Raw genomic sequence first — 123771 nt, forward strand, 5'->3', positions numbered from 1 at the left:
ATATCTCTTTGCACACAAATTTCACAACCTCTTTGTTGTTGTTGTTTTATTTTCACACTAAGATCACTGGGTCCCTTACACCCTTTCCCCATTTTTTCATATTGAAACATTTTAGGTCTCTCTGTGCCTGCAACCTCTATTACTTTCGTTTATTGATGAATCACTCCCAGGAACACAACGTGAGACAAGGACTATATGCTGATGTTTCACTAGACTAGCAACACATAGCTTTTATTAGTTAGTATTATATTTAATTGAATTTGCCCAAAGCATGTCTGTTTTTTCTTACCTAGACTTAACCTTATTTTACCATTTTCATGATTCTGTTCCTAAGGTTAGAGCAGGGGTCTTCAAACTTAGCCCTTTTATGACTTGTGGACTTCAACACCCAGAATTCCTCAGCCAGGCAAGCTGGCTGAGGAATTCTGGGAGTTGAAGTCCACAAGTCATAAAAGGGTCAGGTTTGAAGACCCCTGGGTTAGAGTTACTGTTTGGGATGACTTTGCCTGTACCGTTTTAATCACTTTTTTAGCAACTTGCCTGCTCAGTCATAACTTGTGAAGAAAATGAAAATGCATCTGTGGAATAGTTGAGGATTGATCAGGGCTTTTTTTTTCTCATAGAACGCTCAGAACGGAGTTCCGGCACCTTTTTTGGATGGAACCTTGTAGGGTAGGCAAGGCAGGCTGTATGACATGTGTGAGTTCCGGCACCTTTTTCTTTTACAAAAAAAGCACTGGGATTGATACTAGTCAGTATCAATAAAATTAGTCCAGATGGACCAGCCATCTAATTCAGAATCAGAGTACAGAGTACAGATAGTCCTTGACTTATGACCACAACTGAGCCCAACATTTCTGTTTCTAAGTGAGACATTTGTGAAGTGAGTTTTGCTCCATGTTACAACCTTTCTGGCCACACTTGTTAACTGAATCACTGCAGTTGTTAAGTTGATAGCACTCTTGTTGAGCGAGCCTGGCTTCCCCCTTGATTTTGCTTGTCAGAAAGTCGCAAAAGGTGATCACTTGACCTTGGGACACTGCAACCGTCATAAATATGAGTCAGTTGCCAAGTGGCTGAATTTTGATCACGTGACCATGACCACGGTCATGTGTCACTGTTTTTTCAGTCCCGTTGTAAGTTCAAACAGTCATAAGTGAACTCTTGTAAGTCAAAGACCACCTGTAGTGTAGTGCTTAGATCGCAGTAACATGCTAATTTATTTTTATTTATTTTATTTTAATTCCATTTATATCCCGCCCTTCTCCGAAGACTCAGGGCGGCTTACAAGCTTAGCAGTAGCCTTCATTCTATGTATATGCCTGCTTATTAGGGCTTTCACACCCCTCCCAAGCAGCATTATTACAAAGTCAGCTTAATTGCCCCCAACAATCTGGGTCCTCATTTTACCTACCTCGGAAGGATGGAAGGCTGAGTCAACCTTGAGCCTGGTGGGATGCGAACCTGCACTACTTGCAGGCAGCTGGTGTTACTTAAGAAGGCATTAGCCCACTGCTCCACCAAGGCTCTAATGATATATGATATTTGTTAAATATCTATGGCCACCCATCTCATTTGCATGCAGCTAAATTGGATAGGATTGTGAAAGCCAAGCCAGTGTTGAATTTTGCGAGTTATAATCTTTCACTTCTGAACAGCGATTGGTCAGGAAAGGCTAAATGAGATGATTCAGTAGTTATGGTGGTCCTTAATTCAACAGATGGTATTCTGCCTTAAAGTTCAACTGAGAAAAAGTATGGAGAACTACTTTCAAAAAGGTGACCTAGTGCATTCTCTGGGTTCAGAGATACTTTTTGAGAAAAGTAAAATATAATCATGTACTTAAGTAAAACAATTCTGCTGTAACTCAAGTGCATCTCTGCTTCAGAGCTGTATATAATTTATCTTCCTTATTTGCTTCTTCTTTTTTTAATTTTTGAGACTTGAACAAGTAGTAAAATTAGCAATAAACACAAGGAGGATGCAAAGCACACACGCTGCTGCAAAATAACCCTTTTAAGTATCTCTGCCTCGTTGGCTCCAATTAACATAAGTATTTTTTGTAGGTTGCCACTAGCTGCAATCAGTCATGTTTGCCTCAGTTGGAACTAATAATAATAAAAATCCATCATTATTGTAACTTCTCACAAACGTATACATTATTTTTCTTTTTATTTTAAAGTCCCCATTTACCAATGAGAAATTGAGAAGAGAAGTTGCTAAATTTTCTTTTGTGTTTGCTTGATCCTTTAGTGTAATTGGTGGTGTGTGGGCCAGGCAAGGTTGTGAACTGTAGCTATGTTTGTCCCTATATGAAATCGCCTACTTCCAGTGCTATTAAGTACTCAGTAGCTTCTTTTCTCTCTGTCCCACTGTTTTTAATCTGCTGGAGCACTTGAGAAGTCGTGCTCCACTTGTGGATGGATTTCAGCGATTACTGTCAGACGCTGCTTTTTAGAGAAGTGGTCAGCACACAGCCACCATTTTTTAGAAGGCACAGCATGATTTGACTTTAAGATTTCTGCCCAAGGACCTGCCTCAAGAAGCCAGAATAGCAACCTAACAAATAGTATAACCCTTCATCCTTTTCCAGTCAGCCAGCTTTGTTGGTTTTTCATGGGCTGAAGTTTGGATAAATAATCAAAAAAATGAAGAGTGGAATTCTATTCACTTATCAAATGATTGGTGTAATGCCTCCTTTGCACAGATACATGGAGCACATATACATCTTGGCATATGGAGTATCGTATTGAGAGCTAAAAGCTCTCTTCAGGGCCCAAAGTCCTTCCTGAATCCTGCAGGCCTTTCTATGGAGAACATTGGACTTAAAAACAGAATTTCATATCACACAAGGACTGCTGCGTGCCACAACAGCTCTCCCATGTACCAGAATTAAGCATTTGATCACAGAAGAAATGATCAAAGACATTCCTCCACATTAAATAAAATGCAACAGCAAGATTCAATTAATCCAGTTGATTCCCAACTTTAGAATGCCATCTTGTCTATCTTAGCATGAAAATGTCTAGAGCTGGCCCCATTAATATAGAGTTACTTTAAAATATTTCACCTCTACTTTACACAAAAGATAACCAGTTGGCAGGATGAACTTAGTGTTAAGTCTTACATTGTACCTGCAACTGACAGTCTTAGCGCATAATAATTCCCAGGTGAATGTGTAAAGGGCTTATATGGAAAAGCCATTGCCTTTGAAGTAATGACAGGTGATATGAAATGTCTGTACATAATATGATTTGTGAATCATGTATATTGCTGAAATTTGGATGGCTCTGAATTCTACTTTACAGAGGAGAATCCTTCAGCATTCACTGAAAGGCTGCCAGACTATAATCCTCTATGTGAAAATGTCCAATATTTAAAGGGTTGTCTATTCCAATCCAGTTTTTAAAAGTTTTTTTTTTTAAAGGCAGAAATAAGTCTTGAAGTTTCCCACTAATAGTTGGACAACAGACACATTGCAGGAAGAAATTTCTCCTGGACATAAACTATGATGAGATATATTGCATTTCTATTTCCCTTAGAAAAATTTCTTCTAAGTTTATATCCAGATAACATATAAGTTTAGGAAACTGTTCTATGTAGAAAGTGATTAACACAGAGAGATAAAAATGCCAATTTCACTAATTTTCACACTTTAAAAATGCTTTTTGCATGAGGAAAGTTGTACCTATGTGCAAGTATTCTCATTTCTTAATATGAAAAAAAAAGTAATTCTCACTCATTTGCACCAGCCAAATTCAGTAAGTATTCCCGGTGGGAAGGCAAGCTACACTTATCAGCCCTTCAGCTTTTAACAATAGGGAAAAAAATGGGGGAATGGGGAAGAGGGGAATAAAAAATGGGAACCCTAATTCAACATCACAAGTATCACATAACGTATGTTCAAATCCAGAATTTAAAAGCTCAGGATATGAGCTTTTGCTTGATTGGATGAATTTGTTTTTCTTGGTTCCATTCACAAATTGATTTGAGAGAGAGAGAGAGAGAGCTTTGAGTATTTTCATAGATCTTGAGAATAACCTCCATATGTTGATCATTAAGGTCAAACAAAATTAGCCAAACACTATTCTCACCTCTTTTCAAAAAGTGCATTGATTTGTTTTTGATTATTTGTAACTGGCTATGTTATTAATGGACATTAAAAAGGTAAAGGTAAAGGTTCCCCCGCACATGCATGCTAGTCGTTTCTGACTCTAGGGGCCAGTGCTCATCTCCGTTTCAAAGCCAAAGAGCCAGCGCTTGTCTGAGGACGTCTCCGTGGTCATGTGGCCGGCATGACTAGATGCCAAAGGCGCACAGAATGCTGTTACCTTCCAACCCTAGTGGTCCCTATTTTTCTACTTGCATTTTTACGTGCTTTCGAACTGCTAGGTTGGCAGAAGCTGGGACGAGTAACAGGCGCTCACTCTGTTATGCAGCACTTGGGATTTGACCCGCCAAACTGCCGACCATCTGATCGACAAGCTCAGCATCCTAACCCACTGAGCCACCGCGTCCCTTTTTAATGGACATTAATAGGCTTTAAATTCACCAGTTAAATTCACAGGTAGGATGCTGCAATTGAAAAGGCAACTAGCATTTTCCTCTGTACTTTAAAATCATAAAAATCACCTCAGTCTTCCTGATCGAACTCTCTTGCCATAAAAGTGAGCCCAAAGTGAGTTTTCAACAGCTGTCAAGGAAGGCTTGATGGTCCTGGCTGTCTCAATGTTGTATCTCCGGCATAATTAGAGATTGTTTTCCTTTGAATGTAAATCTAGTAGATCAAATCAATTAGGTTGTGTGATTCTCATCTTGATATGAAGGGAAGGGAACTGTCCTGGTTTTAAGAAATAAGAATTTTAAAAGCATTTTGGAAGAGATGTCAATCTGTCCTAGCCTGTTATGTTCAGGCTTCTATTTCATAAGAGGAAGGAATAAGCGATAAATTATTTAACTGACACATCTCTTTTTGAAACAGAAATATGTACTACCAGGCTTTGAGGTTCTCAAGGTTTCTTCTCTGGCAGAAGGAAAAAAAGCTCCTGACAACTGCAAGGGAGATGTAACCAAAGAGCCTTTTTTTTTAGTAGAGTGACTGTTTCTGTCTATTGTTTTTCATGCAGTGACTGCAGTGTCAACTGATTTCTTTTCCTGCAACTCCAGATCATAATCCCCACATTTAAAGCAATTTGGATGAGTGACAAATTTGGAGAATAATGCCACCTTGTACATTTTACAGAGGCTTTTGCAGCAAATCTGAACAGGGAATGAAAATACCTGTGCAAACAGGAAAAAATAAGTGAGAAAGTAAATTGCAGGCATATCTATGCAGCATCTTGTGACAGCCCATATTCTCCTGCAGAATTGTGGGTTTGATTTTGTCAATGCATCTAGATGGCTGATGGGTGAATCAATTGTACTCTGTTGTATAATCTTTTTCTTTCTCTATTATTGGAAGTGTCTGGATGTAACAGGCACTAACTGTAAACTATACCAGCCCACAATAGATCCAATAGTTCTCACCTGTAATCTTCAGTCACACAGTAGAAGCTTGCTTTTGGTGTCAATGGAAACCACTTAAAGAAATAATTTAAAGCTTTGGAAGGTTTACTCAGCATTGCCTGTAAAGTTCAGATGTTTTACATTCAGCCTATAATTTGGAATTTAATTTATTTTTTTATTTAAAGTGGAGACAATACAAGAGTTGGTGAAATGCTACTGCAGTTAAAAGAAATAGATGATGGATGGATGGATGGCTAGATAAAATTTGAGCAATTTCCAGATGTGGCTTCAAAAATTTAGTCAGCCACTAGACTAGATGGTAGCAAAGAGGCAGACTTTTATCCATCTGTTTGCTGCCATCTGATGATGATTCAGATTTTTTTTTGGACAGATCTGATAACTCTAATAGAATTACATGTTAGGGAACTGATATCCATGTTTAGTGCAGTAAACAAAGACATGCCAATATTTTCTTAATTTTACCAAGTTGCTTCTTCATTAGAATTACTTTATTTACTGACAGGTGCTGCATCTGTGCAAATGTACCATATAAGTAAACTATACCATATTATAATCTATTGCTTTTAAGACAGTATCACTTGGCTGTGGATCAACTGGAACACATGCCATGCCATCCCTCCTGGCAACGTACTGTAGATCTGGTTTTCCTTGCTATATTTTTTCCACCTTGTTGTGTTGTTACCCTCACTTTCCCTTGCTCCTTACCTTTCAGCTGGCAATCCTCAATATGCTGTAAATAGAATCTCAGCCTGTTCTCATCTCTGTGTCCCTGAAAACCCTTCAGACAGATACACAGCACCTACATCCTTTTTGCTCCACTGAACAATTTTATAGCTAGAAAAGGAATATATTATACAATTTATTTTGTTTTTACCAGATGCGTGTGTGTGTGTGTGTGTGTGTGTGTGTGTGTGTGTGGGCTAGTTCATTTACCTGCCAATAAGATATGCAGATTATGGGATCTTTATCTTTCTTATTTCCTAGGGATAAGGAAGAAAATACCAGGTAAAGGCTGGTGGCTGCAGCAGTCATTAGCAAGCAGCTACACAGTACATTAAAGCAGCTGACTGGCAGAGGTGGGAAGGGAGAGAGAATAGTTACACACACAAATGGAGCTGCCTGTGTGCTTGCCCAGTGTCGTGCAAGTGGAGCTGCGCACATGTGCATACTCACCTGCCGCTTGGTAGTGGGCCTCAGCCTGGGGGTTTGGGACCCCTGCATTAAAACAAGAAAGCACTTCCAGAAAGCATAACCTCAGAAGATTCCTGGGAGAGGAAGTTTGAGACTTTCTACCTTTCACTCTATGGCATTAAGAGCCTTGGTGGAGCAGTGGGCTAATGCCTCCTTAAGTAACACCAGCTGCCTGCAATTAGTGCAGGTTCGCATCCCACCAGGCTCAAGGTTGACTCAGCCTTCCATCCTTCCGAGGTAGGTAAAATGAGAACCCAGATTGTTGGGGGCAATAAGCTGACTTTGTAAAAATGCCACTTGAGATGGGGCCGAAAGCCCTAATAAGCAAGCATATACATAGAATGAAGGCTATTGCTAAGCACATTGGTTTGTGCTTAAATTGTAAGCCACCTTGAGTCTTCGGAGAAGGGCAGGATATAAATGGGATTAAAATAAAAAATAAATAAATTATTCTTGTTGCTTCTATCATAGATTGATTGATGATGTTCCATCAAGTTGGTGTTACCTCCTAATGACCATGTAGACTTTCTCCATGACATTCTGTTAACTGTCCACCTATCACCAATGTAATGGAGTCCATCCTGCTGGCTGCTATTCATCCTTTTCTTCTCTTTCCTTCTACCTTTCCCAGCATTAGAGTCTTTTCCAGAAATCCACAACAGAGGCTTTTAAGCTATACTAATAAAGTTGATTATTCTGCTTAAATTGTCATCATTAAACCACCAAAACAGTATTTCAGCAAAAGGAGCATGTATTTCTAAATTGTTAACTGCAAATATTTTTTTTAAAGTAAAACATTAAATTGGCAATTTCAGCTAAGTCATATACTGGGTGAGTTATGCAACTAATGAAGTCTTCTTTGCCCATCTGTTGATATAGTCATTTGGGGAGAAATGCAAGCTTTCTTGCTTTTAAGTGCCCAAATTCTTTCTCAGTTTAGAATAAATTATACAAAATAATGGGGTGGGGGTTGAAATATCTCTCTGTACCTGAAGAAGAATCTAATGCCATCTGACGTTGAACTGTGACTTAAGTAGCTTTTGAATTTAAATGCTTTGAAATATTTCTAGCTGTTTAAATTGTGTATATTTATCACAAGTATCCTCAACCAACAAAATCCAATCAGTCAATTCCAAAAATTAAATTATGTTGAAATATCATAATTATTATAAAGTCATGAGGCAATATGTAATTGCATAGTAAAAATAAATAAATAAATCTGATGTCAGCATTCAAAGGTCAGATAATTACCATGAAGCCCTTGTGGTAGAAGACCTAGTTGTAACAGAAAGTTTCTGAATTCTTTTAATTAATCAATAATCTAAGAGGAATATAGTTGGAGAAGGGAATTCCAACAGGTTTTGTCTTCTGTGGTCAGTGGAGAGCACTCCAAGTAAGTTCCTCAGAATGGGACAAATACGTTGCGCTCATTTTTTGTTTTTATTCCTTTAACGTTTTCCTGTGCAATGTATCAACTGGATTACTTTTTCTTTATCTTATTTATCCCATCCTACACATCCTGTATTTGTTGGCCTTCAACTTTGACCTTTTAGCCAGAGAGGTTACAACTAGATATGAAAGTAGATCTGAGGCTCCCTTACCTAATCCTATTAGCTTATAAACATGGAGCATCTAATATAACAGAGTAACAGAGTTGGAAGGGACTTTGGGACTTCTAGTCCAACACCCTGTTAAAGCAGGAGATCCTATACCATTTCAGACAATTTGCTGTCCAATCTCTTCTTAAAAACAGTTAAGCACCCACAACTTCTGGAGGCAAGTTGTTCCACTGGTTAATGGTTCTTAATGTCTGGAATTTTCTTCTTAGCTCTAGGTTGCTTCTCTCCTTGCTTAGTTTCCACCCATTGCTTCTTGTTCTTCCTTCAGGTGCTTTGGAGAATAAGTTGACCCCCCTCTTCTTTGTGGCAGCCCCTGAGATATTGGAACACAGCTATCATGTCACCCCTCACCCTTCTTTTCATTAGACTAAAACTGGTTGAATTAGAAATAGGTATGGATTGTAATTTTTAGCAGTAGCTACTATGAAGATTTAAAAGCTAAAATCCCTTCCTTCTCTTCTCCAGATGAATTCCTGTTTCCCAAATATGACAAAAACAACATGTTAGAGATCATCCAATTATTTTTTCTGCTCAATCCAATATTTATTTCCACCTGAGAAAAGATAACTTTGTACTATATTCAAAAATACTGAATCACAACAGAGAGTGCATGGAATCCTGGAAAGACACAATAGAATAGAATAGAATAGAATAGAATAGAATAGAATAGAATAGAATAGAATAGAATAGAATAGAATAGAATAGAATAGAATAGAATAGAATAGAATAGAATAGAATAGAATAGAATAGAATAGAACCTTGGAGGTCTTCTAGTCCAGCCCCCTACTGAAACAGGAGAACCAGTGGTGGGATTCAGCCAGTTCGCACCATTTTGGCAGAACTGGTAGCTTTTTTTTATTTTATTTTTTTGCCCAGGCCCAGGCCCAGAATGGACTTCCAGAAGCGGCATCCACACAGAGAACTGGTTGTTCACATATTTGAATCCCACCACTGAGGAGAACCTATACCATTTTAGATAAGTGACTGTCTAGTCTCTTTTAAAAACCTCCAGTGATGAAGCACCTAAAACCTCTGTAGGCAAGCTGTTCCACTGTTTAATAGTGCTCACTGTTAGGAAGTTTCTGCTTAATTCCAGGTTGCTTCTCTCTTTGGTCAGTTTCAAACCATTATTTCTTGCCCTGTCCTCTGGTGCCTTGGAAAATAATTTTAACCCCTCTTCTTTGTGGCAGCCCTTCAAATACTGGAATACTGCTGCCATGTCATCCCTATTTTTTTCTTATATTTAGACTAGCTAAACCCAAATACTGCAGCCTTTCTTCATATGTTTTAGTCTCCAGGCCTTTGATCATCTTAACTGCTCTTCTCTGACTTTTTCCAAGGTCTCCACTACATCTTTTTTGTAGTATTTAGTATAATCTTACAGATTAATAATAATAATAATAATAATAATAATAATAATAATAATAATAATAATAATAATAATAATATAATAATAATAATAATAATGTTGGAAGGGACCTTAGAGGTCATCTAGTCCAACCCCCTGCTCAGGCAGAAAACCCTATACCATTTCAGACAAATGGCTGTCCAGTCTTTTCTTAAAAACTTCCAGTGTTGGACCATTCACCACTTCTGGAGGCAGGTTGTTCCACTGGTTAATTGTTCTAACTGTCAGGAAGTTTCTCCTTAGTTCTAGGTTGCTTCTTTCCTTAGTTTCCATCCGTAGCTTCTTGTCCTGCCTTCAGGTGCTTTGGAGGATAGCTTGACTCCCTCTTCTTTGTGAACATGTGACTTCCTTCATCAATTGGCCACAATAAATCTCTTTATGCTGGAAATACATACCAAAACAACCACCCTATTCTCACTTCTTTCAAGAAAGGAGTTTCCTCCATGACCTTTGTCCTTCTTGCGCTTCTTCATTTGGGGCAAGAAGATAAAGGTGCTACCCCTACATGCAGACTGCACCCCTTTGGCGGTTTTCTGAAATAACCAATCAGATTTGCTTTGATTGTATTATCTCTAAAGGACAGCCAAAGATTTGCATTCTAAGCATTAATTCAGAATTATATGCAAATTACAAGCAAAGCCACATAAAGGAATAGGATTAGAGCACGCATAACATAAATGTGTATGATGAAGTGGCAGTTTATCACTGACAGTATGTAGGAGAGTATCTCATTTATGCCTTAACTGTCAACAGATTAAAGGTAGTTTAGCCAATTAAGTGACTTTTAAAAACAGATTAATCAAATACTGAACTGAGAAAATAAATATCACAGCACATTAGCACACGATATACAGTGCTTTGAGATGAACAGAGGCAATTTTTAGCCCTAACGTGGGTAGATCAGTTGTCAAGAATTTTTTGTTAAAACATATCGAATCTTACATTTTTAGCTGCATGCGAATAAGGTGTAGTTTGCATATAAACAGAGAGTAAATAAGGGTTGTTAAAAATATACAGTCCTCGACTTACAAGTGTTTTAGTGATCATTCAAATGACACTGAAAACCTATGGCTAGTTCTTGCAGTTATGACCATCATGGATCCCCATGATCATGTGATCAAAATTCAGGTGTTTGGCAATGGGCATGTATTTACAATGGTTGCAGCACTCTGGGATCGCGTGATTAGAGGCATTGCTATCAACTCCTGAAGAAGGTACAATATCATGGCAAACTGTAATTTCAGTAATTTCAGATTATATGGAATCATATATAAAATACAATGTGTGTATTTCAGGTTCTTGTGATTTAAAAGCCTGGATGGAGTTTTTCAGTTTCAGTTGTTCATACTTTTGCATTAAACCAAAAGTTTACAGTATGTCATTAAATTTGTTAGCAATTTACACAAATATGAGACTACTGCCTGTCGATGGCCTTCAGGATAGGCTTAAACAGGAAATAAAGATTTGTCCCATGTTTGGGGCCTAGAAAGGTAATCTAAAATAGTTAACAAGCATTTGACACATATGTCATTAAATACAGATAGAATTTGGTCAAGATTTGTCACAAACTTTATGTGTTCCTTCTACTATTTTTAATATGTCTCAAGCTTTACATTTCATAGAAAATTGAAATGCAAATAACTTGGTTGATGTATGCCCTATCATCAACATACACATATTTGTGCCTGTGATATCTGGATATAAAGTTTTTCATATCTCCACTACGGGTAGATTTTTTTAGTTTTGTAACATCAGGATTGCATGTCCTAATCCAATTGGAATAAGAGATCTAAATATTTAACTCTAAACATTTCGTAGGTTACCTAATCACTTCAATCTTATTACACCCATGCTATGCCATCTTAACTGCAACCAGCTTGTACTGTCTCTCTCTTTAAATGAATGATTTATCAGTTCTTAGAGGCAAAATTGGTGGGGAGACAACCCCTGTTTTTATATTTCAATTATTATTTCTCTGCCACTGTCTTTCACAGCTTTTGTTCCAGTCTACCTTTCTTTCCACTGATCTTTGATCCACTTTGATCCCTTATTTGTTCTCCAATAAAATTGAATTTGATTAATGAATGGCAGCTCACTTTGGCAAACATATATTCATAGAAATTGGGGGAGATGATGTCAAAATGGCAGTCAGAGCATCATGGTTTAAGCCCTGCCCCCATCTAAACATACTTGTGATACTGATACAAGGGTAAGCCTTGCTCCATCTGACATTTTGCTGATTTTGACACACACACCCCAATGTCACACAGCATAAAAATATGAAATTGTGGATTTAAGTCCTCCTTTTCTGAATTATTAATTAAATATCACTATTGGAACTTCATACTCAAGCATGGGTTTGGACTGAAATCACTCAACTCATTAACAGAGGCTTCCCTATCACCCTCAGCATGAAATGAATGACGATACAGGCTAGCAATCTGTATTTTGAAATATGCAAGTCTTTGCAATGACCTTGAAGAAACACCAACAGTGCCATTCTGCACACTTGAATCTTGGCAACATTTGCAAGGCGGCCGACCTATCTTTGTGTGTGTGTTTAAAGTCTAACTAAGATGCTTCTAGAGTTCAGAAGCTCTCGATGTCAGAAATTGCTTTCATTTCCTGGTTCATTCTGAATTGCATTTGCCTCCCACTGCTTTTCTTAATTGAATCAAATGCAGAGGATAACAATAACTGTGATGATGTTAAGGTGGGGTGAAGACTTAAGGGACAACATGGAATACAATTAATTGAAAGAAAATATATGACTCATCTTCTCTGTAGTCTCCAAATTGAAGCGTGATCATGCCAGCTCACTGGTACAAGATACAGGATAGAATAGTTTACCCTGAAACTCCTTAAATATCTGCTATATTCCTGTTTATATAAAAAGGGTAGCAAACAGTTGGGTCCGTGATGATCAGGCTTTGATGTCCTATCTTCCTCCATGTTTAGATGCTTTCCTTTTTCATTTGAGATTTTCTAAATCTCTTACAATAATTCCTACAGCAGGGACGTTATTCTCACGTGTAGCTCAACATTCCCTTGAAAACCAGACCCTTTTAACTATAACCTTTTATTTTTGAAACTTTGTTACTGAATAAATAATCTACAAAATCCTTTGATAAGAACATGAAAAGGGTTCAGTTGCTGCAGATCAAACATCCTCTTCTCTAAAGTGTCCAACAAATATCTCTGGGGAAGATATGGGTGCAATAGCTCCTTGTAGTTTCTCAGCAATTAGTACTGAGAATTATACCCAGCTTGGCACTTGCAGATATCTATAACCTTTGTGTCCAGTAGCCATTGTCTGTGAAACTGTTTAATCCCTTCTTAAAACCTTAATGAAACTGGGGAATCACCATCACATTTTACAGAACCAAATTTAATTTGGTTTTACTCTATGATAAATTTAAACGTTACCTGAACTTCCCATTATGGTAATGACCTATAAAGCCCTACATGGCATGGGTCCGGAGTACCTAAGGGAGCACCTGCGGCCGGCGTCAACTTCCCTCCGCCCAGTGCGCTCCCACAGAGAGGGCCTCCTCAGGGTGCCACCAGTCAGAGAATGCCGACTGATGGCCCCCAGGGGGAGGGCGTTCTCTGTGGGCGCGCCAGACCTGTGGAACCGTTTACCGGTTGAGCTCCGGATGGCTCCCGACCTTCGCTCTAAAAACTTATTTGTTTGAACAAGCCGGCCTGGTCTGATGGGTTTGGGGTTTTAATTATTGTTTTTAAGTAATTTATTTATTGTATTTGGGCACTATGGTTTAATCTGTTTTTAATTTTTGTATTTTGTATTTTTGGTATTTATTGCCCTGTTCACTTCCCTGAGTCCTTCGGGAGAAGGGCGGTATACAAATTAAATTAAATAAATTAAATAAATAAATAAATAAATAAATTATCTTTTGGTTACAGGGTTTGATTTATGAATGGTTTATTGTGGAGTAGTTTTATTTTTCAGGGTGTGCATTATGTTAGTAGTATATGGACATGTAAAACATGTTGCATGACTATATTTTTGATCTGCAAGAGGCTATTCTATTTGTGTTTATTTTGGGAGTGGAAAGGCTAAGCAAACAGAATTAACTTTCTTTCAGGACTGATCTTTCTTTCAGGACTGAGGACTTGGTGCTAGTTTCTTCTTTTAGGAAATAAGATTTGTAAGAATTATTTTGCTGGTAGAATGCAGTTAATTCAGATCATTGGATTAGAATGAGCTTTGTTTGTTTGAGTGTATGGCCAAATAGTACAATATTTTCGTCTAGAATATGGGCAGTCTTATTTTGGCCACAGCGATTTCCAGTTCCTAAAATACGTTCCCTTTTTATGAAGTTCAGTTGCTTTCCACGTACAACTTCCTACCCCAGGAGTTTTTGCAGACATTCAGCCTGCACACCAAAAATGTGTAGCAGTGATACTCATTTCTCACATTCCCTGCTCTTATATTATGTTTTACAATGAGTCTTGCTTGGCAACCGCAGCTCCCAATATTGTTTTATTTCTTTTCTGTTCCTCCAAAGGGAAGTGATGATGCTGGATTTCTTCTTGCTCGCATCTTGTGGAAGACATTGGTTAAACTATAAAAATGACCTAAGATATTTCAAAACATTTTTACACTTATGCTGGGAGAGTCGTTTATGAAAACCAAATAATTTAAGAACCACTTTCCAGCTAGCACATCTGTCTTTCAGTGGGCAGACCTAATTTTAATGCTAATTAATGTTGGAGTTTTGTTCCATTTGAAATATTCCCCCTATTAATAAGTTCTCGGTGACTGCAAGACACCATGTTGCCTCTATTGTTTTAATTATTATAAGTTTATGCATCCTGTTGCAGCTGATTATATGACCACAGATAAACCTGCTTGTTTGCTGACTAAATTTTCGTTCAGATACTGATACAGTTCTGCTCAAATTAATTGAGCCATGAGACACATTTCATTCCCCCAACCAACTGCATGAAAGTTATAGTTTAATTGATTTCCTAAGGGAGGGAATTTTAGTCACTTAACTAATGCTAAAATAAGAATGCAGAGAGAGCATAGAAATGGTTCATTCCCCAGAAACATGTAGGTTGTATGTAGATGCCAGGAAAGATGGGAAGAGCATGTCTCTTCACCCTCCTTCCCACCCTCCTCTGGTCCTTGTCCCCAATATGCTGACAGCAAAGTGAGCAACCAGTGGTTTCTTTGGAAAGAAGGCCAAAATTTGTAATCTCTTAACAGCTGGTGAAAAAAGGATGAGGGGTGAACTTGGATGCCTCTCCATGAGGTAGGGCTGGCTGGGGGCATTGGCAGTCAATGGGGAAATAACGCTAGTCTATCTTATATATGAAAAGAAGTTGTTTAGTTCCTCCTAGCACTTAACACTCAGTTCTGCTTAATGTAAAAAAAAAATCTTAGTTAACTCTTTCGACATTCCACCCTTCATTTCAAAATGGGCTAGAATCAGTGGTGGGATGCAGCTGGTTCGCACCAGTTCAGCAGAACCGGGAGCTAAATTTTTGTTGCCCAGGCCCAGAATGGACTTCCAGAAGCGGCATCCACACAGAGAACCGGTTGTTCACATACTTGAATCCCACCACTGGCTAGAATCCCTATAACTGAAGTGGTAAAGATTGCAGAAATAATATATTGAGGATAATACTATTAATCTGAGAGCCAGTTTGGTATACTGGTTAAAGCACCAGGCTCTAAGATGGAAGACTGCGAGTCCTACTCCTGCCTTAGACATGAAAGCTGGTTGGGTCACTCAGTCCATCCCACCTCACAGGTTTGTTGTTGTAGAGAAAGTAGAAACAGGAAGGAGAGTTAGGGATGTTCCCTGTCTTGAGTTTTTTTATAAAAATAATAAAGGCAGGATATAAATAAATGAACAATAATTTGTGTAGCAAAGGAAATTACATCAACAAATCAAACATCTGCCTATGTAACACAATGGCTTTTCAGAGTATCTGGCTGATGAAATTCTTAAAATGCTTTTGGACCCTTTTAAATGGAGTTACCAAGATTAGTTTGGGACTTTCTCCAGAAAGCTTGTGTTGGTTTGTAGCTAAGCTGTGACCTCTTTTTTTCATTCAGAAACTCTGATTCCTCCAGTTGAGTTGTATTTGGGTACAATAAAATGAAGCAAGCAAAGAGTGTTTATTTAGATTTATAGCCTGCCTTGCCCCCAAGGGCTCAAAGCAAGTTATTGCTAACATCTATCATATATAGATTGAATTTCGCAGCATAAAAACATTATGCATTTCATCTTTCATGTAGTCCTCCTCTTCCACATGTCTATTAAAAGGGCAGAAGGACAGCTCTAACCCTTCAAAGATTTAAATCATAAATGCTGAAGAGAATTATCTTGTCAATTCCCATTCATTTCTTATTTACCAAGATAAACCCTGGGTCCCTAATGCAACCATTCTCTAGCATCATCACCGTATGTATTGCTATAAGTATAGTAATACCTTAGTGTTGTGGGAACCATTCTGTTTTATCTCATGCATTTGTGCAGCAAGAAGATGATTAAACATAACATACTGATAATAACAAAGTAAGTAAGCACATTCACACCAAACAGTAAGCACATTCACACCAAACCAGACTTATCTAGTAACTGATTTTTTCTTCTTCTTAAAAGATAAGAAATGTGTGTAGTAATGGTGCAAAAGCAAATAGTCTGTCTTCCTCCTTCATCTTTTCTGCAGGTTTAACTCAATTTTTCTACCCCGTGATCTGCTTACAGTAATTAATAATAATAGGGACAGAATTAAAACAAAATAAATCAATTATTTTAACTTTTAAAGCCTATTTTAAATCACCCTATATTAGCTGCCTATAAGAACAGGGCTTTTCAACTGGTGGTACTCATGCCACTGGTGGCACTTCCGTACCTGGCAGGTGGTATGCGACCTGGACAAGAGTGGCAAGAGGGTTGAGCTGAAGCAGCAGAAGTGCCGATGAGCTGAAGTGGCATCAACACTGCACAGGCCAGGGGGAGAATCAGCTGGAGCTGTGGTGTTGCCAGGGCTCTGCTGAAGGTCCAAGATCGGCGTGCACAGCTCCAGCTGATCGGCACTTCTGGCAGCCTCGGGCGTAGCTGGCAGCCGCACAGAATCTTCGAGCGGAGAATCAGCTGGAGCTACAGTGTTGCTGGGCCTCAGATGAGGGCCCTGGATTGCGCACACAGGTCCAGATCATCAGCGCTTCAGGCAGCCTCTGCTATCACCCGGAGTAGCAGACAAGCCTTGGGGTGAGAGAGTCAGCTGCATCAGCAGAGGCCCCAGGATTGGTGCACACAGCTCCAGCTGATCAGCACTGTACTACAATGGTCAGCCGGGGAGTGGGTGACTGGATGGGGGAGTGAGACTTGGGTAGCACTCCCTGTGCCCCAGAGAGTGGTGCACCCAGAAGAGAAAAGGAGGGGGGTGAGAAGAGAGGATATAAAAGGAAGAGGTTTTGGTGGGAGAGAGAGGGGGAAAAAGACGATGAAAGAGAAGGGGATGGAGAAAGAGAGAAGAAGAAGAGGAGAGGATCTGTGAGACCAGCAGAGAGATCAGGAGCAGAGGCTGTGAAAAGAGAGAGAGCGAGAGAGGACAGGGAAAGAGGAAGAAGGGCCGATCAGCCACCTGACCAGCAAGGTAGTGGTGCATAAATATGGATAAATTTGTCACACGTTCGTCAGTGCCAAGAGAAAGTGATTCAGCAAAGGAACCGCCACCGAAGGTATTAAAACTGATACTTTTTTTCCTTTTTTTTTTTTTGGTCCTCAAGTTTTTGACACCTTGCTAAGCACTGGTGGTACTCGAATATTGTCATGTCCAAAAAGTGGTACAATCTGTGAAAAGCACTGTTGTAGAAGATTCACCTAAAGCTTTCAGGATAGGCTTCCAAAATAGGAGCCAAGTTAAGTTTACTAAGAGCCAATATTGGCAAATCTTGGTAACTGGTGAATAAAATAATCTGAGTTATTGTCCTTTGGTTCAGAGGGTAGAACCCAAGCCACCCTGTTAGATGGATCTGGGGAAAAAGTATAATGTGAAAGTTTATATATAATTGAATAAACAGTAAATCCCTTCAGATTTATTAGTAAGGCTTTTAATTGGTATCTGATGTTTTTAGTGGCACACCAAGAATAACTTTACAGGTTTTATTAAACTTCAGCTTCAGGGAGCATTTGTCAGCACTTGATAGTGATGAAGAATGTTTTTGCAACATCCAGGGCATAAGTTCCCAATCTCTGCATCTTAAGTATGTCTGAAGAAAGTTTTACCAAACCTGTTGGTAAATATCAAGCCTGAAGCTTGATATCAAGCCCACAAACATATGCTCTAGTAGCGAATTAAGCTCATTTCTGTAAAAATGTGTACTTCATGTGTTACATGAAGAAAACCAATGATTTAAATCAGACATCCCCAACCTTTTGGGCACCAGGGACCAGTTCTGTGGAGAGATTTTTTTTTCTGTGTACCAGAGGGTGCATAGTTTTGTGTGCTGCCTGCATCCCATGGATGGGGTTTTGCTTGTTTCTGGGGACTGGTTGTTGACATGCCATGGCCCGGTACTGGTCCACGGACCAGGGGTTGGGGACCCCTGATTTAAATGGTAAAACAAGTAAGTTTAAAATCCAAGGTATGTGAACTCCAGATGACCAGGAGACGGCAGCAAAATGTTATTGAAAATGCTAACGTTTTGCTGCCATCGACACATCATCTGGATTTTGGAACCCACAACATTGTAAATTGAGAAATAAGTTCTGTGGAACTGACATTAAAAACATTTCCTTCAGAATATGCATTTTTTATTTATTGGTTTAGGAAAACAATGATAAAAGTAAGTGGAATTATGTACAGGCCTGGCTAGTCATTGTGTATTTTCAAGAATGAAAAGAGAAATTATCTGATGGCAATTAGTTCCACCTCATTCCTGATACCTGATATGGTCTCAGTGACTTTTCTGAGTCAGAAGAAGAAGGGCCTGATCCAACAAGCGATCAGCCTCAATAGCCAGCAAGGGATTTCTCACCTGAAGCAGTAATAAGGAGCTGGAGCAGACTTAGATAATGAGGGGAAAGATCCTAAGACATCCCTAGCCCAGGAAGCACCAGGAACTTTGAAGGACAAAACAAAAGCACTACTGTATGCTTAGCTAAGGGATGTGGTAGCTCAATGGGTTAGGACGCTGAGCTTGTCGATCAGATGGTCGGCAGTTTGGCGGGTCGAATCCCGAGTGCCACATAAGAGAGTGAGCGCCTGTTACTCATCCCAGCTTCTGCCAACCTAGCAGTTAGAAAGCACATAAAAATGCAAGTAGAAAAATAGGAACCACTACGGTGGGAAGGTAACAGCGTTCCATGCGCCTTTGGCGTCTAGTCATGTCGGCCACATGACCACATAGTCGTCTTTGGACAAGCGTTGGCTCTTCGGCTTTGAAACGGAGATGAGCACCGGCCCCTAGAGTTGGAAACGACTAGCACGCATGTGCGGGGGAACCTTTACCTTTACCTTTTTATGCTTAGCTACTGTATGCTTAGCACACATAAACGAGTCATTCCTGTAGCTGCTTACTTTGCTGACCATTGGAAACAATTTTCCCGTCTGGTACCTGTTTCAATGTATCCTTGCTCTCTGTCAGATTCTAGGATTTACAACTCATATCAGCTTGTCTCACCCCCCTTTCCCTGGACTTGCATGCCATTGGATAGTTGGCTTCCATACTTGCTTCTTGTTTCTTATGGCTGCCTCTGGAATGGATTTTGGGAGCCTCTGGCTTTGAATCTTTGAAGTCTCAACTTTGGCATTGCCCATGTTGACACTGTTGGTGCTTCAACTTGGCTACCAAGCAAGAGGTCACCTTTTCTGTTTTCCTCCTGAAGCCTGAATGTGACTGCTCAGCCCAGCTTTCTACCTGACTTCTTAGTTGAATTTCAATCCTATCCAGTTATAATTTGCCACATTGTGATTGCTCAATCTAGCCTAGAACATTATTTATTTATTTACTTCCTTACTCATATCCACCCAGAGTGATTGGATACAAGATGGGCAGCAAAATATATACATACATACGTACATCCATACGTACACAAACACACACACATCTCCTGTCTTTAATATTTATCATTATTATCACAATTATTGGCAGTGCAATCATCTGTTATTTTCTGGGGGTGGAGTCACTTAGGCTGTGTTACTACAGGGTTCAGTCTTTGCTGTACCCTTGAAGGGACTTTTTGGTGCCCCTTCACCACTGCCGTGCTTTGAGAAACTTGAGCTGCTGTGCTGATTTACTGCTGCACACAACTGAATCAGGGGGTGGTGGTGGGTAAACTGATCCAGCGTCTTATTCGGTCTCCAAAAATGATTGAAATTTCTTTGTATCTTTTGTTTAACAAAAAAGGTATACATTCAATATAGTTACAATGTAAAGCGTTAAGGCAAAAAACATTGCAGTTAAGGTGTCAGGGACCAGGGTGTTTCAGATGGGAAATCCTAAGTGGTCATGGACTGTTGGATGACTTTGGGGCAGTCTCTTCATTGGCTCAAGGTATTTCACAGCCTATTGCATGGATAAAATGAGGTAAAACCAGGTCTACAAGATCTGGGCTATAGAAATATAGATGAGCAGCAAATGGCAGCAAAGAGTTATAAAAACATTACATTTCCCCTCTTATCTCACATTCCTTTGGATTTTTACAGCCCTGATTTGATAGTTCTCCAAAAGAGTTTCATGAACATCACCTTGGATTTGCAGGAGAAAAGCAAATACATATATTGCCTTTAAAAATCTTGGCCAAAGAAGACAACAAATATCATGACACTGTCACATCACCTATAGCTTCACATAATAGAGTGTGGCTACTGACTGGGGGAAAAATGTGGCCATTGTAAAATGAAGTAAGAATAGGCTGTAAGTTGAGTCTTAGATCCGAAACAGAGAAGTCAGTATTTCTCCTGGCACAATTCCAAACAAAATCATTCTCTGTTGAGAGTTTCCAAAAAATTATTGGATTAATTACTTTTCCTTTGACCAAACAGTTCTATAACTGTGACTGCCTTGCAATGATAAAAGGTATATTTCTTCCCACACTGCAGCTCCTGCATTGAATTTCATGTTCCATTGGGTCTGAAAAATTTGCATATATAGCTTGAATCTAATTACAGAAATACCCCCCCCCAAAAAAAAACACCCCACCCCTGGAAACTTATATAAAATCTATCCCATGCCAAAAAAACAACTATCATCAAAAGTATAGCAAGGGGAGGAGGGGAATAGCAATTGCAAAGAGGAATATGCTGGCAGCAGCATATTTGCTCCAACCTTTCTGCTAAAGATTTTCTCATTATACTTTAATGAGGTTTGGTGGAAGAAACAAAAGATCAATCCTATAAATTAAAGGCTTAAAAGCTAGTTTAAGGAGGGAGGAGAAGGAGTTACCATCTATTGCAATTTATTTTGGTGGGGTAGAGTGGGTTGCCATTTCCATTCCGCTGTCAGCCTTCCCCCCTCTCCCCCCCCCCAAGAAAATGGCACCAGAGTAGGAAGGAGGAAAATGGTTCAAAAGGTATTAATTTTTATTTCACAGAAAGTAGTGGCAATGTTAAATTGTGGCTGACAATGCCGTGGTAGTAAGGAGAGGTGTACTTCTTGAAATTTGACTCTTATCATGCTACAGGTAGCCGTCAGCTTACAACAGTTCGTTTAGGGACTGTTCAAAGTTACAACGGCATTGAAAAAAGTGAGTTACGACCATTTATCACACTGGCGGCCATTCCGGCCTCCCCATGGTCATGTGATCATTCAGACGCTTGGCAGCTGACTCATATTTACAATGGTTGCAGTATCCCAGATCATGTAATCATCTTTTGTGGCCTTCTGACAAGGAAAGTCAATGGGGAAGATAGATTCGCTTAACAAGCCTGTCACTAAGTTAACAACTGGTGATTCATTTTAGAAATGTGACAAGAAAGGTGGTAAAATTGGGCAACATTCACATGACGAATGTCTCACTTAGCAACAGAAATTTTGGGCTCAGTTCTGGTCATAAGTCCAGGACTACCTGTACAGCTGGAAACCCAGAATTACCCAAGGACTGTTTACCCAGTTTGCATAACTCCTAATATCCTGTGATGGTATGTAGCAGTGACTTTGGGAGAACAGGAGGAAGAGTTGCAGGTTAGACAAGGGTAGACAAGAAGAGGGAATCAAGCTATCCTCCAAAGCGCCTGAAGGCAGGACAAGAAGCAATGGATGGAAACTAGTCAAGGAGAGAAGCAACCTAGAACTAAGGAGAAACTTCCTGACAGTTAGAACAATTAACCAGCAGAACAACCTGCCTCCAGAAGCGGTGAATGCTCCAACACTGGAAGTTTTTTATGAAGAGACTGGACAGCCATTTGTCTGAACTGGTAGAGGGCTTCCTGCCTGAGCAGGGGGTTTGACTAGATGACCTCCAAGGTCCCTTCCAACTTTATTATTATTATTGATCATTGCACAGTCAGCCAGATGTTCAGACTGGATTTGGCATTTTTGTCTACCTATCAAGTCCTTACCAAGGACCTGGGATAGGCAGATGTGGATGTTTGATGGTATTACAGATATCATCGCAGGATGGAAGCTGTTCCTAGTAAGGCCACCTTCTGCAATTGACTAATGGCAAATTTGTCAGTGCCAATGGTGTTCAAGTGGTACTTCAGTTGTTTTGGGATTGCACCCAAGGCACCTATTACTATTGGTACTATTGGTACTATTGGTACCATTGGTACCATTGGTACCATTGCTACTACTACTACTATTATTATTATTATTATTATTATTATTATTATTATTATTATTATTATTATTATTATTATTTGGGTAACTGAGTCCATGGAGAAAATGGGAGCTAGCAAACATCTCAGAAAGGACCCTTCCTCATTTCTTGGACTGCAAAAGTGAGAGAAGGAAAGATCTACTTTCAGACTTGGAAGATTCTGTTAATCTAACCCAGGGGTCTTCAAACTTGGCCTTTTTATGACTTGTGGACTTCAACTCCCAGAATTCCTCAGCCAGGCATGCTGGCTGAGGAATTTTGGGATTTGAAGTCCACAAGTCATAAAAGGGCCAAGTTTGAAGACCCCTGATCTAACCTTATAGTTAGTATTTCTTGGGGTGCTTCTTGTCTGAATTACCTTTTGGGTGAAATACATGTCTCCCCCCCCTCACCTTTTCAGCCCAAAAAACTAGGGAGGATCCCTTCTCACATTCTCTCATATCCTGGACATAAACTGTTTCAACTTCTCTCCTCAGGACTCTGCTATAGGGCATTGCATGCCAAATCAACTAGACGTGAAGATAGTATTTTTTTTTTACCCATGCCATCACTCTGCTAAACACCCACAGCACTTTCTTATTTCTAAAGATATTTACCCGTGTAGTAGGGCTGTATTGCTATTATCCTTCACATCTTCTCATCTTTCTGACTTCCTTCTCCTGTTGGTATCTTATGATTTATTGCTTGTTGTTTGTATCTTATGATTTATGATCTATGACTTACCACTTTGTTGTTTGTATGTAGACTGAGAGCTTATGCACCAGAGACAAATTCCTTGTGTGTCCAATCACACTTGGCCAATAAAGAATTCTATTCTAAAACATTTGCCATGTCCCCATTTCTTCTGTCAACACAGTTGCCACTTGTCTGACCCTTCTCTAGCCTACAATTCTTCCTCCTGTCTCCCAAGGTCATTTCCACAAACCATTACATAATCACAAAGGTTTCCTGAATCCCTCAGCGCACGGTGTATGGTCACCATTGCTGTCCTAGCAGCTTCGGTCTTCTGAATAATATTTGATTAACACATTTGAATCTCAAAAGCAGGGATAGACTACATATGTGTCGACAGAAGAAATGGGGACATGGCAAATGTTTCAGAATAGAATTCTTTATTGGCCAAATGTGATTGGACACGTGAGGAATTTGTCTCCGGTGCATAAGCTCTCATGTAACTCATACTGGTTTTTTTTTCTCCATTGAACAAAAGAGATATTCTCTTCAAATGCCACATGCCATTTTTAGAAAAGAATCCCCAGTAATAGCATTGTAGAAGAAGAATGAATAAAAGCCTGATGAAATCTGCAACAATAAATAGGTTGACAACTCCTTTCTGAGGCTTTCCATCTCCATATCCCCAACTTTGATGCATCCTACTGTTAAAAGGGGGAAAATGCATATGCCAGTTATGTGTCTGATTTTCATCCCACGCTGCAAACAAAACTAGTAAATTATACACTAGCTGCAGTCACAAATCCCCACACATTTGATAATAACATCTCTATATTTAAGTGGATTTGAAGTTCTTAAGCATGATATTAGCCTCAATCTTTTGAGCTTACTGTAGCTCTTGAGTTACGGCTGGGGAATATTAGCTTATTCAGTAAATCTTAAAGCCCCTGAAATGGTAGACTAGTAAAAAGTGGTATTAAGTAAGCTTCGAGATTTTTCTTAACATAAAAGTGCCTCTTTGTGGAAGAGTAGAAAGTCAAGATGGTTGAAGGATAGAGAGAAAGAGAGGTGGGGGGAAGACTAGTGGGGAGTAAAATTTTGAAATCTATAATGTTTTTCAGATAGTACACTAGTGTAAGGAAAGATGTAAATAAGTATCAAGCACTTTGTTATATCAGCAATCTGTCTATGACTAGGGGAAAAAAAAAACCAGTAAGCATACCCTAGAATTAGTATGATTTTAAAACTTTCCTTTCATGAACAACTTGCTGAAGTTAAAAGAACTACCATCCTGAACAGAACTAGCGAATAGGTCCATTGTTTCAAGCCGTGAAGGGAATCAAAGTGCAAGGTACATATTTTAAAAGTTAACATCACAGTTACAAAACAGGAATAAAATAACCCTAATTGTACTTCTCTTCCAGCCCTGATTTCGGCAACTACAGGGTAAAACAGTCATTACCAGTACAATAAGTGAAAAATGCAATTTATAAATTGGAATTCTCTGATTGCTAGCTGCCCTGCTCATTTTATGTATTTTCAAATATTTCATTTAAATGACATATTTATGTGGCTTTGGAAATCTTTGAATTTGGCTAGGAATCATGCGGAGCAAATTATTCATATGCATAGAATTCACTCCGGCAATAGCCCCCTTATATTCTACAATTTTACACTGCCGTATTTCACCGATGCTTAAATTAAGGATAGGCATCTTCTCTACTGTCTTATTATGAGCTATTTGGCCTTTTAGCTTCATCCCGAGTTCAAACCACATTATCTTGCTTACACTTTGGGAAATATGGGTTCAGCACCTTTGGATATGTAGGGATTATTTTCTTTGGTTACTGCAGGGCTGAATCAGAAGCGTGTGAAGAAAACTAATCTGGAAAAATGCCTTTTGTTGAATTTTTTCCCCTACTTTTTTCTCTAGTTTTAGATGTCAACATCAGCAACTTATACCTAGCAGCACTGGTGGGATTCAGCCAGTTCGCACCACCTCGGCAGAACCAGTAGCTAATTTTTTGTTGCCCAGACCCAGAATGGACTTCTGGAAGCAGCATCCACACAGAGAACTGGTTGTTCATATATTTGAATCCCATCACTGCCTACAAGGTCATTGAAGATAAGAAGGTAGAATGTAAACATCTTATAAGATGTTTACATTCTACCTTCTCATCCTCAATGAACTTGTAGGTATGAGTAGCTGGCGTTGATATTTAAAACTAGAGAAGAGGGGGGTAATAGGCTTCAACTTTTTTCTTTTATAATATCTTATTATTTTTCTATATTTACAATTCATAGCTGCTTGGCAAAAAATGTGTTGTCTGGGTCCATTGGTTTTATTTGGTAATACACTTTAAATTACTAATCTCTGCTCCATTTTTCCAGCCATTGATAAAATCCATTAATGTCCTTCCAGGAGAGGGAGTCTGAGATACCTGTAGCAGGGGTCCCCAACCCCCAGGCTGCAACCCAATACCAGATTGTGGCCCATTTAGAACCAGGCCATGCTAACGGATTGAGTGCACTTGCATGCACAGCTCTAGTTGTGTGAACATCAGGCGCTTCCACTTGTGTGAGTGGCAGGTATGCATGCCCACTGCTCAGGCAAACCGAGGTGTGCGGGTGAGTGTGCACGCCTGCTGCTTCTACAGAACCATTCCCTCTCCCCACCACTACCACCACTGCCGCCAGCAAGCCACCAAGCCAGAAAGGTGACCTGGATGACAGGAGATCATTCCACAAAGTTAAGATTTGAGATAATGCTTTGCCAGCTTTGTAGGAATCTGAACTTGTTAATAGTTGGCCACCTAAAGAAGATGGAATGTTGTTTGGTCTACAGGTAATCCCTGATCTACAACCATAATTGGGAATAGAATTTCTGTTGCAATCCTAATTGCCACAATTGTTAAAAGAATCACTGCAGTTATAAATCACACGGTTGTTCAGCAAATCCAGCTTCTCCCATTGTCTTTACTTGTTGGAAGCTGCCTGGGAAGGTTGCAAATGGTAGTCATGTGACCTCAGGATGCTGCAACTGTTGTAAATTCTTGCCATTTGCCAAGCACGCAAATTTTGATCAAATGACTATGGGGATGCCCTTAATGGTGATAAGTCACTTTTTTCAGTGCTGTTGTAACTTCAAAGGGTCACTAAACAAATAGCTGTAAGTTAAGCTGTAATTGTCTAGTACAGGGGTGTCAAACTCAATTTCATTGAGGGCCGCATCAGCATTGCGGTTGCCCTCAGGGGGCCGGGTGGGTGTGGCCTGGGTGGGCGTGGCCTACTGGGTGGGCGTGGCTAGAGTGTGTATGGCCTGCTGGGTGGGCATGGCCAGCTCTACATCGTTCGCATCAAGGGTGCCTATGGGGGCCTGGGCAGGAGTGGGACAGATCTGAGGGTCTCTGGCAGAAGGAGGGTCTCTGGGCCAGGGCCAAGGCAGCGGGGGCCATTCCCTCACTGTTTCCAGGATGGCTTCACGGGCCACATGAAACCACTTCGTGGGCCGGATCTGGCCCCCGGGCCTTGTGTTTGACATGTCTGGTCTAGTAGGCTCCTTCTGTAGTGTAGATGGTCTCAGTAGTCCACCAGAAATGTTCAGCTGGGCAGGGTTTATTACAGAATGTGGTCCTGTCCAATCTTCCAAACAGCATAGGATCCCCTGAGTTCAACATATTCATATCTTTTATAAAGTAACACTTTGTACCTGCTTTTACTGAAAGACTTAAAAGCATGAATTAGCAATTATTTCAACATGTACAATGACTAGAGTACCTGTAGCTAGGAAGGATTAGCGCTGTTCCTCAAAATCTGAAAATCCTAAACCAATTCATTTCTCTGCAGTAACTAATTAAGAGAGATTTAAGGTGTGTAATGTAGTCCCCCCCTCCCCCACACACACATTTCTTAAGAATTGACAATTGCTGAGTCATTAGTATTATAGGGTATGTGAAGCGTCTAAGATCTGAAGAAATTATCCTGGTGCTCTCTAGATATTTTGAGTTACATTTCTACAGTCTTTTATCATTCACATGGTGCAAGATCATAGAAATGGATGAGCTTATTCTGAACTTCTGGCTACTTAGATTAGAGGCTTGAATTGGAAAATTGATTTCAGAATTCTCATGTTGGTTATTTATGTAATCTAATACTTCCTGTAGCATTTTTTTCTGTTTATTTGCCAAAGAAGACAACAGTATTGGTCTGTAAATTCAATTTCACAAATCCTGGTTTTAACTCATGATACCTGAAGTAATAATGAAAGATTAACCTCCCATTTATGAAGACAGTTGTATTTAATAAATCCTACTTGTTGAATATTTTTTTTTCAAATCCTTATGAACTTGATGAGAGTATAAGCAATCTTTGATGCTGACTTTCAGATCCACTTAAAGAATTTGCACAAAAACAAATTAATATGGTAAAAAATAAATGGATCAGCCTTTCAGAAAAACAAATATCCTAACTACCTTTATTCCTAGATTTAAAACAAAACAAAAATATTGATCCAATGACATCTACGTTTGATCAAGGTATATTTAAGTTTTCAAATGAAAGAAAAATTCTTTCTTTACTGTAATAAAAAGTAATGGCAAATCCCAAATATAAGCAGATTATGTCCTACATGCAAGTGCCAGAATTAATCTTTAAAACCAAGACATTCTAGATATTTTGCTTGTAGCTTCCACATTCTTTGCTTGCAGAGATCATGCCACTAGAAACTGTTGGGTGTTCAAGTGTAAAACATGTAGAGAGCATCAGATGCTTATCCTTGTTTTAACATTTATTTTAAAAAGCTTCCAAATCCTCTATTTTCCTCAAAGCTCTGAACCATAATAATCTGCAGTAAAATCTTCCCCTCAAATAATTCCAATGCTGGAGGCAAGAAGTGACCTTCCATACTTTTGGGAAAAAAATACATCTAGCAAGTTCTAAAAGCAGCCAGTTGGTGTATTTATGACCATACAAGAACAACTTTTCTAAAAAAATAAAAATAAAAAAAATGAACACACAAATATGTAGATGAAGATTATAGTACAACTGAATGGTTATCCAGAGTCCATTTATGGAAATTGCTTCTTCCAGTTTTCAGGGTGTTGATGGACCAAGAGGGAGCAATTCATCATAAAGTACACAGATGGTGTGGAATCTTTTGATGGTTATCCAAATCATCCTTGGTGAAACCATTTGCAATTTTTTTTTTTACTTAGAAAACTTCTTTATTTGGAAATGGGCTCTTTTCCCCCTCTCACGTCTGGCTTTACTGAGTGAAGAAATGCTTTAGTAAGAAATACAAACTGCATTTGGAAGAATTAGGAACTAAAGCAAAGGAAAGTAGTGATGGGCATGGGGACATATAGTGGGAGAAAGGCATCACCTTTTTGTGGGGGAATGCAGGGCTGATGTCTTATACCTACAGTTTCTGGTATACCTACACCTAGAGCTTCAGAAGCCCTGGCTTTCAGTAGCTGCTTCTAAATGCCAGGGTTGTAATAAGGCCTTTCTCATTTGCAATTTAATCATCAATGAGAATGCCAGTCTGGCATGTATTACCAAGACCTGGCTGGTTCAGAAACGGCTGTGTTTGTCCTTTCAGAGATATGCCCAGATAGGTTTGGATACGGCATCAGCTGAGATCCTGGGGCTGGATGGAGGTGGGATGATTGATGTAGTGATCCTGGAATCTCTAATGACTTTCAGGGGCACTGCATTACAAACTATTATTGCTCATTAAGTTGGGCTCTAAGCATCCATTTGGATTGCTGCTGTTATACCAGCCTCCAAGCTATATTGCAACCTCCCTGTCTAAGCTCCTTGTCTGTATTTCTAGATTGGCAGTGGACTACCCCAGATTTAGGGGTTGGGGGGGGACTTCGCCCTGAGTCCTTCGGGAGAAGGGTGGTATACAAATTTAATAAATGAAATGAAATGAAATGAAATGAATGACTTCAATTTGCCTTCTCTAGGACTGTGGTTTGAGACAGTTCAGGAGTTCATGACCGCATTGAGCCTATCATCCATCCATCCATCTATCTATCTATCTATCTATCTATCTATCTATCTATCTATCTATCTATCTATCTATCTCCCTCCTTTATTATTTTTACAAATAACTCAAGATATCAAACATATCCAACAGAACTTCCTCCTCCTATTTTCCCCACAACAATGGAATATGGGGCTGAAGTAGAAGTATGGGACTGTCAGCAGTAGCACCGCAGCTTCCCAACTGAGCTTGAATGGATCTGTTATCTCGGAAGCTTGGGGCTGGCAAAAGCCGTCTATGGCAAGGGGCCAGGTTACTTGATGGATTGTCTGCTCTTGATTATGTTTGTCCATCAGATCACATCCAGCAGAAAAGTTCCAGAAAGTGGACCTTCTCTACCATAGGACTTGCCTTGTAAAGCATCCCCCCCCCTCCTTTGCCCTGGCTCCATCCATATTGATTTTCTGGAAGTCACTCAAAACCTAAAAATAGGCAGAATACAACAAATATTATTTTTATGCATTCAGACCCGGGGGATGGGAAGCAGAGGACCAGTGAGGTACTGAGGTGGCACTGTTGTTAACATCTGTTTTTCTTTCTTGGCCTTTGTCATTTTTATTTTTATTAAAAATAATAATTCTTTTCCATGTGTTGTTTTATAGTTTTTTTATATGCTGTCCAGAGTCACTTTTTGTGTGTGAGAGATGGGCAGCCATATAAATTTGTGCAATAAATACATGCATGCATACATATTTATATTCCATTTGATAATCCAATACCTTTTACAAACAGATAACTTTCTTTGCCAGGCAATTTCAATCTCATAAGGTCTAGTAAATTGACATTGGCATAGGGAGATATATGTATGTATAATAAAGTTATTTCTCAATCCAAATATTCAATATGATGGAACATCCAATTGGCCTTTTTTCATTTCTTTTTTTGTTCCTTTTTGGAAATAGCATTTTCATTATATGTGGCTATAATTTAGAAAGGGCTGATCCATGGAGAAGAGGATGAAGAGGAAAAGTAGTTTAGAATCTGATTTATAATGTAGAAAATGAAAGAAAGCTTTCAGGGTAATGCTTGTAAGAATCCTAATTTGAAAGCTGCCTCAGAGCTGCTTATTTGCTGTTTTAAATCAGGTTTCTTATGAATGGCTCTGCAGTGCTATGTATCATCAGGAATGGAAACATAAGCATTATTCAAGCTATCCTTTAAAGCACTGTATCTTTATATTTCAGTGAACAGAACTGGAGATTTCTCGTTCATTCCCTTTCTGTATAAGGCTTATTATACCCGTCAACCTCATGCTATGTTCTTCATTTTCTATTTTAACTATATTAAGTGCTCCCGGGCAATTCAATCAATTCAACCACAATATTTATTGAGTGTACACTGCACAATAACTCACCCCAAACGTTATTCAGTGTTGGCCAGCTGAGTGAAGCAACCAAACAGGGACAAATTAAGAACCGTGATAGTGATAGATGTTTCTTCCTTCTCTATCTGAATTTATGTGCAGGAATAGCTTCTTTTTTCCTTTTACAGCTAGTCTTCCATTTTTCCTTATACTTGACACCAACATACAATGGTCCCATTAATCTTTTAGCACCTTTGTGATATCCATTTGGGCCCGTTTAATAACTTTGAACTTTTGGAGGCACATGAGGAGTTGATCAGATAAAGATCCATACATGTGACAATTGTAGAGTTGTCTATTTATAAATCTAAATTATGGCATATCTGCACTGTAACCTTAAGGTAAAGGTAAAGGTTCCCCCACACATGCGGGCTAGTCGTTTCCGACTCTAGGGGCCGCTGCTCATCTCCGTTTCAAAGCCGAAGAGCCAGCGCTTGTCCGAGGACGTCTCTGTGGTCATGTGGCCGGCATGACTAGACACCAAAGGCGCACGGAACGCTGTTACCTTCCCACCGCAGTGGTCCCTATTTTTCTACTTGCATTTTTACATGCTTTCAAACTGCTAGGTTGGCAGAAGCTGGGACGAGTAACAGGCGCTCACTCTGTTACACAGCACTCAGGATTTGACCCGCCAAACTGCCGACCTTCTGATCGACAAGCTCAGCGTCCTAACCTACTGAGCCACCACGTCCTTAAGTTGCCCCTATCCTGTGCTGATGCCAGCTTGACTCTGTTCTCTTACTTGTTCTCTCAGTAATTCCCCAGTTGATGTTCTCTTTCACTTTCTGTTCAGGAAAGCAACTGTCAATTATCTGTGCCCACATGTGCATACATGTATATAAATAGATTTATATACTGTACACACACACACACACATACACAAATCCATACACTTTAACTTTAGCTATTTTTATTTCTAAAGCAAATACACAAATAACTAAAATGAATAAAATTGATGCAAAAAATGTAATTTTTTGAAATTGGGAATAAATGACTTCCCTATATCTTGGTCCCACAAACTCACGGCAATAGAGATCAGATGGTTATTGTGATCTACAATGTTCAGCAGGCAATTAGAGGCACAGTTCTGTTGATTTTGTTTTTTGATGTTGGATGCCAGGACAAGTGGAAAACTGCCACTGTTGCATCATCAACCCATAGTGCATTGCAGTGTCCTCCAACTCAAAGTCCTTTCAACTGGGGTAGAATATGAGACCCATCAAATAAATATACACAAATAACTAAAAAAAACATAATCAGACAGATGACTGTAATGTATTGATCTGAATTAATTTTCAACCAGGACTTTCTTCTAAGGTATCAAAAAAGACCTAGAACAGTGAAATAAATCCCCAAATTCACATGGCTCTATTATAAATCTCTCATGGAGTGTAATTTCCAGTTTACATATCTTTGCTGACACATGAAATGAATTTATGAAAAAATTGTCAAGAACTTTATAAGTATTTGAATCTTTTTAGAATTCTTTTTTTAGGTGTGCCTATTTTCACAGAAAGGGATGCAGTGGCTCAGTGGGTTAGGATGCTGAGCTTGTTGATCAGAAGGTCGGCAGTTTGGCGGGTCGAATCCCGAGTGCCGCGTAACAGAGTGAGCACCTGTTACTCGCCCCAGCTTCTGCCAACCTAGCAGTTCGAAAGCATGTAAAAATGCAAGTAGAAAAATAGGGACCACTACGGTGGGAAGGTAACAGCGTTCCATGCGCCTTTGGCATCTAGTCATGCCGGCCACATGACCACAGAGACGTCCTCAGACAAACGCTGGCTCTTCAGCTTTGAAACAGAGATGAGCACCGGCCCCTAGAGTCGGAAACGACTAGCACGCATGTGCAGGGGAACCTTTACCTTTTATTTTCACAGAGGCAACCAGGTGCAAGGAAAGCTAGTCACCAAGAAAACCTCAGACAGTTGAAAGGGTTAGATTAAAAACTTGATTATCTTTCTAAAATTCAACATGCATATTATTTCTTTCTTCTTGTTGATTGAAACAATAAACCTACCCTGAGTGCTGAGTGCTGAGCTGAGCAATCACTCATTTGAAGATTTTCATACAACTTGATCAAAGCAAATGATGGCTTGAGCAGTAATCCTATTAACAAGAAAGAATGCTTCTGAGACTATATGAGAGCTTCTTGGGAGATTAACTGGGGCTTTTGAATTCTTCTTGTCCAGTTGATTATTGTGTTTGCTCTGAAATAGAAAGACTTCTTTAATTACTCCAGTAACTGAATTAGTACTTGGGTACAGTAGCTACAGACTGTGATGCCCTTTCTGTATTAAATATGATGTAAACTTGGTATCTTGGCTTTCAGAGGGTATTCAGATTTAGTTGATCCTGTTATAGAAGTATATATAATCTCATCTAATTTGGAATGTGAAATGGGACAAGGCTCTTCTCTAGAGTTGGTGTGTTCTTATTTTTCTTCTCATTGTATATACTACAGCTTGTAGTAGAGACCCATAATTTTACTGTACAGTACTATACAATACTCTCTCTTTTTTTTGCAACTTGCTGCTCCATGCCTTATCTTTTGCTTGAGGAAAATGAGAATATATATATTAATATGATCAATGGTAAATCTGAAAAAAGTACATTCCCTGTGTAAAATATTTGGAATGTCACAAACTACCTAAATACTCTTTTGAGTTCTTCAAACTGTTTTTTTTTTTAGTAAAAAGCTGGGTTTATACAAGTAGTAAGCGTAGCAAGCACTCCTGAATTCATGAATACTGATATCATTAATTATTGGGCTGGCTGGTATAATGGAATATAATTTGGCACATTAGAGATGTAAAGGCAAGCTTCAATTCCCAAAACTAAGATAGGCGGTTTTGAGTTGAATTACTGTAGCTAAGTTTTCTTCAATATACTTATCTTAATTCTTGTCCCTATCTAAAGCTCATAAAGTTTGTCATAGCTTTCTGTAATACTGAAAGTTCAGGCTCATTAATCTAATTCTGCACAAAATTTGGTATCTTGTCGTTCTTTTTCATTAAAGTATCATATGTCACCTTATTATCCATGAAGACAATTGTTTAGTTTTATTCCACTAAAGAAATGCTGTCACTTTCCACCAACAAATTTCAGAAGCATCTATAATTCCAGAGAGCAAATAATGAAAACAAAACTTCCTAAAGGACAGAATGAACGTGGTTTATTTTATTTTGCTCCCTGGAATTAAAGTTTTTTTGAGAGAAATTGTTTCTAGATATTAGATTTGGAAAACAGTTTAATTGCTGTCAAGTCTGAGGGGGAAAAAAACTGTCTCAAGTTTGAAGTCTGTTTTTTTTCCCCCTAACAGTTTGACTTAATTTGGGCTTATAGCTAAACTCCTGACACTGTCAGAGAATGGTTTATGTTGCGAGGATAGCAGATAAAAAGCTAGGTAAGAACTTTTAATTATATATAATCAGTGGTGGGATTCAAATATGTGAACAACCGGTTCTCTGTGTGGATGCTGCTTCTGGAAGTCCATTCTGGGCCTGGGCAACAAAAAATCAGCTACTGGTTCTGCCGAACTGGTACAAACTGGCTGAATCCCACCACTGTATATAATAATAATTTTCAGGTATTGTTTTATGTCAATAAAAATAATTGAATTGACAACTATATAGTTCTGAATTCAATAAACAAATAAATAAATAAATGAAAACAGTGATTTAAAATATCAAATGAGCTATGTCTCATTAGAACACAGCAGGCCCTTAGGACAGTCCTTGTCACTCATGCTCTGGATTGCCTTCATTTGAAAATGGTATATATTGGGGTCCCAGATACACATATTCTCTGTTATAATGCCCTGCCCTTTGGAATGAGGTTTTCCTCTGAGTACTGGATGGCCCACATACAATGGTGGGATTCAAATATGTGAACAACTGGTTCTCTGTGTGGATGCCGCTTCCGGAACTCCATTCTGGGCCTGGGCAACAAAAGGCCAAAGTGGTGTGAACCAGCTGAATCCCACCACTGCCCCCATACTGCTAGTATTTTGAAGGGCCCAAAGGTCATGTCTCTTTGACCAGTCTTTGGTGATGATCTTAAAATCCCCTGTGGGTTGGGAGTGTCTGCTTTCTGTCAACTTTGCTATCTTTTATTCTTTATTTGTGTTTTTATTGTATTTGTAAAAACAGTTTTACTTGTGAGCTGCCCAGGATCACTGGGAGTCGAGTGCTATATAAATTTAATTAATTATTGACAGACGATAGAGAAAGAATGAACAGCCAAGAAGAAGACCTCAATAACTAATTTCGTTAATTGCTTCTTCAAAAAAATGAAATTTTGGAAAGACATCACCCTGCAGGCGTGAGAAAAAGCTAAATCTATCAGACATCCTCCAAACGTTTGGTGTCCAATTGCTTTTTGCCTCACTTTCCATGCAGAATACTTTGTTCATTGCATATACACATTCCTCCATTTTTTTCTCTTTTGCTAGGAATCCAATCTTGTCAAATGGATTGCAGATTCATTCCTTTTTATTATTTCCCTTAGCTGAATTATACAGCCACATGGTGCTGAATAAGGGAAAAGAAAAGACATCGTGTTTTATTTAAAATGCATTGCTCATGTAAATCCTGGTTTGTAAGGATGCTCAGATATGTGAAGTCCCTGGATTTTTGTCAGATAAAGATATGGTGTGAAGATAAGTTAGGTAACATCTTTCAGGATTAACTCCCTGCTATGGATATCCATAGCATATTCTAGCCAGGGAGACATTAAAACATCACATTTAACAGCTGTGATCTCTTCCTCAAAACCCATATTTCATCCAGGACTGCTCTAAAAACCTCTCCCACAATATCAAAGCAGTGAAAAATGACAAATCTAAAGAGTAGAAAAGTCCCCCTCAGAGGAGCCATTGCTTCCTGGCAATTGACATTTGAAGGGCTGTTTCTTTAAATGGCCAGCCTCTCCATCTTCCAGCTGGACTGAAAGAATAATGGCTCACCGCTGGCTTCATCAAAGGGGGGTAATGAAAAGAAAAGATGGAGATGCCTGAGACAGGTTGAGCTTCACTACCCACTCCCCATGCCTTGTTGATATACATCCAGCTTGGACTAACGACAAAATAATAAGTGGGGTTCAGATGCTCAGCTCCATACATGCCTACAGAAACTTTCCTTCCCAGAAAGAAGAATCCAGGCACCTGGAGCGAAAGCAAAACTGGTCATCAGTCATTTTCTCTCCGTACTCAGAGCAAGTGGGATGACAAGCCTGCTGTTTGCTGGCAGCTCACCAGGACTTCAACCCCGTGGCTTCCCTAATTAATTCACCTGTGGAATTCCTCTTTCCCAGCCCCAGATGGGAAAATGTGTTCACCCAGCCTACAGTCAAGGCCTCAAACAAAATTAAAAAGAGGAGGGGTTGCCTACGTCTTATAAAATTATCTTGTTTGGCTTTTAGTAACTCTACCATGCAAGTGTGAAAAGAATCTGTCAAACCTGAGAATAGATGAATAAATCTGAAGGCTATTGGTAGTATTATGGGCATCGGTGCTGCCCTCCTCCACTGCTTTTATGCCATTTAATTCTACCAATTTAATAGAAGCCTACTTGTTTTCCCAGTCACATATGCACATTGACTGCTGCAAGGTGATTGATAAATAGCACTTTCCTGGGATATAGTGAGTTGCTTGTTCAAAGGATATTTGATAAATTTGGGTCCTTATTTGTTTGACATTTGGAAAAATAATCCACACACAGAAAGAGACACATATATAGATATATGTTCATTTAAAAATTGTTTATTTGTTCTGAGGAAGGAAGGAAAGAAAGAAAGAAAGAAAGAAAGAAAGAAAGAAAGAAAGAAAGAAAGAAAGAAAGAAAGAAAGAAAGAAAGAGAAAGAAAGAAAAAGAAAGAAAGAAAGAAAGAAAGAAAGAAAGAAAGAAAGAAAGAAAGAAAGAAAGAAAGAAAGAAAGAAAGAAAGAAAGAAAGAGAAAGAAAGAATCTTTTTAATATTGTTCCACTAACTGGTTCAGAATTACATCATCATTAGCAGTTTTTTAATCTCAGTTTTACCTTTAGATTATTCCTATTCCATTAATATTTATTTACAGGTAATCCTCAACTTACAACCACAATTGAGCCCAACATCTCTGTTGTTAAGTGAGACATTTGTTAAGTGAGTTTTGCCCCATTTTACAGCCCTTCTTATAACAGTCGTTAAATGAATCACTTGCATTCTTAAATTAGTGACACGGTTGTTAAGTGAATCTGGCCTCCCCATTGACTCTGCTTGTCAGAAGGTCGTAGAAGGTGATTGCATGACCATCATAAATATGAGTCAGTCGGCAAACATGTGAGTTTTGATCACGTGACCATGGGGATGCCTCAACAGTCATAACTGTGAAAAATGGTCACTTTTTTCAGTCCTGTTGTAACTAAATGAACTGTTGTAAGTGGAGGACTACCTATATTCAATTGCTGTTTGCCATATGCTAAATAAATAAATATTCAATTTCTATAGCTGCCATCTCAAACAAGTGGCTCTGGGCAGCGAACAATCATGAAACAATTAAAAACAGTTACAACTTAGTACAAAATTAATTATCTATGGCAGCTGAGAAAAAAATGCCAACATAGATGTCAATGCAGCCAGGAAACACGTCCCATATTTGGGGTCCCGGATCATCAAGGCCTTATGAAAGACCAACAGGATCAAGGTAATCCTCACTCCTGAAGTCAGAACAATATGAGATAATAATAATTTATTAAACCTGTATGCCACCCTACTTGGGGTGGCTCTCAACAATTAAGGAAATTACAATAACATCTATGGAAGATTTGTTTTATTGCTGTGTGTATTTTTTTAAGAAAAACAAAATCATAGAATACATGGGCAGTCATAACCTGATGTCTAAAATGTAGGGGATTTGCTTTCATCTTCATTATCTATCAGACTTTCCTTAACCATTCATCTATATTTGAAAATGAATTATTTTTTCCAGTGGGACTGTAGCCATAAGCAATATGCTTCTGACCCGTACTCTGTGACACACTTATCCATAGATAACTAAATGAGATTTGAAGTGGATTCAGTGCCCAGAAACATTTTAAAAGTTGGGGGGAGGGGAACACTATTGTCAGTCTTTCATTTTGTACTGATAAAAATTAAAATTTCAGATAATAAAAACTTCAGAGGCATCAGTTGTAATGCTGTCTGATGGATCTCAAGAGCTGCAGAAGAGAAATAGGTAGCATTTATCTCCTCTTGCCTCAGTTTCATAGAATTGCTGGTTGCTATCTGACTTTATTGCTGCAAGAAAATAGAATTCTTTTATCCAAATAAAGTATTTGAAAGGATAGCCATCAGGTTTTCTTCGTTGGACAAGTAAAAAAAAAGTGAGTTTATTGAGCCATTAATATCTTTTGGGAATAGCATTTCAGTATTTTTAAGTGGATTCATGGTGAAATTCCTAAATGTTAAAAAATGTTTATGTGATGCTGACTTATTCCTCAAAACTATCTTACTCTGTCTTTGAGGGAATGATTGTTGTATGAGGCAGGGGTCGTTGTCAGAAGAATTTTTCTGGGAAATGGAAACATGATATTATTTCAGACATTAAGGATTGGTTTGGGGAAATATGTAATTATCCTTTTTTTTGGGAAAAGGTAGTGTTACAACTGATGAGAAAATGAACCAACATGTTTTTCTTTGAGATGATTTTTCATGATATTGTACAACAATACAATAGCACTTTTAAATAGGTTTTTTTTTACTTTTTTCTATTTGTCATTAGTATAGCATTATAAAGTACTTTTTATTTATTATTATCATTATTTATTTATTATTTAAACTTGTATACCGCCCTATTCCCATAGGACTCAGGGCGGTTTACAGGGAAAAATTAAAAATACATAACATACAAAGTTAAAATCGATTAAAACTAATCAGATCAGTGCAGATCAGCACTGCCATTGGTGAAGAAAAGAGAAAGCAACTGAAATAGGACATGGTTTTGGATCTTGGCCTGGCAGGGCCGGGCTAAAATATACAATTCATTGAAAGAGAACACCAGGGAAATCAGGAGATTCAGGTAGTTCAAATGAGTATAAAGATTTATTGCAAGCTTAAGCTTTCTACAAAAATCTGACCTATTAACAATCCAGAGAAATGAGCAGGAATAAAAAGGGGTTCAGGTGGGCTGGACTTAGATCTCTTGTAGGCGCTTAGGGACTTGTGACTCATGACGCATTTGACACCACACCCCCTCAGGCTCAGCCTGGTCACCTCCTATAGACTTTTTGTTACTGAAGATTTTTTTCAGAGGTGAAAGATCACATTTACACACCCTGTCTCTTTGGCAGTTCAATTTGCAATCCCTGCACAAGACCAAGCTGCTACCAATTCTGATACCGAGGGGCAGTAGGCGTTGTTTGAGGGGGAAGATAGTTGTATGACTAATGAGAGGCAGATATTATTCCGCCTAAAGATTACGAGAGGAAGAGCTATAAACTGGGGGTGTTCCTGACAAAGTAGAAGGATTGAAAATTAGTTCCCTTCCTGTTATCTGTTGTCTTGAAAGAGGAGGGGTGAAACTGGGGAGATTCTTACCAGTTTGAACCAAAGAAGAAACAGAAATCCCTCCCCCTTGGTATCTTCGGTCAGGTGGACAGACATAAAAGGAGGAAGGCATTTCCAGTGGAAATGGAAGGGGAGGCACAGTGTCTTCCATCCCCTTGTGAAGCTGGCAAAGAGAGAAACAATAACAGCAAATTCAGAGAGGAGAGGGAGAAAATAGAAAAGGAGGTGTGCTAGAACTGAATCTGGCAAGGCAGCAATGGAAAGGCATTATGTCAACATCATTGAACTACTTTCCACAATCATAAAAAAGGGCCAAGCATCTGTTAACTTAGAAAGGCAGAAGGAAAAGTCTTAGTCTATAATTCTGAAGCTCAGATCTTATACTGTATAAAGGCTTGCCTTGTCTGCTCTGCCTATGGCAAACCATCTGTTCTGTCTAAGGCTTCCTTCTTGTCTGTGACAATGAAATATGACTTCCGTTCATTGAAATTCTTATGTAGAACATATATATATATATATATATATATATATATATATATATATATATATATATATATATATATATATATATATATATGTGTGTGTGTGTGTGTGTGTGTGTGTGTGTGTGTGTGTGTGTCATATGTTAACTCTTAGATTACCTTGCTAGGCCCCAAACATGGGGCAAATCTTTATTTCCTGTTTTCAGCCTTATCTCAAAGGCCAAGAAGTAAAAACACTGCCTAACGTGCAAGCAGCCCAGGTTCGAATCTCAGAAGGGTATGACTGACTGATGAAGACTAATGAGTCCGAAATGCATATCAGCCTCCCTAAATTCTTTGTTAGTAATTTACACACACACACACACACACACACACACACACACACACACACACACACATATATATATGTGTGTGTGTGTGTGTGTATGTGTGTATGTGTATATGTATATGTATATATATATATATATATATATATATATATATATATATATATATATATATATATATATATATATATATATATATAAAATACACACACAGAGAGAGAGTAGATATATCCATGAACATGCGACCTAGGTGTTTTTATTCTTTTTCAATTTTCTTTTCTTCTTTATAATTTCATACACTGTTCTTTCTCTCGCCTTGTTTTTGTATTCAGTCCATAACCATTTTAATTTGGTTCAATGATGCTGAGAGTGATTGCTGAATAAAGTTTTAAGTGTCTGGAAAGCTAAAGTTTACTGTAATATCCTGATATGAAATTGTCTGAGGGAGGTTCTTAAAGAGTGTGGTTATTCCGGTCTTCTTCTATCTAGTACAATTTACTAATCTATCCCATCTTCAAGTCCTTGTGTTTACCAGTTTCACTTCTTCCAACAATTTGGATTCATTTATCCTGGGACTGCTCTGTGCCATTTCCTCCTCAAACATAGCAATATTGCATATGTACGGCTTTTCTAAATGAAAGTAGTATTATTACACTCTTATTTTACAGTACATTTATTCTTCAGGATAAGAGATAGTTTGATTCTCTCCTTCTGTGTCCTATTATTAGTTTCTGCTGGTATGTATTGAATGTGACAGAGAAAACAAAACATGATTTACCAAGACATGAGAAAAATGAAATTCTTCAAATATATAACACCAAAAATGGAGTTCCTTTCCTAGACATGGAACATCATTAAAAGAATGGGGGAGATGAATCCATATTTTTTTAAAACCCTTCAGGACAAATACTGGAATTAAAAATGAACCACCAAAATACCCAGGATTCTAACTTATTTTTTCAGTACTATTCATTAATACAAACAGGCACATAGCTCCCTAGGGTAACTGATTAGGCCATGCTCCACTTCATTATCTATGGCTAATCAAGAAATGTACAAATGATACAGTGCATGGTTTACACATCTGGAAAAAGTCTTCACTTATGCCATATGGTCCTCAATTAGCACCGTTTAAAATGTACCAAATGAAAACCAACTTTTCTCTTTGTGAAAATAAATAGGATTATCATGAACCATGAAAAAGACATAATCAAATTGCCAGAAATAATATATTTCAAGTAAGTAGAACAGCAAGCAAAATAAATTATACTATTATTCCTCCTACTCAATGGAGAGGTTGCATTCACTTTTATGTAAATGGCAATCTGCAACTAAGAGCCATATAGTATTCTTTTTGTAACAATTGCATCTGCCTTTTTGTCATATCTGCTGTTGCACTGAGTGCTAAATAGCCTTCTCTAAATGCTTGATAAATTGTCATTTCTTTTTTCTTTCAGAGCTCCTCCGAGACTTAAAGAAAAAAAAACAACATTAAGGAACAAAGAAGGAATGTGATTGGCCTCAGCACAGAGAACTAGCTTGCATTTGAGGTTGGGGGAAAAATCATCACTTCAGCATCATTTTGTACTGCCATCATGAGAACTTATCATTGCTTCTGGCTCCTCTTCTGGTTTGGTCCTCTTCACCAAAGTTATTCTACACCATTATCCAAAAAAGCTACTGGTTTTCCAGAAAACCTAAAGGTTTTGGATTTATCTAGAAACAGCAGAAAGGAACTTAGTCGTTCCAAGAGAAGCTGGATGTGGAATCAGTTCTTCCTTCTAGAGGAATACACAGGCTCTGATTATCAGTACGTTGGCAAGGTAGGATATTTTAATTCTTTCCAAAAATTAAAAGAAAATAGCATGGGATATTATTCTACCACATGAGCTGTCTTTAATCCATGTCTCTTGGTAGTTACTTCTGATAAGAGTACTTTGGGGAATATTCAATAGTTTAGCTAACACTTGAAAAGGATGAAAGAAATTGTGATATAATTTACACAACCAACCATGCCTATTTAAAATGAAATCTGTTATTTGATTTATTTTTTCTTGACCTTGTTAAAAAAACATTTCAGAAATTATACATTGCTGAGGTCCAGCATAGGAAATTAAAACTTGTCCTTTTAATTTCAGCAGAGGTGCATACTATTTGGGAACCTATTAAAAATGTCTTTTAGTAGAACTTTTTTCATGAAGACACATGTAAATATTTCTGCTTTTACACGCAAGTGAATCAGAAATGTATGTAAGGTTGCCACTGTTGATTGTTAAATTAGTTGCCTGTAAATCTGGAAAACGGTGTTGGAACCCTTGTTTTTTCCCCCATTACTGATGATTAATATCTTCCAGAGCTACCATCCAAATATCATTGAGCTAAAAGAAAAATAAAATAACAAATTTCACTCACAGACATTTGTAGGGGAGGCAAAAGGGTTTAAGTGACCATACGTGTCAAAATGTCACAAAGCATGCTCCTATCTAATACTAGCATGCGAATAAAAAAACAAAGGGTTTGTCTTATGATGACGTGATTATTGCTTTTTTATTATTTTGAGATTATTACAATTTATTCTACACACCTAGGGCTTCGTATCACTTCAGTGATGGCTAGGTGATGCTATGAACATATTAAAAGCCACTAGTGAGAAAACAGTCCCAGAATACATGATGTTTGTATATATTGGCATGCTTTAGGAGGTGATTATCATATTTTTGGATGGACTGTCTTGGCTTCAATTTCAGAGATGCCTTTTTTTATCCTCTTTGTACATTTTCAAGTTCTGCTGAAATTTTGAGGAACTTAGGAAAGCTGGGGTGTGGGTGTAACTTACCAAACTTTCCTAATCCAAAATTGGGATTTCTCCAGCATCTTCTGTCTGGCACTTTATAAACAGAATGGGGAAAAAACTCACCACAGCCAACTCATCATATGCAATTCCCTGTGGGACAATTCAACAATTCACTTTATTTAAAATAATATTTTAAAAAAAGTAATTTTTGTCACTCACATGTCATTTTTGTCATTCTGTCCTTCTTTCTGCATCCTGTCTTTAATTATTCTATTTCACCATTTCTTCAATATTAGTGTAACCCTTGTCCTGCGACAAGTTGTTTTGTGGTGAATTGGCCATGGTGAGTTGCCCTAGACCCCTTTATAGAAGTATGTATTAATTCCAAGCAAGCTTTTGTGAGAATATTGGTTCTGTTTTATTATGTTTTATGAATTATTTTGTTCTGAAATAATTTACACAGGCACTGACTATTATTACTCTTGTTTAACTAGGTTTATGAAGTTTATTTGTGGTGAATCATCAGAAATGTTGTTATGGAAAGACAAGTGTGTTAACATGTTGTCTCCATATTTTTCATTTATTAAGAGAAAAAGAACAAAGATCTCAAGCATGGATTTCTGGATTTACATGTCCCTTCAACTAGAATGAATGTAAATGCCCTTGGAGGCAACATTCAGAATGTTCCCTGAGACATAGTTAGAGAAATTTGCATTGTTGGGATCCTGCTTTGCATTGCAGTACTGCAAAATTGAGGGGGGGGGGAAACAAATCTTATATCATATGGCTTCTCCAATTTGGGGCTAGTTAGTTTGATAAATCATAATTTACCTGCTTGTTTGAGAGCTCATTATGTAATAAGAGCTAACTGCTTCAGCACAGTTGTGACAGAACCTCGAGAGAAACATTGCTTCATTTACCAAAATGTACAGTTAGATTTTTTTTAATGGGTTGGGCAATATGGTCTAGAATCTAGATATATAACAGAACCCTCCTTTGTCTCCCAAAAAAAGGTACACCTGCAACACTAACCTGTCCATCAGAACCTTAGTAATTAAAAAAAAGATCCTTTTTATCTAATGTGTGTCTTTGGAACAAGGATCTTAAACACTTCATCGTTTTGTTTCCAAAATGATTGCAATTCAAAAGAGTTAATTATGCACATAAAATTACAAGGAAAGCTTTGTTAATTAAAATATGGCTAATAAAATCCAAGACTGATTTGGGAAGCAAAGAAAGGAAACAGATACAAGTTATGTAGGTGTTATTAATGCTATGGCCATCAGCACTTCACAGATGATCTTTTATGTTTTTTTGGGTGCCTGAGCAATTCATGTCTTTGTAATTGAACAGTTAGCCATGAAGCATGAATGGGAAATACATGGAATATGAGAACAAAATATAAGTGTTCCATGATTTAGAGGAAAATCCATACAAGTACATATTTTATTAACTAGCCAAATTGTGCAGGGGGCTTACGTTGTTTATGTTTACAGCTATTCTTTAATCTAAGAGATTATTTGAAGAGTTTCCTTTAAGTTAGAAACAGTTCTCAGCCTTTGTAGGATCAGTTAATGCCCAGATGAGATTACTTAAAAATAATAGTCTCCATTGGACTGATGTGTTACATGGGAATTCATATACAATTGAGATCTTATAACTAAAGAGTGTTTCAAAAGAATAAAATCCAAATTTTAAAGAAGTAGAAGGAAGAGAGGCATATCCTCCTTAGTATTTAGTGGCAAAAATTTGAACGAAAACAAAAATGAGAAACCTTTCCATATGTAAATACAAATTGTAGATCAGGGGGAGGTGGTAGATGTTTGATGGCAGACAGATCTCCCCAGAATTTGCAGATGGAAAGAAAATAAGAGGGCTGTGTGTTTCTTACTGCTTGCTGGTGCTGTTTCTGTGAGTCAACTTAGCATGCTTTCTGGAATCCTGGACCTACAATCCGCTGTTGCTGGGGTCTCGCACTTGTTCAGCAAGTCGCATGCTGATAACTCCTTGAAGTAGGCCAGCTTAGAGGCTGCAAGGATTCTAGGAATGCTACTTTGCTGTTGTAGGTATGATAGCAGGATCTTGAAAGCCTGTCAGAATTGAAAATTTCACTGTGTTCTAGTGCTTGTTGAGAAAGCCAATTTGAATCCAACTCTTTGTTCAGAAAGAATCTTTCGAAAAGAAGGAAATAAAGGCCAGCTATGTCTGAGTTATCAGCATAAAGACAGAGGTGCTGACTTGACTTCTTCTCATTTCAGTAAGTCTTGTGTCTCCCTTCTGCTTTATCAAGTCCCTCATTCAAAACAACATATTGATGTACGTGAGGGAGGGTCTTCTCACTTGAAACTTTAGCACTCGGGCACATTTTTCCATGCAAGTTCTTTTCACTCATTAAACCTTAGTACTTTCTAACTCTCTCCCAGATGAAAATACCCATCTCTTCACCTGCTTTCCTATTCACAGCCAGTCATCATTTTTTTCTTGTCAGAATGGGTGGCTGGCTGGTTTTTGTTTTTTTTTCATTCATGGCTAGTAAAGAGAAAAGTCACAGAACCCTTATTTTATAAGTTCTATATTCTGTGCACCTTCTTTTGGTTGTTTTCCCTAACCTTCTTTTCTTCATGTAGATAAACTCACTTGAATTTCTCCGGTTTTCCATCCTGAGGTTACCGACATGAATAAAAACTCACTGTACCGTCAATCCATCACAACGTAGTGAAATCATAGGCAGTTACCGCATTTGTGGATATGAAGAGAGAAGAAAAGTTTTACATAAAGAACCTAAACATTCTGTGTGGGCCCTGCTGTATTCACAAAATCAAACGCAGAGCCTCAGACGAAGAGGAACATAAAAACAAGAAAATGGATCAGACCTCATTTCTTCAAATTAGATGCATAACTCCTTCATATTGATCTGTTTCTTTGGAACCCCCTAGGCCTAGAAGAGTTAATTAAACCAACCATCATTCAGTAACAAGCATCTCATTACACCATCTCTCTTCATTTTCTTCTGTCAAGTATTCATCTGAAGCCTCCTGCCAGCATAGACAAGGCTGGTTGTAATCCAAGTTTCAGATTAAACTGTGCCAGGAAAGTTTGCATTTGGTAGAGGTAATGAAATGTGTGAAATATAATACACAGTGATCCTAAAAAGGGCCAGATTCAATTTTCTAATAAATCACATTTAACAGAATCAAATCCACATTAGCTGCTATTTATTCTTTGCTCACGTTTTGAGCCTTGGTAAGCTCTTTGGAAGTAGTAAGGAAAGAATATAAGCCATGTGATATTTACTATTGATCTATGTTAAGTTAATAAAAGACTCCAGGAACAAATCAGTGCAAGGAAAGCAGAGCTTGTCCCTCAAGAATAAGAAAAAAAAATGAGGTTGGCAATAAGCTTGCCTCTACTTCTAACTGCAGATAAAATCCTTGGGCTCAGCCTCCAACATCTCATAGCTTCATTCTTGCAACATTCTTATTCTCAGAGGACAGAATCAGTCTGCCTATCTTCATGCACAAATGGCCTGTTCCAGCCATTCAACTGAAAGCATAGAAGGTGCATGATGAATAAAGAATGGGGTCATGCATGCTACCTCCCACTACCTCCCTTTGCACTGCAGGAAGGAGGAGAATCACCACAACACCACCGTACTCCCCCTACTTGACCATCCAGACACATGATCACATTTACAACCTCAATGACCATGTCCCCTTCATCAAGATCAATAAGATCAAGATCTTCTTAGATAACCAAGACTGTGCTTTTGCCAACATCATAAGACCTTCGCTCCTTCCGATGTAATCTGAAGACTCACTTATTCGAACAAGCCGGCCTGGCCTGATGGGGGGGGGATTTTACTGTTGTTTTTAATATATCTATTTATTGTTTTAGCTGGGCATTGTGTTTAATTCTTTTTAACTTTTGTATCTTTGTATTTTTATATGTTTGCCCTGTTCACCGCCCTGAGTCCTTCGGGAGAAGGGCGGTATATAAATAAAATTATTATTATTATTATTATTATTATTATTATTATTATTATTATTATTATTATTATTATTATTATTATTATTATTATTATTATTATTATTATTATTATTATTATTATCTTACAAGCTTGACTCCATCTCACAGCAGATATAAGCAGTTTTATCTGACATGCTCTGAATAGACTCACAGTGGCCTCTTAAATGTTCCTATTGCCCTTCTTCACAGTGAAAGGACCAGTGGTCTTGAACAGGGCCACCAATTGGCTATCTGAAAATTTTGCTGCTTTTATTGCCACAAGGTGACTCTTAATAAAGAATCATATCCATGCTTGGTTGAGTTTACTTTTCATTTTCCTCCAGCAGCACTCTAGGCATTTCTTTGGGTTCCACGATTGCTATGGTAACCATTAATCCCCAAGCAACCTGATGTGTGCAGCCAAGGAAGGTGGATTTAAGGTAGGTAATATCATAAGTCTGAGGAACACCACTGTCAAAGTAGTTACAACACTGAGTACCTCAGACAACCACCTCCTGCCACTATCACCCATACAAATGCCACATTACACTGTAGCTCACACCTTCTCTCACCTGGACAGCCAGAGATAAAAATCAGCACTTTCAAGGTCTTTTTAAAACTGAGGCAAACTAAGAGTCATCACTGCCGACTGCTCCACCTCGTTTGCCACCAATCTCTTTACACCATATACCAAAATTGTCTCTGTCTACTCTTTCTAAGTCTGTTCTATTTTACAAACCAATTCTTTAGATAGCAGAGATGGAAAGCTCCAGAAGCATCTACCAAAAGGTGTAATACACAAAAATATTCTTCTAGTCCCACAACCACATAGAGGGAACAACTTGACAGCTACCCAGAATGGAAGCCTGGCAACAACTATAAGATGCAGATTGGCCCTCTAGCAAATTAGTCTGCTACCAATGGGTGCTGTCACCTAAGTGTCTGGACCTTCCAAACACTGAGGTTGAGCATCCTTGGTTTGCTATGACTGCCACCACTTTGCTAGGTGATTGACCTCTGCTGAAAATACTACTAGCACCATTACCTGGTCAAGGATCACCACCAGCCCCTTTGCCTCTGCTGCACCACCTAATCTTCAACAACTGTGCTGCAGGGCATTTAGCCTACCATGTTATGATGCTACTACTAATCTCCTTCACCAGCTCTCCATGTGATCTGGTCAGCTGCATTGGCCAGTTCTAGTTGAATGCTGCCTGATGAACACAACATCCTCCTTGATCACTCAGCAGCCTCTGCTTTTGCCATCTCCTATGCCATCATCAATTTTTAGCTCAAGGGGATTTGGGGATCATTTAGATCTTCTCAATCCTTCATATACACAAAACACCATCAATATGTTTCTTCAACGACTTAACAGAATAACAGACTTGGAAGGGACCTTGGAGGTCATCTAGTCCAACCCCCCTGCTCAGGCAGGAATCCCTCTAGCATTTCAGACAAATGGTTGTCCAATCTCTTCTTAAAATCTTTCAGCATTGGAGCAGTCACAAGTTCTGGAGGCAAGTTGTTCCCCTGGCTAATTCTTCTGTCAAGAAATTTCTCCTTAGTTTGAGGTTGGTTCTCTCCTTGATTCATTTCCATCCACTGCTTCCAGGTGTCCCATATCTAATATTCATTTTGCCTTGGCCTTTCTCTCTTTTTTCTCTCTCTCTGTATTAGTTCAAATAGTATCTTCTTTAGCATCTAAGAGAATGCTTAATTGTATAATACACGTAACATACATTAGAACAGCTGAAAGTCAAAACTCACCTGTAGAAATTTTTTTAGAAAGAAGGGCTTACAAGAAAATGTGTACTGTTTTTTTTTCCCCTGTGCTTGTGTAATTGAGTAGGGATTAACAAAAGGCACATAGGTAGGAATCTATTAGTTGATCTTCAGCTGTCTAAACTATCACAATAGAAAATCAGACTAACTCTGCTTCATGGCTGGCAATGTACTAATCACTCACTTCCCAGCTACAGTTTCAGGTTAGAATTCTTGAGTTGTAGCAATTTAGATAGATTTTTACTTGCTTGGGCAGGTCAACTACAGTGTTGGGACTCAGGGAGTACACACTGATAACTGGCTCTTGCTTCTTACAGTACCGTTTTGCCTTTGGCTTTGTGTTTATTTATTTAGTTCTGTAATTTATATGCTGCTCAGTTCCAAAAGGCTCCAAAGAGCTCACAATAATACAGAAGTAAAGAAAAAAATTAAAAGAAGAAAACAAAACAACAACAAAAAAACAATCGAATCATGGACACACCAAGGCCAACAATGCTAACAGCAACCATTGCCTACCATTGGAAGGAGACTCATAAACCCTCCAAAAACATTCTGAAGCATTTTCTGAAGAGCAGCATAATTGGTGCTGATCTGATCTTGCATTGAGCACCATTCCAAAGAAGAGAGTCCACTAGAGAAAAGACATTACTAGATCTTATTGGATAGGCAGAAATGTCTGGGAGAAGATACTTCAGAAGGTCCTCAGCCATGAATTATACCTTGAATAACCTGAATAATTTGAATAGGATCAAGCTATTCTCCAAAGCACATGAAGGCAGGACAAGATGCAATGAATGGAAACTAATTAAGGAGAGAAGCAACTAAGGGGAAATTTCCTGACAAGTTAGAACAATTAATCAGTGGAACAACCTGCCTCCAGAAATTGTGGGTGCTTCAACACTGTGGTTTTTTAAGAAGACATTGGACAACCATTCATCTGAAATGGTATAGGGTTTCCTGCTGGAGCAGGGTGTTGGACTAGAAGACCTCCAAGCTATGGTGGGATTCAAATATGTGAACAACCGGTTCTCTGTGTGGATGCCACTTCCGGAAGTCCATTCTGGGCCTGGGCAACAAAGAATGAGCTACTGGTTCTGCTGAAGTGGTGCAAACCAGCTGAATCCCACCACTACCTCCAAGGTTCCTTCCAATTCTGTTATGGTGGATGAGGAAGAAAACCAGTCAATTCCCTGCTTGGGCTGCTCCAGTTCCTGAGCAAATGGATCTTGATGGTGACCCAGGAACCATAGTGGTCGACTCAACTTATCTCAGCAGTGCCATGAATGAGCAGGGAGAAGCATTTATTTCTCCTGCCCTAGTCCCCTCATGTCACAGACCTTGAATTTTCAACCCTCCATTTCAATACAGCTGATTTTTATCCTGAAAAACTGTACTGACGTACCTCGATGCAAGCTAATTTAAGGAGCTCTTTGATTGCAGGAACCTCAAGATTTCGAGAAGTGCAAAAATGAACAAAGAAAAGGAGAAATGAGTGTGCTATGAGCCAAAGAATAATCATTGGAAGGAGAGTTGGAGATGGGATACACTATTTTAGAAAAGAGTGCATATGATAGGAACTGCATTTGCTGGTAGATGGCACCACTGCATTTGCTGGTAGATGGCCTTTCAAAATTAACGTTTGCTCTGCAACCATTTGCTCTCCTCTGTGTAATGCAGATTATTATAAACTCCAAAGTTGTCCTCTGAGCCCAAGTGCATGAACGTTTCACCAATTTGGCTTTCAAAGTTTACACTGCAGTATCATATTCTGTACGCTCTTTGTGTCTTATAAGCCTCATTGGGCAAATGGTGGCAATAACTCCAAAATCTTGGAACTCTCAGTGATTGTGATTCAGTGATTTAAAAAGCTCTCTGCAGTCCTATACTCATGTAATGAAATTCAGACTGAGAATAGACTGTAGTTATTTTCTCAGAGAACACCTATGCTATGTGCTTAATTTTATCTCCTCCAGATAGCCACACATTAGGATGAATACAGTCGTGGAGCTTCAGACTCTTATCATTTCAGGATTCGACTCTATTTGATTTTGCATTGCCCTGCCATTAGGGAGGAGACTTCATTAAACCTTGTCTCTAATAATCAAATTAGCACCGTGCAGAGGATATTTCTCATGGGGCAATATTAGAACAAAACGCAATATTCATTCCACAATTTTACCATTTCATCCTTCACAGCATGCGTGTCAGTTCACCTGCTTTAGGAATTAACAGTCTGCAGCTTTCTGTGGCATATTGTCCACTGCATAAAACCTATGATAATGCCTATCTATTGTAGTCTTAGTAATACAGAGTATTTCTGTGTTCTGCTTGCATGTCTGCAGAGCAGACCAAATTTCTCATTTTGGATCCGAAAGGTGATAATGTATTGCTTAGGGCTTGGGTTCCTGCATCTCTTTCGTTCTCTGCACACCACCTCCTCCTCCCTAACTCTCAGTACTATGAGTAATGTATATGTCTACAGAGTGGCCAGCACTGAATGCTCAGCTTCCACTGGGTCACCTTTGTCAATAAGAAAAAGATGAGATTTTCTTTCAAGTGCATCCATCATCTAGTAAGAAGCTGTAACTTGCTGCTGAAAGAAAGAAATGTTTTATTCATTTGCTTCCCGGTAAAACATTTGTGGATTTTTTTTAATGTACTTTTACTCTCTCCTCCTGAATTCAGATGTTCACTATGGCAGCTTGTATAATGTAGAAAGCATTAGGCCCACTCTCTGTAGGGAAACATTCTGTGGTCACCAACTTCTCACTATGTACTAAGGAATGATCTTCTTGTGTAAATAAATAATCTTGATGATGAAGTAGTTAGAAGAGCAATTCCTTCTTCATACCCATCCACCCAGTCTGAAAATGAACCAGCTAAAACTTTCATGGTTGTCATTGGACAGTAATAGGACCAGGAAGTTCATATTACGACCGAATTTCTACTGATTTGATTTGGATTATGTAGAAGGGAGAACCTAAGTCCATCTTATAAACAAAATATTCCTAACTATGACATAATATCCAAGATCTTTGTGCCACTTCTAAGAAAATATTTTTCTTCTCATGTAACCCTACTTCAAACTTCAAGTATTTTTGCCCTAGATTGGAAGTACAGTATATGAAATGAGTTAATATTTATGGCAGAAATAAAAATCAACAGCAGATATTGGTCAGCAGCTAATATAAAAGGATGATATTTTGGAGATTTAACAGCTTTTGGTTTTTCAAAGCTGTGGAGTAGCCATTTTCTTTCTTCTGTTCATTGGTGTAATCTGATATTGACAATACTTAGTTTTAATTATTCATTCCATAAACACTTTTTCATAATGAATTTGAATTTACAGAATAGAATGCAGAATAAGAGTTTGGAAGGGAACTTGGAGGTCTTCTAGTCCAGGGCTTTTCAACCAGTGGTACAGGTACCACCTGTGGTACATTGGCACCTGGCAGGTGGTACGCGACCATCCTAGAAAAGTGGTAGCAGGGGAGGGGAATGAGCTGAACTGGTGGCAGCATTGCACAAGCCTGACCGAGAGATGGCTGGAGCTGCAGGGCTGTCAGGGCTCAGTGGAAGCGCCAGAATCAGCGCCAGGCTCCAGCTTCTGAGCCCAGAAGAAGCACCGATCACCTTGAATGTTGCAGCATCTCCAGGGTCTTGTGATTTACATTCAGATACTTGGCAACTGATTCATCTTTATGATGGTCACAGTGTCCCAGGGTCATGTGAAGTGACCAAAACCTGCTGCAACCACCCAGCAGAAGGGGGGAATAAAAATCAAACACCCCCCCCACCCCACCCCCACTGCCAATCCTCAACAGAAACGCTCACAACAATGAAAACCTCAGACAGGAGGAAGAGCACTGCGAGGCAGGCAAGCAGGCAGGTGTCTTGCTTGGCTGTGGCTTGGGGGGCACTTTTTTCAGTGCCATTGTAACTTCGAACAGTCACTGAGCCAACTGTTGTAAGTCGAGGACTACCTGTACTTCATCACTTTTTTCCTTTTTTTTTGGTCATCAAGTTTTTGACACCTTGCTAGGTAACTGGTGGTACTGTATAATGATACTCTTGTAGGATAATACATATGATAGGAAAATTGGCATATTGGCATATTCATTTAATCTCCATCAATTTTTGTACAATAGCAGAGTATCAAGTAGACAGTAAAACAAATAAAACAGAGATTATGTTTGTTTCCTTCTAAGACTTTTGCATAGAACCTATTCACCTTCTTTTTTTCAACTCTATAAAAGTTCTATTCATTAGCTGCCAATCTTGGAGATTTAAATAGCTAGTTATCTGTTCCAATTTAATGTGTTTTCTTCAGAGAGACTCTGGGGAAGAAAAAGAATCTATTATTTTACTTGCTTAGAAAACAATCATAGTCATGCTGGATCATGAAGAAAATATTCAAAATCCATAGCCGAGCAATGTCTTTGTGAAGATCAATGGAAATGTCACAAAACAACAACATAATCTTTTAATTTTTTTTCCAAAACTCTTAACCATACATTAAAAAAACCTGGAAGGGGGGTAAACAAGGAAGTTACATTAGGAGTTTCAGCCACAAGACCAGAAATAAGACCACATATGCCATGATATAAAAAAAGATGTTGAGACTCTAGAAAGAATACAGAAAAGAGCAACAGAGATGATATTAGGGGACTGGAGGCTAAAACACATGAAGAACAGTTGCAGAAACTGGGTATGTCTAGTTTAATGAAAAGAAGGGTGATGGGTGACATGATAGTAGTGTTCCAATATTTGAGGAGCTGCCACAAAGAAGAGGGAGTCAAGTTCTTCTCCAAAGCACCCGAAAGCAGGACAAGAAGCAACGGATGGAAACTAATCAAGGAGAGAAGCAACCTAGAACTAAGGAGACACTTCCTGACAGTTAGAACAATTAACAACCTGCCTCCAGAAATTTCCTGATGGTTAGAATAATTAATCATCCAAAAGTTGTAGGTGCTCCAACACTGGAGTTTTTTAAAAAGAGATTGGACAACCATTTGTCTGAAATGGTATAGGGTTTCCTGCCTGTGCAGGGGATTGGACTAGAACAGGGCTAATCAACCTTTTCACCCGTTGCACCACTTTTAGGATATGGCAACATCCGAGTACAGTACGTCTCATTGTACAAGAGTATCATATGAAGATGCCAATTTTACTACAAATAGATCAATATGTATATGCATAATATATATATTTAAATATGTATTAAATACAAATTAAATATATATATTTAATATACATATTTCAAATCAATATATATTTAATTTACAAATTTCTTACTCCATGTAAGCTGAAAGTACATACCAGTCCAGCATCTAATTTTTTTTTTCATATAAAGCAGAGGTGGAAACTACAGCCTCTTTATGACTTCTGCACTTCAACTCTCATAATTTCTGAGCCAGCCATGCTGGCTCAAGAATTCTGGGAGTAGAAGCCCACAGGTCCATAGTTCCCCACTCCTGATATAAAGAATGGTGAACTTTAATGTTTAGATGGCCTAGACATTGATATTTGAACATAGATCTTTTTAACATTCATATTGTATTAATCTAGATGAAATGTTAATATATATTGCTAGTCTTCATATGATATACCATACTCCCCAGTCATAAGAATCTATAAACTTATAAATGTGAAATCTTCATAAAACCAAACATCATCATTGATCCATTCAGCAATACAAAACATCAACACACCCCACCTTTAAGGTTAAGATGCAAAAGTGGGTTAGGGCTTGATTATTTTCATCTCTCTCCTAAATGTTAACAGGGAGGGAGTCATCTTTACATGATAGGAACAACATAAGTCTGGGAAAATGTAGAAAAATCAGGTTTCCTGGTTCCTGTCTTTAGCTTCATAGATAATGTGACTATGAAGTTCACCTTCATAGCTGGGACATGTAGGATTGGGCAATAGAAATAAAAGAATCAGAGGAAGCTACCAACCTGTGCTATATACAAGTTTATAAATATGTAACAATAAATAATAAATAACCCATTAGCTCCATTACATAACAAAATAAAGAATGAAAAATGGAGGAATATATAAATGTATGAATACTTTGATATGCCTGTCTTCCTGTAAGTTTGTACACATGGACCTTATACCATGCCTATAAACATCTTATCCATAGTACTGAGTACAGATAGACTATGACTTACAACAGTTCACTTAGTGACCATTCAGAGTTACAACAGCAGTGGGGAAAAATTGACTTATGACCGTTTTTCACACTTATGACCATTGCAATCTCCCCATGGTCACGTGATCAAACTTCAGATGCTTAGCAACTGACTCATAGTTATGATGGTTGCAGTGTCCTGGAGTCATGTGATTCCCTTTTGTGACCTTCTGACAAGTTAACAAGGAAGCCAAATTTACTTAACAACCATGTCACTAACTTAGCAACTGCAGTGATTCACTTGTGGCAAGAAAGGTCATAAAATGGGGCAAAATCCCCTTAACAAATGTCTCACTTAGCCACAGAAATTTATTTATTTATTTATTTATTTGATTAGTTTTCTATACCACCCTATTCCTGAAGGACTCAGGGCGGTTTACAGGGCAGCATATAAAAGACAATATAAAAAGATAATATAAAATTAAAATGAATTAAATTAATTAAAGCCCAACAATTAAAACAATATTAAAAAGCTAAAACCCCTTCAGTCCAGGCCTGATAGATCAAAAAGCCAGGTTTTCAGGTCCCGGCGAAATGAACGCAGATCGGGGGTGGTCTGGAGTTCCACAGGTAAATCATTCCAAAGGGCAGGCGCGCCCACAGAAAATGCCCTCCCTCTGGGGATCATTGTTGGCCTCAATTGTGTTCTTAAGTTTTAGACTTCCTGTACAAACAGAATCAAAGGCCAACGTTACTGTAGAAATCTTAAAGGAACTCCAGGCAACGTACACAGTAAAATGTGAATTCTTACACACAGACACACACGCACATACACAATTGATGCTGTTAGAACCCTACTCCCCTCAAAATTATATTGTACTTATAAGATCTTTAGTGTTGTGATTCAGGGTCAGCCTGTGGGTTCGGCAGTTGGGTCGGACGACTCAGAGGAGGAGGGGGGTGTTGAAGAGCTTGCTGAGGGGGTTGAAGATCTTGCTGATGAGAGCCCTCAGCCAGGCCCCTCCCACCTGGTCATGACGGAGACCCAGCTGTGTGAGCCTGACAGTGTGGATGAAGATGACCCACAGCTGGCCCTGTTCAAGGACGCCCGACGCAGGAGGCAGTCAATCAGGAGTAAACAGAGGAAGGCAATGGGGCACCTCGGAAGGAGGCAGAGAGAAGCCACGCCCTGAACTGTATAAAAGGGGAATGCGTGGGAGGGCTGGTTTGCTGAAGGCAACCGCTTGATTAGTTCCTGTTTCATAGCTCCTGTTTCATGGTTGGTGTCTTGTTTTGCTCTGTTTTATGTTAATAAATTTGGCAGGCTTAATTCCAGCCTCTTGCCGTTTGTAAAGGGGTTGTCCCTGCCTTTTCTGCAGGGCTGGTAGCAGGCTGGTACAGAACATTTAGGGAGAAACAGCTTCTGTACTCAGAATGCCATTCCCTACCATACATACTGTTAAATACAGGTGTATATATTTTTGAAGGTCTATGTATATTATTTTTATTATATGTATACATATGTTATATGTATATTATTCCAACAATGAAGTACTACTTACCCTAACTGCCTCTCAAGACAAAAATGAAACTGGATATACATCAAGAGCACTATATGCCACATCACTCTGCCTCCTCATTGACTCCAAAGGAAAGCTATGGTTTTAAAATCTTTCTCTTAAAAATGATAATCACCTAATGTCTGGTTTAACTTCCGATTTTGTACATTAGGATATTCTGCCTCATTAGTTAAAACCTGCCCGTAGACAGTGTATTGAGATCAGCATACCTTTTTTTTCCCCTCCAAGAGTGTTTCTGCTTCTTTATTCACTCTTTAGCCTTTGGGGATGATATTATCTCTACACTATTCTACCTGCACAGGCCTCTATATCATAACTCTTAAAGCACCAGATTTAAAATTTTGCTACTTATCTCAATTTTTATTGGCCATAAACCAAAGATGTATTTTCCTTTTGTTATTAATGGCCCACTCTTCTAGCTACCATTGTTCACGTGAGTGCGATAGCCATTTTTTAACTGAATAGTCAGAGGATGGTAACATTTTGCTATTGAGTCAAGAGAAGTGGGAACATTATTTCCTTTTTGAATTACAGGGAATAGCGGATTTATAGAGTTTCCCCTTTACTTTAAGCACTTAGCTGAGAAGTTCAAAGAGAGTTGCTAGTTTTATTCCATCTTTTTATGTCATCTGTTTTCAGCCGTAGCTGAAAAATCTTAGAGTGAATAAAAGTGAAGTTCCTAGAAGGAAAGGTTTAAAAGAAGAGATTTCCTTTCTTCTGGTTCAGTTGTGTTTTGAACACATTTCCGCCTGCTGTCTACTTATTATAGTACTGCATTGTACCACTGTTTGCTTCCTGTACTGAATGCAGGCAAAGACAAGGTGTGATTGGCTTAGACCAGGGGTAGGCATCCTTGGCTCTTTTATCACTCGTGGACTGTATAATTTAAATTACACTTGATCATTTTAATGAAAAATCAAGTAAAAAAATACATTTTTTTTGCAAGTAGTTAAAATGATAGTTTTAATGCAAGCAGTACATTTTCCTATCAGACGTATATTACTTACAGTTTGCTTATTCATTTACCTGTTACTAAATCTTTCCACAGTTTCTTTTGCTGTGTACGTTTATGTTAAAAAAAGTGCAACCTAAAACTGCATGTAGTGGAGCTAAATAGATGCTATTTTCTAAGGTATAAAATTAGCAATGTTGTAAAGATAAATATATAAAATATATAAAGTACATTTATCATCATCCTTTAATTATTTTAAATTAGTACTTTAATAATTAATAACTGCAAATAGTAAAGCAAAATTCATTATTTTGTCAAACAAAAAAGCACAAGCCATTTCTTCCCTGGAAGTCATTCTCTTTACCATATTTTGAGAAAGCAACTTAGTTTAACTATGCAGCATGAAAATAGTATTTGTATATGGCAGGGGTCTTCAAACTTAGCCCTTTTATGACTTGTGAACTTTAATTCTGGCTGAGGAATTCTGGGAGTTGAAGTCCACAAGTCATAAAAGGGCCAAGTCTGAAGACCACTGGCATATGGCCTTAATCTGCTATCATTTAAGCTTCATTTAATGGTTTGGGGTTCTTATATTACATAAGAAAGGAAAAGTCTCTCTCTGATTATTCTCCAGCATCAATTATTATTAACCAGCATCAATTCTCCTCCTTAAACAATCTCTACCCCAATTACATCTTGAGGAATTTTTAAATACTGTATTGAGATTTGTATATTCCTTATTGATTACTGAAGTGTATTTACTGAAGTACGTTCTCCTTTCTCACTACTCCCTCAGAGACTTGTAGGAAACAGAGAATTTCCAGAGATTTTTCTTATTGTTGATTTTTTTTTCAAATTCCAGCTTCGTGATAAAGCATTACTTTAAAATTAGTACATGAACTTCAGATGGCAAGGATCTATATTTATATTATGAGAATTCAAGTAAGGGCATACAGAGAACGTGTTCTCCATTTATTAACTTAGTTTCGGGCTATAAAATAAAGGAAAATCATTCTCATATGAACTTTTATTTCAGATGTTTAGATTATGAGAAATGAAAGGTGGTCAGGCAAGGTTAATATTCTTGGATATCTTCAAAAATAGATAGCACAGTGTTTACTTTTCTTAACCAAATCGGCTATGCTAACTTCAGCATCTTTAACCATTATGATGGCAAAATGACAAAAATTGCATCATGGCTTCACAACGGAAGTGCCACCCTTTCATACTTGCCTTGCAAAATCCCATATAGGTACAAAAGGAGCAGAACTTGTGCCTTAATACCTATTTTATGCCTCACCATAGATATCTGTGTGGGCTAACTTTCTCCTATGGGTATGCACCAGCTACAAACAGAGAGCAGTTTAATTCTATATTTCAATCTTTGCTGCAGATAAACATCCTCCCCTTCCCAATCATTGTGATTGGAGAACTCCTAGTGAGCATTTTCAGATGAAAATGAAACTATTCATTCCATGATGTAGTCAGTCATTTGATTTTATTCTTTTAACTTCACTTTCCATCTCCTCTGATATTTTACAAGGGGGAAAAAATCTCTATTACTTTTTTGCAGACAAAATGCCTTCCTCTTTTGCAGTTGTCTCTGGTTCGTTTCAGAAACATCCTGTTTCTCCTATCAGAATAGCAAAAATCAATGCAGCATAGCCCAATCCACATTGGGATTGAGATTTAGCTTAATTCTATCCATAATCCTATTTACATTCATATATTTCTCACGCTACATAATACCCACATATCTGTTATAAAAAAATCTGTATGGAACCTCATCTTCTACTTTCATTTAAACAAGGTGCATTACTAAGATATACAACTACTAGGTAAATCATCCCACTGAGTTCAGTGAAACTTAATCTCTTTAAGAATTATACTTTAGGAATATGGCATGAGGATATGTTGTTTTTAGTTGCGAAGTCGTGTCCAACCCATCATGACCCCACGGGCAACGTTCCTCCAGGCCTTCCTGTCCTCTACCATCTTCTGGAGTCCATTTAAGCTCACACCTACTGCTTCAATGACTCCATCCAGCCATGTCATTCATCCCCTTCTTCTCTTGCCCTCTATCTTTCCCAACATTAGGCTCTTCTCCAGTGAGTCCTTCCTTCTCATTAGGTGGCCAAAGTATTTGAGTTTCAACTTCAGGATCTGGCCTTCTAAAGGGCAGTCAGGGTTGATCTCCTCTAGGACTGACTGGTTTGATCGCCTTGCAGTCCAAGGGACTCGCAGGAGTCTTCTCCAGCACCATAGCTCAAAGGCTTCAATTCTTTGGCACTCAACCTGTCTTACGGTCCAACTTTCACAACCATACATTGCAACTGGGAAGACCATAGCCTTGACTATACACACTTTTGTTGGCAGGGTGATGTCTCTGCTTTTTAATGTGCTGTCTAGATTTCCCATGGCTTTCCTCCCCAGGAGCAAATGTCTTTTAATTTCTTGGCTGCAGTCCCCATCTGTGGTGACCTTGGAGCCCAGGAAAATAAAATCTGTCACTACCTCCATTTCTTCCCCATCTATTTGCCAGGAATTGAGAGGGCCGGATGCCATGATATTGGTTTTCTTAATGTTGAGTTTCAACCCAAGTTTTGCACTCTCCTTCTTCACCTGCAACAAGAGGCTCTTTAGTTCCTCTTTGCTTTCTGCCATTAGAGTGATATCATCTGCATACCTTAGGTTGTTGATATTTCTCCCGGCAATTTTAATTCCAACTTTTGATTCATCTAACCCTGGCTTTCTCATGATGTGCTCTGCATATAAGTTAAATAGGCAGGGCAACAGTATACAGCCTTGCCGGACACCTTTCCCAATTTTGAACCAATCAGTGGTTCTGTGTCCAGTTCTCACTGTTGCTTCTTGACCCGCATATAGGTTTTTCAAAAGACAAATAAGATGGTCTGGTACGCCCATCTCTTTAAGAACTTGCCACAGTTTGTTATGATCCACACAATCAAAGGCTTTAGCATAGTCAATGAAGCAGAAGTAGATGTTTTTCTGGAACTCTCTAGCTTTCTCTATGATCCAGCGTATGTTGGCAATTTGATCTCTAGTTCCTCTGCCTCTTAGAAATCCTGCCTGTACTTTTGGTAGTTCTCAATCCACATACTGCTAGATTCTAGTTTTTAGGATTTTAAGCATAATTTTACTAGCATGTGAAATGAGTGCAATGGTGTGATAGTTTGAACATTCTTTGGCACTGCTTTTCTTTGGAATTGGAATGTAAACTGATCTTTTCCAATCCTGTGGCCACTGTTGAGTTTTCCAAATTTGCTGGCAAATTGAGTGTAGCACTTTTACTGCGTCGTCTTTTAATATTTTGAATAGCTCAGCTGGAATACTGTCACTTCCACTACCTTTGTTGTTGCTCAGCTTTTCTAAGGCCCACTTCACTTCACATTCTAGGATGTCTGGCTCGAGGTCAGTGACCACCTCATTGTGATTATCAGGGACATTAAGCTCATTCTTGTATACTTCTTCTGTGTAATTTTGCCACCTCTTCTTAATCTCTTCTGCCTCTGTTAGGTCCCTGGCATTTTGGTCCTTTATCTTGCCCATTTTTGCATGAAATGTTCCCTTCATCTCTCCAATTTTCTTGAAGAGATCTCTGGTCATCCCTATTCTATTGTTTTCTTCTATTTCTTTAAACTGTTCATTTAAGAAGGCATTCTTATCTTTTCTAGCTATTCTCTGGAATTCTGCATTCAATTGGGCGTATCTTTCTTTTTCTCCCTTGCCTTTCGCTTCCCTCCTTTCCTCAGCTATTTGCAAATGTTCCTCAGACAGCCATTTTGCTTTCTTGCATTTCTTTTTCTTTGGGATGGTTTTATTTGTCACCTCTACTGTATATTAAACAGGGATATGATTTAGTTCATACCTGAGTGGCCTAGTGCTTTTCCCTACTTTCTTCAGTTTAAGCCTAAATTTTGCAACGAGAACCTCATGGTCTCAGCCACAGTCAGCTCCTGGTCTTGTTTTTACTGACTGTATAGAGATTTTTCATTTTTGGCTGCAGAGCACATAGTCAATCTGATTTCTATGTTGACCGTCTAGTGATGTCCATGTGTAGAGCCGTCTCTTGGGTTGTTGGAAAAGAGTGTTTGCTATGACCATCGTATTCTCTTGACAAAATTTTGTCAGCCTTTGCCCTTCTTCATTTTGTACTCCAAGGCCAAACTTGTACTGGGATTGTATCTCAGTATTGCTTTTCCTACTCTTTTATTGACTATGAAGGCTACTCCGTTTCTTCTGAGGGATTCTTGCCCACAGTAGTATTCCTGATGGTCATCTGAATTAAATTCACCCATTCCTGTCCATTTCAGTTCGCTGATTCTTAAGATGTCGATGTTCAGTCTTGTCATCTCTTTTTTGACCAGGTCCAGCTTGCCTTGATTCATGGATCACTTCCTGAATTATCAAGAACCTGCACAGGCAAAAAGCGTACTGAGAATAGTAAGAGTCACACAGTAACCACACAGATACACTGAGTTGTGATAAACAGAAAAATACTTTACTATTAGGTGTAAAAACAAAAACACAATCCAAAACCAGTCCAGGTCATTCACAGATAAGAAACAGCAACAGTCCAGGGAGTATCCAAAATACAGTGTCTTCTTACCGGTCTGAAGTTCAAGTACACAGTTCCTAAGGTTTAACACAGTAGTAAACCAAACACAAAAACAATGAGAGCAAAGAGAGAGAGAGAGAAGCCACGTTCCTAGCTCCCTCTTATGGCCGTTGGAAAAACTTACACACCTATTGGCCAATTAGCACCTTAAAGTTATAACATCATGGTTTATATATTTCCAACCCAACCAGGTAGGCTATAACCATATGCCTAACAATGTGCCTAGATTTTAAATATAATGTAGTCTGTATTTTGATGAAGAGAGGGGTTTTTGCAATTTTTACAGAAGCCACATTCACAGATAATACTAAGGCATGATATTAATACATCTGATAGCTCTTACAGATAATACAGCAACAAATTAAACAATTGCTTCCCTTGCCTAATCAGGGTTTGGGGATTCCTTTGATGCTCACCAGCCACTTTGGTTTCAGTTTTCCATTTGAAAGTACAGTAAGCTCTGTTTAAATGGCGATCTACCAAACTCTTAAGTTCCTATCTACAGACGATAGTGTTTGAAGAGGTGGACAGGTAGCCATCTTCCCCTATAGTGAGCTTAATTACATTCTGTTTAAATTATGACAATTACTTCTAAATTTACATAAAGGCGTGTAAATACACTTCCACAATTTGTATCCTCTTTTGCCTTTTTTTAAATAATGCATTTCTTCTATTTTAACAATACCTAAATGCTAAGATGGTACAAAGAGATTACAGATTGCAATGCATGTATTTGGGAATAGCTGCCAATAAAGCTGGATCTTTACCTGCTCCTCAGGAGCACAGCCAGACCAATTGCTCTTCTAGTCAGTGTAGCTTTCTCATTTGGTTAACAGACATGGGAAATGAAATAAAAAGATCAATTTAAACATCACCTGTGAACAGTGTAATTTGCTTCATGGAGGGTTCATTGATAACTCTCAGAGTTTGCCTATAAATTAACTTTTCCATCTATGGTGAGTAATATGTGAGTGGAGCAGTTAAGGGAAGTGCAGTGAATGTGAAATGGTAAGATTTTCTTAATATTTTCGATTAATTAATCAAAAACATCCCCAGGGTGTTTTATAAATTTCAACCTGATATTTTTCTTTGGCATAATTGAGAAGAAAGATATACTGGGGAAAGAAGGATCATATATGAACAGCTGAAAACATATGCCAATATTTATTTGCTATGGGCCATGAAACTTTAGCAGGATCTAGATGTGGAAAAAAGAATTCATCATCACCCTTCTGAACCTTTGTCTAGCATTTAAAGAGAAAGCAAGTGGGAAAAATAGCTTTTTAACAATGAATTATTAAAGTGATTGATCACATCCTTGGATGAAATGGATTTGGCACACCTTTTCAATCAAGCTTTAGACCTGGATTTGGCACTGAAATTGTCTAGTCCCACACTGAACAATTAGTGCCAAGAAAGAGAAACAGAGAGAGCAACTTGTTGAAAGTTCTGAATCTGTCACTGGTTTTTCAATATTGTGATATTATTCTTCTGGGGTCTGAGTACCGTATTTTCCGGCGTATAAGACGACTGGGAGTATAAGACGACCCCGACTTTTGAGAAGATTTTCATGGGTTAAAAAGTTGTCTTATATGCTGGAAACCCTATACCATTTCAGATAAATGACTGTCCAGTCTCTTCTTAAAAAATTCCAGTGCTGGAGCATTCACCACTTCTGGAGGCAGGTTGTTCCACTGGTTAATTGTCCTCACTGTCAGGAAGTTTCTCCTTAGTTCCAGGTTGCTTCTCTCTTTGGTTAGTTTCCATCCGTTGCTTCTTGTCCAGCCTTGTGGTGCTTTGGAGAATAGCTTGACTCCCTCTTCTTTGGGGCAGCCCCTGAGATATTGGAACACGGCTATGTGGACTTCAACTCCCAGAATTCCTGGCTGGCTCAGGAATTCTGGGAGTTGAAGTCCACGATCCATAAAAGAACCAAGGTTGCCTACCCCTTGACTACACATACCCAATTCCAGCAACTGTTCTTTGTATGTTTTATCCTCCGGCTAAATCCGGCTGCAACACAAGCCCGATTCAGCCCCGTCTGATGCAGATGGTGCAAAGCCGCCCTTTTGAAGCCCAAAGGGGCTTTTACTTCCACCCACCCTTTTGAATACACGCAAGAGCTGCGTTCACACGACACGCTCTTCCAGGCCAGACTCTGAAAATGGCATGCCAGAAGCCGCAACCACTGCGGGAACTCCAAGTCCCTGCCTTTTGGCAGCCTGCACAGCCGAGCGCGATCCGGCTTTGAGAGCGCATTTGCAGACAAAGCAGCCGCCGCATCTGGAGCCAAGCCCCACCCAGGAGGCGGTCGGCCAGGCGGGCCCGGAAGATGCGCTGGAGAGCTGGGCTTGGGGCAGCCATGCCGAGGCTGGCTGGCGAGGGCCGCTGCATGGTCTGCGGGTGAGAGGGGCACCAGACCACCAAGTACCGCTGTCTGGGCTTCCGGGAGAGATAGTGGGTAGCAGGGCACGCTCTGCTTATGTTCAGATGCTGCTTGGGTGAGGGGGAGGGGCTTCCTGCCACTCCCAGGGTCTGGCGTTTGCAAGGGGGAGCGGAAGGGGCTTAGAGGCTCTTGGGGGTGGGAAGGGAGGGTCATGTTGGAGGGGGGGACTGGACTAAGGAGGCTTGAAGTTGCTTTGCAAAAACGGGGGCACTCGATTGATTTATGTACCCATATTTTCCGGCGTATAAGACGACTGGGCGTATAAGATGACTCCCGACTTTTGAGAAGATTTTCATGGGTTAAAAAGTCGTCTTGTACTCCGGAAAATACGGTACTTTAGCTCTGAAATGTTTCTGCTCCAAACTCCAAAAGGTCTTTGAGGATTTTTTTTTCTTATGACTTTTATATGATGAGACTCTGTAAGGTTTCATTTTCTCCCCATGTTGTGCAATCCTTGCAAGACAGCAGAGAGACCATTTAGAGATTAATAGTAAAATGTCATAAGAGTCAGGTGAGACATCAAGATAAGATGTCATTGTCATTTTTTTTTTACTGTGGGCACAATAGCACACATCAAAAATGAAATTTAGTTGCCTGCTCTCAAAGTGAAACACATACATGACACACACCTAAACATACTATGTACAAAATATATATAGACCCACACCCCTATATCTACATAACAAATAAATATTAAATACTGTCCATCTTGAATATATAACGAAAGGAGGAAGCTTGAGAGTTCACAAGGTTAATGCTGTATGGAATGAAACTATGGCTGAATCTGGATATTCTGCTACGGATACCACAAAGCCTCCTCCCAGAAGGAAAACAGGTCATGAAGAGGATGTGTAGTGTCCCAGATAATCTTATGGACACTGCTCAAGCAATGCTTCTGTGCTATGTCCTGGATGGAAGGGAGGGAGAGAACTGCCAATGATCTTTTTGGCCATCCTCACCACTCTCTGCACCACTTGTTCAAATGTTCAACTGGTGCTTGGCTGCTATAGTGGGCTGGATGAGAGCCAAAACCCTGAAGCTCATTCCAGAAAGGATAGAAGTGCCAATGACGGATGGGTTGTCTTTCCATTTTTGTAGAATCCAGCTTGTTCAGAATGATGTTACATTTCCTCTAAAGTTTAAAGTTTGGGAGTCCTCTATGTCCATTTTCATCTGTGGTGGCAAAAGTGTCTTCTGTAGATCAGAGGGTCCCCCCCCCAACCTTTTGGGCACCAGGGACCGGTTCCATGGAGAGAGGTTTTTCTGCAGATTAGAGGGTGCATGGTCTTGTGTGCTGCCTGCATCCCACGGATGAGGCTTTGCTTGTTTGTGCAGACCGCTTGCTGGCATGCCACGGCCTGATACTGGTCCACGGACCAGGGGTTGGGGACCCCTGCTGTAGATCATAGCACCTTTTCACGACCTCACAATATATTGGGATACAGATATTCTCTTTATGGTAATCCATAAGCTAATAATTTCCTTATAGATTACTATAATGTATGGGGCTGACTTTGAGGGTGGTTCAGAATATTCAATTCCTACAAAATTCTATGCCCTCAGGTGCTCAGAAGTGGGAAGTGATTACCCAAACATTCCTTTTCAATGACAGTCTCCCCCACCCCGATACTCCTAGCAAGGTACAATTGTTGTTGTTAGCTGCAAAGTCATGTCCGACTCATCGCAACCCTATGGACAACGTTCCTCCAGGCCTTCCTGTCCTCTACCATCTTCTGGAGTCCATTTAAGCTCACGCCTACGCTTCAGTGACTCCATCCAGCCACCTCATTCTCTGTCGTCCCCTTCTTCTATTGCCCTCAATCTTTCCCAGCATTAGGCTCTTCTCCAGTGAGTCTTTCCTTCTCATTAGGTGACCAAAGTATTTGAGTTTTAGCTTCAGGATCTGGCCTTCTAAAGAGCAGTCAGGGTTGATCTCCTCTAGGACTGACCGGTTTGATGGCCTTGCAGTCCAAGGGACTCACAGGAGTCTTCTCCAGCACCATAGTTCAAAGGCCTCAATTCTTTGGCGCTCAGCCTTTTTTATGGTCCAGCTTTCACTGCCATACATTGCAACTGGGAAGACCATAGCCTTGACTATACGCACTTTTGTTGACAGGGTGATGTCTCTGCTTTTTAGTGTGCTGTCTAGATTTGCCATTGCTTTCCTCCCGAGGAGCAAGCGTCTTTTAATTTCTTGGCTGCAGTCCCCATCTGCAGTGATCTTGGAGCCCAGGAAAATAAAATCTGTCACTACCTCCATTTCTTCCCCATCTATTTGCCAGGAATTGAGAGGGCCGGATGCCATGATCTTGGTTTTCTTAATGTTAAGTTTCAACCCAAGTTTTGCACTCTCCTTCTTCACCCGCAACAAGAGGCTCTTTAGTTCTTCTTCACTTTCTGCCATTAGAGTGGTATCATCTGCATATCTTAGGTTGTTGATATTTCTTCCGGCAATTTTAATTCCAACTTTTGATTCCTCTAACCCTGCCTTTCTCATGATGTGCTCTGCATATAAGTTAAATAGGTAGGGCAACAGTATACAGCCTTGCCGGACTCCTTTCCCAATTTTGAACCAATCAGTGGTTCTGTGTCCAGTTCTCACTGTTGCTTCTTGGCCCACATATAGGTTTCTCAAGAGACAAATAAGATGGTCTGGTACGCCCATCTCTTTAAGAACTTGCCACAGTTTGTTATGATCCACACAATCAAAGGCTTTAGCATAGTCAATGAAGCAGAAGTAGATGTTTTTCTGGAACTCCCTAGCTTTCTCCATGATCCAACGTATGTTGGCAATTTGATCTCTAGTTCCTCGCCTCTTTGAAATTCTGCCTGTACTTCTGGTAGTTCTCGGTCCACATACTGCTGGAGTCTAGCTTGTAGGATTTTAAGCATAACTTTACTAGCATGAGAAATGAGTGCAATGGTGTGATAGTTTGAAAATTCTTTGGCACTGCTTTTCTTTGGAATTGGAATGTAAACTGATCTTTTCCAATCCTGTGGCCACGGTTGAGTTTTCCAAATTTGCTGGCAAATTGAGTGTAGCACTTTTACTGCATCGTCTTTTAAGATTTTGAATAGCTCAGCTGGAATACTGTCACTTCCACTACCTTTGTTGTTGCTCAGCTTTTCTAAGGCCCACTTCACTTCACATTCTAGGATGTCTGGCTCGAGGTCAGTGACCACCTCATTGTGATTATCAGGGACATTAAGCTCATTCTTGTATACTTCTTCTGTGTAATTTTGCCACCTCTTCTTAATCTCTTCTGCCTCTGTTAGGTCCCTGCCGTTTTGGTCCTTTATCTTGCCCATTTTTGCATGAAACGTTCCCTTCATCTCTCCAATTTTCTTGAAAAGATCTCTGGTTGTCCCTATTCTATTGTTTTCTTCTATTTCTTTGCACTGTTCATTTAAGAAGGCATTCTTATCTCTTCTAGCTATTCTCTGGAATTCTGCATTCAATTGAGCATATCTTTCTTTTTCTCCCTTGCCTTTCGCTTCCCTCCTTTCCTCAGCTATTTGCAAAGCTTCCTCAGACAGCCATTTTGCTTTCTTGCATTTCTTTTTCTTTGGGATGGTTTTGGTAAGGTACAAATAGAAAAGACTAATTTTTGACATCAGAAAAAAACACTGTTCAGTCTTCAAATGATGTGTCAGTGTGGCTGTTCAACATTCTAAGTGTTTTACTTACAGTATTTTTCATTTTGTTCTATAGTTAATAAAATGTCTCAGTGTAGGCTTTCATTAATTATTGTATCTGACTGTTTGTACCCTTCTTGTTTTTTTGTGTTTTTTTGAAATTGTTAAAAACTGACATACAGTAATTCAGAGGGTGCTCTCTGAAGTACATGACTCAATTTTTTTTAAAAAAAATTATTTGCTGCTCTAATTTTTGTAGCCCTTGTTTATGGCTTTTGAATAGGTTCTCTTGCTGTTTTATTCAGAGTGAGGAGGTTTAAATTTGTGTTATATTCTATACAATCCATTGAGAGTCATTTGACTGGTAGGAAGCTAGAGAGATTGACAGAGGATGCCTGCTTTCAACATCATATCTACAGTTTATTGTATAGGATGCTAATGCCAGATTATATTAATATGAGACGTGGAAATTGCATATTCTGTTCTTGCAGAAGTTTACTCTTAACCATGGCAAAAGCATGACCCAGTAACTAGTTTTTGATCCTTTATCCTTAGGATGATACCATCTCATCCCCTGTTCATAACTGAGGCAAGTTAAAATCGAATGCTTCAATAGCATTTTCTCCTTTTTCCCAATACAGTTACTACATGTACATAGCATCTGCCATGCTTCATCAAAGAAGTGGTTGTAGACAAGGTCAGGCATTGTGATATGCCCATTCCTATTGGCCACTTCGGCCTGTAATGAACCTGCCCTTTTTCCTCCAGTCACTGGGCATTGCCCTCCATGATCATTTTGTTTGCACTGCAAGAAAGACTGAACATTTGGCTTCCACTGATGCCATTGCCCATTCTAAACTGCTTGTCAAGTTTCATGCATGTTCCCTTATGCACTGGTTTACTGATATTTTGAACAAGCTTTAGACTTTCTCCAGAGAGAGAGGTAATCCTGAACTGCATCTAAAAACGATCTAGACTAGGAGATCCAGCTCCTGCCAGATGACATTAATGATTGCATTATAGGTTTTTGTTGCTTCTACCCACAAGATATTTCACATTTTCCTGTTGCTATTGCTTTGATGGGACTACATCTGGATGAGCTACATCTGAATGCTCCCAGATCCAGCCCCTTACAGCAACTCCCTTCCCTTATGAGCCAAGAATGATGCTCACACATTATCAATTCCTCCTTATCCATTTCACCTTGAAACTTTCCTCTATCTCTATGACCTATCCTCCTGGTTATTTTTGCATTCTTTCAGAAGAAGCTAGACCCAGTTTCAGAAATAGCCTGTCTTACTCCGTTTCTGCAAGCTGCCACCTTGACAGGTGGCCAAGCCAGCTGTTCTAAGCATTCATCTATATTCACCTTCACACTCCTACACATATTAAGGAGAGGGGTTGATAGTTATGTGTACCCTGGTACATTATGTACGATGGGAGGAAAAACAAAAGCAGAATAGCCAATAAATCACTTTCCTCAACTTGTCTTGCATTAAAAGAAGGAGGAAAACACATTTACTGATATATGTTCATGAACTGGAGCCAAGCAGTTTCACCTGACCATCTGGCTGTGCCCAACATGAGATCTCAATATTAGATCTTGTTGCCTTTTTTTCCATAGGTTACTGAAATAAAACATTCCTGATATGGCCAGACAAAGGTTTTTATGCAGATATTTTATTTTCTCCTTAGTAAATTTCCTGGACTTAGAAAAAAGATGGAGAAAGCAGTGGGAAAACACACAAGGTCATAAGTGGAAGAAAGTTATTCGGGACATCAACATTCCCCTTCTAAAAATTAAAGAATGAGGCAAGATGATTGCACAATAAAAGATTTTATTGGAAATATCTGAGAAGTAGTTGCCACTACAAATGTCTGTTGTGCATTAAATGACTAAAACAGACTATGTTTGTTTGTTTGTTTGTTTGTTTAAGCATCTAGTACTGACTTTGAATTGATACTGGTTTAATTTTAAAATTGGCTAAACCATTTCTTGAAACCCCATGAAATCTTGGGGAATAAAAGCTGAGTAATTTTGTTGAGAGTACTTCTTTTGTTCCCATAATGAAAAGAGTCAAAGTCTCTGCATGAACAGCAATAACAACTAATAGTTTCTGTGAAGCTGAGGACTAGAGCAAGGACAAGTACAGGGAGAAGAGTCTGAAACAACTGCAATATCTTTGCAAATGGCATTTTTCTTCTGGTACTCTGTTCTGTATTATTCACTTGGTAATATAAAACTGAAAAATCAAGGATCTCCTAGTAATCTTTCATAGTTCAGGTCTAGCCATGGTGGTGCAGTGGTTACAATGCAGTACTGCAGGCTACTTCTGCTGACTGCCAGCTGCCAGCAGTTCGGCAGCTCGAGTCTCACCAGCTGAAGGTTGAATCAGCCTTCCATCCTTCTGAGATTGGTAATATGAGGACCCAGATTGTTGCTTAGAGAGGGCTGTCAGGCTCTATGAAGCGGTATATAAGTCTAAGTGCTATTGCTATTGCTATGGAGATTCTCAGTCATCCAGGTCAAGTTTATCCCTAAGGTGCTTTTTCAAAAGGCAACTGGACTTTGTTTTTCCTTTCAGCAGTTCCAAGAAGGTTCTACACCCAGTTGCACTATGCAGGTGACCCTGAGGGCACAGATAAACCTCCAAGTGGTCTCAACGACTCTGAGAAAGTGCAGATGAGTGCAAGGAATAGAAATCCTTCCATCCCCCATCATTCAGTCAAAACTGAAGAAGCTTTTTGGATGAGAAGCAAAATGTCTTCAAGGAAAAATGAAGTCCTGTTGCCTTTTAAAAAAACCACCTTGGGGCCTTCATGGTTCAGGGGTTCTCAGACATTTGGATTCACCTTTCTCCAGTGGTCTCTACCTATTTGGTAAGAACTGGCAGCAGGCAACATGCTCCTGGTCTCATCATGTTACCCTTCTCTGGGGCTTTTCTCTTGAGCAGTATCAAACCCCCCAAAAGTTCACCCAGCCTTGACAATGCTGAGCATTAGGAAAACTTTAAAGTCTTAGCTCTTTCAACAGTCCTGGGATTTGCTTGGGATGTGTGTTGGTTGTGCAATAGTTTTGTTTCCCTCACATGGACATTCTTTAATTCTTCTTGCCAGTTGTCATAATAACTTGTATTCTTTACCTCAGGGATCCCCAACCCCCAGTCCGTGGACCAGTACTGGGCTGCAGCATGCCAGCAACCAGTCCATACAAACAAGCAAAGCTCCATCCGCGGGATATAGGCAGCACACAAAACCATGCACCCTCCGATCTGCAGAAAAACCTCTCTCCCTGGTGCCCAAAAGGTTGGGGACCTCTGCTTTACATGATTGTATATTGCCTAAAGTTGCTGGTGGTGATCAAAATTGATATAATCAGTACACTGTATATCAGTTGATATATAAATTGATTAAATGAATAAACTTGCTTTAGGTTCAAACTGAAAATACATATCAATTTTTCCTTCACTTGATGCCCTCCAGTAACACCGGACAATAATTTGCATCATCCAATAAGCAAATGATGTAGAGATGAAGGGAGAAGGCTGACATATGGCTTAAATACTACATTATTATGTTTACTAAAGTTTTGCGGAATACCAGATTTAATGGTACTGATTCATGCTCATAGTATCTGTCAAGAGCACTTAAAACAAGTGCAACTTTTTCTGCACTCAAAGCTTCTCTTTCCTAGTGACTTGTGATTGAGGGAAAGGGCACATTTAATTTAAGCTATGCTTGATACATTAATCCACATTGTTGTGTTTAGATTTATCATATATATTTCTTATATTTAAAGCTGGTTATTTTCCTTAGAACATGAGGATGACAGACAGATACCATTTTATTTTACAAAAATCAGAGTGAGAGAGTCCTTATGAACAGATTTATTTCACAGCTGGCTAGAATTTTAACTTTGGTCTCCTTGCTTCAAGTGAAAGATCTCTCTTTGTGCTTTAGATTTTAATTGCAACGAAATGTATAACAATTATTCCGGAACATTGCAATGAAAATGATGGTTTTACAGCTCTGCCAAATGAGCTCTGCACAATGTAAAATACATAATTCATCAGAATGGTGTGTAGATTTTAATTGACTCTGCAGATTTTTACATGTAAAACAGCATATTATGGACATAATTACAATAATGCTATAAATAGAGTAATTTAATAATTATGACAGCAGCATCCACAGCAAGCTACAGTGATCTAAAAGTGTAAATATATACTTGGTGATGTCATGATGCATATCCCATCCTTATTCCCAATGTCTGATGCAAGTACGTAAGCTACCATACTTTGAAGATGAATATATATAACTCAAAACTGTCTATTCAATATGAATACATTTCCTTTTATACAAATTTGTCACAAACAATAAATGCATTGTCATTGTTATTTTTCACAATTTTCAGCAGAGATAGATCTACCAGTTATCAAATGGCCTCCTATATTTTGTATCATAACTCAGCCTAGAGTTTATCGGTTCTAGACATAAATATTCTTTTTAAAAAGTCCATCTTTTGTGTTATTTATTCTAACATAAATTAAATAGGCTACCTATCTGTGTTGATTACTGTATCTCAGGCATTTATCTTTGTCTTATTATCATATAGAATAAATTATAAATTATAATACAGAATAATTTCCAGTTCACCTTTCCTTCTTCCATGTAGAATATCTTTGTTGTTTCTATTCTCTTGAGCAGTTCTTCGTTTTGTAGAATAAAGTATGGCAAAACCAGGGCCAAACTGTTGGTTTAATCAGGTATCCTTAATATTATATATTAGACAAAATAAATATCCCCTGTAATTTCTTGTTACCATTCTAAATGAGGTATGGAATAATTTTCTTATTTTTGTCTCTATAGTATAATTACTTCATAAGGCAATTTAAATTCATATATAAAATGATTAAAATATCTGTTGCTACTAGCATTCAAGACTATGTGTTTGCTCTAGGAATAAATTCATTGAACTAAGCGCACAAGATTTAAAATCAGAGATAAATGAGTATAATTAGTGTATCTTGTATTTAGCATGCTAGATTTTTAGGGGATTTTTTTTTGCCCCCTAATACAAATAGCGCTAACTTAGGAGAGCACAATTACAACTAGCAAAATGAGGCAATTGAAATGTTTCTTTCCTGAAGAAAGTCTGAAGAAAAGATGTAATCTGAAATAGGTAGTTACACTGGAAAGAAATCATCCCAATTTGGGATTCCAAAGAAAATGCCAATAATAAGGAACTTCACTTTTATGACAGTGCCAATACCAGCTTCGAAAGAGGGTTTTCCTCAAGATCCTAACAAACAAATTTCTAGGTTAATGTTTAGGTTAAATCTTAAACTGATTTGGTGTAGTGGTTAAGACAGGCGTAGGCAACCTTGGCTCTTGTTATGACTCATGGAGTTCAACTCCCAGAATTCCTGAGCCAGCATAGCTGGCTCAGGAATTCTGGGAGTTGAAGTCCATGAGTCATAAAAGAGCCAAGGTTGCCTACCCCTGGGTTAAGACATCAAGGAAACCAGGACATTGTGAATTCTAATCCCACTTTAGGCACTTATCTAGCTACCAGTAGGTAACCTTGGATGAAGCCCTCTCTCTCAACCCTAAGAAGCAGGCCAGAACAAACTACTTCTGCAATCTTGCCAAGAAAATGACACAAACCTCTTCAGCAGCTGCCAGGAGTCAATACTGACTCAAAAGCATACACACACACACACACACACACACACAAACACACACACACACACACACAAACACACACACTGTTCTTTAATGGCTGCTTTGGTCCCAGCCATTATTATATTCATGAATATATGATGATGATGATTAATTGATTATGAGCCATCAAATCGATGTCGACTCTTAGCGACCACATAGATTGATTTTCTCCAGAAATATCTTATTGTAGTCATAATCATTTTCATTGCCTATTGATGTTATTGGCACTTTGGCAAGCCTATATATGAAATGAAAAGTCAGATTTTGTGGTCCACATTCTTGGATAGTGAAAGAAATTAAGTTTCTTGGCATCCCAAGTGCAGAGCTGCCCATTTGAATGGATGCTGGTAAAATTAAACTTTAGCAAGGGCTATCGTAGTCCAAACCTTTCACAGTATCTAAACCAGGGGTATCAAACTCGCAATGTCACGTGACGTGTCATGACATATCGTGACTTTTTTTACCATTGCTGGCAATGGGGTGGGCGCGGTTTTGCTATGATGCATCTGGCCCACAGGCCAGCAGTTTGACACCCCTGATCTAAACTATCTTACAATAATCCCCTTCCTTTTAAAAAAATAATAATTGTGTTAATAAAACTTGAATGGCTGGAAATAGCTCATACAGAAATATTCTAGAACAGGGGTGTCAAACTCAATTTCATTGAGGGCCGCATCAGCATTGCGGTTGCCCTCAGGGGGCCGGGTGGGTATGGCCAGGGTGGGCGTGGCCTACTGGGTGGGTGTGGCTAGAGTGCGTATGGCCTACTGGGTGGGCATGGCCAACTCTACATCGTTCGCATCAAGGGTGCCTATGGGGGCCTGGGCAGGAGTGGGACAGATCTGAGGGTCTCTGGCAGAAGGAGGGTCTCTGGGCCAGGGCCAAGGCAGTGGGGGCCATTCCCTCACTGTTTCCAGGATGGCTTCGCGGGCCGCATGAAACCACTTGGTGGGCCGGATCTGGCCCCCGTGGCCTTGTGTTTGACATGTCTGTTCGAGAGTGGACTGAGATGTACAATGTAATGAATAATCTCCCTGACTTATTCTCACCAAAAATATTGCCTGACCATCAATCTCAGTTGACAGAGGTGAAGCTTAGGAAGGATTTTCCAGATATGCTTTTGCTTAAAATTCTTGTTTCTCTCACAGCTTCACTCTGACCAGGATAAAGGAGACGGTTCACTCAAATACATCCTTTCCGGAGATGGAGCAGGGGACCTCTTCATCATCAACGAAAACACTGGCGATATTCAGGCCACGAGAAGACTTGATAGAGAAGAGAAACCTGTTTACATTCTTCGTGCTCAGGCTATCAACAAAAAGACTGGGAGGCCCGTGGAACCAGAATCAGAGTTTATCATTAAGATCCACGATATCAATGATAATGAGCCCCTGTTTACAAAGGACATTTACAATGCCAGCGTCCCAGAAATGTCTGAAGTAGGTAGGTGTCAGATCACCCAACCATGCAGGGATTAGTTTTCATTAGCTTGTCAAATAGCAGTCCTACAGTTGGGATTACTAAGATCAAAGCAATGAGTACTTAACATGTCCAGCTGTGTGTTTTTCTGCTCTACAGTAGAGGGGGAGGAGGAGGAGAGATAAAGACAAAAGATCTGCATTAAGTCCTTTGTGTTGGAAGAAAGATGACAGAGAAAAGTGATTTGTAGAAGCAGATAAGCCTCTGGTATCACTGTAGCATCGATTTGATAAAACGGTTGCTTAGTAAGATGATATTATGCAGCAGCACATGGTCATCAAACTAAAGGAGGAGTACAATTGAAAATCGCCCTTACTACATAAAAAGTATATTCTACACAACCAGGTCTTTTAATAGTTAACTTTCAGATTCGACTAAATTGTAATAAACATGTATTTACTGCCACATATTCAGCGACTGTTTTTATATATGCCCTTCTGTAAAGATTAGAGTAATTTCTAGATGCTGATAGAAGTCCACACCTTTGGCACAGCTTTCTGAGCAATAACAAAGATTTGGTATTTGGAACTGAGGTTGTATTGAAGGTCCCATTTGAATTAGAACTGGCCTGCACAACTGTGTCAGTAAGAGGGGAAACACTGTTTTAATTTTTGTTGACTAAAAAACTATTAACAAATCCATGCTATTTTTCCCCTTTGGTTTTATCATTATTTCCACTTAAATCAAAATTCAGTGGCATCAATCATAGTATACACACATATTTGAAAATTTTGCCTTGAGTGGAGATAACTTAAAATGTATATTTGACCAAAATAAGGAGAATTCAGCAGGGAACGTTACTATCTGATTAAGTTAATGAACTGGTTTTCATATGTCATCTAAGTTTATACAGCTGTTGTATTGTAGCATTCCCATGCACCAGCATTAGGAGCTATCTATATTCTATACGTCAGTCCAGCAGGTAGGCAACACTTTGCTGACTTTGACTGATCTTAGAAAACTAAGCAGGCGTGAAGCTTGTTTAATAGTTGGATGAAAGACCACAAGGAAATTGCAGGGCTATAAGCTACACTGGGAAGTGAAAAAGCTACACCTAGAAAGAGGTAGTGGCAAACTATTCCCATATTGCTGCCACAAAAACCACATGGATATGTCCAGAGTGTTGGTCATATTGGATCACATTGTCCTGGTTTTCTCCTTTCCATCAAGTTTCTGTTTGGCTTACTATTTCAATATTCTTGTGGACTTAAGAGATTTTCACAATCATATTTGGAGGACTGGGGAAGAGCTGCTACGAGAAGGTAAAATTGAGACAGATAAGAGCAAGAGTGGTTAGGATCCAGCATTTGGACCGATTCTGTAGAGACAGTTTTTTCCGCAGACGCTCCATGATCCCCTGAAAAATACCCGGTGCAATACTTACTCCAAACTGTAAGCGTTTAACTTTGAAAGCCCCCATGTGAGTCGCGATCGTTTGAGCCACGGCTATGGCCTCATCAACCGACAATTGCTGATAGGCCTGTGCTAAATCAAGTTTAGCAAAAATAGTACCCCCTTGCAAGGAGGCTAAAATATGATTGACCACTGGGACCGGGTAAGCGTGTTGCTTGAGGGCTTTATTTAGAGTGCATTTATAGTCAGCACAAATGCGCACTTCCCCGTTGGCTTTAAGTGGGGTGACTATAAGAGTTTCCCACTCCCCACCATCAACAGGCTGTAACATGCCCTGTTCTATGAGCTTATCAATTTTGGAATGAATTTTATGTTTTAAGGCAAAGGGGACCCTACGAGGCTTAACCATGATTGGAACTACGTTGGGATCTAACTTAAATGAGATAGGCGAGCCTGTGTATGTGCCTAGGGTTGAATAAAAAACATCCACATATTCCTTGCATACTGATGCGAGGTCTGCCGTTTGTGTCCAGGTTATGCCAGTAATCTGAATACCTAAGGCATCAAACCAATCGAGTCCAATGAGACTCGTTCTCTGGCCCCCTACTACTATTAGATCCAGGTGCCCCAAAAACCATTTAAACTTTACCAACAAAGTGGCTTCTCCCATAACTTTAACGTGAGCATTTTGAAAATCTGTTAGGATTATATCTGAGGGTCTTAGTTTGGCCCAATTGTTACTGCGCCTACACACGAAGTTAAAAGTGTCTTGAGAAATAATTGAAACTGCAGAGCCAGAGTCCAATTCCATCTTACATGGAACTCCTTCTAGCTCTATCATGAGCTTAAGTTTGGATTTGAGGGGGCGTCGAGCCCCGGTGTGGCATACGCTTCTACGGCTTCTGAAAAAAACCACACTAACTGGACCCTGGGCCCCAGTACCTCTCCTAGTCAGTTCTTCCGACTGGTGTTTGGGTGGCCGGTCTCTCTGGCGGGCTCTGCAAACCACTGCGATGTGGTCTGTCCTTCCGCAAGCTCTGCACGTGGCTGATCGAAATCTGCAGTTGGCGTGGAAATGGTTGCCACCACACCCCTTACATCTCAGTAAGAGAACTGCCTTGTAATGGTCTTCTCACTGCTGGCTGTTTCAGTGTTGCGTGTTGGGCTGCTTTTGGAGTCGGTTGATTTCAGGTTCTTCCTCCTCAGAGAATTCTTTGGTGCGTTTGGCATCCTCACGGTGGACTGTTTCTTCAAACTTTGTCAATTTGGCGGGCTGCACTGTTTGAACGGTGCTCCCGGCAGCTTCGTTGGCCATCACCTCATCTTGTGCTTCAGAAAACATTAAATTTGGCCTAGCAAAGAGTCTCTGCTGAAGCATTCTGTCCCGTAGGCCACAGACGAGCCGGTCTCGTAATTGCTTTTCTAAATTTGAAAATTTGCAAAGGTGTGCAGCCTGCCTCAGGCCCCCCTATGAACTCAGAAGCTGATTCACCCGATTGCTGCACTCTTTGGTCGAACCTGAACCGCCAAGCCATTTCAGACATCTTGGGCTGGAAGTACCCGGTTAGCTTCTTTTTGAGGTCTGCATAGGAGACTGCTTCAATCGGTGTCGGCGCGAAAAGGTTCTCAGACAAATCAAAGGTTGCTGGGCTGCACACGCAGAGTAGCATTGCAGCCTTCAGTCCTTCTTCCGCGATCTGATTGGCCCTGAGGTAGTTTTTTACTTGTGATAGATATGATGGCCATTCCTCCAGGTGTTTCACGTCGAATTCTCTCAGTTTCCTGACCTTCAGCATTCTTTTGCTGGTTCCTGCGTTCTTCCGGATCCTGCTTCCAGGCTCAGGGAATGAGTCCACTGAGCACGAGGTTGCTAGCGTAGCTTGCTAGCCGACCTTGAGAGAGGGGGGGAAATGCCTTTTCCCTCCAGCGTGCGCTGCCTTTCAACTCTTAATCAGTGAAGCAGGATCCCACCTTCATCGCCACTGTTAAATAGCAGGTTCTTTGGTGCAGGAATGAAGACGCGAAGCTGAGTACAAGGTAACTCATAGTTTATTTTGTGCAGAAACTGTACTGGGGAAAAGGCTGCAACTAGCCGCAATATATAGTCTAGCCCCTAGGTGGCAGCCAATAGGTTTGAATCAACCATTGCTGCCTGGAGACAGCCAATTGTAGCACAGGAGACTTGTAATCTGGGTTGCTGGAGAGCTGTTAGCTGCTCTAGCAACCCACGTGGTATACTTTAAGAGCCCAGGACATAACAGTTTGTAAATCCAAAGATGGTTTTACATGAGCATACCTAGGAAATACTACTGTATATACTCATAGATAAGTTGTGAATGAGCTGAACCTGATTTTTTAGTTACATTTTGCTTCCTAAAATTCTGAGCTTATCTACAAATATATTTGGTAAGCTCAACTCAAAGGATGTTCTAGATTTACCTTATTTGTTACCAACCTAGAAACATCACATCTCCTGGGTGCAAGAGTATTCCATGATCTAAAAGCAAAGGGACTAACATTAACTGAGGCCATCTCCTCTTGTTTGACAGTAAGAAAATGGGGAACCAAGATTTTTATATTCAACTTTTGATTGCACATTGCATGAACTGGGACACCGTATGGTTTAAAAAAATATTCAAAAGTCATTTTTGGATTGGATACAAGTTGCATTAATTTGAACTGCTTCAAGGAGGTTTAATTATTTTTTCCCAGACTTATAAAGGTGTTTGGAAAAATGTCAGGTTGCTTTAATGAAACCCAGATAGGTGTTATGCTTCCAAGACACTATCCAATGTCACTCTGGATAGTGAGACAGATGGAATATAAATTGAATAAGTAAATACAATTTTTCATTCATTTGTAAGCATCCATCACAGTATGCACATTATGGTTTACAGACAGGAAGAACAAATCCAGTTGCCAGGTCAGAAAAGAGTGCCTACTTCTATAGGACACTGCATTTAGAAAGAATATGTATTGGTGTATCTAAGTGTATACTTTATAAATAAATAAATCTTGGCGTATTTATAAAATCAGCTTCAAATCAAGGCAGGCTTGTGCTGACTTATATAGATTCAGCTATGCAGGTTTATTGGTATCAAGCAAAAAAGAAATGGCTTGCCACCAGCCTTTTCTAGCATTGTGTTTTGATCGTCAAATCTTGCCTACAGATCTGGATTTCCTCCGACTCTGTTTTGCTTTTCAAATTAGCCAAAGTGCTATCAGTTACTTGGGATCTTGTTCTCTGGGCTTGTCTGTACTATATATTCTTCAGCACACTCTTTTTTGCTATTACCCCAGAAGCAATTTTCTTATATCTGAAAAAATACATTTTTGTGGGTCTGAATTTGGCCGTTCACCTGCCTGTTCTTTAAATTGCTTGATCTTTTGATTTCCCCCCCCCCCAAGAATAGCCAAATGGGGAAGAGGCTGAGCGAGAGAAAGAACTCTGATAAGCAGAAATTTCCTTTATCCTCCTTTGGCTTGTCAGAATTGCCCTTCTTTCATTGTTTCCAACAGGAGAATAAGAAATTTCCTTTTATTCCAAACAGCAGGCACAAGCATGAACTGATCCCATTAAAGAACATAAAAAACCCCTCCCTCATACCAGTTAAATCTCCTTTTCAGCTTGATAACCGCTATTTGTAAAATAAATGTCAATGAGCTGAAAAATGAATGACACAATGACATCATGTGCAGTTTGATTCCTTTGAGCCGCTTGCAAAACATTGGAACAGCTCCATCTTTCAAAGCGGGATGGCGCATGCTTATATTTACAGTTAATTTTCATAAAATTCGTCCAGCCAGTGCTTCAAGGGCAGACCTTCAAAATTTGCAGTATCTGACTTGTCTTCATAAAATCTATTCTTAAACCCCAAATTCTGTTAGCTCTACAATTGACAGCAGTTGAAATGGCATCTTTTGATACACCAGCTTATAACTCTATTTCATTGTCACAGGGACATTTGTCATGCAAGTCACTGCAACGGATGCCGATGACCCCACGTATGGGAACAGCGCTCGAGTTGTCTACAGTATTCTCCAGGGGCAGCCATATTTTTCTGTTGAGTCTGAGTCAGGTCAGAGGCCTTTAATCTGTCATACTCTGATAACCTCCATAATTTAAAATGACTTGTTAAGTCAAGCTAAGATGTCATTAGGCAAACTCTTCAAAGAAATCCATTTGACTCAATGCAGGCTTTGAGAGTTACAATGGAGCAATACATCTGTAAGCATGACATATTTTTTAAAATCAGAATATCTTAACCTAATAAGCAGAACTTAGCCTGGATGCAAATCCATTTAGCAAACATTGGGTATGTAGATGCTTCCATTAAAGTTGTGCTTAGCACAGTCATTTGACTTTGAATGTGGGAGGGGGAAAAAGGAATTATATGCAGGGGAAAGATCTTGCTAATCAAAGGTCTTTTAAAAAAATGGAACTCGACTTGCCAAAATTTCTCCTCCTGTTTAGTTTGTGGCCTACTTTGGCTTTGATAACAGCTTTATGCCTTTTATTTTTCCAAGTAACAAAATTGCTAAGCACATTGGTTTGTGCTTAAATTGTAAGCCGCCCTGAGTCTTCGGAGAAGGGCGGGATATAAATGGGATTAAAATAAAATAAAAATAAATAAATAACAAACTTTTCCTCATAAATTGAAAGTGGCTATGTGGCATTCTCTCCTCCAATTTTCCCCTAACACAACCTTGTGAGCTAGATTGTGACAGTGACTGATTGAAAGTCACCTGGTGCTTTTTCACCATTTAAGAAGGATTTTAGACTGGGTCTGCCTGGTTCTAGACCAACACTGCAGCGCACTGGATCATATGGAAGAAATGAGAGAGAGAGAGAGAGAGAGAGAGAGAGAGAGAGAGAGAGAGAGAGAGAGAGAGAGAGAGAGAGAGAGAGAGAGAGAGAGAGAGAGCTGCTAAAATCTATCTTAGAATATGTTTGTTTGTTTTTGTTTTTGTTTCCACTTTGAAGTACGTGAATTACCCTATTAAGGAGAATGAGCATCAAAGCATTAAGTTTAGCAATTAATGAAATCATTTAAGAATAGGACATACTTGGTACACAGTAGATACTGTCAACATAAGATTAAACATAGCTGCTGCTCCAGCAATTCACAACTGGCTCATACTGGGAGGTATGAAGGAGAGGCATTGTGTTATCTTTGTCACCGTTTCCATCTCCATCTCTAGCTAATCCATATCTAATTTCTGTCTGTCTGTCTGTCTGTCTGTCTGTCTGTCTGTCTGTCTGTCTCTCTCTCTCTCTCTCTCTCTATCTCTATCTATCTATCTATCTATCTATCTATCTATCTATCTATCTATCTATCTATCTATCTATCTATCTCTATCTCTATCTCTATCTCTATCTCATCTTAGATGCACTGCATTCTGACTACTTAGGTATTACTTAGAATAACTTATTTAAAAAAACCTTTTTTTTTTCATTCCTAGGTATCATCAAGACAGCTTTGCTGAACATGGATCGAGAAAACCGGGAGCAATATCAAGTAGTCATCCAAGCCAAGGATATGGGAGGCCAGATGGGTGGATTGTCAGGAACCACAACGGTGAACATCACCCTGACTGATGTCAATGACAATCCACCCCGCTTCCCCCAGAGTATGAGAAAGATACTTTTTTTCCCTTATATAGTTACATCCATAAAACATTTTGGCAATCAAATGATAGGAACTTTATGTATAGGTCGATGGACATAGCTGAGGGGAAAGGAATGGCTTTTTACAATTTACTGTCAACATTAGGCCGCAGGTCTCTGCAAGCAACAACAACAACAACAACAACAAAACAGCCAAAGCTCTAATCTGTAATGTATTTATCTCCTTTGAATTCATATATTTCATTAAAAAGGAGATTTAGTCCTTATAGTTGCCAACATATCGTTAAAATGTTAAGTAACTAGTTATCCTAATATAGAATTTTATTCTCCCTTTGCGTGGTGGGAAAGCCATTCCTTACTTTTTTCCTCTATTTTTCAGTTTATTTCTCTTTTTTAAAAAAAAAAAACTTTCTATTTTTCTTGTTATTTAAAGCACTGATTAGTTCACATCAACAAACTGTTCTTAACTATCGGCAATTACTCATAAGAGTTTTCTTTTCAGTTATTCTGGTGGTGTAATATACTACTTTAAAGGATCAAAAGAAATCACATAGGAACCAATTCAAATATAATAGGGAAAATTAGTCCAATTGTTAACCTATGTCTACATCATTTATTTTTGTTTCTCTTTTTCACTATTAAGTCACCTGCATAAAATACTTTTTTGTTGTTGTTTCATCTTGGGCTCTTATTTTTGCCAAATGCTATGGAAATCTCACACAGATCCACCACTAATAGATCACTTACCCATGTGGGAGAATCCTTTTGCCTGACATATTTGCTTTCCAGAGGCAAGGAATTCTCCATGCATTTGTAAAGCACTACTTTACAAAAGTACATTGTCAGGTACTTTTTTCTACAAGGAAAAAGAATTCAGGAGAGAAAAATACGAGAAATGAATTTATTTTTCTTTTGTTCCTGCTGAAGAAATATTCATAATATAGGACAAATATCAGCCTGTGGGTACAGGGAACAGGAAACTCCTTTTGACATGAGTTCTTTATAATGTGAGATGCTTCAATGATGCCTCAGGTTTTGCAGAAGGTGTAACACAACAATACAGAGGCACAATAGCAAAATAGACCCTAGCAAAGTATCTGTGGGTCATTTGCAGCGCAGCACATCAGAAGATAGATTTGGGCTGCACTCAACTTTTGATTATTTGAATATATTGCATGCTTTTATTTGATATTTGTAAATGTCTTTAGTTTATTTTCTTGTTTGGGTAAAAAATGGCTTCTTATGTTGTTCTAAAAAGGAATCAAAGAAAAGAGAACAGTTTGGCAAGGATGGAATTGACTTTAAAGAAAAGATAATACTTATAGATAAAGCACTTGCCCAAGTTGGACTGTGCACACTTCTCTATCCTAACAGATTCAGTGACTGAATGGTTTCTGAGTATTTGTGTGGCAAGTTTGCAAAAAAAAAAAAAAAAGTTAAAAATAGCTCCCTTTAAGTATAAAGAACAAAACCTCTCAAACTGAAAGAATAAATTGAGCCAGATTCAGATTTGCTCTTTGTGTCACTGATTCATGCTAAATTAGTAGACGTAGTACCATCTCGCTGCCACTAGTAGTGCTGTCGAGTGGCAGGATTCAAAAGCAAGACTTCTCTCTTCAATCTGCAACTGCCCCTATGACAAATTGCTCAAGGTAAAGTACCATGTATTAAAGTCACCAGCTGGATAATCCTCATGCATCATATTACTGCTGTTAAATAATTCTTAAGCCAGATTTATTTATATAAACCCCACCTTTTAATGCTTGTGCACTTTTTGGTTTGCATAACTAATCATGGAGCTTGTTTGGCAGAGAGATATTGGTGAGGGGAAGGACCCTTTTGTCTTAGATCACATGATTTGCATGCAGATGATGCCAGATATGATCCCCGGCCCCTCTAAATAGGTATAGGAAAGATAGTTTGACAGTCTAAAGAGCCACCAGGAAGAGACAAATGATTATGGTGAGTTATTTGCATTGTGGAGAATTTATTTAGGCACAAGCAAATTAGTAGCTATTTGAGGTTAAGACTAATAACATCTAGTTAGTTATATGGGTCAATAGCTTATAATACTCACATAACCCTAAACCCCAGCGCTGCCTAATTCTTGGAAGCATGTCATGTGAGCCAGGTCACTGATTTGCAGGAAATCCTCCCTATTTCTAAAGAAGTAGCAATCTAGTAGTAACTGTCAATGTGTATACAGTCAGTTAAAAGATATAACAAGAAAATTTAAAGAGGTTGTTGAAAAATGCGGAAATAATGTTAACCGTCTAATAGACCTCTCCACCTCTTTACCTTTAGGTGCCTATCAATTCAAAATACCAGAATCTGCACCCCCTAATTCACCAATTGGACGGATAAAGGCTAATGATGCTGACGTGGGTCCAAATGCTGAGATGGAATATAACATTCTTGATGGAGATGGCTCAGAAATGTTCGGGATTACTACAGACAAGGAAACGCAAGAAGGCATTGTAATTGTAAAAAAGGTATGTATTCTAAGATGCTTTATTCCAGCTTTTATTATGGCATGTAAAATGAAGTCTTTAAGATATTCTTAAATAAAAGATAGTTGGACCATAAGAAAGGCTGAGTGCCAAAGAATTGAAGCCTTTGAACTATGGTGCTGGAGAAGACTCCTGTGAGTCCCTTGGACTGCAAGGCAATCAAACCAGTCAGTCCTAGAGGAGATCAACCCTGACTGTTCTTTAGAAGGCCAGATCCTGAAGTTGAAACTTAAATATTTTGGCCACCTAATGAGAAGGAAGGACTCACTGGAGAAGAGCCTAATGCTGGGAAAGGTTGAGGGCAATAGAAGAAAGGGATGACAGAGAATGAGGTGGCTAGATGAAGTCACTGAAGCAGTAGGCGTGAGCCTAAATGGACTCCAGAAGATGGTAAAGGACAGGAAGGCCTGAAGGAATGTTGTCCATGAGGTCATGATGGGTCGGACATGACTTCGCAACTAACAGCAACCAAAATAAAAGATCTTTTGGATTCAGAAACCAACTAAATAATATTGATAGGATCCCTACAGTTGTATTATCTCAAGCAAGATACTTTGGGGCGGGGGGGGGGAATCCTTTAGGTTTTACGTTGCAGTCCTTGCGTATGTTCTGAATACCTTGGCATGGTCTCCGAAAATATTTTCAGCTAAACCTAATAGAATCATTGTTGGGATGTGGGCTATTTCAAAATTCTATACTTCACATGCATGCAAGGAATGTCTTTACATTCAGTTGTTATGTTCATTTTCATCATTTTTGCCCTTTCACATTTGTTTTGAACAGAAAGTAATGTTTAAATAATTCCCAATATATCCTAATTTCATGGGAGTGTTGCAGAAAACAACAGGTTGTCACGGAATAGATACCAGTGGGAAAAAATTCAAACATGATAAAACCAAACACCCACAGGCCAAATATAAATGCACACGCACACACACACACACACACACACACACACACACACACACACAAATACATATGAAATCTGCACACAACTAAAATTAAAGAGGAGACAAAACAAAGTATATTAAAGATAAAAGGGATTTAATGACCATGTCAGTAAGAGGACTGTACGTGTTATCCAGAAATATATCCTCATTTTTAATGTATCTTCTGGGTAAAATCCTTAATATATAAAAGATCTTTGGTGACAGTTCTAATTCCACAAGAATAAAGACATCCATTAAACAGAATCTTGTTGAATTAATCAATTAACAATTCAGAGCGCAGCACATTAAAAATAAATGAACATAAAATACCCTCCTGTATTTAAACAGTTGATGTGTGCAAATACAGAGCTTTATCTGTTCCATAATTTAAAAATTATTTAAGGGTAAAGAAGAACAAGACTTACCAGCTGCAGCTTTCTTATTTTGTAAATTTAGCTCTATTAATCTCTACATAAAAGAGAGCAAAACCTTCTTTAGGCTGTAATTACTCAAAACCTCAGCAAATACAGTATTTTTTCCCCATATCACAGATTCACACACTGATTAAAAAAAGGAGGGGAAAAGCTAAATGCTGAAAGCAATAAATAAATATAATAAGAAGCAGTAGTAGTAAAATGAAAACTGAACTATCATTTCAAGCATTTCATTTAACGGATCATAGATTCGCTTCCAGTCTTATACTAGCATTTCTCATAAGGGTGATATACCTTAACATTTTCACTGTAAACTAATTAGATCCCTTCCAGTTATGCACTGAATTCGGAAATCCATACGAGAATGCCAAAGGTAAATTAAAAGCTTGAGTTATAAAGTTGAAGATAGAATGTCACCAAGGAAAAGAAAGAACCTTGAGATGGCTTCATGACAAAACCACAATTTGCATCTGAATAAAGTATTTTTTTTATGGGTGACTTGTTCTTATTTCATTATCGTTTAAAACTAATTACACCTTTTATATCCTTCTGAGCAATCACCAAGCCCTTTGGCATTGTACAATACGATACAGAATAAAATTATATTATGGCCTTAGAGTTGACTAGAAAGACCAGATTAGCATTATATTTATAATTTCAGCAACCTTTCAATCTTAATTGAATATTACTGGCATCTGTCCTGGGCGATCTGGTCTATCCTAATTGATTTAGCTTTTTATATATGTTTTACTCCATTGTGACTTGTCTAAAGTCTTTTGATTGGGGTGAGCTATAAAAATTGTAATCTAAATGAACCCATGTTATAAGAAAATTAATAGATAATAAGCCATGTCCTGCCTGTTTTTTAAAAAAAGGATTCTGTAACTCCCTTCCTGCTAAAGGCCATGAAATTTCTCTGACATATTTTTCCGAGTACCTCTACGTATTGTGGCAGTTAACTTTAAGGCCCAGAGAGATGCAACAAAATTAATTTGGGCTGGTATATTTCCACACTGCCCTATCATCTCTTGAATGTACCCAATGGAGACTCTTCAGAATCTATTCTAGCATTGAAATCCTCAGCCCTGTGGATTTCTAAACTTCCATTTGTGCTTCATCTGCAGTAACTGTTCTGGTGAAAGCTAAATGTGGAATATGCTTGCTTGTGTGCCACAGGCCCTGAGCAAACTATGAATTATGGTTAATGATTTGAATCATATGCATATACATTTATAGGGTTCATAAATGGGGGGGCAGAATCATTTAATTACCCTGGAATGAAAGTAGAGCCAAATCCAAAGGTACATCCAATTTTTTAGATGGTACAAAATGTCACAGGAACCAACCTGGGTCGGTTATCCTGTGGTGATTGGATACTGAAACATTATCCTGGGACATGCATATTTGCCTTCATTAGGTACAAAGTGTTGTTTACTTTAAAGTCCTCGCTGTCTAAGTTGATGGCCTTGGTATCCAAGAAGTGCCAAGAAGACACATGTGCCATTGATTTATTAGATTTGTAATCCATTGAATCTCGGGCTTCACAGTAGTTTACTATAATGAAGCAACAATAAACTAATAAAATACAAAACCAAAACATAGTAAAAACATTACATTGATAAAAGCAAATGATAAAGCCATGTAGTCACATAGATACCCTCTCAAACCTGGTTGTCAGCCCTCAAATACCCTGGGGAATAGTCTAGTCTTCACTGGGTTAACACCAAAGTACAGGGATCAGTGCAAGTTTGACTTCTCCACACAAATTCAACATCCGCACCAAGAACCATTGCCTTTGACCCCCCCCATCTGTATACCAGAGACATCTCCAATTGGGAACAGCATACTGGACTGAGAAAGCACAGATAGATACGAAGGAGTCAAGCCATGTAGGGCTGTAAAGGATAAAGCCAACACTTTCAATGGAAATCAGAAACTGAGTGGAAGTCCAGACAGTGCCCACAATATAGGAGCTACTTAACTATACCCGTACTATGCCTATGGCTACCAGTAGACAATAGCTGCGTTCTGCACCAATTTCAGTTTTCTATTAAACTTCAGAGCTAGCCCCATGCAAAAGATATGCATTTATTGTTTGTTTATTATATTAGTTACTACAGTAGACTGTCAAAATGATGGCAACATAAATGATTGGTGACAGCTGATACTGCAAGAAGTAGGGCATCAAGGATATATTGTGCAATACATTTGCTTGCCATGGAGATATGTAGCCTTAAATAAATAACTATTTCCACAGCCTTATTCTTATTCCCTAACCTTAACCCTTACCCTTCTTCAATCAAGATAAAAAATAGTTGGATACCAAGGGTAAGAACTGAGCAATGGATGCTTATGTACACCCCATTCCCCCCACCTATCTTTTCATTCATATTTTGGTACTTTCATTATCGATTTTCATTGTTTCATTGCTTTGCTTTTGTTATGCTCACATTTTTTTAAGCATTTTTCTTTTCTGCTTTAACTGTTGTAAGCTGTTCAGAGCAGCCCCACGGCGAGATGGGAGGCCAATAAATTTAACAAATAAATAATAAATATTTCCAAGGTCTCCACATGCCTGGGCATTTCAGAGGTCTCAGGCTAAAAACTGAAAAAGGCTCACAAGTGTTTGTGGCTGATAGAAAAAGGCTTTCCAGTGTTGGTGCCTGATAAGAAGAGATTCAGAGTCACAGGGTGATTTGTTAGCATGCATTTTTACCAACCTTTTTCAAACCCTAGAACAAACAGACAAGCATATTTAAAAGTAGCCTTTCAGCCAACAAAGAAGCAAGTTGAACAGGATAACAAACTGAACAAGCAGTGTTTAGGATCAATAATGATGTCCCTCTCATGGCTACCATAAGGATTACTAAAAGAGTAAAAAAAAAAGGTTCATGTATCCGAATGCTTAACATAATTAAGCAAAATACCACTCACAAGAGAAGACATAAGGTGGTAAATATTATCCTCTGAAAATAAAAGTTTTATACATTTGCTACTATATGCAGGACAATTCTTGTGCTTGTTTACAAATGATATGCGACCATGCTTTAGGATACTTGGATGAGTCAGAATGAGCCAAGGAAAACTGATGATGTTACCTAGTTTGGGTAATGAATGTCTGCAAGAAAACAATTAAGCTCAGAGAGCACCAAGGATCCCTCATTTCAATCCTGAGCTACATATATTATGATGAGAAACATTAAAAATCTTTAATCATAAAAAGTTTGCCTGTAACACATCTGTTTACCAAAATCAGCTGAAACTTACATGGCAACCTCCTTGGCTCCTAATTTTCTACTTTGATTCTCTTATACTATCCAAGTATAAAACTGGAAATAGTGCTTTTCACTGATGGCACTATAATGATTATCTACCATCAAGTATATGGGTCATGGGCAAACCAAGTAGATGCCATTAAGGTTGATGCACAATAATCTTGTGGACAGCAAAAGCCATTACGGCAAATTTCTTCAGCTACTTAAATAGAATCATTAATTCATCATCAGCACTTGTTAGTAAGCAATCAAATAAAAAAAAACCAAGATGGTTATCATTTTGTTTGCTGATAGCATTTCTGCTGCACCAATTTACTAAATATTACACTTGATTGCTTCTGACTGCACATATCGCACTCAATTGCATTCCCAGTGTACTATTTGAGGGGCATGTGCTTTTAAGGAAAAGAAAGGGCAATTCCAAATGAACACTGTATTTTCTCATTTGTGAGAAGATGTTCTGTTATGGCAAGGAAGCTGACAGAGCTTTGCAAACCTATTTGGGAATGTTCATTTCAGTAAAGATGGGAAAGTGTCAATTTGAACTCCTGCCAGTATATACACCTGACATCCTGTAAATTAAGTGTGTCAACATCATTCTGTTGACTTAAACAAAGCTGATGCCATTAACACCTTGCTAAAAGTGAAATATTATTTGTGCTTCCAATAAGAAGCCGAACCTCTCACTATTTTGTATCATATCCCAGCAATGTTTAGTACCAGATTCTGGATGCCAAAAAATTTCACCACAGATTATAGTTGTTATGAGTAATCAACCATTTTTGTTTCAAATTTTTAATACAGTAAGATATTTTAATAATTAAATATTTTTGCTTGTCTAGAGTGGGACAAACCTCAAATAAGAGTTTATCGTAAATCAGAGTTCTCAGAGGGGGAGAATTACAGATATATTGTAGGCATTTTGCATATACTTACACAATTCATGAGATACTGAATAGAATGGAAATAATCAACCATGCAGCAAGGCCCATCAGGTGTTCAATTACACCTTTATACTGCTTGCTAGTGATTACAAAAGTAAATTATTTCAGTCTGATTAGCCTTAGACATCTTTTTTATTTCCAAATTGAGCCTTTAGACTGCACATCCATCAGTTTATACTGACAAAGAGATGGTTGTTAGGGAATGGGTCATTAAAGTCTTCTTTGACTATAGTCAAAACAAACATTTATGTTTTCCGTTGTATTCAAGGGATGTTCATTCTGAATTGGATTGTGAAGCTTGAGTTTAAATTATACAACATAAGCTCATTCATTGAAACTCGAGGTTTCTCTAATTAACAGGTCTTTCTGGATGCTTTGGCAAATTTCTTCATAACATATATCTATATCTATATCTATATATTTTCTCTTCTCAGGCTTTGGATTTTGAAAAGCGGAGACAGTTTACTCTGAAAGTGGAAGCTAGCAATCCTCATGTAGATCCCAGATTCCTCTATCTGGGACCCTTCAAGGACATTACTACTGTCAGAATTCAAGTAGAGGATGTAGATGAACCTCCAGTCTTCAGCAGACCAGCTTATATATTAGAAGCAAAGGAAGATATCCCAATAAACACCGTCATAGGTGGTGTAACGGCACGGGATCCTGACAGTGCAAAGAACCCCATCAAGTAAGCATAACAGACCAGAGGTACCCAACTGACAAGAGTCAGTTTAGAAGGCAGCAGTATACAAACCTGATGAGAAAATCTTATTGTAATAAAGGGGGACCTGAAAGCATGTGCCAATGTACACAGGTGCTTTGGTAAAATGATTTAGTAGATATACGAAAAGTGAACTGGATTCCCCCTCCCCCTTTCAATATATGTGGGGAATACAAAGTGAGGCAAAACACTAAAATCATTCTATGGTATGGTAAAAGAGCTTTCCTCCTTCCTTCCACCCTTCCCTCCCTTCTACCCTACCCTCCCTTCCACCCTTCCTTCCTTCCTTCCTTCCACAGCTTCTGTGGGTTACCATCTTTATACTGTGATCTTGGGCAGTAAGCAAGAAATTAAATTACAGGTAGCCCTCAACTTACAGCCACAATTGAGCCCACAATTTTGGTCGCTAAGTGAGACAGTTGTTAAGAGAATTTTGCCTCATTTTACGACCTTTCTTGCCACAGTTGTTAAGTGAATCAATGCAGTTGTTAAGTTAGCAACACAGTTGTTAAGTGAATCCGACTTCCCCATTGTCTTTACTTATCAGAAGGTCACAAAAAGGGGATCGCATGAGCCTGGGACACTGCAACCATCATAAATATGGGGCAGTTACCAAGCATCTAAATTTTGATCATGTGACCGTGGGGATGCTGCAATGGTCGTAAGTGTGGAAAAGAGTCATCAGTCACTTTTTTTCAGTTCTGTTGTAACTTTGAACAGTCAGTAAGTGAACTGTTGTAAGTCGTGGACTCCCTCTATAATTTCCTCTCAATATGCACATACACAACATTGTACATGGTGGCTGAGAAAAATGGAAATTATAGTCCAACATTTATGAGAGCTACCTCGTTGGAGATGGCTAGCTAGATGGATAGTTATCCTTTCCTTAATAAAATTGGAAAGAGGAATGGCGGGTGGTGGAAAACCATGGAAAAATCATGAAGGAATATGATGTTTGGATTTCCCTCTGCCCAATAAAATTATGTGAATGTCATTAAGGTATTGCATAATGAAAGAATCTCCTGGCTGTGGGCAACAAGTGGAATTAAAAAGTGAAAAGAGAGATGCCATGGAGGTCATTAAAAAGAGAAGGATGAAAATGGAAGGCTATGTATAAAAAACACTCGGGCAAAACAAATGAAGTTAGGGACAAACAAAGAAAAAATATGCTAGAAGAGAAATGAAGGAAGAGGGCTGTGCTTCCACGCAAGCTGCATGCCTGCAGTAAAATGTGATCTAAAATGTGACCTTTTTGTACAATGTTATTTTGTACCTTCCAAGATCTATAACGGCTGTTCTGTGCTAACAATACTTCCATACCCACCACCACCACCAGTGCATACCCTATTTCAAGTGTAAATGCTAGCTCTAACTTTTCCTCTCAGCTTGAGGGAAGAGGCAATTAGACCATTATATGTACTACTTGTCACTTATTTGTCAGCTTCCTTTGACAGTTAGGAATAAAACCTTCAGATAATGGGTGTTACATTGAAAACCCTCAATTTTTCCCTTCTTAACCGTGGCTTTAAAAAGAAAAACCTAATCATGGAGCACTGTCAGTTTGAAAGTCCTTTGATCTCCCATTAAAGAATATTTCATAATGGCATTATAAAAATGCTTAGTGAGAAAGGGGGGGGGGGAACCCCTCTCACATAGACGTCTTGTCGACCCAGAAATCTATTCAACTTGGAGTTGCATTAAACTCGAGGATGCTGTATTTAAGAAAGCAATTAAGAGAAGATCTCCAAGGAACCAGATTTGTAAAAACCTGCCTTTGGCATGAACAGATTTGAGTGGCATGTACGTTTGTCAATAGAATAGCATTTTAGTTGCTTCTCCCCCATCTACTTGGCGGCTAGATGTTTTTGTGGGCATAGTAGCATGATGTACTACTGTATTAGAAGCGACAGTTTCTAGTCCTAGCTGGAATGAGGTCCTTGTCCTTTGGCTCAAGGTGCATTGCTATGAAGGAAAAGCACTGAATGACAACAATTTACTTCATTTCACAAGGAGCTCATAGAATGCAGTGGTGATGCACCAATCCGAGCTTGAATAAACAGAGCAATGCAACTATATGTAAGGGACATACAGGTAGCCCTTGCTTACCGATTGCTTAGTGACTGTTCAGAGTTATGACAGTATTAAAAATAAACAGCTGTGTGGCCAGTCGTTGCATTGACAACTGCTGCAGCATCCCAATCATAAGCAGCTTGCAACAAGCAGAATTAATGGAGAAAATGGAGATGCAGGTAATCGTCAATTCATGGCCACAACTGAGCCCAGAATTTATGTTGCTAAGTGAGAAATTTGTTAAGCTAGTTTTGTCCTATTTTACGACCTTTTCTTGACACATTTGTTAGGTGAATCACTGCAGTGGTTAAGTTAGTAACCCGGTTGTTAAGTGAATCTGGTTTCCCCATTGACATTGTCAGAAGGTCGCAAAAGGGGATCACAAAAGGACACAGCAACAATCATAAGTATGAACCAGTTATCAAGTGTCTGGATGTAAATCACGTGTCCATGGATATGCTGCAATGGTCATAAGTGTGAAAAATGGTCATAAGTCATTTTTTTCAGTGCCATTGTAACTTTGAACAGTCACTTACTGAGGACTACCTGTAAAATCATATGTCATGATTTCCTGAGGTTTCCTTAAGGACTGAATGAGAAGTGATGATATAAGTCCATCATTGTTGTGCAATTTTCCACTTAGTGACCATGGGGCTTAGTGACCAAGTTGCCGGTCTCAATTGTGGTTGCTAAGCATGGACTTAGTACAATACACATAACACAATAATGATGGATGGAACAAAAGTATGATTCAGGCTTCAATCCACTTCAGTCTATTTTTTTTAATCTGCTTGCTAGCTACAGCTGCTCGATCCAGTAAGACTCAAATGTACCGGTATTTAAAAAGGAAGGAAAAAAATACTTGAAAAACTGTCATAAAGTATAAGTGAACCAAAACAATGATACCTTGAGAAGTAGCTACAACTTCTGAACCGTAGCAGGAAAGTCACTTTAATTACTAGTCTATTTACAATGTTTCTATTTTCCAAAAAAATAAATAAATGAATAGGGTGGGAGTCAATCTCATGACAGGAAAAATGTTGTTCCACATATTTTTGGCCAAAATCAAAGCCAACGTTAAACCAGTCACAGTTCCGAATGAGGTGTGAACTTTGTCATAGTCATTTACAATGGAATCCATGCCTGAAAGAAAATCTCAATCAGAATAAAAACGTGAAGATGAGAACCAGCTCAGGTGAAATTTAGCTCTTCAGACGTGATCAAAAAAATGTCTCTCCAACATTGTGAAAAAAATGTAATTGAAACACTGAAACAAGGGTAAGAAGATGACAATCAGCAAATAAATTAATGGCTGTTCCTGAAATTTACTGACCAGATGCTGTCTCAACATTCGCCGATCGTTTGTCTTGTCTGTGCACTCCAAGTACAGCAAAGCTTTGAGCAATTACAAATTATATCTTCCAATTTAACCATTTACCAGGATTTAAAAAGAATAAAATTCTACAGTCTGACAGACACACCTAATAATTTGTAAAATGTACAAACAAGTTTGATGTTGTCAGCTTCATTCTTAATAGGCTATGATCTTTTCAGTCATAGTCATCAGTGGCTCAACCAAATTAGCAGTCTTTGACAAAAAGAGACCTAGCATTCTTTAAACAGAATGAAATTAGTGACAGGAGAGCTGATCAAATGTATCCTCTAGATCAGGGGTCCCCAAACCCCAGTCCAAGCACCGGCACCACACCTCAACATGCCAGAAACTAAACCCCACAAAGAAGCAAAGTCCCATTCTGTGGGATGCAGACAGCACATGAAACCAGGTCCCATCCGGTCTGCAGAAAAGCCTCTCTCCATGGGACTAGTCCCTGGTGCCCAAAAGGTTGGGGACCGCTGGTCTAGATCAAGATATAAAATATAGTTGGAATATATATTTAATTATTGTAAATCTGCTTTTAATAATAATAACAACAACAACAACTTTGTCACTTTGAATGTATACCAATTGGCTTACATCAAAATGAAATTTCATTGCATACAGCTCTCAGAGGGTCATCACCTCCGATATACATTCCTGGTTTGTGGCCAGCTCAAGTTTCAGAACGTCCATTTTAGTCTCTAGGGAGCTAACCATGGCAAACAGGACAGATGGAAACAGAGCTCCTTGTGGATTAGCCCTCAAATTAGCTTGTATTCCTGCACCACAACCTCGCCTCCTCTCCTCTTTCTGCTCTTGCCTCTTCCATCTCTTAATGTTAAAAAAAATACAAAATTAATATTTTCTCAGACGGCTGTTTTTCTATAGCATTCTAAGTCTTTAATTCTGTGCCTTGTGATGGTTTATTTTAATCATCAGCATTAATATAAAAGAAAGGGGAGCACGGGGAAAAAATAAGATAGGACCTTTCCTATTATTGAATGGTTCCTAGGCAAGATGAGAGATAAGCTTTCTGCTTTTTTTTTGCCTAATTTTTCTGAGAGGTAGATCTTATGTTCCTACTGCTTCTCCAGAGTCACACTTAAAGGCTTAGCCACTTGTTATGTTATATCACTTGATTAGGAATTAAATCCCATTTTTTTCAATTAAATACAAGGCATGGGAAAGATCATCAGTGGAATCATAGCATAAAGAAGTTTAAACTTTCCCTTAGCTATGATTTTATTAAAGAACCAGTCTTTCGCACATCAATAGAAAAATCCTCCATTGCAGTGGTGGGATTCAGCCGGTTCACACCACTTCAGCAGAACCGTTAGCTAATTTTTTGTTGCCCAGGCCCAGAATGGACTTCCAGAAGTGGCATCCACACAGAGAACCGGTCGTTCACATATTTGAATCCCACCACTGCTCCATTGCCATATAATGCTTTTTTACCAGACGAAAACACGTACATATCAAACTTTCAATAGAAGAGAATGTAGGTAGCTCAGGATTGAACTGTGGTATCCTTGATGCTCTCTGAGTTTGCTTGCAGATGTTTCATTATCTGACTAGTTAACATCATCAGTGTGAGTAAAATAGAACATAGAATAATAGGGTTGGAAGGGACCTTGGAGGTTTTCTAGTCCAACCTCCTGTTTGACCCTAAACCATTTTAGACAAATGGTTGTCTGAAATATGGGGTGAGATCCCTACTGTGGCGTGAAGGCGTGGTTTTTCCTTTGGGAATTTCTTGATTAAAGGTATTATTTTCTGCTTGATTGTTAATCCTTCAGTATCTGGATGTAGGTGCTGGAAAGGATATGTTCTGGTGATTTTTGTTCTTAGTTGTTTTTTTCCACTTCCTAGCATTTTATTATTATTGTTATTTTTTGGCAACTGTTAACAATTGTTTTTTACCTGTGATCATCCTGCAATATACCTGTGAGCAGCCTAGACCAAGATAATTCAAAAATGCTAGGGAATTCCTGGAAGCTTGGCATTCAGACAAATCAGTCATCAATACACACATAGGGTTAATTCACATTTAGGCACCATTCAGAACAGACAATTAAAAAAATAACCAGCTGGAGACAATAATAGGTAAGCAAACAATCAGAAAACAATGCCAAATCAAGGAACTATCGAGAGAAAATGAAACACACACCAACATAGGCAGGGCAAGGCTCTGTATTTAAACAGGAGCAAACCCTACACTCAGTACCACTGATCTTGTCACCTAGTTACATAATGAAGAGCTGTGGTGGTGCAGTAGTTAGAATGCAGTATTGCAGGCTAATTCTGCCAACTGCCAGCAGTTTGATTCTCACTGGCTCAAGGTTGACTCAGCCTTCCATCCTTCCAAGGTTGGTAAAATAAGGACCCAGTTTGTTGGGGGGCAATATGCTGACTCTGTAAACTGCTTAGAAAGGGCTGTAAAGCACTATGAAGCAGTATATAAGTGTAAGTATTATTGCTATTGCTAATGAAACATCTGCAAGCAGATAATCAAGCTCAGAGAGCACCCAGGACTCCATACTATCAAACTTCTTCTGCATTCAATTTTCATGCACCTACCACGTGACTCTTAGTAATTTGGTTAACATAATGCATAGCTAAGCTTTAATTCCCACCCACTTCTTTTTTTTTTAGAGCTGGTCTTGTCACAGCACCGATTATTAGAATCTCTGTTCAACAGAAATGGCTCTCTGATATGGCTGCCATACTGTAAGATTAACTGTGTGAAAGAAGGTGAGACCAGTAGGGACTCAGCTGCAGACTGCTTTATAAAGCCACACATGTCAAACTAGTGACCCTGAGCAAGTAGCAATGCATAAAATATTAAATGCAGCAAAATGAAATAAATAAAATAGAATGCAAAGCAGTTAGGGCTGCAGGCAAAATTCTTCCATAACAAATTGTGAAAATATACACAATGGTTTCCACGAACATCCTGACCCTAGAACCCCGGAGACAAGCTTAGGACTTCCATCCAAAAAGCTAACAGGGTAAAAGCTCTCTGAATCTCAGAGGGCAGACTATTCCTTAGGGCAGGTATTGCAACTGAGAAGGCAAATGAAGCACAACAAGCACTACTTATGCTGACAGTCACAAAATACAGGGTAATCCTTCGTTTACAACTACATTTGAGCCCAAAATTTCTGTTAAGTGAGACATTTGTTGTTCAGTGAGTTTTGCCCCATTTTATGGCCTCTGTTGCCACAGTTGTTAAGTGAAACACTGCAATGGTTAAGTTAGTAGCACGGTTGTTAAGTGAATCTGGCTTCCCCATTGACTTTGCTTGTCAGAAGGTCACAAAAGCAGATCACATGACCCTAGGAGACTTCATTTGTCATAAATATGGGTCAGTTGCCACAAATCTAAATTTTGATCACGTGATCATGGAGATGCTGCAATGGTCGTAGGTGTGGAAAATGGTTGTAAGTCACTTTTTTCAGTGCCGTTGTAATTTCAAATGGTCACTAAGTGAACTGTTGTAAGTCAAGGACTACCTGTACTGCTTTTAATCTGGAGCAAGATGGGTAAAAGTCTTCATGATGGGCTTGAGGGCTGGTTGAGAATGGCATTGGCTATTCCTGTCCTTGAGACTTAATTAGTGCATCATGGCATGAATGAATGAATGAATGAATGAATGAATGAATGAATGAATGAATGAATGAATGAGCCCTGAAGCTCATTTCCCTTGATCTTAAAAAAATTCTCATGATATTCATCACTTTAAGCTTTCTCAGGGCTTCATTCAGCCAATCTCAATGTATACATGGTTGTACTTTGACAATAAAGGTTCATTCATTGTTAAAGAATGGAATCAGCCTGTACTGTGATTGCTGAAGATGCTTTAAAATTCTTATTTAAAAGGAGTTCTATTTATCATTATTACTTTTAAAAGTGTTTTGGTCTGATTCATGGAGAGACAGGTAACTTTATTTTTAGCTTTGTATTTATGGATTATTGCGAGCTGCCTAGGATCTTTATATAAGTCAAATGAATGAATGTATGAATATGTTAGTGGGCTGAATGATAGTTTATAAATTTGTAGTACCTGCAAGCCAGCAACTCTCCTTCCTGAATAGTCATCATCTGCCACATACAGTAATCATGAATTTCTGGAATAACATATGGAATAAGGGCTCCTGAAACATCACACAGACCTGGTATGTTCCCTATTACTGCAATGTCTGGCACATTTGCATTACAGATTCATCACCTGTTATGCACACACTCTTTCTGCAATTACATCCTAATGAAATTCAAAACAGTTGTAATTTATTGTAATTGGTATTGCCATAGATATGCAATCACTGTATGATCTTGTAATTCGTATCAATTGGAGAGTTTTCAAAGCAATAACCATGTGAACTTTCCTTTCAATTTATCCTGGACCTAGGAAGCCAGGAATTAGTGGTTATCCTTCATTTCTGTGTTTTTTAAATAACATGTCAGGCAACTAATTTTTGAAGGGAGAGGTTACATTTCAATCCAAACACAATGTGCAGGTGTACATAGATAGGCTGCTCCTTTTTTTAGAAAAAAGATCCCTTCCAGCTGCAGTGTCACACATCTGCCCCTGCCCTAAACACATTATGTATCTCATGTGATACGTATGGGAAGCATGGCTTTGTATTCCGTGACATGAGCTGCAATTGTGTGCGTTAAAAAAACACAAGTCTTTTACAATGGAATGCAGCTCTAGTAGCATAAGTCTGCACTTTTTAGCTTATTGACCGCTAGAGACAAAACAGTATATAAACAGACTACGTAAATATTTGTGTTCCAATACATTTTTCAAAAGCCAACAGAATAGGAATTAGAATGAGACTTTGGATACAGGATTAAGCTGAAAAATAGATCAGGTTTATTGGATTTCCCTACCAAGGTTTAGAAAGCAATGGGAATTGAAAAAGAAGTGTGAAATGGAAATGCATCTCATTTCTTATCTGTCTTATTTGTAGATATTCTGTGGACCGGCATACTGATATGGACAGAATATTCAACATTGATTCTGGAAATGGATCAATATTTACTTCCAAACCTCTCGACCGAGAAATGTTATTGTGGCATAACATTACAGTAATAGCTGCTGAAATCAGTAAGTTGTCTGTAAAAACACACAAATGCACACATACACAAAAGCAGCATTGCTCTAACAAATGCAGCCTTCTAGCCAAGCGTGGCTGAAAGGAAGTCAGGTGCATATCCTTTGGTTGCTTGCTGTTATTTAAAGGCATAAAGCTAACAAAGTTTCTGTATTTTTTCTCATCTTTCCCTTGGCTATAGTTTATGAAGAGGCAACCGAACGTCTAAACAGAAAAAAAAAATAGGCAGGTCCCTCATTTCATATCAAACAAGCTAGAAGAATTTTTCTGGTCATTGACTATCAGTGAGGAGTTGCTGATTTGCAAAAAAAAAAGTTATAGATTAAAAACATACAAATATATAAAGTCAAGGAGGAGAATGAAAATCCTGTATGTTTTTCTTTCCTGGGAATTTCAGTGTTATAGCACTGACCAAAATGAAAGAATAACATTATTTCTGCCGAAACCCTGTTAATTTAATTAGGATCAGAATTAATTAGGAGAACTGAAAAACCAGCTCATCTCTCTTAAACCCAATTTATGCAAAAGTTGTTATTGATGGGACTAACTTTCAAGTAGATATGCTTCAAGAGCTAGCCTCAGGGCATTTAGATTGCAGTGAAAGCAAAATGTATGTTTTGTCGTCTTTGAAAATGTCAGCCACATGTATCATCCTTCACCAAGTCCAGTTTTGTCCAAGCGGAGGAGATGGAGGAAGGAGCAATTCAATCAATCTGAATAGAGCTGGAAGGGACCTTGAAGGTCTTCTAGTCCAATCCCCTGCTCAGACAGGAAACCTATACCATTTCAGATAGGTGGCTGTCCAATCTTTTCTTTAAAACCTCCAGTGATGAAGCACCTACAACTTCTGGAGGCAAGCTGTTCCACTGGTTAATTGTCCTCACTGTTAGGAGGTTTCTCCTTAATTCCAGGTTGCTTCTCTCCTTGATTAGTTTCCATCCCTTGTTTCTTGTCTTGCCTTCTGGTGCTTTGGAAAATAGGTTGACCTCCTTTTCTTTGTGGCCGCTCCTCAAATACTGGAATGCTGCTATTATGTTGCCCCTAGTCCTTCTTTTCTGTAGCCTGGCTAAATCCAATTCCTGCAACCGTTCTTCATATGTTTTTATCTCCAGGCCCTTAATCATCTTAGTTGCTCTTCCTTGCACTTTTTCCAAAGCATCAACATCTTTTTTGTAACGTGATGACCAAAACTAGATGCAGTATTCTAGATGTGGTCTTACTAAGGATTTATAAAGCGGTACTAATACTTCACATGATTTTAATTCTATGCCTCTGTTTATACAACCAAGATTGTATTAGCTTTTTTTTTTTGGCTGCTGCACACTGCTAGCTCAGGTTTAAGTGATCGTCCACTAGGACTCCAAGGTCCCTCTCACAGTTACTGTTTTTGAGCTCAGTTTCACCTAATCTATACTTGTTTACCTTTGGTTTTTTCCTGGCTAGGTATAAAACCTTGCTTTTCTCCACGTTAAATTTCATGTTATTGTATAGGGCCCATTGTTACAATCTGTCAAGATCTTTTTGAATCCTGAGCTTGTCTTCTGGGGTATTGGCTATTCCTGCCAGCTTAGTGTCATCTGCAAATTTGATTAGTTCCCCTTCTATTCCCTCCTCTAAATCATCTTTGAAGATATTGAAGAGTACATTTGATGAAAAGCAACCCAGTGTCTTGTAGTATAATAAAGAATAACATATTCCTTACTGCACAATTATATGTTTCCATGGTTCATAGTATCTGAACAAATGGAGATAAATGTGGTACTGAAGCAATATAAGCCATCTTCTTTTTCTTATATAACATAAAGCTACTATATATCTGGGCTACAAAATTCTAGAGGATGATGAAATGGCAGTAAACAAAAAATGTCTTTCTCTCTCTCTCTCTCTCTCTCTCTCTCTCTCTCTCTCTCTCTCTCTCTCTCTCTCTCTCTCTCTCTCTCCCCCTCCCTCCATCTTTCCTACTGTTGCCCTTCCCCCCAGATTTTATAGCTCAGATATGGTATGCCCATTAAAGGTAACTACACATAAAAGATATTCAACACTTACAGATAACAATAATCATACATAGCAATACTAATAAAATCCACTGTGATTACTAATATGAGTAGTAAAGAGTAAACTCCACCATATTTCTTTTCTCCACAAAATCCCTTTTGCTTTCTCAGATGCCTGCTCTTACTATGTATTTCTCTGTAAGGTTACATTACTAACTGAAACATGCAGAATATGATTGTTATCATTTATAAGTTCATAATAAAACATTTATATTAAGCCAGTATGATAATTGAACTCCATGCAATAGGTATTTCTACATTTTAGGCGAAATTGCTAGGAATCGCAATAGAAAATGTCTACAGAGTACTAGATGTCATATTCAAATTTATTTATTAAAAATGGGAATTGGGACAAGAGTCGTGGTGGTGCAGTAGTTAGAATGCTGTATTGCAGCTAACTCTGCCCATAGCCAAGAGTTCGATCCTGATCAGCTCAAGGTTGACTCAACCTTCCATCCTTCCGAGGTTGGTAAAAATGAGGAGCCAGATTATTGGGAGCAATATGCTGATTCTGTAATCCACTTAGAGAGGGCTGTAAAGCATTATGAAGTATATAAGTGTAAGCGCTATTGCTATTGCTAAGGTGAATGGAAAAATGAAGCTAAAATTAGGAAAATTGCCTTTAAGAGGCACTGTGGCTTCCAGGAAAACTTATTTCCAACTGAACTTCTGTTAAGATACACATAGGTTCTGTCTAAGGCCTAGACTAAAAATGAACAATACTGATATGAAAATGAAAAGTTAAAATTTCATAGTGGTAAAGTGGACCAAAGCATTTCATATTGCATATGATGAAGAGAAAAGATTAAGCTGCCCACTATAAAGTGAATATTATATCAATGTTTCCTTTGAAGTTCATCCTTGGAAAAAGAGTTGCAAGCAACAGCATGTCAGATTTCTGTTTATGTTAGCACAGATAAGTATAAACAGGTAAAGTTTGTCTTTCAATTTTACTCAAATCAAAATGAAAATTCTAATAGTAAATCCTCCCCCACTTGGCCCAGTTCCTTAAATCCTTGGTGATCACTGACTCACATTCCCATTTTATCTGTTTATATTAATCAATCACATATATGCAAACAGTAGAATCTCAAGAATTACAAGAAAGGCTCTTCTTAATATTGCCATTTTTTGTTGTTGTTGTTTTTCATTTGTAGTAGTAGCAATAGAAGTACGAGGACAATTCGGAAATAAACCTCCATTTAATTATCAATGACAGACATTCACAGATACAGAACTTTTATTATACACATTAGAAAAGTACAACATTACATTACTTTTTGACATAATCGCCATTCAAACTGAGACACTTGTCATAACGTCTTACAAGGTTTGAAATTCTTTAGTAGTAGTTGCTCGGTGCCAAATCTGGACTATAGGATGGGGGAGGGGGGTGATCAAAAACATCCCAACTAAACTGCTTCCAAGGTTCTTGGGTGCATCTAGCAGTGTGCAGGCCAGTATTATTGTGAACCAACACCACACCGGAAGTGGTGCCATAGAAAATCCCACCAAATGTGAAGATTCCAAAGGAGTACTGCTAGTGATGTTCATGGAGCATGGTTCGACCATCAATTCAGAAGTCTACTGTGAAATGTTATGAAAACTCAGATGAGCCATCAATAACATGCGTCGGGGCATGTTGACTTCCAGTGTGGTGTTGGTTCACGATAATGCTCACCCGCACACCACTAGACGCACCCAAGAACTTTTGATGCAGTTCCCTTGGGATGGTTTTGATCACACACACACCCGTAGCCCAGATCTGGCGCCAAGCAACTCTAAGGAATTTCAAAACTTGTAAGACATTATAACAAGTGTCTTAATTTGAATGCTAGTTATGTTGAAAAGTAATGTATGTTGTAGTTTTCTAATGTGTATAATAAAAGTTCTGTATCTGTGAGTGTCTCATTGATAACCAAACGGAGGTTTATTTCCAAATTGCCCTTGTAATATAGATGAAGGGAAGACAGGAAAGAATCCTACAGATTTGTGGTGATCTTTCTGGTGACATTATATTAGAGAACTATACCAGATGGAAGAAAGGGGGGGGGAATCTTAAGATGGAATTTGAACCAGTCATATTATTATAAAGAATGAGGCAAGCTACCTCAAATAGCGGATGCTGAAAAGGAGAAGAGACAGGCCAAGCCTTAACCATTCTCATTCTCCGAAGGACAGGATTGTATGCCATGTCACACTTAGGTGCAGTAAATAACACACTATCCATTTATCTGCCAGCCTATTCTGCTTCTGTTATCCCTCAGACAGTACATTGTCAGTCCTGTATATTTCTGCTGCTCTCAGTAAAAGAATGTTATCACTCATTGCTTGAATTCACTTCACAAATGTCTCGCTCCCCTGAAAAAGCAAAACAACAACAAACAAGCCTCTTTCTCCTCATATTAAAATACCTTCCCTTTGTGTTATTACAGACAACCCAAAAGAAAGTAGCCAAGTCCCAGTGTTTATTAAAGTTCTGGATGTGAATGACAACGCCCCAGAGTTTGTCATGTTTTATGAGACCTTCGTCTGTGAAAATGCAAAGGCTGAGCAGGTTAGCAGTTTGTGTTTTGAAAGAAATAAATATCTGATTTTTTGTGCCTTTTGTGTTGCAAGGAACTGTCAGCAACAGTAAATGAAATCAACTCATCACTTCTTGGCCCAAACTGTAACTGGCATTTTGTGTGGTTTACATGGCTCTTTCCACACTTTGTTTCACTATCTGCAGTTCTGCCCTTTTAATGTTCCTTTTGACAGCAAATTCTATTCCTTTTGATACGCCCATGGTGAGTATATATACAGAATCTGCAACCTTGATGGAGCAAATATCACCAAATCCAAAATCTGGCTATTCAACAATCCAAATGACCAGTTAGCATTATTTTATGTGTAATCTTCCATTTGATTCATAAACAGAGACTGGCAAAAACATAATAATTCAAGTCCTAATCAAGGATATAGGCAGTTCTAAGCAAGGTATTTTTTTTCTTTTCTTTTCTTTTTTCTTTCTTTTTTTGCAAAATAAGGGTGTTCAGGTCTGATAAATTCAATATTTTCAAATATCGAGGGAATCCTTTAGGTATTGCTCCAATCATGCTTTTTTCCCATAAGAGTTCAACTTATGGAAAATCTGGTATCTTACAGTGGGGGAGGGGTTGCTTTTCCTCAATCCTACTCTTAAGATGTGTGTGTGTGTGTGCACAAAGACACACGTATGTGCGTGTGCATAATATTTTCAGAGAAATAAACATATAACAAGAGCCAGATTGGTGTAGTGCTTAAGACATAAAGCTAGAAACTGGAAGCCATTCTGTTCTGGCCTTAGGCACAAAGCCAGCCAGATGGCTTTGAACCAGTCCCTCTCCCTCAGCCCTATGAAGCAGGCAATGGCAAACTACTTCTGGAAAAAACTTGCTAAGAAAATTAAGGAACTACTCCAGGCAGTGTCTGGGCATCAGACATGATTGAATGGGGGAAAAAAAGAGACATACCAGAGTAGGTAACAAAATCATCTGCCTGAGGCAGATATGTTAATCTCTGACCTTCAGGGATGCCCTGAAACATGCAAGCATGTTGGGGGATTAATAAATCCCTCTTTCGCTACATTACCAACATAAAGCCTTTTTTTCCCCTCTCTCAAAACAGTTTTCATGGGAAAAGTGTTCTGTTGGGAGGAAAGAGTGATATACAATAATAAAATATCCTTATCAATCACTGTTTGTTGTCTTGCTTGTTGTTATTAATTGATTGCTTTCATCCCATTTATTCTTTCTGATGAATTAAGAGCAAGGTGTATATATCAGTCTGCGTGCCATAAGTAAAAATAAAATAACACTATTTTCACTTTTCTAGCTCATCCAGACCTTAAGTGCAGTTGACAAAGATGATGCTTTTGGTGGGCACAAATTCTCATTCACTTTGGCCCCAGAAGTAGCCAATAGCTCCAATTTCACCCTTCGGGACAACAAAGGTATCCTTGTTTTGTTTTGTTTTTTATTGCATACTTTCTCTCCTTATTTGGGTTTTGACCTTCAGAAAGAACACACTCCCTATCATGTTTTTACTTTTTTTTCAGATAATACAGCTGGAGTCTTCACAAAGAAAATGAGATATAACCGTCATGAAATGAATACATACCTCCTACCAGTGATAATCTCAGACAATGAGTATCCAGTTCAGAGTAGTACGGAGACGGTGACAATTCGAGTGTGTGCCTGTGACCAAAGAGGCAAAATGCTGTCCTGTAATGCTGAAGCCCTGATCCACCCAACTGGCCTTAGCACAGGCGCATTGATCGCAATTCTTCTTTGTATAATTATATTGTTAGGTAAAGAACTTTGCATGAACTTTGCATGAAGTTGGGGGAGTAGGATGGAGAAAATAGATTGTGCTAAAGGGCAAATGAAGCATATTTACACATTAATATAACTATGAAGTATTATTAATAGAGTCATCTTCTGGTATAGATAGAATTAGCTCATGATACATTTTTACATTCTGGGTCTGAGTATTCACCAATAGTGATACCCAGTACGTTGATTGTGGTCAAGAAAAAAACACATTTCAGTTTCATGCCATCTTTCCTATTTCTATGCATCAATCAAATATCACAAGTTTATTTGACTAACTTGTTAGTTACAGTGAGTTGGCTACCTAATCAACAAACTCAAGTATGTATCCTCTACAAACAGTTCTGTGGTTGTAATTATGAAGGAACAGACATGGATCAATTCAAACACATACAATTTCAAGTTCACCCACTAAGAAGATGTGGGCATACTAATTCCTTAAATGCAGCTGCCACCAAATATCCTTCTACTTCCAATCAGGACATTATTATTCCCATCATTCCCTAGCTTGATAAAGAGGTATTGCTGGGTTGAAATGCTAGCCAACATAACAAGAAAACTATACTGTCATAATTTTTGAGGTATTGATTTCTGATCTGTCTTGGCCTCTGTTTAAAGTCATAGCAGGTAATCATACAACAACAACAAAATGTTGTCAGGACATGTTTAGTAGATGCAGGTGGGAAAGGCTCATCAACTGGAATTCTAACATCCTTGCAAAAAATTCACCAATACATGAGAATATCTGTAGCTCGGGGTTGAACTGTGGAGTTTTTGATGCTCTCTGAACTTAGTTGTCTGCTTGCAAGCATTTTGTTATCCAACTAGATAACTTCATTTGTGAGAATGAGTGTAGGGTGTTCTTCCTGTCTGGATATAAAAGCTTGTCTTGCCTGTTTTGGGGAAGGGAGTGTCTCCTGGATGGTTTCTTGATTTTCTCCCTGTAACTTTATAATCTAGCAATCAATAAATTATGCTGTCAAGGTGGGGTTCAAAATAATAATTATTGGGATTGCAGTTCTATAGCCTGCAGTAGAATTCAATGAATAGCTGATGTCATATTTTCTTCTCCTTTGATCTGCAGTACAATATTAATGCCAGGTAGTAAACCAAAAGCAGCAAAATAATTAAACTACAAATTCTATTTTTAAGAGTAACAAAGCAGATGATTTTATCATTCATTTACTTTTGGTAATATATATTTTACTTTCAGTCTTAGTAGGCCTAGCTTATTTTTTTTTAATGCTAAGAATTGCTGAACAGCCAGAAGAGAAGCAACATGTCAGCTTTACTTTTAACATGTTTTTTTTACCATTAAGAAGACCTATTCTACAAGTTCACACTAAAATGAAAAAAAACAGCTTGAGAACTGAGAACACAATTATATTTTGAGCTGAATTACTTAGTAATTTGCACAAATTCAATTTGCATATTTATTTCTTTGAATGAAATCTCATTCCTGGTGATATTAGAGTACCAGACTAAAACTAAATTTAAAAATGCAAATTAGCTCTGTATTTTTACACTGGTTGGTAAAGTATTAGACAATATAGAGCACAGATGATTATTTGGACTGAGGCAGAATTTATATGGCAGAGAGATAAATGTCTATGGAGATTCTCATTCGTCCAGGTCATGGTTGTCCCAAAAGTGCTTTTTCATGAGGCAACTGGACTTTCTTTTTTTCTCTTTGAAGACATTTCGCTTCTCATCCAAGAAGCTTCTTCAGCTCTGAAACTTCTTGGATGAGAAGTGAAACGTCTTCAAAGAGAAAAAACAAAGTCCAGTTGCCTCGTGAAAAAGCACCTTTGGGACCCAAAGATAAATATTTTGTTCAAAGGAATGGATAAACTCCAAAGATAGGTTGTTGAGGCTATGCAACTTTTACAGGGTTTCCATACCTTCCCATTTCCAAATAGTTATTGTAGGGATACTTTATTTGTATATAAGAGCCTTGGTGGAGCAGTGGGCTAATGCCTCCTTAAGTAACACCAGCTGCCTGCAATTAGTGCAGGTTCGCATCCCACCAGACTTAAGGTTGACTCAGCCTTCCATCCTTCCGAGGTAGGTAAAATGAGGACCCAGATTGTTGGGGGCAGTTAAGCTGACTTTGTAATAATGCCGCTTGGGGTGTGTGTGAAAGCCCTAATAAGCAGGCATATACATAGAATCTGCCAACCTAGCAGTTCAAAAGCACGTAAAAATGCAAGTAGAAAAATAGGAACCACTACGGTGGGAAGGTAACAGCGTTCCGTGCGCCTTTGGCGTCTAGTCATGCTGGCCACATGACCACGGAGACGTCCTCGGACAAGCGCTGGCTCTTCGGCTTTGAAACGGAGATGAGCACCGGCCCCTAGAGTCGGAAACGACTAGCATGCATGTGCGGGGGAACCTTTACCTTTACTATACATAGAATGAAGGCTACTGCTAAGCTTGTAAGCCGCCCTGAGTCTTCGGAGAAGGGCAGGATATAAATGGAATTAAAATAAAATAAAAATAAATATTCAAATACCATAGGTTTGCCGTTGTGATCTGCATATGGGGAAAAACTATTCCTGAGAAGTTATGCTAGCCAGAAAAGACAGTATTAGGTTGGACCCAGTGGTGGGATTCAAATATGTGAACAACCAATTCTCTGTGTGGATGCCACTTCCAGAAGTCCATTCTGGGCCTGGGCAACAAAAAAATAGCTATCGGTTCTACCGAACCAGCTGAATCCCACCACTGGGATTGGACGGATAAGCAGTCTCATTTGTTTAAAACTTATATTTTCCTTAATTTATAATTTGAACACTCTTCTAAGCTAAGGGTAAAGTTGTCTTCCTTGAGGATCTTCTGAAAATCACGAGGTGGTTCTGTTAACATCTTGACTATTTTTGTAAGACTGTTAAAGCATGATAACTCATGATTTCTATTGATAAGAAAACTAGTACTTTCATTTCCATGGAGAAGTATTTTAGTGAAGTTGGGGAAAGAACGAGGCAGTCAGCTTGAGAATATAGCTAAGTGTCTATTTTAAGTTTACGCCAATCATCTTTGAATTTGGAGTATAGTAAGAATTATCTAATAAATATTCCAAAATTTCTTTAAACTAAAAGAGAGATAAGGGGATAAAAAAGACATTAAGAGTATCATTGAGAACTTTGACAGTTGGCTGCTTGAATATTTATTTATACCAGCACTCACATCCAAATGTTCTAATTCTGGAAATGATTGGAGGTAAGTCCACATTTTAAACCACCAGTTATAAATAATAGTTCCTAATTTTTCATACTCAGATTTTGGCAATTGGCAATTCAACAGCCAAATCTGGGCTCCCAAATTTTTAAGTGTCAAAAGGCAAATATAGCATCAGAGGCGACTGGAAAAATACTCAGAGTTACATATTTTTAAATAACAGAGATTAAATCAAGAATTATAAAATACTTTATAACGCGGTGGCTCAGTGGGTTAGGACGCTGAGCTTGTCGATCAGAAGGTCGGCAGTTTGGCGGGTCGAATCCCGAGTGCCGCGTAGCAGAGTGAGCGCCTGTTACTCGTCCCAGCTTCTGCCAACCTAGCAGTTCGAAAGCACATAAAAATGCAAGTAGAAAAATAGGGACCACTACGGTGGGAAGGTAACAGCGTTCCGTGCGCCTTTGGTGTCTAGTCATGCCGGCCACATGACCACGGAGACGTCCTCAGACAAGCGCTGGCTCTTCGGCTTTGAAACGGAGATGAGCACCGGCCCCTAGAGTTGGAAACGACTAGCACGCATGTGCGGGGGAACCTTTACCTTTACCTTTTACCTAAAATACTTTCAATATTTTTTTAAAGGAAGACATTTTTAGTGTTACCATAACTTTTTTCCTTATATAATATTGCTACTGTACATCTCACTTTAAAAAAAATCCTTAGAGAACAAAATTCAAAGAATTTCAGCAGTTCACCCTCAACATTTGATGTAACTGATTTTTTTTTCATTTTGGGTCTCCTCAAAATAATGACTTCTGTGATTTTAAAAGGATTGCATTGTCACAACATGAAAACAAACTGAAATTCATCTACGTTTTAGCTTGAAATCGGCATTTCGCCAAACCTTTCCTGTACTTACAACTCCCAAAACGATGAGCTTCCCAAGTTAGAATGAGGTTATGGATTGTACTGTTTTGGCAGATCTTCCTGCAAAAGAAAACAAAACAAGTTCCCAAGAATACAAATTTCATGGTAGCTTGGCGTTCTTTTTAATTAGCTGGAGAATTAATGTCCCTCTCAACTTGGCCGACTTTGCTTAATTAATTCATTTATTTTTCTTATCAGTTACCGTGGTGCTGTTTGCCGCTCTGAGGCGGCAAAGGAAGAAAGAGCCTTTGATCATCTCTAAAGAGGACATCCGAGATAACATTGTCAGTTACAATGACGAAGGTGGTGGAGAGGAAGACACTCAAGCCTTTGATATTGGCACACTGCGGAATCCTGAAGCCATAGAGGACAATAAATTGCGCCGAGACATTGTGCCCGAAACGCTGTTCATGCCACGCCGGACTCCAGTGGTACGAGACAACACTGATGTCAGAGATTTTATTAGCCAAAGGTTAAAGGAGAATGATACAGATCCCACTGCACCCCCTTATGACTCATTAGCTACATATGCATATGAAGGCAGTGGCTCGGTGGCTGACTCTCTTAGCTCTTTAGAGTCAGTGACTACAGATGGAGACCAGGACTATGATTACCTCAGTGACTGGGGACCTCGTTTTAGGAAGTTGGCCGATATGTATGGTGGTGAAGACAGTGATAAAGACTCCTAATAATGTTGCCTTTTCCTTTTTTTCCAAGAAACAGCAGTGAAATGTGTGATGTTGCTACTTCTTTCTATATATCAACCATTCTCGAAAAGAGCTTCTCTATCCTGCCGGTTCAGATTGTTTCTTGACTGCAGTCTTTGTGGATCTAATGTCATTCCCACTGTAATTTCAGCTTCCAAGAGAGGAAGAAACCCCATATTATTATTTTTAATCACATTTTTATTTAGGCAGTTCAATGGCCAAACAGCAAAGCAATTGAGGGAGAAACACACACACCCCTGAACAGAAATGGAATGCTAGTTTTAATGTTTCTGCTAATTTTGTAAATGGGATGATCTTAATGTTATAGCTCACCAAATAACCTATATTTTAATTAGTCACCCGAAACACATTTTTCTGCAAATTATATATTGGAACACCCTATTTTAAGGAAATGGTATTTCATATATTATAGGAAAAGAGTGTAGGTCTTTTAAAAGCTACAAGGGAGCTACAGGTAGTCCTCACTTGTTCATGGCATTTAAAGTTATGATGGCACCAAACAGGCAGATTTATGGCCGGTCCTTGAAGTTGTGCCGTCACAGCATCCCCATGATCACTTGATTGAAATTTGGGCACTTGATTGCAACCAAACCTGCACTGACAGCTGTTGCGGCATCCCACCGTCACTTGATCATCATTTGCAACCTTCACTCTGGCTTCCCACAAGCAAAATTGCCAGTCATGATCACAAGCAAAATCAATAGGGAAGCAAGCAGTAAACTGCCAGTCATGATCACGTAACATCTGTCTTAACAATCATGTAGGATTCATTCAACAACAGCAACTGGAAGTGCTAGAACTGCCACTGTTAAGTTGGCAAGGTCACTTGGGGATTGGTTTTACAACTGTGTCACTAGGTTCCAGTTACTGTCATTAAGGGAGAACTACCGGTAAGATACTTTTAAGTAATTCAATGGTCTTTTGAATGCTAGTGTTAATTTTGAATTGGTCACTTTCCTCAAACTATTAAAACATAATAATAATAATAATAATAATAATAATAATAATAATAATAATAATAATAATAATAATAATAATAATAATAATAATGATGATGATGATGGACAATCAGGAGTTAGAAGAAAGGAGAGATATATTTGTGTATATATGTGCCTGGTAAGTGGTCCTAGCCAGTTCAGTAGGTGGGTTACAGTAATGTACTTCAAGAGATATTCTATTCCTGGGAAGTAGTCTACTAGGTAATGTAAAGAGATTGTAACAACGTGTATCAAGAAAGCAGAGGGTTGCTGAAAGTACATGTATGAACTTCAAGTAAACCAAATTAATAATAATAAGAGCAGATCAATTGAAATCAAAGAATTTCAAGTTAGAAATGACTAAATTAATTCCCACTGATTTTGGTCACTCTATTTTAAACAGGACTGAACCTGGATCCAATCTATGATATATGAAGAGGGTTGCTTATCTATATTTTCTGAGCTCAATTCATATTAATTATTGCTCAATGCCACTCATACCAGCAAAACAAAGGCTATCATGTTCTCTTTATCACTTGCTCAGCTGGTGGGTTGCTATTATTTCTACCTCCTCCTTCTTAACAAAATACTCTGGTACTAGTGCCTAGGATTAACCTGACAGCAGGTACTATATTGTGGAGCGAGGAAAGGACATGGGAGAAATAAGGAACTAGTGCTACAGTAGTGCCTGGCTAAGCAAGCAGCAGGAAATTGTATTTGTTACGATCTCACCTTGCAATAATAATTCAGTTCAACACTGGTTCATGCTGCTAAACCACTGCTGAGCAAAGCCATACCAACTAACAAGAATTTGTATTGGCCATGAGGTGCATCAGAGCTGGCTTTGTATAGAATTGAAATATGAAACAAAGGGCAGATGTTACAAAGACTCAAGACTTTTAGAGAAAAAGCAATGAAATACAAAACAGGAGCAAGACACAAAGCAAGGCTATCTGAAACTCAGTTGCAATGAGTATGCTGAAATGAGCAGGGAAAGCTTTGAACAATATGACATGTGTGAACTACCTTGGCAGAATGGCTCCTCGCCCACTCATCTGCCTCACAATCAGCACCACAAAGAGGTCTAATAGGAGTTTCTTATGAGCTCTCTGTTTTATTTAATGGCAGCATTTTAAAATGAATGTTTGTATTTCCCCCCCTCATTTTTGCATATCGTAGATCCAAGCTTATGAAAATGACCTTTTAATTATAAGATTTCCGCTTCTGTAATTACTATTGCAATATTTATATTATTTGTATGTGTGTGTCTGTGCGTCTGTATTTGTGCACGCACGTGTACACAATTCCATTTAGGTGTTCCTGAATTCTTTTATTTAATCTAAATTCCATAGACAAAGGTGCCCATTAATTGTTAATCAGTTCTTTTTGCATCTCTAGAAAATGTCTGATATAGTCATATTACAGTTAATAGTTCACCAAGGCCCAGTCAGCTGAAAAAGTTGTCTAAAAAATTTGCCAAGTGTTTACATAGAAGGTCAGAGGGACACTGAATCAGACCCACCTATTATGCTATGTTAAAAACACTACACTGCTATCAGAAAAACTCAATAATGTAATCCTAGATATCTACTCATACCTGAGCTCCACTGATTCATTAGAGACTTCCAAACAGTATTGCTTTGAACCCAATTACTTGTTATTCAATTGCCAGAATCTCTCTTTTAAATCTGTCAAATTTTATGTACCGGTACTTAGTTAAGAAACCGATATATTGGGGTTTTTACTGAATTTGGTTTTTCCCCATCCAGTAATTTTTGCTTTGCTTTAATAACATCTTAAAGATGTGAATACAAAAATATGACCCAAAAAGTAAGATTTGTAAGCATTTCCAGAGCAGATCTGCTGTGTCTATGTTTTCTTTTTTTAAAATAATAATAGCTGATTGTTCCATTTTGAAACAGATTGGCATCTTTGGGACCTTCCAACGCATAGCACTTGCCTTTGTGTTCTCACAACTTAATCCAGCTTCTACAGCTGAGTCAATCATTTTCAGCTCAGCTGAGACTCAAACCCCAGAGAACAATTCTTCAGAACTCCCACAAGAAATTTGAGATAGGAGGTTTCAAATTGGTAGTTACCTCCCAAATCTTCCATCCTGTCCTCTCCTGCAGAAACTAAGTTTGTATGGAACTATGCCATTTCCCTCTTGAGGGTGCATTGAATTGAGAAGCAAATTGCCCATTATACTAAACAGTGACTGGGGTGTATTTTCTTTGTTCTTGTTGTTGCAAAAAAGGAAAAACAAAAACAACTATAAGCAGCTATGAGACACTAGCTACGTGCTTGCCCTTCTGTTGCCTTATTAGTAAGCTACAAGGAACATGGGCGGCCGATGAACAAAGAGTGGCATAGCAATGGGAATATAGTATGGAAAAGATTCTGAGATTAGAGGTGAAAGTTGCTATGTATAAATTTCCTTTGTTTTTGGACATTATGGTTTACTATTTTAAAAAACTGCTAGGTCTGTTTTGGCAAAGAGGACTGAGAAATGCATGTATATGCCCTATTATATTTCCCAACTTGATGTCTTCCAGATGTGTGGTGCTGCTAATGTCATCATTTTACGATAAACTATGCTTACCAAGACAGGATGGGAGTTGTAGGTAACCCAGTGAAGAGATAAGTTGGGGAACACTATCATATACTATATGTAATGAAATCATTCTTCATTTGTTTTCATTTTTTTTAAAAAATAGAACAAAATAAGACCAATGTGTTTCTGATCTTATGATGCAAGTAAGAAAATCAAATCAAAGAGTGTATAAGATCCCAAAGTAATCAGCTAAATATTTTAGGATTTGTACACCTCTTGACATATATTATTTTAAGGAGATCAATTCTACAGAATGCTGTAGAATTGCAAATAACCAAATAGCAATTTTAGTGACATTTAACAAAAAAAAGTATAATAAAATTAAGAATTATTAATTTTCAAATAATTTGTTTGATGGTACAAATTGATTAATCTGTTTTGTGGAACCATGTTACTAATATTAAGTGTGCCTACACTGATCCAAAGTAAAAGATATAAATTTGGAGTTGATAATGAAGGAGCAATAAGGAACAGTCAAACAGAATGAAATTTAATTTATAAGTAGACATTTGGAGGGAATTTAAAAAAAGAAGCCATAGTTACTTAGCTATATTAGTTATACCTAAAATGAGTATGCATAGCATGCTAAGGCAAAATGTGGTATAATTTTGATTTAGGGTAATGAGTGAATCTAGACATCATGGTTTATAATCCAAGATTTATAATCTAAAATTATTTGTGAATTGGACCACTGTAGCTGATCCCACAAAACATAATTAAAGCAATCACTTCACGGTGATAATTCACGGTGATGAATGTGCCCAGTCTTCAAGTAGACTCATGAATGTAGTTGGAATCAAGATGGACAGTTCAATGAAAATGTCAGCTGTACAGCTGCACCAAAAATAGTGGTAAATTCTTTTGTACTTAACATTATTAGGAAGAGAACAGAACATAGAACTACCAATATACGTAATAATTCCCTTAAATAAATTTGTGGGAGAACAAATGTAGGTATTGTGCATAAACCTGATCATAACAGAGTTAGGAGGTAGATGCCAAACTGATCTGTGTAGAGTTCTTTAAAGCAGGCTATTGCAAGCTGTTTAGCTTGAAATTGAGGAGGGTAAGAGGATAGATGTCATGGGTATATAAAATAATGCATGGCATACATAATGTGTAGGGAGAATTTTTCCCTCTCTCCTATGGTTAAGTCTCAAGATCATTCATTGAAACTAAATTCAGCAGAACATTAGCCTATCTGTAACTTTCTGTTCTTAATCACAATGGCATTAAAAGCTATATGTACAATGATGTCACAATGAAAACTCTACCCTTTCATACCAGCAATACAATATTATATACAAGAGCATAAGGGATAGAGTTTGCTTTGTTATGTCATGTAATATGTGTTGTCTTCATGTCTCTTTTGCTCATTCATACAGAACTGTAGACCAAACACAGGGAGGAGATAAGAGAGAGAGAGAGAGAGAGAGAGAGAGAGAGAGAGAGAGAGAGAGAGAGAGAGAGAGAGAGAGAGAGAGAGAGAGAGAGAGAGAGAGAGAGAGAGAGAGAGAGAGAGATGCCATATCATCTTGTTAAACTGAAATTTGTTGTAAGCATTTGGAGAAGTTTCAAAGGAGACTGGACAGATTCATCAAAGAACAGGCTATCAATGCCTGCTAATATTGAGGGATCTTTACTCCTGATCACAGCATCCTCCCTTAACACCGGCTGCTGAAAAGTAACAATGAAAGAGAATAATTGCTCCCCAAATGTGTGTGCCAAATGCATGTAGTTGATCAGTTGTGACACACAAAAAATGCTGGGTTAGATAGCCTGTGTTTGATAAGGTTCTTTGTATATGATATGCAGCTTCTGAAATGTAAATCTGGAGGCTAGCCGTTTGTCAGCCCACTTAAAAGCAGTCTTAAATTGGTTGAAATCAGAGGTATGTAGAAAACAGTGTTCTCTGTAATACCACATGTTGGCCATAGAAAAGGGTGTTCCTTAAACCCTCTTTTGCCAAATGAGTCAAACAGTTTAGGATACTGTGTGTATGCTATGAAGATTATGATTGCACATTTCTCCTGATACAGCAGATTTCCTTTGATGGCTCAGGTTAATTTAGCTAGGATTGACACTAATTCTGTGACATCTGATAGCTTAACTAGAGGGCTCTTTCACCACCTCCCGGAATTACTGACACTAAGTACCAGCTATTTGAGCCAGAAGTTTGCATTTTATTGATGAAATGTTTCGCCTTGTCAATAAAATGACAGTAAGCCACCCACAGCTTGTGCATAAATATTATATAAACTATTTAACATACTGGCATCAAAATTAAGACAACAAACTGAATTTAAAAAAAAATGAATTATGGTCTTCTCTGGAGGCTGACACATTATGCATTAATCACCTGAAGTTTCTTATTCGTGCAATTTACGAGCATGGATTTTTCCAATAATAGGCCCCGTCTGGGCATTGGTTCATACTTTTTTGATATATGACTAAGACCTTTAGATTTTCTCCTCAGGCAACAGAAAATGCAACTCAAAGCAAAATTCCATGAATTCTGAGTGCCAGCATGGAACAACAAACAAAAGGGGGAAAATGTAAAATAGTACATTATCTGATGTTGGAATAATAGAAATGTGACTAGATAATCCAGTATGAAAACATAACAGTGTTAAGGCTGGTTGAAATCCTATAAATGCTTCTGCAGTCCCAATTCCTACTGAATACAATTCTGCATTCAATTCTGAGTTAAAATAAGTTACCAACAGGACAATCCTTTGCATGTCCTTTGATGCTCAATGTGACTTGCTCCTTTTAACATCTTCTGACTATGGTGCCATTCCATACATACCTGTCAATGTATCCCACTGAATACCTTCTAAGAACCCATGAACAGGATCTGAGTTGGTAGCACTTACGAACAAATGAATTATAGTCCCATTAGCACCTTCAGAATCATGTATTTTTAATAGCCAGGTTTCATTCTTGTCTAACTTAATCAAAATGAACTGGGCAAAATCTTATCTTTAATAGCACAGACTTTTTGGAATTAGGACGTGAAGCATTGTTAATTATGTTCAATCAGCGAAACTTATTTTCTAAATCAACATACTCAGGAATGGACTGTTTGTTTTCTAGTGTAGTTTATTTGCCTAGTCTTTCTAGTCTATTTGAGACTAGACGTTGCCTATTGATTACAAATACACATGTATCCAAAATCGATAGAACATTCAAAAAGGAATATAACATCTGTATGTCTTGCATTTAATAGGATAAACCTTAATACTATATAACATACTTTTGAGGTTCTGCATCAACGTAGGAGATGGATAAAGGCAGAGTTTGTTAAAGTATTTTGATTTTTTTTTACATTGATTACCACCTTTTGTTAACTGAAGAAGTGGCCAGAATCTCAGAAAATCCTTATTTACAAGAGAGAATAGCCACATATCAATGTAATATACCTGGTAATGATACAGAAATAGTCAAGTAGCCATTATGAGATTTGTGTGCAAATGAATTGAGGACTGCTGACTGAAACCACATTTGATGTCTTTAACAGCTTAAAGGCTTTCTAAAGAGAAAATGCTATGGTTGGTGTAATTATTAGAAGTGAATGAAGCAAGTTTTTATTTTTATGTCATTGATTTTTTACATTTCCTGTATTAGCAGTTTAAAGTGGGTACTGCTGAGACAATCTTCAACGCATCAACACTTTCCAGTGCTAGAGTTCTCATCCAATATTTCTTGCATATAAGAAAATCCCTTTAAAGCAAGCAAATTGAATTCAAAGAAGTTCCTCTAACAATTCAGACAAGCTCAGCAGAGTCAATGGGGAGGGGAAGAGTGATGGACCAGCAACTTTGACAGAAATATACTATTGACCTGCTTTTTAATAATAGGTATACTATTATTATAATAATAGGGACGCGGTGGCTCAGTGGGTTAGGACGCTGAGCTTGTCGATCAGAAGGTCGGCAGTTTGGTGGGTCGAATCCCGAGTGCCGCATAACAGAGTGAGCGCCTGTTACTCCTCCCAGCTTCTGCCAACCTAGCAGTCCGAAAGCACATAAAAATGCAAGTAGAAAAATAGGGACCACTGCGGTGGGAAGGTAACAGCGTTCCGTGCGCCTTTGGCGTCTAGTCATGCCGGCCACATGACCACAGAGACGTCCTCGGACAAGCGCTGGCTCTTTGGCTTTGAAACGGAGATGAGCACCGGCCCCTAGAGTCAGAAATGACTACCACGCATGTGCAGGGGAACCTTTACCTTTACCTTTTATTCTGTATACATGATAAAGCCGTCCATTTTTAAAACTGATTGAACCCTGCAGCAATAACAGCAATTCAGCTGCAGATACTTCAGTGAAGGCTTCAGCTTCCATTTTCTCCAAATCAAGTTGCCATAAAGGGGCAGAGGTAAAGCCATTTGTGAATTCTAAATTGGGAAGCAAAGCAGAAAAGGGGCCTTGAGTTTTGTTTGGAATAGGAGGATGGAAAATGTGGGCCATTTGCACCAGGCACATGGTGTAAAACCTCAATTTTACAGACCTCTTCATTGCACAGACTTTGATATAATGTACAAAAACTGGAATTTGCTTATTTTACATAAAGAACATAATTGTATATACGTTACACAAAATTTACATTTACTTTATGTAAGCCCTGCATTACCGACACTTTTTCCTCCCAGTTCTCTAAAATCAAGGTTTTACTTTTCTGTCTTCTAGATGTGATAGTTTTGGTAAAGGTAGGCAAAGGGTGTTTCCAAAAGGGAGGGGGGGGAAATGTCTTAATATTGCCAATCAAACAATGTTGTGCAGCCATGCCATCTTTCTCTCCTTAGGTTTCTTTTTGCATAGTGTATATCCATAATCAGAAAGGGGAGGGGGGGAGATAATTGTGGGAGACACAAAATGATTCAAATGGGAAATGTGACCTGCACCCTTGTACAATTCCAGAAGAGAGGCAAGGTGCCTGCAGAAAAACAGGTTTCGTCCGAAAGCATTTGTTTCCTCTTTTTTTTTTTGGCCTTTCTCTACAAGACTGCACTGTTTATGTAAATACATCCAGATAACACTTTCTATAAGCTTTTAGTTTTTTAAAGTCTATTAATTTAGTGTTTATTAAAAAAACTGTATAGTATTAGGCATTCAGGTAAAGACATTTTAAATAAAATAAAAATTTTAAAAATGGCCGTGTTGTTGCTATTTTCACTATGACCAGACACCTTGTGCAGAAGACAAATCTTCAGAAGCTATGTTCCACAGTTTATTATTGTTATTGTTCGGTTGCTAAGTCATGTCCAACTCTTCACGACCCCATGGACCATAACACAGCCGCCCCCCCATCCTCCACTGTCTCCTGGAGTTTGCCCAAATTCATGTTCATTGTGTTGATCACGGAATAGAATAGAATAGAATAGAATAGAATAGAATAGAATAGAATAGAATAGAATAGAATAGAATAGAATAGAATAGAATAGAATAGAATAGAATAGAATAGAATAGAATAGAATAGAGCTGGAAGGGACCTTGGAGGTCTTCTAGTCCAACTCCTTGCTCCGGCAGGAAATCCTATACCATTTTAGACAAATGGTTGTCCAATCTCTTCTTAAAAACTTCCAGTGTTAGAGCATTCACCACTTCTGGAAGCAAGTTGTTCCACTGATTAATTGTTCTAACTAACCATCTCAACTTCTGCCATTCCCTTCTCCTCTTGCCTTCAATCTTTCCCAACATCATGGTCTTTTCTAATGAGTCCTCTCACTGAGCTTCAGCTTTAGTATCTGTCCTTCCAAAGAACAGTCAGAGTTGATTTCTTTAGGGTTGACTGATCTTGCAGTCCAAGGAATTCCCAAGAGAGTCTTCTCCAGAACCACAATTCGAAAGCATCAAATCTTCAGCACTCAACCTTCCTTCTGAGCCAACTCTTATGCTCCAATTCCCTGGTACTTATTCTTAAAAAAATATCATCTCTTTACACACACACACACACACACACCACCTTAGTTTTCATGCCTTTAGTTTTCATGTACTTAAACCATATATTGTTGGCCGGGGGGGGGGTACATTAATTTTGAAAGTGCTTGCTGTGATTAGTGGTTTTCAAATCCTTAAAATGCCCCCTTTTTATATTGATTTCTTTTAATTAAATGAATGGACCTGAGTATATATTAAGGGGGGAAGGCACCATTTGACAAGATTGAAGGGCTATTCTTCCAATGCAGTTGTTTAAATCACCTGAGGTAGAAGACAGGGAACACAACTTTTAACACAGAGAAATAGTTTGCTGTAAGGCTGACATATTCTCAGCAAGTAAAAATCACATGACTTTCATAGTGCACAAAATCCTCAGCTGTGGATGCAGGATTTAATCTGTAGTAGGATTCAAAATGATAACTTTTTCCCCCCCAATGCTAGGTAGAGCTCAATTTTGAAACATATAAATTACAACAATGCCCTTACAATGCCCTTGTGATTATACAGACTGTCTTTCCTACTAGCTAACTAGGAAGATTCCTTTTGGGAAGAGGGTCTCATATCCCAGAACTCAGTTTTATAAAGAAAAATGGAGTTCTGAAATCTTTCTCTCTGCCCCCAGTGTAATGTACTAGTTAAAAGGCTGAACCGGGACTCTGAAATTCTATGCCCAAGATCATTTATTTTATTTTATTTATTTATTATTGGGACTCATATGCCGCCCTATCTCCCAAAGGACTCAGGGTGGCTAACAATAAAATACAACAATACAAAAGTTAAAAAGAATTAAATTAACAGCCCCAACAGAATAAGTTAAAATTAAAGTTAAAAATTAAAAAAAAACATTTTAAAATCCCTGTCAGTCCAGGTCAGCCTGATGGAAAAGAAGTGTTTTGAGGCCGCGGCGAAAGGACCGGAGATCTGGGGCCATCCGGAGCTCAAGGGGAAGTTGGTCCCATAGGGCTGGTGCTCCCACAGAGAAGGCCCTCCCCCTGGGGGTCGCCAGCCGACATTGTCTAGCCGACGGCACCCTGAGGAGGCCCTCTCTGTGTGAGCGTACTGGGCGATGGGAAATCGTTCCCGGCAGCAGATGGTCCTGCAAGTATCCTGGGCCTAAGCCATGTAGGGCTTTAAAGGTAAGTACTACATCATCCTCAGATGTAGACGTTTAGTGGGCCTTGGGCCTTTAAAAAAACTATTTATTAAAAATGATAGTTTGAAAAATATGAAATACATATAAAAATGATTCACAAACATTAAAACATGAAACGTAATCCTACATATACTTGATGGTTTCTAAATACAGGTCAGCTAGAAAGGCAAAGAATATAGTGTGAATGCTGTTACTCAACTCTTACAGCTTCATATTGTCCAGATGAAATGGATTGCCACAGTGTCTCTAATTAATTTGGAGTAGGCTGGAAGGACTCATTTTCTGGAAATTTCAATTACACAGGGGTAATGGGTCCCAAATTTTGGAAATCAGTCCATTTCAAGTACCTTGGTTCAAAAATTGTTGTCCAGTGATGAAACATTTCACCCAACTGAACTTTAAAAACAGACAGGAGAGTTTTAGTAGTATATAGATTTTTTTAAAAAAAAATAGTCTAAGAATGAGTAATCTTAGGACAACATACATCCCTCTGGATTAACTTAGAGCCTTTCCAAGATAACATTGCTGAAATTAGATAGCAAATCTTAGAAAATCATTGGTGCAATTTTCTACTTTAAACAGGAAACAAATACATTAAACCTCCATTAAGCTCATCTACTTCATTCTTAAAAGTTCCTTTCAACTGCTTACATACAAAAATAAGTGCAGAAAAAGTCCAACCTCGAATGGTGTCATGTCTCCAATGCTCAAAGACCAAGCAATGTTTTTAATGGTATATCTTTCAGCTATTAAAAAAAAAGTGCAGCACTCAAACCTGTCTAGAGTGATGATGCTATCCAGACAGAGGAGCAGACCAAGCTTGAATCAGTGTCTCTATTGGCAAAGTAAATATTATGTCAATAGTTTCATATTTCTAAAAAAGATACTTAGTGCAGGAAGATCTATCTCCATATTCCATCCTGGCCTAATAGTATACATATTTATTTATTTCTTATATATGGCCATCCAAGTGACTCTGGGCAAGTTTAGCTTTCTAAAACCATAAAACATTTAAAACCAATAAAACAATCCAAAATTAAATATACATAGCAGTCAAGTTAAGTAACCAGTTAGCAGTAAAGCCAAGAAACTACACTCTTAAAACATTTGGAGGTCCAGGTTTGGGTACACAGCCAAGTTTTTAAACCTTTACAAAAGATCAACAGGGTAGAGGCCATTCTAATATACTCATTCACTGTGCCCCTACTTCCTGTACCCTCTACCCAAGGCAGGAGCTACAGCAGAGAAGGCCTTCTTCTCTTCTTCTGGTCTTCTTTGTCTTCTGCTTCCCACTAGCTGACACTCTGGCTGATGGGGTTTGCAGCATGCCCAGTCTGCTGGACCAAATTGGATCGATAGAGAGAGTTGGACAAAGACAGTCAACTTTCAGGTAACCCAGTCCCGAGCCATTTAGGGCTTTAAAAGTGACCACCAGCACCTTGAATTGTACCCAGAAATACACGAGTAGCCAAAGTAGCTCAGGTAATAGAGGTATTACATATGCCGTGTATATGATACCATTTACTAGTCGTGCAGCCACACTCTGCACCAGTTGAAGCTTCTGAATGCTCTTCAAGGGCAGCCCAAGTAGCGCTCATTGCAGTAATCCAAATGAGAGCTTACAAGAGCATGGGTGACAATGAGCAGAGCCTCCCAATCCAGGAAAGTGTGCAACTGGCACACCACCTGAAAGTACAGTCTCTTCCTAGCCACCACCGCTACCTGTTCTTCAAGTAGGAGCCATGAGTCAGATTGTGCACTGGGTTGTATGGAGCTATTCCGTCAGAACCGAAGATGGAATAAACATGTCTCCAGATGGTACAAATACTCAGAGCCACAAAGTTTTGCTAGGGTTGAGGCACAGCCAGTTTCACCCCATTCCAAGCCCAACAAATTCTAGACATTGGATAGGGCATCCATTAAATGACTCAAGGGCCTTGAGGTGGAGATATAGAGCTAGAGATCATCTGCATATTGGTGAAATTTCATCCCACCTTGCCCAGCAGCCTCATGTAGATATTAAATAGGAGAGGGGAGAGTACTGAGCCCTGAGGTACTCCATAAAGTAGGACTTGTGGGCTGAATCTCTCCTCCTTTATTAACACTGTTTGGAACCAGCCCTAGAGGAAGGAGAAGGAGAAGAAAACAGCATAATGCAGTGCCATCCACCCTCAACTCTGAGAAGAGGCCCAGAAGAATACCATGATTGATGGTATCAAACACTGCTGAGAGGTCAGGAAGAAAATGGATGCATTGCCTCTGTCCTGCTCCTGCCAGAAGTCATCCGTGAATGCAGTCAAAGCCATCTGTGTCCTAAACCATTGTTTGAATGCAGA

General features: G+C 38.7%; 1 protein-coding gene across 1 annotated transcript; it reads left to right on the forward strand.

Moving 5' to 3' along the window:
- Positions 1 to 41576: 41576 nt before the first annotated feature.
- Positions 41577 to 110713, forward strand: LOC308664740 (cadherin-6; the record flags this gene model as incomplete). The annotated part of the gene is made up of 11 exons (XM_081322204.1): positions 41577 to 41804; positions 74827 to 75121; positions 80470 to 80589; positions 81974 to 82141; positions 84444 to 84631; positions 90666 to 90919; positions 99374 to 99510; positions 104007 to 104128; positions 105427 to 105544; positions 105650 to 105901; positions 110223 to 110713. The coding sequence occupies 11 exons, from the start codon at positions 41577 to 41579 to the stop codon at positions 110711 to 110713; spliced, it is 2373 nt and encodes a 790-aa protein (XP_081178330.1).
- Between the last annotated feature and the right edge of the window lie 13058 nt (positions 110714 to 123771).

Source organism: Vipera berus, assembly GCF_964194415.1.
Source record: "Vipera berus genome assembly, chromosome: 3".
In the NCBI taxonomy this organism is placed as follows: Eukaryota; Metazoa; Chordata; class Lepidosauria; order Squamata; family Viperidae; genus Vipera; species Vipera berus.